The following is a 144,179-nucleotide window of genomic DNA, read 5'->3' on the forward strand; positions in this document are numbered from 1 at the left end:
CCTTTTGCTCTAAGCTACTTTTCAAAAATATTTAAACCAGTAGATTCCTAACTTAAGTTTCTCAATTTCTGCCATGCTTTCTGATTGGCAAATCAGAATCAAGGCAAAAGATATACTTTTCTGTAAAGTCTAAGCTCAGAATCGTTAAGTACTTATTTATAGAGTAAGGACCCATCTCCTTGCCTTTTATTAGGGCCTAGAATGCCTCACTTAAATTTATAAACTTACAAATTTATTACTGGGCATATATAGATGTTAAATGTTCTTACTACAATAATGTTATATGTATAAATACATATATATTATACATGTATATAAAGTCACACACATATAAAGTTTATATCTATGTAGCATGAGATCTACCTTCTCAATAAGTTTTTAAAAGTACAATGCATTATTGTTGGCTATAGGTACAACACCATATGGCAAATCTCTAGAGTTTATTCGTCTTGGTTAACTGAAACTTTATGATCATTGATATAGTAACTCCCCATTCTCCTCTCCTTCCAGTATCTGGTAACCACCATTTCAACCTTTGATTCTATGCATTTAACTATTTTAGGTACGTCCTATAAGTGGATTTGTCTTTCTGTGATTGGTCTTGTTCACTTAGTATGATGTCCTTCAAGGGTCACCCATATTGTTATTCCTGGCATATGTTTTAAAAGTGGAAAAAAAAACCCACACACTAAATGTGAAAAATCTCTACCTTAAAGAAAGGAAATTCAAAAGATAAGAACAAACGCCAGAGGGTGCAAATTTTAATCCCCGTTTGCTTGTGTATTAAAAAAAATCTGAAAATGAAGAATTTCAGGGCAGACAGACTCATAGGTCAGGACTGAGAAATTTGCAAAACTGGAGCTGTCTGGGAGAAAATAGCTCTAAATCCACACTTTAGAACTCTGCGTTGTTTTGGGGGAAAATAAGAGTCACTAACGTTCTCACTTAGCGACAAGTTTAACTCGTACTCATGGACCTGCGCCAGGATCAGGTGTAAAAGCTGTGAAATCTAGGTCCAAAAATTCTGAAGAGGATGCTGCTAGTATCCTCCCCTGGCGGCTAGCTGCCTTCTAACTTCAAGTTGTGGCTCAATGGGTGGATTTCTCTGCTCCTGGACATTAGTGTCTGCGAAGCAGAAATGCAATAACTTTCGAACAATCCCTTGCTTTGCTTGGGAAGTCTCGCACTTGGCCACCAGACATCACCCAACTCCGCGCTTGTCTGCTGCAGCACTTCCATGGCTCCCTGAACGGCTGCCACTGGCGCCCCCAAGCGCCAGCGCGTCCCAGTCGTTCCCGGAGCCACCTTCGGCCGAAGGGCATTGGACCTGGAGAGACCCGGGGGCTGACAGGAATGTCTACTCTTGTAATTCCCAGGGGCTAGAAGGCAGGAAGCCAAGGAAGACAGGATCTCAAAGGCTCCCTGCCCCCGTTCATTCCTATCTGGGATTTCCTTTTCGCAAAAAGAGCAATTGTCTGGCGTGGTAAAGATGCTCAATCGAGCTGTGAGGTGCAAACCCTTGCAGTGTACCCAGAGCATCCCCTTCTTCCTAGTCCCTCAGAGACATAGGCATATGCTACGAGTGCGGCGGGGCCCGGGGTTCCGAAGGAACTTGTTCCAAATCGAACAGGCTCATCTTTTCCCCTCTTTGGTCTGCCCCTTTCCTTCCTGACCCTCTATCCGGATCGTTGGACACCCCCTGGCGCACCTATGTGGTTCCAGCTTCACACACTCCCTGGGAGGCACAGTCTAAAACCAAACGTGAGCGCACAAAGAACACAATACTAATGAGCAGATGCGCAGATGCTGACTTCTCTAAAGCTTCCATAGGGCTTTTCCAGCACTCCTCGCGGAGTCAGGGGCTGAAGATGGGTGGGAAGATCTAAGGAAGGGTGGCGGCGATCACGTGGTGGCAGCTTGCCCCACTCCGTTTCCACCTTTGCCCTCTGCCTGTTTCCAAAGACCCCTCCAGCCGCTGGAGTTGTTGTCAGGAATTAGGAGCCCCTATGTTCCATTCACCTCATGGAAAAGCTAGATCCCCCTTTTCCAGTAGTTGTGGGTGGAGACAGAGCTGGAGGATGAGGAGGAGGAAAAGCTGGAGTGGAAGCTGCAGAAGGAGAAGGAGAAGGAGCACGCAGAGAGGAGGGGGGCGGAAGCGGTGGAGAGTGAGAGAAAAGTTTTCACTCTTTGTCACTCTTGAATTGGGGGCGGAGGTAAAAAAAAAAAAAAAAAAAAAAGGCCTCACTGTGGGAAGCTATAAAAAGCAAAGAGGACGCGGGAGAGAGCAGAGAGAGAGAAAGGGGGAGCCCGCGGGGAGCGTAGCGCAAGTCCGCTCACTAGGCATCGCTGCGCTGGCAGCGGTTCGCTGTCTCCTGTGAGTCAGGGGACAACGCTTCGGGGCAACTGTGAGTGCGCGTGTGGGGGACCTCGGTTCTCTTCAGATTTCGAGGATTCGGTCCGGGGACGTCTCCTGATCCCCTACTAAAGCGCCTGCTAACTTGGAAAAGGAGTATTGTGTCCTGCAAAGTTTGACACATAAAGGATAGGAAAAGAGAGGAGAGAAAAGCAACTGAGTTGAAGGAGAAGGAGCTGGTGCGGGCCACCCGATCAATTAAGAGGAGAATTAAACCGCCGAGATCCCGGCGGGACCAAGGAGGTGCGGGGCAAGAAGCAACGGAAGCGGTGCGATCCACAGGGCTGGGTTTTCTTGCACCTTGGGTCACGCCTCCTTGGCGAGAAAGCGCCTCGCCTTTGATTGCTTCCAGTTATTGCAGAACTTCCTGCCCTGGTGGAAAAGCGGGTCTCGCTTGGGTTCCGCTAATTTCTGTCCTGAGGCGTGAGACTGAGTTCATAGGGTCCTGGGTCCCCGAACCAGGAAGGGTTGAGGGAACACAATCTGCAAGCCCCCGCGCCCCGAGTGAGGGGCCCCGTGTTGGGGTCCTCCCTCCCTTTGCATTCCCACCCCTCCGAGCTTTGCGTCTTCCTGGGGACCCCCTCGCCGGGAGATGGCCGCGTTGATGCGGTGCAAGGATTCGTCCCGCTGCCTGCTCCTACTGGCCGCGGTGCTGATGGTGGAGAGCTCACAGATCGGCAGTTCGCGGGCCAAACTCAACTCCATCAAGTCCTCTCTGGGCGGGGAGACGCCTGCTCAGGCCGCCAATCGATCTGCGGGCATATACCAAGGACTGGCATTCGGCGGCAGTAAGAAGGGCAAAAACCTGGGGCAGGTAGGAAAACCCCCAAACACATTCTTCAGACAGAAAAGGCAGGGGCCAGCTCTCTTGGGCTAGCAGTTTGCCATTGCATCCCGCAACATTCGGAGCGTGGCCCCAGATATAGAGAACAGGCGGCTGGGGAGGGATTCCCCGAACAGGGTCTGCGTGGGCGGGGGGTGTCTGGGTGGCTGCTGGTCCTGCACTGCACGGAGTGAACGGGTTAGGATTCCGTCTCAGCTTTGCTCTGGGGCGTGGGCACGTATCAAGATCTAGGGCTTTCCTGTGGAGAAAGTGGTCAGGATGGTCCTTCCATTTAACACTGTGATGCAACTGATGAAGATGTTAATAGCATTTAACCTATACCACCTAATAACGTGCCAGGCACAGTTTTAAGCGTTTTACATATTCACTCATTTAATCTTCACAACTCTGTGAGCTAGATGCTGTTGCTTTCCCATTCTGCTAATGAAGTAATTGAGGCACGGATTGATTAACGATTTGCCCAAGGCACACAGCTAGTATAAGTGGCAGAGCGGAATTTCAGTCTAGACATTGAGATACCGGGCGTTTAACCATTATATTTTACAATCCGGAGGGGACATTACTCCTTTTCAGGGTCTCCTTCCCTCCCAACCACTTTCTCTCTTCAAAGAAGTAAGGTAACAGACAAAACAACTCCAATAGACGCGCATTTCTCACTCACGCAGAATTGTACATAAATCACCCGGAAGGAAGCAAAATGATGAGATGACAATGACAGCGTCGTAGGCGCCAGCGATACAGCAGGACACTGAAGGCGTTTTTGAGAGAGGGAATTTTCCGCAGGCGCCTCTGTCTCTGTCACACAGACAGATAGATTGAAAGCCACTTGCAAACAGTTATACAAATAGACACACACAGAGACGAGCCCGCACACTCGGTACCAACTATGGCTGGCGCGCTGTGGCCAGGAGAGGGGGCTCTGTGGGCACTGAGAATCATGACAGCTCCCCCTTCCGCTCCTTTTGTGGGAAGCCAAAACTGAGAAAGCCAGTTTGCCAATGGCACAGGCACCTCGCACAGCACAAGTGTCAACCCCTGGCGGCGGCCCACGCCCCAAAGATCCGCGTTTCCTAGGAGCCGACTGATGCTGCGGTTTTGCGCGCTCTCGGTGTCCTCCGCCGCCCCTGGCCACAGCGCAGCCAGCCGGGTGAAGGTTGGTTGAGAGGGCCAAGACAGTCTGGGATGGACAGAGAGACAAGACCCGGGCTTGGACCCTACTGCCCTCTCACGGGGACAATTTTGCAGTCTTGCTAGTTTTGCAGTTCCGGAACTATTCCCAGAGCTTTGAAATGTGAACCATTTCAGCTATCCTTTCAAGGGATTACAAAATCCGCAATCAGATTTTTTTTAAGGTCTCAGGAAAAGTAAGAAAGTACATATACGTTCAGGCAAACATAACCGTTGCACATCCTCACACACGTGCACATGCCTACGCGCTTATGTGACCACTTTCATTCGCTTTTTCTCTCCTGAGAGACACCCCATGATTTTCAATAGCAATGGTCCTAACAGTTTCTTAGAAGTCTGTCATGAAATGGAACAGGGATTAGAAAGACTGGGTGCTCTCAATCCAAATCATGACTCCTCTAATGCTACTGACTTCAAATTTCATGTTCCCAGTTGAAGAAAGCTTAATGTGTAGTTCCCCCAAGGACACAGGGAAGGAAATAGTCCTGAGGTTCCTTTCCATTATAATCTATGTATTTTCTGGGAATTTTTGTAAAGAGCTTTTTGTTTCTGTCCCACTGTTGGGCCCACACACCTGATATTCCTCTGTCAGAAAATCAGTTACATGCGTCTTTTCATTAGCCTTAGTGTTACACAGGGGAGACTGAGGGATGCATCCCAGAACCTAGCTGCTTCTTTGGGTTTTAATACTGTATCTGTATATAAATCAGTATAAAATATGTTTTTATGGTGCTACCTCTCCAAAGAGGTACTTAATTATGCTTCTTAAAGAGTTTGAAAGTCTACTTACATCGCCTTAAATTGAGAATTTATTTATTTATTTCACAAATGAGTTGAATTTCTTATATGCCTTTCATAACATAGCAGTTCTATGGAATATATTTTATCATATTTACTTAACTGGAATCCTAGATTGTTAAAATTTGATATTAGGCTTGTGAAAAAAGTGTTAACATATTCAAGATAAAGGTAAAACAAAATAAAATACTGGGTTGAATAGCAGGAGGCTAGCTGGCAAATGTGAAATTTTTATTTTGAGTATTCTTCTTTAACGAATGATCTAAAGTATATACTGTTATGAAGAAACAAATAGTAAAATATTTTCTCTTTGAAGTAAAAAGAATAATTCTTTGGATACTTATGAGTCTCTTTATCTTTTTTTACTCTATAGTTATGTGTTCACCAACATTCTTAGTATTATTATTTTCAGAAATGAAATGGAAATTAGAAAGGCTATTACAGGGAAGATGTTATTTCCTTTTGTAGAGAAAAACTCTAGAATAGAAATGTAGCTGAGCTGAATTTTTAGGCATCACAATAGTAAAATATGATTGAAAATATTGGAACTAATGTGTCAACTAATCAAATTAGCTAATCATATAGTATCATCCTAAGACCTAATAAGTTTGATTCCCCCAATTCCCTTTATACTTGACAGATGATGTTGAAATATATTCCTTTCAGGGATACAGGAGGAAGAAGCTCTAGGATGTAGCTTCAAGTAGGCAGATTGGAAACTTAGTCCTTGGTGTTCTTTCTCTTAAATGGATGTTGAAAATAGCCTATTTTAATTTTTCAAGATAGAGAATTAAATATTGCCATTGCAGAAGAAATTCTTGAATAAATGTAGTAATTCATTAATCTACAAAAGTGAAAATGAGACTATATGAGCTCTAAAGTTTTATTGAAAGTTGGCTGATTTCACATAAACATTCTTATTTACAGGAATTCTACTTGTTCCATAGGCAAGGTGGATTATTTGTAATATCACTTCTAGAAAATGTGCCTTTGAATTTTAGAAAAGATTTAGAGAGAGAAAATCCACTGTTCTCCAGAGGTGTTACATTTCTCAATTTAAGGTTTGCTTTCAAAGACACAGTATGATTTATGATGGAAACTGACATAGGAAATTGAGAGTGACATTATTCAGATGATTGATACAGAATTAGCAAAAAATGAACTGCTGAATTATTCGCATCAATGTTTTAATTTGCCTTTTCATTTGCAGCTATTGCTAATAAGTACTGCATGTATGTACTATATATGTATACAGGCTAAATTAAGTTTCAGACTGTTACTAATATATTTACATAATATATAAATATTTATGCATTTTAATATATATGTCAATTTCTAAGGAGACTGTTTCAGATGTTCTAAATTAAAAGTAATTTCAAACGAAATCTTCGATATCATGTGAATAAATATATTTTGATGAAGTATGCCATTTCTCGATACTACCTCTAAAGTTTGAGGTGTTGACTTTTATGGACCACCTTCAAAACAAATTTTAAAAACGCAAACTATGAAAAAATCAAGCTTTGCAATTCACATATTTTTCTGTGTGAATGAAAAACCTTTGGATTTGTGTTTGTAATAGCTTATTTTATTCTTCTCGTTTTGTCTTTTTGAGACGGGCAGATGAATTTAATTTGAATGCAATGCAGTAGCATTTGGCAATTCTTTTAAAAGTGACTAGAATAGTGATATTTATAGTTGTATTTTAAATGTAGATAAACTTTCTTATCTGTGTTTCTAAAAAGAAGCTACGGTTTAACATAAATTCAGATTCTACGATTTTCTAATATGACTTGGACACTTCAAGGATAGTGGTTTGGATAAAGTTATGTTGTGAGAAAAGAATTCTTGAAATTCATTGAAGGAGAAGCTTGAACAAGTTGACTAAAGAGCACTAATATGTGTAGATTGCATTTTCTTTAATGAAAGTATGCTATATCTGTATGCACAAACATTCATGAAAATGCTCACTGAAATAAACTATATACTCTATTTTCGGTAAGTGATCTCTTCACTTTCTGAAATTATCCATGACTTTTTTTTCTAACCCTAGCCCAATTTTCTGAGTTGTTGTGTTAGGACAAACATAAAGCACAAAGAAGTAAATAATCTGATAGCCTCTCTGGACATTGACTAACACTAAACATAATCAGGAAAGCAAATCATTTTTATGATTAAATTTTAAAAAATAAAGGAATTTGAAATAATCCACATTAACGTCCCTTTCCTCTCATCACGAATTATAGAAAATTGATAGTTGATACAAGTGGAAAGTTAGCTCGTGAATAGCAAGAAAAGTATTTTAATGATAATCTAATATGAACATCCATCATTTTATTTTTGTGTTAGACTAGAGAGCGCAAGAGGACAAAGTTACTCAAACTTACTCCAGCTGTCACTCTGACCCTGTCATAATCTTCTTGAATATTCTTCTCCAATACAAGCTTTTGCACCCTCTTCTCCTTTCCAAGATATTTGGAAACTTAAAATTTTAAGATTAGGTAAGGCAATGTCATAGAACTATAGCTAGTATATTCTGATCGAGGAAAATATTGGCTCTTCTTCATTTCCTTACAAAATTGCTTTAAATGTACATTAAAATAATCGGTTACATTTTAGAAGAAATTTATAATAGTTAACATATTTACCGTCTTAGACTCAGTCTCTAATGGCTGTTTGTTCTTTAGTATTGAGTTAACAGCAAACTCAATTACAATCTTATTTCTGCCTGTGACTTTCTGACGGCCCGTTGGAGTTGTTTTACTTCCTTATGCCTCTAGTCACTTGTGCTCATTTATAACAAGGAGATAAACCTGTTTTAAATTATTTATCTGCTTGTTCAAAAGGTTTATGTGATATTTGTGTCTGCCTGAGCCCCTTAGTATGTCCTTTTTTTAACAATCCAAAAGCATAAACCAAAAGGAAGTAAGGCTAATCATAATTGCTAGACATATTGCATTATGTAGCATAGCTTTAAGATTACACAGAAAGAGTTAATACAGAATGCATAAGAAAAATTTAGTATTACTATTTAAGGTAAGCAAAGGTCAATTTTCTCTTCCTCCTCTGTCCACTCTTGACAGGAACTACAGCAGAATAACATATTTTTCTCTAACTGTTGTGTTAGGACAAACATAAAGCATTCTTTCAAAGAAGTCAGTCGATATAACATTTTGTAGGTTCTTTTCTTTGTAATGGCAAATTGAATCAAAGAAAACTTTAAGGCAGAATGATTTCAATATCCTGTTTAATTTTTTTTAACAGAAGTAATTAGTTTACGTATCACTAACAACAGAATTGCTACTCTAACATGTGTTCCACAACTCCTGAATCTGTACAACAGATTATATTTTGGGAACCTTAATAATAGTTTAGATTTTTGTATGTGCTTTAAATATAAATTCAGAAATAAAATCAGCAAAAATACAAAAGTAGTAAATTTTTAAAAAATGTTACTTATCTTTTTCCACAGAGTCAAAAGGGACAAATGGACATCAGATATCCTTTTAAATACTTTGCAGTATCTAATTTAAAACAAAACAATCTGAAGCAAAAAAGAAGAAATCTACAATTTTAAAAAATCAATGAGCAAATAAGTACATTAAATGACAAAACAAATAAAAATACCACAATTAGGGAAAATGACTTCTCAAAGTGGTAGATCTGTCCAAGCCTTTCCCAAGAGACATTAGATCTTCATGTCATACTTTCTCATCTGGAATAAGATTGTTCTTTCTTCAGGGAAATAGAAGAAGTGAGTGATCTTCGGGTATATTATTTCCTTAAACTAGCTTGCAAGAACTTATGGCATGCAATACGTTATAATAAGGGGTGCCATTAATTGATTATTCACTCTGTGCCAGGCATGAAACTAAATCCTCAATTGCATTAACTCTTTTGATCCTCTAGGCAGCCTTTTGAAGCAAATCCTAGTATCATCCTTATTTTTATAAATGATGAAATTTTAATAAATAATAAACACATTCCTGAGACATAGAGAGGTTATACAATGTGTACAAGTCACACCACTGTAAACGGAGAAAGCTAAAGTTCAAACCTAAGCAACCTAATATTAGAACCCATATATTAGACCACCTGCTTATGCTGCTACAATATGCTGTTTATTCTGAATTTAAGAGAGAACATGAACCCTTACTCTTCTCTCTCTATACTTGAGTGACATGGGTATAACTCCAATTTCATTAAAAGTCACAACAAAATCCAAACTCCCTGTTGCTCCCAGCTGCTACTCTCAGAAGTCTAAAGTATGTTAGTACTTCATGTATACTAAGGCAGGCACCATAGCAATACATTATTTTCATCTCTGCCTCTACTTGCCCCCCTGCCCCCCCCCCACATACCCCTACCTTTCTTCTACTCTTTCCCATTAAAGTATAAATTATAGTGTCACCCCAAGTAGAAAGTAGATTCTGTTGCATAAAGCTTATTCTCTCTTCTTTCTTCACACCCAGCAACAAACTCCCCTGTCCTCGTCTTCCTCAATCTGAATGTCTCTACGTGACGGAGAAGCACAGGCTTTCCCAATGGTTTCTCTGCAATGGCTTTGTTTGTTTGGCTGACGTGTCTTACATCCTGATCAGATGGGGGAAATTCTCTAAATTTAGTCTTGTATTGCTTTTGCTTTTTCCTTACCTTTGACCCCTTCTAGCTGCCGTTCAGATAATCAGATGATCTGTATCAGCATCACAGCACTACAATTTCAAACAGGTTTTAAATTCCACTCACCACTGATTAGTTTAATGGGTTTGGAAAAATCACTTAATCTCTCTAGTCTTTCCTTTTTTTTAAGCATACCCATAAAATAGGGATAACAATAACAACAACAACCATAAGAGTAATAATGCTTAACTTACTGGGCAATGGTGAGGATCACATGAGATAATATATATGAAAAAAACTTTGAAGAATAAGAAAGTGCACTTAGTTATTGTGCTGATGTCATTATTACCACTGCCATTACAGAAAAAAGTAAAGGCAAATGCTCATGCACCAAATAAGAAGTGGCCTCTTAATCTTCCCCATCAAGTTGGGCAGGGGTGACTAAACTAATGCATGTGATGTACAAGAAGGAAACAAATGAACTCAATTACTCTGAGACTAAGAATTATAAAGCAAAACAAGACAAAATAAACATACACATGCACATGATGTCACATTTCTACTATTTAATGTTTACATTAAGAGAGATGATAAGTCAGTGTTGTCTTGTAGAAAATAAGCAAACTGGCAAATAATTAAGTAATTAGTGGAACTGTGGAAAGAGTATGGAAACAATGGTACCTCAGCTGTTAAAAATACAATCATAATAGGTGGAGGTCATAAGCAAGACAATATTAGTTGTTTAACCACAAGAACCAAAATAATTGAACAGCATATTAGTCTGCTTCTAAAAGTATTAATTTGATGTTTTTCAAAGTGAGATAGCCCCTGCACAGACAAGATTTTTGACACTTTCTACATAGTGTATTGGCCAAGACAGCTTGCTAGGATTTTGGAAGGCTGACAACCTTTGTTGAGTGTCAGCTGTCTCTTCCAGGAGGACTCAGAAACTGGGAATTCATTGTTTCCATATCATTTTCTTTCTTTTTTTTTTCATTTTGAGATTTTTGGTGATTTAGGTAAATTAAAATATTTTAGTAATGTTAAATTAAGAGTGAAATACATTTCATGGAAGCATGTGATAAATTTCATTTAACATATTGGAAACAAACTGCCAGTAAATGTTTCTATCTGGCAATGGACTAAAAAATCTTCATCCAAATGAGAGGCAGAGGGAAGAATTATCGTTTAATATCACCTGAAATTACAATCACATTCAAATAATGGTTTTCACGTTCTATTTCCTCTCAATCCTTTGAAATTTGGAGCAACAGGTATTGTGTTAGTCTTCTGAAATCCGGAGTCTTTTTTCCCCATTAACCATGCTCTGTACTCTCGGCAGCCTTGTCTAGTCCTTACGCCTAATTTATTTTTTGCATGTTTACTATTATGGTATTTTTGTTTTCTTCTCCGGTTCATTCCTCTTTATTTGCTTCACTTATTTCTCTACAATTATGTACCTATAAATGTCAGCATTTCCTCCAGCTCGCTCAACAGTTCTCTTTTCTTTCTGTTCCACTTTCTCTTCTTTACTGACATTATTTTCCTTTTTGGAATCACCTGCCACACATGCAGCTGTCTACTTTTAGCTTTATAAAATTTTAAGCACCATTTCTTGCTCAACTGTTTTGGAAATCCTGCCAGAAAGAACAGCAACCACAGCAGAAAAACCCTTGATAACAAAAATTACACCTTTTCTGTTAACCTCATATTTTCTGGAGTCCGGCAACCAAGTCTTCATGATTTCTCATAGTTATCAAAAAAGCCTGTACATTAATTAAAGCTATAACAATCAAGTCTGATTGCTGAAAATTCATTCTGTGCTCTGGTCTGTTTCATCACTCACGGGTGCCGAAAGAATGCTATGTAGGTTCTTACCAAAACAGGTGCTTTTTGTTTCTTTAACCCTACATAATTTAATATTTGGAGTTTAAATAGACTTCCATTTTTTTTTCTCTGTGATGGATTTGTTAAAGAAACTCATGTCCGATTAAAATGTGCAAATAACTATGACTTAAGCTCATAAAATGTTAATATAATATGCACAAATATTTTAAACAGTATATATTTATCTTTATATCTTGAATTATGTACTAAAGAGTTTTTTGCTACTTTTCATAAATAATATTTTATTAATTTTCAGTGTGAAAAACCTTCTTAACATTTACTTTCAACCCGATAAGGCTCTTTCAAAATGTTTGAATATTTTAATAGCCAAGTAAAAGGATTCTTCAAATGTGCTTAAATATTATCATTAAAGATAGAGAGTTTTATAGAAAGGACCAAAAGAAACTTTATTATCTAAAAGTTTCAAGAACTTATACAGCAGACTAAAGCAGGACACAGAACTGGATGACACATTGGGAATTGCCTAATTTAACTTGCTCATTTTACGCATGAGGAAATCTGATTAAGAGATGTTTCATGATCTGCCCAATGTACTATAATCAATGCCTGTGACAAAGAAATTCTCACTGGAACTTGCATCCTCTGACTTCTAATATAAACATTTCAAACAATCAGAAGCAATGCTTTCTCTTAAATCTTGAATAAGAAAGCTCTGTGGAAGAATTACATTCAGTTGCCTTGAGTTGATTAACTACCTAGTGGGAGATAAATTATACGTAGACTTTTTTCAGCTCTAAGTTTGTGTAGGTCAAAATGTATTATCAAAGTTTACAATGTCACGATGACAGCTGTGTCAATCAGTTTTAAACAAAATTAATGAAAGGAAGTGGCTTCGACTGTGTTGTCATTGCTCACTTTTTCAGTCCTGACACTTTAAAGACATGGTTAGCAAGAAGCCTGGCTGGAAAGTCTGCACAGCAATGGCAGGAGCACACAAAAGAAGGGACAAAAGTGGTGGTGGGGCTGCTAAGAATGCAGGCTGCTTGTCCTTTGTCCAAGTGCCAACTAGGATAGAGGCCAATGGCTTTTAAACTTTTCTGACAGAGAAATAAATATATTTTACATTGTGATTCTGTATCCCCCCTTCTCTACTCACACTCCTAAAAAAATGTTTCCAAAATAAACTCTCTTACAGTAGGTAATGCAGTATGACCTTTCAATTTTAGTCCTTTTCTTCTCTTCTGCTGTGTGCTATTCTATCAGTCTGTTCTATCTTTAAAAAAAATTTTTTTTTAATGTAAATCATTATTCATTGAATTGATTCGAATACCACCAACCCATTAGACTACTGCCCTTCCCTGGCAGAGAACTTGGGGCACTGTGCTTGGAGATCAGCAGGGTGTTAGGAAGACACTGTCTCAGAATCAACTCCAGTGAGGGGTGCTGGAAGCAGCCTGAGCTTCATGTAGAGAAGTATCCATCTTCCCAGTCCTCTCCCAGTTTCCCTTCTTCAACCTCATGTGGACCTCTGACTTAGAGGGATGGACCTCTTTGCCTGGGGATATGCTTAACCTCTTCCTCTCTCTCCACTTCAGGAGTAAGTGAGCCATAACAATGAAACATTTGATACTCTGATGCTTCATACATGATTAATCTGTCTCTGTTACCCATGTTCCATCTGGGTATATGCCTTGTGCACTATCACACTTTCATTTCTAAGAACATACTGTTGAAGGTGGTTACAATTTCTGCATGGGACAGCTGGTGAGCCTGAAAGAACGTTGGATATCAATTTAGAAGAAAACCTTGTTAGCCTATATTTTAAAAATATGCACGACCTCAAAGAAATTGTCTAACACCTTTAAGCCTTAGTTTTTTCATCAGTAAAATGGTTGTCATAATAGTAAGTCCTTTCTCCATCCCTTTGCAAAGCATAAAACACTACTTATTTGCCTCAACATCATTAGAGGTTATTTTATGAAAAAGAAATTTAAGACCATGCCACCCTGAATTTATAAAGTGCAAATCTGAATTAAGCAGTTAGAATCAACCAGAGAATAATTTATAATTTTGGAATCATGAATTTGGTTTCTGTTTTGATGGATTACTTTTTTAAAATATGGGTGGAGAGATTGAAAGTAGAAGTTTTTTTGTTTGCTTTTTTCCTTTTGTCTATTTGTTTTGATTTTGTTGGATTTGTTTTAAAAATTAGTATCAGTAGTCATACTTTCATATTTCTGGTAAGAACTTAGTTTTTTGTTCTTGCAGGCAGGCTACAAACAGCTTTCTTGCCTGCTGTTAGAATATCCTGTCTATTCAAGAAGAGCCCTATGTCTTTATTTTTTTCTGTCATGCCTGGGATGTGCTACTATTTGCATATGTTCAAAACACCTTGAAAGGCTTGATAAGAGTCTCAATAATAGATATCAGTACATTTTTAAGGTTCTGAAACTAAGCTTTAGGGTCATATTTTGGACACATTATAGGTTATAGGCTTCAGAATAGACAAAGTTCAGAGAAATAACCAATTGTAAAGCCAGCTTGTATTGGTGCAAACCACACAGATTAGGACAAAGGAAATATATTTTGTCAAAAACTTTTTAAAGAAGAAAGTGAGTGTTTTTCAAAGCTGTTGAAAACACATTATTATATTGTTACACAAGCATCAATGTAATAGGTCCATTTATTCATATTATATGTGCAGGAATCTCAGAGTGGTAACAATAAATATACATATAATAATATAAGGGTAAAATTTGTGTTCGGAGAACTAGTGTGATTCTTTTTCAATTATTGTTAATAGGTGTTATTGGTTTTTTAGAGTAGTTTTAGTTTCGAAAAATAGTTGTACCAAAAGTATAGTAAGTTTTCATAAACTCCCTTACCTCCTTCTTTCCCTAGCTTCCGCTATGATTTGTAGTTTGCATTAGTGTGGTAAATTTGTTACAACTGATGAGTTAATGTTGATACATTATGATTAATAAAACCCATACACAAGGGCTCACTCTTTGTGTTGTGCATTCTGTAGGTTTTGCTAAATGTATAATGACATTTATCCATAATTATAGTATCACACAGAATAGTTTCACTGTCCTAAAAATCCTTTGTGTTCCACCTATTTACCCATTCCTCCTCTCTAATGCCTGATATTCATTGATCTTTGTACTGTGTCTAGTTTTGTCTCATCCAGGATGTCATGCAGTTGTAATCATACCATATGTAGCCATTTCAGATTGGCTTCTTTCACTTAGTAGTATATATTTAAGATTCTTCCATGTCTTTTCACATTGATTGTTTTATTTTTATAAGCTAAAATTGTTTTCCAAAATAAATGAAAACTCTTAATTTTATCCAGCTCTGAGTGTACTCTTTGACTTCCAGTTTACTCAATATGTGAGCAAAAGTAATTAATTATATAAACATGATTATTACTCTTTAATAACATGAAGAAAAGTTGAAGATTATACTCTATGGAAAAATTGCAAAGAGGGAGAAATTGAAGTTTGATTTTTTTTGCCTTCATAAATGACTTGCTGTTCCCTGAGAAGGTCTGATTCTAACTTTGTAATTAATTACAATAACTTTGTAATTTTCAAATCACTTAAGAAATATTAGTGAGAAGAGGCAGGCTCACAGGGAAGTAGAAGTATGGGGAGAAATAACTAAGTTGGAGTGTAGGAATCGGCGGTGACCTCAGCATGGATTTGTGGAGAGGTGTCAGTAAAGTGGACAAGAACTTACTACAGGTAGGGCAGAGCAACAGAAACTGTGCTGAAATATATCAAACTAAGACGTTTGATAAAGATGCAAGTTTAAAATATTGTCATAGATTTTGTAATCAAGCATGCTTAAACATTATTTTCCATATTAGTCACCACAGAGAACTCATTCCTTTGATATTTTTATGTAGTACGTTCTTTAGAAATTGATTTTAGAAGTAGCTTACATGTTTGTTTATTTTAGGCCATGACTTTAGGGCCATGAAAACATCATACATATTGATTAACACACCACGTTCAAAATACTTGGCTCTGAGTGGCTTTTTGTTGTTTCCAGGAATAAAGTACCCCATAGAAGGTGAGAATGTCAAATGAATGTATTGTTTCTCCAAATAAGTTTTTGAAGCTCTAATAAACATTCTGAGTCAAGGATTAAGCATTATGATTATAATTGTAAACCTTTCAGTGTCAATTGCTTTAAGGTGGAAAACCCTCAGCTGGGTTTAGAAAGTCTTAAAATTTAAAATATAATGGAATATTATTTTATAATCTGGTCTTTTCCATTAGAAGAACGTGGTCAAAATTCATGTAATATGCTTATTATTTCCAACAGAATCATGGTGTTCCAGAAGCAGTTAATGAACCTAGGTCAGTGGTATGTTCTCCACCCCAAACCCATGCTTTTTCTGAAAGAGGAGGCAGGAACAAATCATACTCAGTGCAATTCCCAAGAGTCCAGTCTGGTGGCACATGTTACTTCATGTGCAACTTAGTTAAAATGTGTGCACAGAGACACACACACACACACACACACACACAAAGCCTGTCAAAAATTATTTTTAAAATGAGTTCAATTGTTTTAGATTCCACATGTAAGTGAAAACATGCATTATTTGTCTTTCTGTGCATGGCTTGATTTAATTATTCTACACTGTATTTAATAATCATAATATTACTTGTACCCATAGATTTATACAATTCTAAATTGTCAATTTACAATAAATTTGTTTTTAATTTTAAAAAATTATTTTTTTAAAAAATGCAAACCCATCCTATTAAAATTAAGAGGAAAGACTAAACTTCTTAACCCCATAAAAATGTTCTTGCAGTTGTTCAGATTAATACAATGCTTCCACAGCACTCTTTGGAAATCCTTGTAAATTTCTTGTTTGCTTATTTGCCCTGCTGCTATCTTCCCAACACTTTTCAGGAGGAAATGGCTTTTTAACAAGAAAAATCCTCTTGAAATTACATTTCTAAGTAGGTCCTGGACACAGCATCTGCAATGCATTGTAACATTTTTGGTCTTTTTTAAAATTCTCACTGTGAAAAGCATAAGTGGCCAATACTCAGGTCTTCTGCCACAGCCATCCCAGTGACTGACTACAAATTGAATTGAAGTGTGTACTGTGAATTTTCTTGTTAGAAAATGAAAGCTTTCAACACAAAAAAAGAAACCATATTTGATGGCCTGAACCTTACAAAATTAAGACCTAAAAATATAACCCTCTTTTTTAGTAGAAATCAATAAAAATTAGTGTAGCTCAACCTCACCACTAATTTTTTTTTAAACGTCCACCTCTGGGAGAGTCAGACACTAACAAAGAAGATGCTCTAATGCTGGGACCAAGATGTTCTGGATATTCAAGGACTATTTCAAATATCTTAGGAAAACAGCCAAAGCACTGAACACATAATTCATGACAAATCCATGCTATTGGAATTAAGAATTGTACACTCAGTGAAGTTTCAATAGCAAACATTATAGTGATATTTAATGTAAGGTATTGAGGGAGTGATATTCTGTAGTTAAGATGCATGGAAAGGAAAGAAAGAACATAACTGACTACTGCCTTTAACACAATGATGAACAAAATCAATTAGGATAAATAGACCAACTTCCAAATCATAGTCATTATCTGTGGATAATGCAGTCTGACATTAAATATGGTATCAGTATACTACTCTAGTATATTCCTAGCAATATCTTACATACAGCATTAGTGTGACTAGATGTTTGAGAAATACATTCTTGTTTCTGGAAGATAGTGACAGCTAACATTTGTGGAGCACTTACTTTATACCAAGAATTTTATGTTGCCTCACTTAACCTTCCCTAAACCCTGTAAGCTTCTGTTATGTGCAGAGCACTCAGTAACTCTTTGAAGGAGGTAATCAAGCAGGAAGGATGATGCCAGGAAAGTGACCATATAGGTTTTTGGCAAGCTCAGTATTTGGTATCTGTGATCCCATGTGACTCAGTTTCAAACTCAGAATTATTTGATTAAAATTTTAATATAGGACAGTGTTGCCTCGTTAAGTGAGAAGACCACTTGAATTTTGTTTTTGTTTTTGTTTTTCTAAAAGTGAATGAGATTGGTTTTTTCCCAAGTTGGAGTTCTATTTTGTTTTGTTTTAGGAGGTTCACATCTCTATACAGCTGTGCCCATAAACTCTGGCAACGTTGTTGAAGTTCTTATCTTCTCATCTCTGAGAAAATCCAGAATGACCATAATATTCAAGGGGAGCAGGTTGTAAATCTCTCTTCAAAGCAAAAAACAAACAAACAACAAAAACAACTAAAAACCACCACCAATAAAAAATAACATTTTAAATACCTGATATCTACTAGTAGTTACTGAAAGGTAGCAGATTGCAAAACAAGGACTTAAAGATAGTTGGCAGGAAATTCAGGTCCCCAAATTGCAAGACTGTGAGTTTATATTTTTTTAGATTTCAGTTTTAGTAGGAAAAAAGATAGGCAGTTAATACTAATTATTCAATAGAGTTCGTATTGTCCACTGTGTTTCCTTTGACCAGATTTTCAATGATTAGGACAAGGTATGGGTCAAATATTGCATCATGTTTTAGAAGGGCTAGGAAAGAGAGATATTCCCTTGTTGGTCTGATTGTCACAAACCCAGCAACCCATAGAGCATTTTTGGAATGTGCACATGTTTAACACCTGGAATTATAGTCATACTTCATCCGTCACCAGAATGAAAAGCCAACGGCCGAGTAAACGAGAATTTCTGAGGCAATTCTTCTGGAGCTAGCAATATACCCTACTTGTCATCTCTCAGATATGAGCCTTTAATCCCCTCTTCCTAAAATTGTTTATTTTAAAATAAGAGAAAGGCTAGGGATGTTACAACTGAGTTCTGAGCTTTCTCTTTTAAGAATCTAATCCTTCAAACCCATCTTCAGCAAAGAAACTGGCATTCCATGTGCTGAGCAGATGATGTTCTGCAGCTCTGGCCAGCCCAAATGTACAGCTGGGCCGGTCTGGCACACAGGTGTTCTAATTTGGGCCTTCTTGAAATTCTGACACCACACTCTCCTCCATTGGGAGGTATGACTTGGCTATGCTATTTTCTAGTGACAACAGATACACTGACTTAACAAAAACAGCTCCAGCTGAGGTGATAACATAACCCTCTGGCTCAGATTGAGCTCAGATCGAGGGTGTATGGTGTGTTCTAAGAGTCTGGGCCAACTTTTTGATTTTGATTTCCTCTTTTATATTGTGTATTGTCATTCACGTTTCCTCCCTTCACCTCTCAGAATTTTGGGTACTTCTAAGAAGGGCGGGAACATCCCTTGATGGGAAAAATGCTAGAGTAATCAAACAAAGCTAAAAATTTGTACTGAAATGGCTGTTTTTCAATCGTTGGTAAATATTGAGCAACCACATTCCAAAGTTAAGTAGTCTGCAAGCATTTAAAAATGAGAAAAACTGGCAAATGTATTAAACTTTTCATAGCATTTGACAAAACTACTGTAAAAGTAAAAGGAGATTTCAAAAATATAGGCGATAAAGAAGAAATGTCATTGCTGTTCCTTCTGCATAATCTTTTATAGAATCATTTCAGTCTCACCAAAAATATTTCTCAGTGCAGAGCCCAGATGTTTTGAAGTTTTTTTTTTTCAAGAAAGCAATATTTAAGAACTTTTCCATTCCTTTCCATCTTAGTAACAGCTGCTTCTAACAACTGCTTATAATAAGCATGGCAAAATAGGAAAAATAATAGTGGAAATGAATGAGGAAAGTAGATTGTATCACAGTTTAGAGCTTTATATTGTGTCATTACTTTGTCTCTGATTCTTTCTCTCTAATAAAAACACAATTTTTAAAATTGTCTCAATAAGTAAAACCCACTCATCTTCACTCAAGTGTGCCTTAAAAAATCAATGGGCTCTGCCTTTAAACAGCTATAATTGCTAAGCTCAAGAGGAAACTAAAAAATTATTATCCAGAAGGGATTTTATCCCATTGCATTAAGATAACTTCAACCTTTGCCATTAACCTAAAATGAATCATATATTGAAGAGATATTCTGATTTTCAAAGAGGAAGCTTTGTTCTACAGAATGGTGAGCTTGATATTGATTCTGGACTACATTATAGAATGGATGATAAAGTTAAATACTTAGGGAAATAGAGACACCTAAGAAACAACATAGGTTTACTCAGAATGAGTTATGACAAACTAATTTCATTTATTTAACATGGGGACTGGTATGAGTATGACATTTCGTCCTCACCATCTCTAGTCACTCCTTTTGTGACTTCATGGTCTTCCAGCTTTAAATGCCACTATATGCCAATGACTCTCATATTTCTATCTGTAGGCAAAATGCCTCTCTTGAACTACACATTAATATATTCAAGTGCCTACTTAACATTTCCACTACTAGATATTTCATATTCAGCACATCCAAATCCCATCTTTTCCCTTTCCCAAACCTGCTGCACCCATGGTTTTCTCCATCTCTATTGATGGTAAATCTGGTTTTCCAATTGCTCTACCAAAAGCCTTGGATTCATCCATAACTTTTCTCTTTCCCTTATACCCATATTCAGACCATTAAGAAAGCCCTTTAGCTCTATCTTCAAAACACATCCTTAGATCCAAAAAGTATCTTTATAAAAGTATGATAGTACCTTCCAGAAAAATAGCTAAAAACAGTAAAAACAAATTAAATACTAGAATAAAAGTTGCTCACCAAAAAATAATCTAGGAATTTAAATTAGGCTGAATAGGATATATACAGGACAGAGCAGGCCTTTCTAAGAAAGTAGATTTATACAAACATGAGAAATATCTTTATTTTGTAGTCTAGGGTTTGTTTTTCTCTGTCTACATTTAGAACATTAAAAAGAATTGATATTCTAGAAACAAATTAAATAATCAAGTCTGTCACTGCCAGGGCAGGGAAAATTACCAAGTAGCATTTGTTAAACTTGCTCTATAACAATAGAAAACTTTTATTTTCCACACGTTAACTGTGTTTTCTTCATGTCTTTAATTTTTTAAAAGTTTTCTTCTATGTTATGGTACACATATAGCAAACAGTGGATGCTAAGCAAACAAGGAGAATGACTTTTTAGATTTTCCACGGTGTTCTCTAATGCTGTTCAGGTAAGATGGCGACTTAGCTCCCCAGACTCAGACTTTCAAATAACTTTGCTCTAATTTGACTCTTTGGAAGAGCAGGCCTTATTTGTTGCTTAAGGTTAAGAAAAATTATATCACACAAGAGGTGTTATGACAATGTTACCACACCACTTATCATATGTTCCAATTTTTATCATAAGTATTGAAATTTGCTCTTTTAATTTTCACTCCCATTACCAATATTCTTTATCAGAGTGGTACATAGACATTTGAGGGAAATTGTATTTTGTTTTAGCAAATAAAGTCATCTGCTTTTGCCTAAATTTCAGGTCATTCTGTGACCCCATTAACAGAAATTAGTATTCATGTATTAAGAGAGATGAAAAGTACAATTATTTAACTGACATTGTGGTATTCACAAATTAACCAACAAAACAGATTAGAGAGCCTAGATATAGATTGAGACATAGATCATTGAGGGAAAAAGGAGCTATTTAAAAAGTCATGCTGGAAAACATTGGGTAACAATGTGGGAAAAAGTGGTATTTGAACACTATGTTACTACATGCAAAAATTAATTTCCAATGGATTAGTGTTTTAAAGGTAAGAATACTAGTTTATCCAATGTACTATGAAGAAAATAGAAAACAGGCCATTAATTGGGGGATGTATGTAGTGCCTGTAGTCAACCTAAATCCCATATGCCTAAAGATTCCTGTTTAGAATATACACAAAATCCTATAAATCAATAAGGAGTTACCATAGAGATAAACAATCCAGTAAAAATGGGTAAAATACATGAAGAGGCACTTGACAGAAAAGCAAAATAATGGCTAATAAGTATTTTTGTATAGGGCCTCGATCTTATTAGTAGCAAAGAGAATGCAAATTAAGATACTGATCTTCCCTTTTATGACATTAGATTATCAAAACTTAAGAATATTAACAATACCAAGTGTATAGGTACCTTTGTGAAACTTTAACATTATGGTTCATGGGGGTGTAATTACGGCAATCACTTGGCAATATCTTATAATTCTGGATATTCATATACATTATGATCTTGAAATTCTATTTCTAAGAATATAACCCACAGAAATGTTTGAGCACATGCACAAGAAGATATGTGTAAAATGGACCATAGAACCACTGCTTGTCATATCAAAAGACAAGAAACAACCCAAATGTTCATCATCAAGATAATGTATATATAAATTAGGGTAGATTAACACCAGGGATCTACAGTCAGAAATAAACATGAATGGATATTTGAAATACAATGGCTACTGATAGAAGACTGCGTATGTGTGTTTGTGTGTGTGTGTGTGTGTGTGTGTGAGTAGAACCTATTTTTAATTTTGTTTATAATTGACTGAGACATAATTGTACATGTTTATGAGGTACAGTGTGATGTTTCAATACATGTGAACATTGTAAAACGATCAAATCAGGGCATTTAGCATATCCATCACCTCAAACTTTTATCATTTATTTGTGGGGATAACTTTTAAATCCTCTTTTCTAGCTATCCTGAAATATACTATACATTGTTATTAGCTATAGTTGATTTTCTATGTAATAGAACACCATAACATATTCTTCCTATCTAACTGTAACTTTTTACCCCATGACCCGCCCCTCCCCATCCCTCTCCCTGCTCCCCTCCCTTCTTAGTCTCTGGTAAACACTACTGTAGTCTATAATTCTATGAGATCAACTTTTTTAGATCCTACATATGAGTGAAATAATGCAGTATTTGTCTTTCTTTGCATGGCTTATTTTACTTAACATAATGTCCTTCAGGTTTATCTGTGTTGCTGCAAATGACAGGATTTCATTCCTTTATAGAGCTCAATAGTATTCTATTGTGTATATATGCCACATTTTCTTTATTCATTCATTTGTTGATGGACTTTTAGGTTGATTCCATCTCTTGACTATTGTAAATCATGCTACAATAAACATGAGAGTGCAGGTATCTCTTTGACATGTGGATTTCAATTCTTTTGGCTATGTACTCAGAAATGGAATTGCTGTATCATGTCATAGTTCTATTGCTAATTTTGTGAGGGAACTCCATACTGTTTGTTATAATGGCTGCATTAATTTTCATTCCCACCAACAGTGTATGAGTTCCACTTTCTCCACATCCTTGCTGGTATTTGTTATTTTGTCTTTTTGATAATAGCCATTCTCCGCATTTCTCTGATGATTACTGATGTTTAGCATTTTGTCATATAATATCTCTTCTTTGGAAAAATGTCTATTAAGGTCTTTTGCCCATTTTTAAATGAGATTATTTGCTTTTTGCTAGGGAGTGGCTTGAGTTCCTTATATATTCTAAATATCAATCCCTTGTCAGATGCGTAGTTTGCATGTATTTTATCCCATTTTGTAGATTTCCTCTCTGCTCTCCCCATTGTTTCTTTTTCTGTGTTGAAGCTTTTTAGTTTGTTGCAATCCCATGTGTCTATTTTTGCTTTTGTTGCCTGTGCTTTTGAGGCCCTATCTAAAAATTTATTTCCCAGGCCAATGTCATAAAACATTTCTCCTGCACTTTTTCCTGGTGGTTTTATAATTTCAGGTGTAACTGAATTAAGTAGTTAATCCATTTTAAGTTGATTTTTATATATGTGAGAGACAGTCTAATTTCATTCTTTTACATGTGTATATCCAGTTTTCCCAGCACCATTTATTAAAGAGACTGTCCTTTCCCTAATGTGTGTTCTTGGTACGTTTACTGAAAATTAACTGGTTGTAAATGTGTAGATTTATTTCTGGGTTCTCTATTTTGTTCCATTGGTTTATGTGTCTGTTTTTATGCCAATACTATGCTGTTTTGTTTACCATAACTTTGTAATGTATTTTGAAGTCAGGTATTAATAGTATGATGCCTACAGATTTGTTCTTTTTGCTCAAGAGTGCGTTGTCTATTCAGGATCGTTTGTGGTTCTATACAAGTTTTAGGATCGTTTCCTCTATTTCTGTATATCATCTATTTTTTAAACAAATTACCCAAACAAGCAAAGAAAAGATAAATAATATGAAGGATAGTGGTAATTTTGGAGGGAGTCAAGGAATTGGGATAGGGGAGGTACACTAAATAGAGGCAAATTATTGGTATTGTTATAGTTCTTGGGTTGGATGTTGGGTTCACTCTTGTGGTTGATAATCTAAAGATGTTTAAATATATTTTGCATTTATAAAATATACTTAAAATATTGAAAAATATATAAAATATATTGAGAGATAATATAAAAGAAAAGATCTGAGAATCTTTGTCTAACTTGGGGAATTTCCATTCAGGTAAGATACCTGCAGATGGGAGTCAAGAGAGAGGCAGATATCTCTGAGCACATCCTCTGAAAAGTGTTATTTTAGAAGTACTTTATAGAGAGCATATGTTGCAATATCATAATAAACAGTATTAGAGAAAATTTTATAAAAGTAGAACTTGGACCTTAGAGAATACAGTTAAAGCTTTTACAAGTTTCCTCTAAGAATAATGACAAAATCCTTTCCCATTCTCACACTTCCCCACCTTCTGGAATATTAACTTGATATATGAAATAGTATATTCTTCTGTTACTCACCATCTTTGAAAACATCCTATTTTGAGTAGTTTCCACCTAACTTAGACACATTTTTCTTTTAGAAAAGCATTCATGGCTCCCAGAAACCATCCCTTCTGCAAAACATATCTCCATCCTATTGCTGTGACTTCCTAGGAAATTGGAGAGAGATGAAATTGCTTTTAATGAGTGAGGAGAATAAAGAATCATAAAGTCTCAACACAGATAAATATTGATGAAATGTATTTTAATCATACTTCCAAAAAACTGTTGCTGAATTTTTCTACTGTGAATGTTCTTTAATCTATTTGTTTCTGAGCCTTCTTACTTATAAAGTAAGTGATGGGTCTTAAGCTGTAATAAAACAGGTTTAAATTTCTTTAAAATCTGTGTTTAAACTTTTCCTTCAGCAATATTATGTACATGGGATATGAGATCTCTCAGCACTTTAGCTTTGGATAAATTTGCTTGTAACACATGGAGAGTGTGATTAAAATGATTTTTGTTATTTAAATGGCAAGTTGTATCTAGTTAGTGACTTCCTGTTATAAAGGTAATGGAGGAGGTGCTGCTACTCTTTAGGAGCAAAATAGAAATTTACTTTTACTAATATATTGAGATAAAAAATTGTCTTATGCTAGTGATTCTTCAAGTTTGACCAGGACTCTTTTGAGAAGTCTAAAAGGTCAAAACTCTTTTCATTAATAATACTAAGGTGCTATTTGCTTTTTCTCACTGTATTGACATTTGTATTGATGGTGCAAAACACATTGGTTAAAATTGTTGATGCCTTAGCAGAACTCAAACTAGTGACAACAAACTGTATATTGTGTTTTCTACCAACACACTCAAATAAAATTACACACACACACGAACACACACACACACACACTCAGACAAAGATATATGTCAATTCCCCTTAGGAATGTCCATGATGAAGCAGCAAATATTATTTTATTACATGTTGACTCTCGAATACACGTATTTTATTTATTTATTTTTTTATTAACCATTTACTTTTTTTATTTTATTTATTATTATTTTTATTTTTTATTTTTTTTATTATACTTTAGGTTTTAGGGTACATGTGCACAATGTGCAGGTTTGTTACATATGTATCCATGTGCCATGATGATTTCCTGCACCCATTAACTCGTCATTTAGCATTAGGTATATCTCCTTATGCTGTCCCTCCCCACTCCCCCAACCCCACAACAGTCCCCGGAGTGTGACGTTCCCCTTCCTGTGTCCATGAGTTCTCATTGTTCAATTCCCACCTATGAGTGAGAACATGCAGTGTTTGGTTTTTTGTCCTTGTGATAGTTTACTGAGAATGATGTTTTCCAGTTTCATCCATGTCCCTACAAAGGACATGAACTCATCATTTTTTATGGCTGCATAGTATTCCATGGTGTATATGTGCCACATTTTCTTAATCCAGTCTATCGTGGTTGGACATTTGGGTTGGTTCCAAGTCTTTGCTATTGTGAATAGTGCCGCAATAAACATACGTGTGCATGTGTCTTTATAGCAGCATGATTTATAGTCCTTTGGGTATATACCCGGTAATGGGATGGCTGGGTCAAATGGTATTTCTAGTTCTAGATCCCTGAGGAATCGCCACACTGACTTCCACAATGGTTGAACTAGTTTACAGTCCCACCAACAGTGTAAAAGTGTTCCTATTTCTCCACATCCTCTCCAGCACCTGTTGTTTCCTGACTTTTTAATGATGGCCATTCTAACTAGTGTGAGATGGTATCTCACTGTGGTTTTGATTTGCATTTCTCTGCTGGCCAGTGATGATGAGCATTTCTTCATGTGTTTTTTGGCTGCATAAATGTCTTCTTTTGAGAAGTGTCTGTTCATGTCCTTCACCCACTTTTTGATGGGGTTGTTTGTTTTTTTCTTGTAAATTTGTTTGAGTTCATTGTAGACTCTGGATATTAGCCCTTTGTCAGATGGGTAGGTTGCAAAAATTTTCTCCCATTCTGTAGGTTGCCTGTTCACTCTGATGGTAGTTTCTTTTGCTGTGCAGAAGCTCTTTAGTTTAATTAGATCCCATTTGTCAATTTTGGCGTATTTTGTATGATGAATGCAGAGTATGTGTAAAACACTTTTGCTTTTGCTGCATACCAAAATATAATTGTGCAATACTTGAGCTGCAAGCTGGACTGACAGCAATTTTTCACTATTTTTTACCTAAAAAGAATGACTGACAAACAAGGTATGGTTAATTATACTGAGTTGTTTAGCAAGAATATTTTCAGAAATGAACAAAGTGAATCTGCCGCTTTAGGAAAATCAAGTCATAATATTTTTTGCCATGATAAGCTTTGAGCTTTCTAGGTCCACAGAATTCTATGAACCCACATTTTCTAAATGAACAATGAACGATATTACAAAATCACAGTGCAAAGTAGACCCAAAGAGTTTGATTGTCACAGAGTATATGGTGTTCATCAATGTGGTTTCAGATTCCATATTGCAACTAAATTTTAAGAAACTACCATCTGTCAAGTTTTGTTGTAGTTATCAAAGAAGACTATTCATAATTATATGAAAAAGCTATTAAAATACTCCTCCCCTTTCAAACTACATATCTGTGTGAAGTCAGATCAAAACATCCACCAAAAAAATTCACATTGCAAGAGACTGGATGCAGAAGCAGATAAGAGTATCCAGCTGTCTTCTATTAAGTGAGACATTAAAGAGATTTTTTAAAATGTAAAACAATGCCATCATGCTTCACTCTACTTTCATTCTTGAAAATTGTTTTTAATTAAAATATATTATTTATATTAATATCTATGGGTTTTAAATGAATTAATAATTTTTTATTTTTATTTTCTAATATGGTAACTATTGATAGATAGAACAAATATAAACAAAAGCACTTTGGGGACCTCAGTGCTTTTTAAGACTGACAGTGTCCTTAGATCAATAGCTTGAGAACAATTTCCTTAGGCAAATTATTATTCTTTCTTTTCCAGTGGTTAGTGGCAAAGTAAATAAAAATTTTCAGGAGTTTCAGGACGTTACAGAAGTAAAACGAAGGCAACTTGATCCCTTTTTTTTTAGTTTGGTGTTCCAGTTTCTGAGACTTGACGCTTCTTACTAAAGTTGGACCACATACTTATTCTCTTAATCTTTATTGTGAATCTTTTATGCAACAAGTATTGTCTAGAAGTAGGAATGCAGAAAACAGAATATATGTCCCTGTCCTCTCTTAGAAGAATTATTTAAATATTGGATTTAGCTTAAACTGATAACAGTGAAACATTACATGAAAACAGCAATGTATACTTAGTAGATTATTTCAACTTAGAAAATAGGAATAGAATTATTATCTATTTTATTACCTAAAGACTTCATTCTTAGCTGTCCTAATAGGGGGTTAAAGCCATACTTTAAAAGGGAATCACTGGACACTTTATAGTTTTAAGTTGATGAGGCTTCAACCAAGAATCATGCTTATAATTTAAATAAAAGCACATACTATGAGTATAAATATCATATTATTACTTGTTTCCTACTTTGGGGGAGGGCAGCCTACTGGTAGGTCAATCAAATCACTCATTTACGTGAAAGGAAAAAACCCACAATTTTTTTTAAGTGTAAAAAACAGCTAATGTAAGGCTATGAAGTGATGGTAAACTTCACAGATGGAAAAATGCTTTGGGATCCCTAGAGGAAAATAAATTCTTTTGAAGTATAAATTTGAGGAATTGAGGCACAGTCACCTGGGGCCAAATTCTTATTCTCTGTAATTCGAGCAGAATTCCCGCAGAATTACAGAGACTTAGAAACTGGTTAGCAAGTACCCATTTAAAGAAAAGTCTCTGTTAGCCAAAGAGCCTAAAATTGCTTTTTGTGTAATAAAATGCCTGATTCCACTTTGATACTTATTCAAGAATGTCCCTTCCAATGCTGTGTCAAAGTGAGGGCTTGTGTATTTTATTAAAGTGACTTACTTGAAAAATATTGCTGTCCCTTTGCCCTCCCCCAGCTGCAAGTTCCCATGTTGAAGTATGATTTCACAAATTTATTCTGAAATAAAATTTCATTTTTCCTTTGCTCTACCCTTCCCAGCTGCAAACTCCTACCTGGCTTTGTGTTATAATTATTACATATGTGAAAATAAAAACTCATCTTCTCTCCTCACCCTCCCAGCTACAGATATCTAGCTCTTTTGTGGTTTTATTCAGATTTTTGTTTGTAGTAATATTTCACAAATACAGAAAAAGTACAGATTCTCTCATACCTCTTTCCAAGCTCACTTGGCTGTGCCAACTTTCAGTGGTTCTGATTGCTGCCAGTCCAGATTAGCTAAGGTCCTTTTTCTATTGCAACATTACCTTTACATTTCACTATTTTTATTTTATTTTTGAATTCTTCAGCTCTCAAAATGTTACAAAATGAGCATTCAGCAAGAAAGATCATGTTATAGAGGTTTAGTGTTAAAATTCATGGGGATTTTTTTTCTGTGGTTGAAGACAGTAGACACCTACCTTTGAGCTGATCCTTTAGTAGGTAATCTATAATGCCTGTATGTTCAAGATGTAAGTCTGTAAAATCATTTTGGTGGTTAAGAAGATATACCTGGTTCTATCACAGTAACCCTTGATGTTCACGTTTGTTTCCATTTATCAGATTTGCAAACAGAAAATCTTTATTTGGCAGCTTATGAAAAGATATCAAATATAATCAAATATTCCTTATCATAGAGTAAGGAACTGATATTTCTGTTAGATAATCTAGTTTTGATTATGTTTATAAGTCATCTTTCTGCCTGACCTTGAAAATTTCTGCTTAACATGTCTAGGAAACTTTTCTGTATTATTAGTAGCACGAAAGTAATTTTATTTGACTTATAAATTTTTAGACTATTGAACACTAAAAACTTGGAAACAAGTGTAAGCCTAATTAGACACTAAGTAAATAATTTAAAGTTCATGTGTGCATGTCTGTTTAGGTATCCCTGTGTATAGGAAACATTGAAAGAGCCTTGGCCCTCTCTCTTTGATCTTCTACATTGTGGCTCCAGGGCAAATCTGATTGTCTCTGCCCTTTAAGATAAAGCCTAACTGCCTTAATATAAGTTACAAGTCTATGATTTACAAGATTGCTTGTCTTTGCCTAACACGGGGTGCTTTTTCTTTCTCCTATTAAAAATTCTACTTGGATATCTCTTACTCATCTTACAGTCTAAAATCCTATATCACTTTCCCCAAAAGCCTTTCTTAATTTCTCAAAACCAGATTTCCTTCTAGGTGTTCCAATAGCGCATCATATTTATCCTCATTATAATTATTGTTATTCTAAATAGTTTTGGTCAGTATTACTGCTCACTTCCCATTTCCACTCAAACTGAAAGATCTTATCTTTTTCACCATCATACACCCAATGTCTAGCATGATAACAAACATAGAATAGATGTGTAGTAAATATTACTTGAATGAATGAATAAATGAGTATTTAATTATAAATTTTTAAGGTCCCTCTTGACCATGAAATTTGATTCTATGCTGATTTTTACCTATGTGGCCTTCATGGGTTTTAATGGTGGTGATCAGAAATTTTCTATTTTCTTTTATCTCTGTTTTACCAGAGGCTGAAACATAAGCTGGGACATAACTAGTAAAGAGCAATGGCGTTCAATCAAACAAGTTTTTGCCAGGAAGAAGGGGTCAGGAGGTGATATAGGGGACTAGTTTGGGAAGCTTTCTCACTCTGGGAAATTGATGTTTCCAAAGAAATCACCAAGACCGTACAATAACAATCAATTGGAATCATCTCCTACTATACTGGAAGTTCTAGCAATATCAAGTATGTTTTTATGTATATATACTTATGACTTTATCCACACCAGCTCCTAAGCTTAGCTACACACTAGAATCACCTAATGCCCAGGCCACACTTCAGACCAATTAAATGAAATCTCATGATGTAAAATCCAAGCATCGTTAGTTTATAAAGGTCTTCAGATGATTTCAGTGTGAAGACACACTGATATCCACTACACTTCAGGATAACAACAGAACTACTGATTTGGAATCACATTCAGATTCACAAGCATGTTCAAGGACAGGCATTTTCGGGTTAAATAATCACATTCAGTTGTGAACTGTAGCACCACCACACCCAAAATATTTGCTTTCTTTTCAAATCGTTTCTTATTTTGTAGTGTTTTTATTCAAAATATATTTATTTTAAAATATGCATGACATTTCAAATCTATGGATAAACGGAGTCACTCTGATTATTTTCAGGAGTGCTAAAATAAATGCGCTATTTTGGCGAGGAAATGCAATACATATGAAGAAATAATCTGTTTCCTTAGTGCTACTTTGCTTAAACCATAATGATAAAGAACTTAAAATGTTTATGACTATATGAAGACAGAAGAGAGCCTTCATTATTCCTGAGTCTATGGACTCAGAGGGGATATTAAAATTCCATGTAGAAGCCTCAATTTACAAGTTTAAAAATCATCACAAACAAATCACCTATGCTTTATAAATTCAAGATCTCCCATTGGAGGAAAAAACCCACTAAACTAAAAAAGTAAACTTTCTGTAATTGTTGCTTTTCCAAGATATATGCACCCATTTATTTTATTCATTATCTCTGAAAACTTTTAGTCCTATTTGAAAGAATGTCTTCTATTTACATCTAAAAAAAAAAAAAGGACTGTTCTTTTGAAAAGTGTTCTGAGTCTATCGATGTTCGACATGTTTGTTGTGTTAACAATACTTATTTTTTTTCACCATCCTCCTCCAAAACAGATACATTTGATAATCAAGGTGGGTTAATATTTCCTTTTACTTAGCTCTCAAAATCATGTACTTCCCATTCAAAAATTTAGAACAATATTTTAGCCAAAAGGTTTTTATTTAACAGTTATACATTTCCTTAATTTCCATTTGATTTGCTTTCTATAAATGCAGGACACAAACCAGAGATTCTCAGCTGCCTTTTCACTGGTCTTTCACTTGGGTTAGATTGAGAGGTATGCAGTGTGGGTGTGGGGAAGGGGTGAGCAGAGTAAAAAGTGGAAACCACCTGCACTCAATTCAGCCATCAAATTAATCATATAGAACTTAACACTTGACAAATATGTGCAGTTAACATGATCTTGGAGTCATTAAAGATTTCAAGCAGATCCTAGAAATTCAACCCAGACAAACAAACCTTCTTGGTTACTAAAAGATTGTTTTCTGAAGGTATTCTTTTCTTCCACAACCAGGTGCTGCTAAGTACAGAAAGAGGATCTGAGACCAGGGAGGACTTCCTCCCTGGGGTTTAGTTAGGTTTATAGAAAAATGAACTGCTTTGAAATTATCATTGAGATGCTGAAATTCTTCCTTCTGAATCATTCTATAATACCCTGCCCACATTACCAAAATTATATATTAAAAGATGATTGTCATTAATAACACAGGAAAATGGTTTGCTTTTTTAAAAGTTATTTTAATGTGAACCCCCAAACCGTTACATTCTAGCTCTTTAATCTTTGTTTCCAACATTTACCTTCCAGCTCATTTGCTACATTCTAGTATTTTGATTGCCTTCTAGACCTTTGGTTTTTAGTTTCAATATAATCTTAAACTTTGGAATTGGTCTCTGAAGTCATGATTAGTTTTTACCCAGAATGGTGCTATTTATTTTAAATCTCTTTGCCTTTAATGATACTCATTTTTGTAGAGATAAACTGTTTTAAAACAAGGGACTATAGTAGTCCCTGAGAAGCTTCCACAATGATTCTGATGTACTGTAAGATCTAGAAACCCACTGCTCTAGAAATAAAGGTTTATTAGATGAGGCTGAACAACTTCTTATAAGTAGGGTAGCTTATTCAGTGGAAGAAGATACTTCTACTGATAACTGTATGGTCATACTATAGTTTATCTAATGGTGCGTATATGAATCTATCAGAAACTAAAACTGAAATACTAATAAAATAAAAGTCTCCTCATTTTAACTCCCCTCTGAAAAACATCTTTCAGACTATCCCTACCTCTTTAATTGCAAGTTCAGAACAATAATGTAAATGGGACTTGTGGGGAGCTTGACTGCATTCATAGCATACACCAAATACCACCCAAGGAAGAAAGAATATAATGATGTCGGAGCACCATCAGAATATCCTCATTTATTTGGGGAGGACTGTGTTAAAGGCATCAAGAAGGAAGAAGCAGATCTTCTAGGACTTTTTGTTGTTTCAATTTAAAAATATATATATTTTTTGTTTTCTATGGCTGCTGTAATTAATTACCAGAAAATTAATGGCTTAAATCAAAACAAATAATCTTTCTTTTTTTTTTTTGAGACCAAGTCTCACTGTGTCACCCAGGCTGGAGTGCAGTGGTACGATCTCAGCTCACAGCAAGCTCTGCCTCCCGGGTTCAGGCCTTGCTCTTGCCTCAGCCTCCCGAGTAGCTGGGACTACAGGCGTCCACCACCACGGCTACCTAATTTTTTGTATTTTTAGTAGAGATGGGGTTTCACCGTGTTAGCCAGAATGGTCTCAATCTCCTGACCTCGTGATCCGCCCGCCTCAGCCTCCCAAAGTGCTGGGATTACAGGCGTGAGCCACCACGCTCTTATAGTTATATATGTCAGAAGTCCAAAACTGGTCTCACTGGGCTAAAATCAAGGTGTCAGTAGGGTTGAGTTCCTTGCTCCAGGCTCTCAGAAAGAATTCATTTCCTTATGTTTTCCAGTTTCTAGAAGCCTCCCACATCTCTCAGCTCCTGGGTTTCCCTTCTTTCATGTTTAAAGTCAATGATAGCAGGTCAAATCCTTTTCATGTTACATATCTCAAACCTTCCTCCCTTTGCAACATCTCTTTCACTACAGCCTGGAAATCTTCTCCAGTTTTAAAGACCCTTGTGATTAGATTCTATAATTTTATATTAATTCCCAGATATCCCAGAATAACCTTCCCATACAAAAGTCTTAACTTAATTACATCTGAAAGTTGTTTTTGCCACGTAAGGTAATATATTCACAGGTTCCAAGGATAGATATCTTTGGGGGACTATTATTCTGCCTACCATAACATGTGTGACCTTTAGGCAATTATTTTGTTTGCCATGTCTTCTATAATTTGTAGAATAATAGAATTGCATAGTGAGATAATTTTGAAATTTTATTAGTGGTATTTTGTAGCAACTACATCTGCAGTTAATTCAGGTAACTTGTGGATAATGGTAGGATAGATGTTACAGATTCTTAATTGGAGCTTTGGTCTAAGTCATCCTTGAACATTTCTTAGGAAGACATTATTGCGAACCCTAACATAGGTCTGTCAATAATAACCAACACAATTAGTTTTTCTTCTGTACTGGAATAGATCACTAGAATTGTGATCTGGACTGAGCACCAGATACAGTAGTTAGTAGATGAAATATCCATGTCTCTAAACACTTGAATCACAGTGGAGTGAGATGCCCACAGCATGAGAAGCACTTTCGAACTGAGACTGAGTAATGCTAGCATATTCATATAGCCAGTTCCTCACTGACTCTGCTTATGCGGTCTGGAATGGTGGGCTTAATTTAAATTGTTCCCTTTATTGCACTCTATTTTATTGATTCTTGTTCTGTCTCTGTCTCTCTCTTTCAATTCACATAGTATTATGAATATGAGTGATGTTGAACCATACTGTTTCATCAATTCTAATTTTGGCCGTCTCTCATAAACAAGAGTAAATGAAACAAACACGGAATATAAATTCCATCAGGATGAATTTTTGCCCACTGGTGTGAAATGCAAGATTTACATAATTTCTAGAGCTCTGCTTCTCAAAAATGTGTATAAATTACCTGGGGATCTTATTACAATGCAAATTCTGATTTTGTAGGTCTGAGGTCTGATATTTTAAATTTTAATAAGGTCCCATGTGATGTGATGACGCTGGACCCAGCCCTGAGACAGGTTAGTTTTATACTACTGATGATATGTTGCTGCCGTGGCAATCTTGCTCAGTAGGAAAAGAATCTGCAAGTTCAGACATTTGGTGTATATGCTTGGTGGAGGAGCCAATGGGGCACAACTACCATCTGTGGAATTATGACCAAAAATCTCTAAGTCAGAATCTCTCCAAGGGAAAATGTTAGGGCTGTGCTACTGATCTTTGGTTAGCGCTCCATGCAATGAAGGTATATGCTGGTGAGGTTGCCCACCAAGGTGGGCTCTCCAGACCTCTTCAATCTTCTGGGGTGAAAATTAGAGACCAGTCTTGTCCAGAGCATCGAGGAAGTAGAGCGTGAGCACAATGCTAGGGCCTAAAAGATGGTGAATTATGCCTGAGCAGAGGAAAGCCACAGGAAACTCGGTGGAGGTTTGTAGTGGTCCTGATGTGCAGATCGGTCATCTGACCTGAGTAAGAGTGAAAGACGGAATCTTCTAGAAGTTAGTTCCCTGCAAGTGTTCCTCAGTATATTTGGCACACACAGGGAGAATGCTCTGTGAAATTAAGGCAGAGATCTCTGAGCTAAAGCCACTGAGAATTGCCAGTAAGCCACCAAAAACTAAGAGAGAGGCAAGGAACAGATTCTCCCTGAGCTCGTTCAGAAGAAGCCCATCCTGCCACCACATTTTGAGGAGCAAGGTTCCAGTATACTTGAGCTAAGAAGAGTCTCACTTTCAATCTACTCATAATCCTGTAGTAGGTGTCATGAATTATGTATTATTCCTCATCTAGAAGAGTGTTGACTTACCTAATGCTGTATTAAGGATTTTATATGTTCTCTAATTTAATCACCACAACAATGCTAAGAGATGGGTATTCTCCCCACTTTATAGGAAAGAGAGATGAGAAAAGTCAAGTGATTTGTCCAAGGTCACACAGTTTGTAAGTGTCACAGTTGAATTCAAAAGCATCTACATTATTCCAGGATGTGAACTTTTAATTACTGTAATGCTAACTATTTCAACAAGCAGTAGACCCAGAAATCCAGGTCTGGTAGATAGAATATTATAATAACATTTATTTTCAGTTTCTCATTCTTAGGCCATACCAAATTTACTTTTGACTCAACATTTGTTCAGTGACTAGTGGTTTTCTCTTCCCTTTTCTTGTTTTTACTGTCTTTTTGGCAGTAAAAGTCATTGAGACAGCAAAGCAGAAGCATGTGACGCCCTCTAGCAGATAAACATTTTCCATTCACGTTTTGAAGAAAACAAAAAAGCTAAATAAAAGAACCCAAATGACAAACACTGTAAAGCCATATCTTTGTAAAAATAAATTTTCGGTGAAGAAGTCTTTCATTTGGAAATTAGATCCAGCTTCTGCTTATGGAAAAAGCAAGTAAACGGCAGAAAGAACCAATAGGTCTGCTAACTATATAGCCACACATCATCAATACTTAGAGTTCAATAATACAAAAATGTAGACTTAAATTATTTTAATAATTTGTTTGCATATCATGCACTATGAAATTAGACATTGTAAAGAAACAGTCTTGCAGTTAGTTCAGAATGATGTAATTTAGGACAGAATTTTTTTTTTTTCCCTAACAAATGGTTTTGAAATTGAAGATTTCTTTTCTTTGAAGGAAGATGGAAAAGTCATTATATACCAAAGTGCAAAAAATTAAGTTTGAGTAAGACTTTCATAAAATGGAACATTTAACTTCCTGCTTAACTTTGATTGGGTGGATGTATTTGTTGTCAACAAAGACCAGTGAGTTTTCCAGGTCTATCTGGGTTGAGATCTGTAGTGGTGTAATCAAAGTAATGTAATGATAAGACTTACATGATCCAAAGGACACTAATTTATTCATATTGTGAATTCAACATGTTTATTGTTCTTAATTATTCCAGAAATCATCTTTAATGCATAGATGCACAACTTTCTTTATGGAAAATAAGTAATCTTTCATTCTTTTAGGTTAAAATATAATTGTTCATTCTTTTATACATACAACATACTGTCTTCTGAGTGAGAACACACTGAATGGTGTGAGACATGGTAATCCATGGTCTCTGCCCTCTAGACTTTAAAAGCTGTGAATAACCTGAGAGAAGAGAATAGAAAAAGAAACAGAATGCACTGTTCTTTACTGAGCACCAGGCGTCTTCCAGGTTTGGGGCTACGAACTTTAAACGTATTTAAAGAGTACTAGTTTATTTAAATTCTAGTTCTGTTGCCTCTAAAAGCTATTTCCTTAATGCAATCCTGAATGTAGGAATATCATCATATGAGAATTACATTTCTTATTTAGAAAATTCTTAGAAGAGAAAAGCCTTTAGGATTGCCCAAATCTCTGTTATAATTTCCTAGAGTTGCTGTAACAAAGTAACACAAATTAGGTGGCTTAAAATAACAGAAATTGATTTTCTCACAGCTCTGGATGGGAGAAGTCTAAGATCAAGGTGTTGGCAGAACCACGTTCTCTCTGAAGGCTCTGGGGAAGGGTCCTTCCTTGCCTCTTCCTGGCTTCTGAGGGTTGTGAGCAATTCTTGAGATTCCTTGGCTTTGTATGTTGTACAGATTTGTGATGCTGGAAAGTGTAAAGTTATAACACCTGGTCTCATTGGGAAATTATGTTTCTAAGCTGAGAGTAGGGTAGGGATTTTTCCCCCTTTTGGTTTTGTTTTGTTTTGTTTTTTGGTCAGAAGAGAGAAGAGCCCTATCCACATGTTATGGTGAGAAATAAAAAGAAATCGATCCATAGAACAGTCATCCTTAGTTTTTCCTCCCAGGAAGCCTCAAGTCTATGAACTTAGAACCTGTTACAGTTAGTACAGTTTGAGTAATTTTGAAGTTGAGGATATTCGTCTAGACTCTTATGAGCTTTGAGGGTAGGGAGATCTGAACTTCCTAGTTGTATGGCCATGGACATCATACTTGATTCAAATTCTGTTTTTGCCTTCTATAAAATGGAAATAATAAACAATGTATGAATACTTTATGAGACGATGTATACAGATTCTGGCATCATGCCTGGCATGTAAAGGACCATAGGTATTTGTTCTTTTTTGTCTTATGGCTTATATGGGCATGCTATATTACAAAAGTGCCACAACTTTCAAAATCTGGAACAGGTTAGCATATAGAATAGGAAAACAGTAAAATGGAAAATGATTAGCATATAACAGACCAGAAAAATGCTTAATAGTTATAGTTTATAAGCATAGTAAATGCTTATAAACATTGAAATATGCAGGTTTAAATTCCCTTTTGCCTTTTGAGTAGAAACCTCTACTATGAGTAATGTTGCATGTGCTAAAAGTAGTTTAGTGTCTAGAGTTACAAAACTGATGATGTAAATTTTTCTTAGATCAAAAAACCCGTAATTATTTCGTCCAAATGTTGTAAACAACATTCTTCATTCTAATGGAAATAAGTGCTATATTGTTGATGAATTAATCTCTAGTCATTAACATCATTCCAAAATCATTGATCTGTGATTTTAGTGTAAAAGACTAAGAAAGAAAAATCCATAGCAAAAAAAAATTACAATTGACCAAGGACTAAGACTTTTTTGAAAAGTAAGAATTTATTGGACATGGAGCCAATCCATTGAATAGTTTCAGTGGGCTTTTATCCTTGACTATTCATAAAATGATACATTCTTTTAAATATTCTGGCCTCTTAATGTTTATATTCTACTTTATCACCCCATTACACACTTCCTCTTCTCTGATTAAATTTGCTCTTATCACATCTTTCTATACTTCTTTTTGTGTTACATAGTTCATTATCACATTTATGCATTTTTATAGTGAGATTCCAAAACAATCTCCTTCCTTTCACAAGCATTTATTTCTACCATAGTTATTTGAAGAATTGAAACCTTGACAAATTTAAAATGCTCCACTTATACTTAAAATTTCCATTATATGTCTATAGAATATCAAAATTTAATAAGAGAAAAAATACAAAAATTTGACTTATATTTTTAAATTAAATCTTTTTTTTGTTATGTAGTCATATCCTTTCTAACCAAAAAATAAAACTAAAAATTGATGCTAGAGGCATGGTGGCTGAATTTGAAAAAAGTTTACTTACAAAAAGATATAAGGCCGGGCATGGTGGCTCATGCCTGTAATCCCAGCATTTTGGGGGGCCGAGGCAGGTGGATCATGCAGTTAAGAGATTGAGATCATCCTGGCCAACACTGTGAAACCCCATCTCTACTAAAAATACAAAAATTAGCTGGGCATGGTGGTGGGCACCTGTAGTCCCAGCTACTTGGGAGGCTGAGGCAGGAGAATCACTTGAACCCAGGAGGCGGAGGTTGCAGTGAGCCAAGATTGTGCCACTGTACTCCAGCCTGGGACAGAGAGAGACTCTGTCTCAAAAAAAGAAAAAAAGATATATACATATGTGTATGTATATGCACATAATGTACATACACGTATATGTTATACAGATTTTATTTATGAAGTAGGGTTACTAGTAATGCATTCTTAAAACTCTGCAACCTACAATTACCCAGGCTGTCTGCTGGATGATTTCCATACTTCAGTTGTGAGGCTCATAGCAACCCTAAAAGTTAGGCATAGAATTAGCATCAGGAAAGTTACTTGCCTAAGAACACACAAACTTAACTGTGGAGTCAGGACACTAATTCAGATTTTTTAATCCCCCAAGGTTTATATGCTTTCTCTGAAGCCAATCCCGCTTTTATTTTTCTAAAGAAAGTCCTAACAGGGATAATTGTAAAGAGTTATATTATGTCCATGTTGGTGAAACCAGTTGCTCCCCCATTTTTAATGCCTCTGTTGTTCCTCTGAAAAATTATCACATAATATTCAGTAAGCTATTTTTATCAGTTGTAAAATCACATACTTACAACATAATCAATTTGTGAGATATAAAATGACTTGAAATTTTACTGCTTTAGATGTAATCTTTCTAATATATTTCCCAGTAGGAGGTACTCTTTTATTTTTTCTATAATTAACACAAATAAACTGATTTCTTTTTCTTAAAAGAACACAGGGCGATTTTTCTGAATAACTATAGCTAGTCATATAAGATTTATTGTGAGAAAATCTGACAACAAATTTATTAGGCATATACTTTTGGAAAGTATTATTCATACTTTATAAAATTATTCTGTTTACATAAGAAAGCAGTGAAGAATTTCATTTAAAATTGTTATAATTTCTAAAAATGACTATTCTTTATTGACTAGAGCTATTGAATTAAATAAGATTATTATAACTACTTGTTGGCATTCATTCCAGAGATTGTTCTGGAAGGAACAGTGACTGCTTGTCCTTATGGAAGTAAAGGAAGATAGACAAATATACCTTTATAACTTTTAGTAACCAAAGGGATTGCAATAATTTGATAGAGAAATGTGGAAACATTTTATGTATACTTCTTCTAGAAGAAAATTAAGCAAAATCACTTGTTTTGGGGCCAGATTGAGAGGTACCACATTTTGAGATTGAAACAGAATGGACTAGAAAAACCCAACACATTCAAAATACATTAGAAAAATGTGATTTATTTATTTTGTGGAAAAACAAGATATCTTGGCAACTGAGAAGAAAAAGTCCCTTTGCTTGGGTATTTCAGGTTCTCCATGCTAGTTGTTTAGCATTCTCCTACCTCACCTACTTACATGTTCACAAAAAGAGTGTTTCATATACCCAATGAGCTCCGGGTCATCCTTGTTCTTGAACAGTTCTGACAGCTTTAAGACTGTAATTCTAGAAACAGGAGCTTGATGTTAAGCATCTGCACATGTTCTCCATTATGTCCTCTAGAAGAGAACAATAGTTAGGTAACATTGCACTCTAATGGAATCCGTTTTCACAAAATAGGTACATTTAGTCAGTTGTAATTTGGTGGGTGATAAAAGAGAAAAAGAAGAAGCTATTTAAAATGAGAAGGTCAAGTGCAAACCTATTAAAGAACTTTCTGAGTAACTGATTACACATGCATGCATAGTTGCAGACCTGAATATGCATTTCAACATACCTGAAGTCCTGGATATTATTGAAAAGAAAATTCAGCATTTAAGTCACCTCGACCTTTGTCATGGATGTTTTGGTCTGTAGAATGAATATGTTCCTGTCTCGCCATTAACTTTTTTTGGATGAAATTGCAAGGAAGTTTTTCAGTTGACATGGGAAAATACGAGTTGAACTCTAAGGGAATTGAGAAATAAATCTCTTCGGTGACTGAATAGAGTTTTGTTGATGCTTTTGGTGGTCTCCTAAATTTTGAGAGGAGTTGAATCTATTTGCATATTGCATTACATGCGTGCACAAACACACATAAAACTTGGCTGATAAGTCTGAAAGCCATTTCACAGGATAAACAGATAAAATAATGGAAGCATTTTAACCAGGAAAGGATGTCTAGTAACATATTGACAAGGAGTAATATTTTATTCATTCACAGACTCATTTCATAAATATTTTTTGAAAGCCTTCTACGTGTCAGGTTCTGTGTTAGATGTTAAAAGTATAGAAAGAAAGAGCTCTTATGTTGCTTCACTAGTATAGTGGGAATAGTTATTCTCTGTATTGTAACCTGAAAAAGAACCAGGACTAAATGATGGGCACTACGGAGATTCAAACTTGAGTTTTGCATGAGGTAAAAATTTCTAAATATCATAGATTTCTTAAAAAGAAATGGCTATTTTAAGTTATAGAACTCTCCAGGAGTGTCCTAAAGGCAATTCTGTGCCAATTTGGAGGTAATCCTTAACATCTGAGAGTTGCTTTTTTTCTTTCTACTTTCAGGTTCGGGGGGGTACATGAGCAGGTATGTTACATGGGTAAATCACATTTCACTGAGGATGGTTGATGAAATTTTCTAAGTTTCTGCTCATCTCAATGATTTATTTTTAGTATAGTATGTAATTTTTTTAGTTAAATTAAAATTAGGTTTTCAGAGTTATCCTTGGCCTATCAAGAAAGGTTAAACTAGGTGTCAGGAAGAAGTTTCTCAGAGAAGCAGGAAACAAATCTACTGGTTGTATTCCTGTCACAACTGCCTTAGGAAAGAGGAAGCCAATTTTGTGCAGCTGTTTTTCCTCATCCTGCTAGTTTGTAGACTAGCAAAACAGATCACTGAGAGAACTATGGAAATCTGTCTCCATCCCATGACCCTGTAATTTTGTGTGTGAGGTTAATCACCAGACAGCACCCTTTCTTTGATGTCTTGGGGAAAGAAGGTAGTTGCGGCCTTCAAGACTTGTCAATTTCAAAACACATGTGATTTCGTATAGTTTATCTCAGAACTCGAGGCTCAGAAGAACTTCATTCAAAAACCTTTCTTGGTAGCATACTAACCTTATAATCTGCTGTCTAGGAGAGGTGTTCAGTTACCTTTCCTAGAAAGAGAATGGAATCCTGGTCCAAACACTTGAAACAAGTAATGTCTCAGTCTGTACATTTTCCCTTTGAGTTGCATATTCTATGTCTTTCTTAAGTTGAATTGTATACTATTTTAAAAATCTAATCTACAAATCGTTGGTGGTGTGGACAGCTTTGTATCTGAACAATGTTATTCTTTAAACAATTCTGTAACTGAAGATCCAGAATGACAAACATATATTGTCAATACATATTCTCTTTGACTTTCATTGCAAATGAAAGACTTGCAATGTAGACTTTTTGTTGTTGCTTTTAATTCTTCAGAACTATTTTTCCTCCTTTATGATCTCTCAGTATCACAGAATTAAGAGTCTGAGACAGATATTCAAATAGCTGGTTGAGTAAAAATATGGAAGTAAAATTTCTTTTGGAGTGCCCATGGAGAAAGAATTTGTTAAAGATACATAGAGTCCTGGCCAGGTGCAGTGGCTCACGCCTGTAATCCCAGCACTTTGGAAGGCAGAGGCGGGTGGATCACGAGGTCAGGAGATTGAAACCATCCTGGCTAACACAGTGAAACCCCGTCTCTACTAAAAATACAAAAATTAACCTGGCATGGTGGGACACGCCTGTAGTCCCAGCTACTTGGGAGGCTGAGGCAGGAGAATTGCTTGAACCCAGGAGGCGCAGGTTGCAGTGAGCCAAGATCGCACCACTGCACTCCAGCCTGGGTGACAGAGCGAGAGTCTGTCTCTAAATAAATAAATAAATACACATAATGTCCTGTTCTTCAGTGACCTCATTCTGCACATGAAAATTATTTGCTTTTCCTCCTACATTATGTAAGATTATGTAATTCATATTAGTGAGTTTAGTTTTTAAAATTTCCTTTAGCAAAAAGTGAATAAGCAAGAGCAAAATGAATTTGTTCTGTGTATCTTATTTCATGAGAAACAACAGAACATTGAGACTTTTATCACATGTAAAATGAAAACAAAACTAAGACAACAAATGAGAAATTGGTGGCATTTCTGAGATGCAGTTTTAATTTTAACTTATAAATTTTATAGAAAGTAGTGAAGGAAAAAGAATTTCAGTGCCCTAATCAACATATTTCCAATAATATCTATAGCTAAGAAATAAAATAAAAAGAATAACAAAAATTCTATAGATTCAAATTCTGCAGGCATTAATTCTCAAAGAAGTTGCCTTAGAAAATGATGTTAGAAATATTACCAATCTTAATATAATATTTAATATTATTAAATTTCAGAAACATAAGGAAACAGATTATGGTAAATTAATATTTTAGGTAACAGTTTAAGTTTTATGTGTAGTTAATACTGTTAATATTATCTGTAACTCATGAAACCATGGTTTTAATAAAATAATATGCGAGGCTTGAGAAATTTTTGTTGTAGAATAATAGCTTATTTTAATAGAAAAATGAATGATCATATGAGTACCCCCATCTCCCTAGAACTGTTTGAGCTGAGTTAACTGCATGTGCCCCATGTGTTGGCCAAACAGGAGCCTTTGCAGGGCTTCCTCCAGTGTCAGGTGCTGAGGGCATCCCATGGAGTAGCACCAAGACTTCAAAGGAGAGCAGCAGGGGGCCAGATGGGCCAGTGGTAGCCATTAATGCATTAATTGGGAGTTCCTTGCAAGCTCTAATTCTTCCCCGGCTTCTCTTCTGTTATGTTATTGAATTGTAAAACAGAAAAAGAGAATTGGTCTCTACTCCCTCAGTTATTTTTTTCTTCTATAGCAGATTCACTCAGCATAACACATCTTTTGGATTACTTAATTTAAAAATTATTATAAACTTTAATTGTGAACTTGTCCCGTGTGTGTGTGTGTGTGTGGTGTATATGTGTGTGTGAGAGAGAGAGAAAGAGAGAGATAGGAAAAGAGAGAGAGAGAGACAGAGAGATTGTTCTGAAAGATTTCTTTCTAGAAGAAAGGGGGATGACTATGTCTAGATCCCGGACCAAAATTGTGTAAGTGGACTCTGAAAATTATGTCAAGTGAATGTAAGCAAACCTTTAGATGTGTTTGTCTTCAGAAATAGCCAGCAATACACAAGCATTGCAGGCAAGCTCCGAAGGCGTGGCTTTTGTCTTCAAGAGGTCTTGGACAGGTTGGTAACAACCCAGAGATAAAGCTAAATCGCCTTACTTGGTGAAAGTAAAGGATGGTATGTGAATTTAATAGTGGAGAGGCTGCTAAATACAGTGTCTGCTGGCAGTTTACAAAAACCACAAAATGCTCTTTAAGTTCTTCAAACCAAATTACTTCAACCACTAGATAAGGTTACAATGCATGATATTATTATGCCGCAGGCTTTTTCCCTCTTCCAAGTTAATATCTTTGTTTTGATTTTGGCTGGGGAAGTTCCTTTGTTGGTCAGCCACAACATTTCCATTAACTCACATAAATTCTCCATCTCATGACTCCTGCCAATTTTCTCCCTGCCCAAACAGGATAGATAACATTAGCAATGTTGCATGAAACATTTAAAATTAAAATTATTTTCCCGCAGCTTCCGACCCCTGGATGGTGAATAACTTCAGTATTATTCACAACATTCATAATCAAAACAATGAATTTGGGAAGACTTTTAACTAAGAATTAAAACTTTATACATTATATTGGACATTATGTAAAGGTTTAAAAAAATAAAGGAGCGCCAAAGTTGCTTCAGAGATTACTTTTTGATCTTGTGAAATCTAGTTTGCCTATTTTGGCAGCTCAGAGCAGTGATCACTGAGAGCTTATATATCTTCCCCCCTTTAATCCCTAATAGCATGGAGGAATCCAGCAATTCAATCTGTCATCAATCCAAGTAGCCAACATATTTACTAAATACCTGTTAGTTGTAATGGAAATTGGTCTTCGTGGATATTATGGCAATGACTACATGGATAAAGTTAGCTGATATTTTACAGTTTAAATAAACTAGGGAAATAAGTTTAGTAGTGGGTTAATAGGGAAACCTCCATTTATTGAACATTTTAGTATATACCAGCCATGAGGCTATGTGCTTCACACATATTATCTCTTGAATTCCTGACAACAATGCAGAAAGATAAAATATTATTCAAATTTTATAGATTTACAGGCATAGCTTCTTTCAATATTTGTCCAAGGCAATATAGTCACCAATAGAAATTGGGAATTAAGCAAGACTCCAGAGGTTATGCTCTGAACAGTTATTTTATGCTGTTTAATTGAACCCTGGCTAAAGCCAGATTAGCCAGGCTTTGAGAAGAGTAGAAATGAATAAACTTGTCTGCACTTGGTTTCTGAATCAAATGAACTCATAGAGAGGTCCATACTGGTTCTTTGCTGTATCCATATGAAATTCTCATATCACTTGAAAAAGATCCCTGTTCAATCCACATGCAACTCTGTTTCTTCCACAGAAGACACAAAGACACCTGTTGAGGTCCCAGTTAGACATCTATGCAGCAACAACAATAGCAACAAGCCCAAAGTGCTTTTGTCTTCGGCCAGACCCTGTTTTAAGTGCTTTCCATGTAATAGTAGGTAGGGTTTCAAGCACATATTTAAATAGAGAAATCTCCCTCTGCTGTACTCTGCCCCCAGAACATTAGAATTTACCCTAGAGGGTTGCTGTGAAGATTGAATGAGATTTCTCTATTTAAATATATGCTTGAAATGCTACCTACTGTATTATTGCTTTAACAAGTCACATTTCATATTGGCTTAGTAAAAACTGAGAAGTTTTGCAGCAAAGAAATTTGTCTTTGTTCTAGCCAGCACAATCCATATTTATTTTCATATATAATCGCTATCTTCATTCACAACTGTCAACATCTCACAGAGCACAAATTGAGGATGGCTGCTCCAGACCTTCAATAACAGCCTGAATCCAAAAGCAAACTTTCAATGGCCAAGAGGTGGGAAGAGGGGCAGCCAGGCATGAAGAAGTGTTCCTATTCCAGAGACCACACTGGAGAAGATGCACTTGGGTGAGAAAAGCTGGATTCTACACGTTAATCAGAAAGTTGTTGGCCAGTGAAGAAACAGTTGTAGAAAAATTTGGTACTTAATCACAGTCCAGCACTTAGTAAATCCAAACCTTTAGCATTTCTACTCCATCCTAATGAATATCTTTCATCTAATAGTATGGTGACTCCAGGGCTTAGGGCAGTCTAGCATCATGTATGTTACTGCTAATGATAGGATAAATCTGTTCACCAGATATAATCTTATTACATTTACTTGTAAAACTTGTTGGTCTTTCCTAGCCTACTGCTTATCTCAGGACTCTGACAAAAGTTTCAGCAAGTGACTGTCATTTAAAATCTGATCACCTTTCTGATTTCGCGGGATTATTTTTAGAGTTTAATGTTAAAATGGAAGCAAAAAGGAGTGATGCAAAAGAGAGAATAGGAACAACTGCAGTGAGGATCCACGTGCAAAATGATCAGGGAATCAACTGTCACTGGAGTTCGGAGTATGGAGCTGATGGTGTAGGCCAAATATGAGGCCTTCAAAAAGCTTGTACTTGAACCTCAGTGATGGATGAGGTTTGGAAAAATAGAGATAATAAAAAGTGGTATTTTGGTGTGTATACATGCATGCCTGTTTTTTGTGTGTGTGCATGTATGTGTGTATGTGTATGTGTTGGGGCTGGGCAAAAATGAGTTAGCACAAAACGAAAACACTGTGGCAAATTGGGCCTGTGTTCTGCAGGTAGCAATAACTTGATCTGGCTGCATGGATGTGCTCATATAGGACTTTAGAAATGTAGGTTAAATTCAAGTTATGAAGTTCTCAGAAGTCCAGGTGAAGAATTTGGACTTGTTTTGGTAGTCAAAAGAGTCTCTGAAGGTTCTTGACCAATGGGATGACAAAAAAATGTGGTATCTTAGGAAGAATCACCTCATGGTGCTACGTAGGGTAATTTGGGAAGGAAGAGAGAAGGCAGAGGGCCATGGCAGGCAAGAGCATGAAGTGAAGCATGATGAAAACCTGGATTTCTAATGCAGTGGGATGGAACTAAAAGAAAGAATCTGAAGGATTACTGGTTATGAGAAAAGGCAGCTGTAGTAGATTGTAGGTGTACAAACCTGGGCAATTCCAAAAATGGAGGATGAAAAAAATTAACTGAAACAACATTTTATCTATGCAGCACTTCAATTTTGTCAATATACTGAATAATTACACTATTGATATAAAAACTTATTGTTTCATATAAAATGTAACGTTTCAATAATTATCTGCTAAAACTCTTTTTTAAAAAGTTTTATAGAGGAAGGACATTTTTCCTTTGCGCGAGCTCTATACTCATAGAACAAAAATTTTTCATCTAACAAATAAACAATCTGATGCCTGCTCTACTTAACATTCTGCCTTCAAAATCTTTAAGCTATTGATTTCAGCTTCTTTATGACTGTCATTTTCTTCTACATGTACAGAAGTCAAAGATAAAAAGATAGACAGGTCTTTTAATTTTGAGCATCTAGTATACTTTCCACTTGCCCTTTCTGACCCTTCTCCATTCTATTCAGTGCCATAGGAAGCTGACATGCATTCAGTGCCATAGGAGGAAATGTATCAGACACTTTCTTGCTTCTGGTTGCCAGTTGAGTTCGGCCAATAAAAGACACTAGCTGGAGACTGGACTGTAAGTGGTGCTTGGAGAGAGCACATTCTGCACATCTTTCCACAAGTCTGTGTTCAATGACATCATATTGTCAGCTTATAATCAGCCATGGTGAAAGAATTTAGACTATGGACATGAGCAAATGCTGCAAATCAGGATTTTCATTTTTGATAAGCCAAGTTACCAGCATGGAGCTAGAGGACTGTGGTTGTAGATATTAATTCCTTTGTTTCCCTCTGTACTTGGTCTTCTAGGTTGGTTGTGTATCTCAATCCAAGGAATTTGAAGGGGGCTCTCTCCATACAGCTAACACTTGAGGTTTCTGAAACCACTGTATCCTCTCACTCTTTCAAGCTTAAAGCTTCCCTGCTCAGGTCACCTCAGACTACTACACTACGTCTTTTGTTTCTCTAAATCTGCATCGTCTAATTTGAAGCCACTAGCTACATGTGGCTATTGACCTCTTGATAGTGGGACTGTCATAATGGTGTGACTGAGGAAATAAATTTTGTATTTTATTTAGGAAATATTAATTTATTAATTAATGTTAAAATTTAAAAACAAAAAATATAGTGCAAAATATGTTTTTATTAAACACAACTTTATTATTTTTATCGGACTACATTTTACTTGAGGATTTATTATTTGAACAGAAATGGGCTGTAAATGTGAAATGCACACAAATTTCAAAGATAACATAAAAAAAGAAAACATCTTACTAATAACTTTTACGTTCATTTCTGTTAAAATAATATTTTTGCTATGTTGGGTTAAACTAAAGATATTTTTAAGATTAATTTCACCTGTTTCGTTTAACTTTTTAAATGTGTTTACTAGAAAATTTTAAAATACTATGTGGCTTTGACTATTGGATAGTCCCACCCTAAGTCTTCCCCATTATTACACTCTCCCCAAACACATAGCTTGAATATGCCATCAGTTTCCTCCTGTGACCCTAACTAACATCACCAACAACCAAAACAGAACAATCTACTATGATTAATTCATTTTATTCCTTGTGAGCTAAATTATGACTCTATTTTTAAAGAGAAAAGAAACAAGCTTCCTTTGGAATATAGTCAGTGGCAATATTAATTAGGTGATACTTGGTTTCTAATGATGTTTGCTAAGCAATTGATAGAATTTTTATAGTGTGCTCTACCGGAATAATTCTGAAAAATGTTCCCTGAATGGAAGGAAATATTAATACAGTGAAGTAGCTATCATATTCCAGGGAATTTTTGGATAGATTACCCAATTCAACCCTCCCAATAACCTCACATGATAGAAATGTTTTGAGATATCCTAATTTTAGAGAGCAGGAAACTGAGGCATGAAGAAAATACTTGTTCAAGTCACACAGCTGGAAAACATAAAGGCTAAAATAATAATCAGGTTTGCTTGGCTTTATAGTCCAGAATCCTTCTGGCACACTATACAATAAATATTCCTTACTCCAAGGCATTTTAAACACAGTTTATGGGAGAAAGTTATTGATTTTACAAGATACTGATTTTAAAACTTTCCTCAAAATGTAGGTGGTCTTTAGCATGCCTTCTTCCTCAGATCACATTCCATTTCTTCCTTGACCCCAGGAGTAACCACTTTGAAATAGACATAGAAAAGATCAGAAATCACCACACTCCTATGAAGGGTTGCTTCCAAGTGCTTGTCAGGTCACTTACAGGAAGAGGCGAGTCAGAGGATTGGTGGCATTAGGCCAGTTTGGGCATTCTGCATTCAGGTGAGCCTAGCTTCAACCCCAACCTTGTCTATCCCACCCTGACTTTGATCCTTAATCCCAGTGCTACTTGGCCCATTCGACAGTGTTATTTTGCCTTTAGGATGCTGAAAAAGGATGAAAACAGAGGCTCAAATATGTAAACTGTACACAAGTCACAAAAGGAACAAAAGCCCTTGACCCTTGGATTGGAGACTTAACAGTGCTTTCTCCTGTTCTTACTTTCAATCTAGAAATAATTTGATCCTCCTGCATCTGACTCTGACTTAAAGTGTAGTTCTTCATGGGAGTTTTAAAACGATGTTTACACACATGTTAGCACTCATTGCACTGGACTTCACTTCTCCCTTCTTGCTAAATGGGTGTGAAATAAAAATATTTTTTAAATACAGGTAGACCCTGTACTTGAACTCATGTTAATTCGGAATTGTGCACAGCTGCATGACATTAAACACTAAAAGGAGAGTAACAGGAACTTCCAGGATCACTGCAAAATTGGTCATGGTTTTGTACTCCTTATTTAATGCAAGGAATCTTTTGGGTACATAATAAATACTGTCTGATTAAATGTAAATAAGCAATAGATGATTCCTCTTATATCCATTTTATATTTTTAGTCTAATCTAATATTATTGTGTGACCACCTAGATGTTCTCACATCTGAATGACTTTGAAACTGAAAACAAGGAGTCAATGTTACTTTGAAGTTTAAAAACAGAGCTTGGAATCAGGCTGCCTGAGTTCAGCTGTTTTAACTAAGCACCACGTGATTGTGGACCACTGCCCTTTCACCTCTTTACACCTCAGTTTCCTCATCTGCAAGAAGAGGGTAACATCGGGCCGGGTGCGGTGGCTCATGCGTGTAATCCCAGCACTTTGGGAGGCCGAGGCAGGCAGATCACGAGGTCAGGAGATCGAGACCATCCTGGCTGACACAGTGAAACCCTGCCTGTACTAAAAAAATACAAAAAAATTACTCGGGTGTGGTGGTGGGCACCTGTAGTCCCAGCTTCTTAGGAGGCTGAGGCAGGAGAATTGCTTGAACCCGGGAGGCAGAAGTTGCAGTGAGCCAAGATCGTGCCACTGCACTCCAACCTGGCAACAGATTGAGACTCCGTCTCAAAAAAAAAAAAAAAGAGAGTAACATCATGTCAGTTAGGTTTTCTCAGGTGCAAGAAATGGAAATCAACTGTTAACTATTTTTTTTAAAGAAATGTATTGGGAAGATATGAGGTAGCTAAAGGAAACAAATGAAGAACTGAACTGGGCCTCAGAAGGGTATGAAGCCATCCAGTTCCAGGGTTTGAGAGAACAAGAACTTATGCTCATTATTAGGGGGCCAAAACTAGAATCAAAGAATGAATTGAATTGCATCCTTATGCCTGTCTACATAAGTTGCAAATACCCCAGAAAGAGTCTGAGTGGCTAGTTGGGATCCTGCATCCCTTTCCTTGGCCAGGGGAGAGGAGAAAGCAGGATGTCCTGATTGACAGCCCCATCTAACTGTAGGCCATGCCTGAGGCCAGGTTTTCAGATAAAACATCAGGGTGGTGTTACACAAGAAAGGGACATGGGTGTTAGACAAGCAAGAGAAACGGAAGTGTTTAATAGACTCCTGACTTATATAATTATTATGGTTTTCAAATGAGATAATTGACCAAGACACACACAGTGACAGTATATATGTTATTAATAAAGATAATTCTTGAAAATTATAATTAGAAAGAGCTCACAATCTGGTTTATTCTTCTCTACTAAGAATAATCATGTTCTCAAAGAGCATATTTTATATACAGCCACATGCATACACACATATATGTATAGAATATGTATGGATTATTTAAAACAGAACATTTTATAACAGAACATTTTAATATTGTGCTAACTAGGTGGAGATATATGAAAAACAAAGTAAGTATAATTATGCCTCAAATAGTTAACATGCAATTATTTAATTAAAAAATCTGCCTTTGCTATTTCAAACATAAGCCAACAATAAATCCCATGCCATCTATTTTAGTTATGGTAAATCATAGTTGTATGTGGTCATGATTATGGCTAATTGTGGGATAAAGTATTTAGTTTTAGAGTATAAATGAAATATACTCTTGTTGACATCTTATGCATGACAGTCTGGGAACAATAGGGGGAGAGCTAGCAGCTCTGTGATATAAATCCCCCTACAGAGAGAATAGTAAAGAAAGAATAATAAATCAAGGATTTTGATCGTTAATGATGGTTTTAGAAACCCAGGCTGCCCATATTTAGAATGTACCAGCTGCTTCGAATTAGGAAGACTGTAGGCTCTTCTGACATGAGTTCATTGATGATGGTGTGTGTGTGTGATGTGAATGAGTCACTCCAGTTACATATAACAGAAAATCTAGAACACCTCCCTGAACTATTAGTTTATGAGGAATAAACGGTTATTCCACACTATGATTGCCAATCTGCATTACAATTTGTAGCTTTTTAAAGAACATTAAGAGATAATATATTTAGCACTTTGTCTGAAATTGCTTATAGACTGCATGACAACACCAGAAACTTAAAAGGGAGGAACTCTGTATATTTTTTTTAACTTCTGCTTTCACTTCACAACATACAATGTCTTCCATTCAACTAAACAACTAGCCCCAACAAAGCAAGTCCTCAAACAATTAAGACTCAAAGTTATTCTTTCAGAAATCTTTAATAAAAAGCAAAATATTTATAAAACATGAAGAAGGAGGGAACTAGAGTATGCCCTTTGCTTCTTAACATGTCTCCAGGAAGAGAAACTCCTAGTGAGTGCACTGACAGTGGCCATTTAGCGTCAAAATATAGGGGCTGTCAAAACTTCAAGGAATTCTGGAAATAAATAGAAGTTGAAGGAAATTTAAAATTGTGCCATTTTATTATTACACTGTGTGCAGCACACTGTGGGCATTAAATTGAATCTGAATAACAACCCTTCCCAAGAGGCAGCACTTCTGAGTCACCATTAAGGGGTGATGCCAAGGAGATTAGGCTGGCTGAGATCTAAAAGATTTCCTGGTGAGATTTCTTCCCTTCCTCCCTTCCTTTCTTCTTTCTTCTTGCCTTCCCTCCCCTTTTGTCCCTCCTTCTTTCCTCCCTCCTTTCTTCTCTCCCTTCTTCCTGTCTTTGTTTTTTCTTTTTCTTTTCTTTTTTCTTTTTTTTTTTGAGACGGAGTCTCATTCCGTCATCCAAGCTGGAGTACGATGGTGTAAACTGTGATCTCAGCTCACTGCAACCTCTGCCTCCTAGGTTGAAATGATTCTCCTGCCTCAGTCTCCTGTATAGCTGGGATTACAGGCTCATTTTTGTACTTTTAGTAGAAACGAGGTTTTGCCATGTTGGCCAAGATGGTCTCAAACTCCTGACCTCAGGTGATCTGCCTGCTTTGATCTCCCAAAGTGCTGGGATTATAGGCATAAGCCACCATGCCTGGCCCCCTGTCTTAATTTTAGTTAAGCTTTTTTTTCAGATAATTATAGATTCATATGCAGTTGTAATAAATAATGTAAAGACATCCAAGGTACCCTTCACTCAGATTCTTTCAGTGGTGACACCTTGCCAAACTGTAGGACAACGTCAAAACCAGGATGCTAACACTAATACAGTCAAGAGACAAAACATCAGCACACCATCACCACAAGGATTTTTCATGCTGCCTTTTATAGTCACATTCTCTTCTCTCCCACCTTAATCTTGTCATTTTAAGAATGTTATGGAAATGGAACCCTACAGCCCATAATCTTTTTTTTTTTTTTTTTTTTTTTTGAGATGGAGTCTCGCTCTGTTGCCCAGGCTGGAGTGCAGTGGCGCGATCCTGGCTCACTGCAAGCTCTGCCTCCTGGGTTCACGCCATTCTCCTGCCTCAGCCTCCCGGGTAACTGGGACTACAGGCACCCGCCACCATGCCCGGCTAATTTTTTGTATTTTTAATAGAGACGGGGTTTCAGCCTGTTAGCCAGGATGGTCTCGATCTCCTGACCTCGTGATCCACCAGCCTCGGTCTCCCAAAGTGCTGGGATTACAGGTGTGAACTACTGCGCCCGACCCAGCCTATCATCTTTTGCATTTAGCTTTTATCACTCATAATTTCTCTGGGGATTACAGGCTGTTGTGTGTATCAATAGTTCATTCCTTTTTATTGCTAGGTAGGATTCCATGGTATGCCTATTCCAGACTGCTTAACCATTCACCTGTTGAAGGATATCTGTATTTGTTTTCAGTTTTTGGCTAGTAAGAATGAAGCTGCTACAGACCCTTGAACACCAATATTCTTAGTGGCATTAGTCACATTAGCCACAAGGTGGAAACAACCAAAGTGTCCTATGACAGATGAATAGATAAACAAAATATGGTATATACATACAATATGAGATTATTTGGCCTTAAAAGTGAAATTCTGATAAACAAAATGTGGTGTATACATACAATATAAGATTATTCAGCCTTAAAAAATGAAATTCTGATACATACTACAGCATGGACTAACCTTGACAACATTATGCTGAGCGAAATAAACCAGACATAGGTCACATGTTGCATGATTCCACTCATAAGCAGTAACTAGAATAGGCACATTTATAGAGACAGAAAATAGAAGTTGCCAGAGGCTGAGGGAGAGGAAAACGGGAAGTTAGTATTTAATGGGTATAGAGTTTCCATTTGAGATGATGACAAAGTTCTAGAAATGGGGAGTGGTGATGGTTGCACAACACTGTGAATGTACTTAGTGTAACAAAACTGTACACTTAAAAATGGTTAAGGTGGTACATTTATTAATGCCACAATAATTTAAAAAGTTAGTTAATAAACCTGCTACAAACATTTGTACACAGGTTTTTGTGTGAACAAAGTCTTCATTTCTCTGGGATAAAAGCCCAGGAGTATAAATACTGGGTTGTAGGATAGTTGCATCTTTAGTTCTTTAAGACATTGACAAACTGCCAGAGTGGCTGTGCCATTTTCCATTCCCCTCAGCAGTGTGTGAGATCCAGCTGTTCTGCATCCTCACCAGCCCTAGGGCTCTCTCATTTATTTTTTACTATAGCATTCTGATAGGTGTGTACTGATATCCTATTGTGGTTTTAATTTGCATTTCCCTAATAACTAACGAGGTCAATCATCTTTTCAGGTGCATTTTGTCATCTGTATATCTTCTTAGATGAAATGTCTCTTCATGTCTTTTGCCTACTTCCTAATAGGATTATTTGCCTTTTTACTGTTTAATTTTGAGAGTTCTTTATATATTTGAAATATAAGACCTTTGTCAGATATGTGGTTTGGAAACATTTTCTCCTATTCTGCCATTTGTCCTTTAATCTTTTTAATGGAGTCTTTCACATGGCAAAACTTTTTACTTTTGGTAAAATATGATTTATGATTTTTTCTGGCAGGGTGGGGGGTTGACTGTGCTTTCGGTATCAAGCCTCTAAGAATTTCTGCCTAGTCTTAGTTTCCAAAGTTTTTTCATACTTTTTTCTTAAAACTTTTATTGTTTCATGTTACATTTAAGTCTGTGATTCATTCAATACTTTTGAGTTAATTCTTATGTAAGATGTGAGGCTTGGCTTAGGCGAAGATTTCTCTTTCTCTTTCTTTCTTTCTTTCTTCTTCCTTTATTTTCGTTATTCTCTCTTTCTCTCTATAATATTAGAATCATAAAATATGTTATTAGAGTGGTGTTCGTGCTGAATTTGCTGACAATATTTTATTGATTCACCCAATATTTACTGAGCACATAAATATTTAAGGCATCATCCTAGTTGCTACTATGACCTCAAGGAAAAAATATTGCATAATTTCTGATTTCTAAAAATTTAGAAATTTTCTTTCTGTCTTTTTCTTTCCTTTCTTTCTTTCTTTTTTCTCCTTCATTCCTTCCTTCCTTCTTCTCTCCCTCTTTCTTTCTTTCTCTTTCTTTTTCTTTCTCTCTTTCTTTCTTTCTTTCTTTCTTTCTTTCTTTCTTTCTTTCTTTCTTTCTTTCTTTCTTTTTCTTCTCTCTCTGTCTTTCTTTCCTTCTTTCTTTCTCTCCCCAATGTATAGAAGGTGACTACGCTTTCTCCAGTGATTTTTTTTTTGAAATGGAGTCTTGCTATGTTGCCCAGGCTAGTTGTGAACTCTGGGCTCAAACAATCTTCCCACCTTAGCCTCTCAGTAGCTGAGATTACGGGTGCATTTCACTATGCCTGTCTTGAAATTTTGTACATTTCTCTCTCTCTCTCCACTGCTTTACGTAACCTACAGTATTTTCACTGTGGCTGCTTTTTATTTATATAAACGTAGGTTTGGCACCTTTGTGCTATGAGATTTGATGCTTAATATGTATAAGAAAGACATGAATTTATATTTTCTTATATATTTACCAGACACCTAAATTGGAATTTCACTGGTCTAGTTATGCACTTTCATGATTGACACATTAGTTAATGAGCAAAAGAAAGATTGAAATATGTAAAATAATTTCAGCCCTCTCTGTTATATGAGGTACCCAGCACTAGCAGCCCCGATTCACCAGAGTTTCTTTCTGTTCGGGTGTATTAGGAGCAATGGAAACTAGGGAATGAGACAGAGGTGACTTTCTGGTTAGTGGAAGGGGTGATGAGAACACTAACTTACGCAAATTCTGTGCACTTCTTTCTTCCCCCTCTTTTCTCTCCTTATCTCTTTCCTTCCTTCTTACACATACTCAATACATACTTGAGAATAAAATGTTGAACAAAGTATGTATTTGCTTTTATGGAGATTCCAGTCTAGTGAAAGACAAATAAAATAACCAATGAAATAAACAAAATAATCACAGAGTGGAATTAAGTATCACTTCATAAATTTTTATCCTTGACATACATTGAAATACTCCAAATCTTAAAATATTTGTTCTGTGAACTATAATATTAGAATTATAAAATATGTTATTAGAGTGGTGTTAGTGTTGAATTTGCTGATGATATTTTATTGATTCACCCAATATTTATTGAGCACATAAATATTTAAGGCATCATCCTAGTTGCTACTATGACCTCAAGGAAAAAATATTGCATATTTTCTGATTTCTAAAACTTTATAATTTAGCTAGAGAGAGATTATACATAAGCACATAAATATATTATATAAGTATGATATAAATAGGGTGAATGATAAATAAAAGTAAAGCAAAAACGGTTAGTAAAAAAAGAAAAACTCCTTTTCTCTGGAAGGATCATGGAAAGCATTCTTGAGTAGCGTCAGAAAAGATGGGCTTTGCAGTAAATCTGAAAAGGCAGGTAGGATTTCAAACAGGCAAAGTCTACAGAGCAGACAATGGGAAGTAAATGAGAAGATGATTGCCTTATGAAAGGCTCAGCATGGAGAGAGAAGGAGGCTCTTCTGGTTCAGAGAATGACAAACAGACTAATTTGGCATTATAGTTAAAAAGGAGGAAATTCAAATACGAAGGGAACAAGCATATGGTAATGCATTTTGAATGCTGGTGGAAAGCTACCTATTTGTACTTAGATACCATACTCAACCATAGTTTCCAAAGCCGTTCAAAGATACAGGCTTTAAATAAGAGGGGAAAATGTTTTTATTTGGGCAGTTTATTTTCAGTATGTTAGACTGAAGAATGGAGAAAATGTAATGCTTTCTAAGAAAAATCTTTATTTTCCCAATTAAAGTCTAGAAATATTTATTTGCATATTGTGTCAATTATGAAATTGTAATAATTTTATCATTAATTTCTTTTTTCCTTCAATTCAGACCACCCCTTCAAGTATCTTTAGGGCACAATTTTGCTTTACTCTGAGTCCCTTTTCCCCCCATATAGGTTGACCTCTAATGATTTAATAGCAAAGTCAATCAACACTTTAAACAGGCTTTAAATGACTTTATTATATGACACGTGGGCAAAATTATCAGCAGATTCCTGTTACTTTTTCATTTGGACAGCAGTAGTGAACTCTTGCTCATGACACTTGCCTTCAAGTGGAGGGATAATAAGAATGCTTATTTCATATTGTTGTTGTAAGGACAAAGTGAGACCATGTTTGTAAGTTTTTAAAAAATTTGGTAGAGCTCAAATCTAATATTATTATAAAATAAACTTTTGGTGGGTTGGACTACCCTTTATAGATTGTTCATTCTCCAAGTGCCTCTATAGCTGGCATGTAGCACTTTAGTTATAATTGGTAACATTACTGAAAATAGCAACAATATGACAGTGCATTTATTTTCCTTTACACATGAAACCTGCTTAATAAGCATGTTGATAAATAAACAGATAATACTCTATGAACTTTAGCTTGCAGCGAATTTAGCATGTATTATCTCATTTAACCATAATAGGTCATCCAGAATAGAAAAGTTGTATTACTTACGTCCAAAACAAACAAACAAAGAAAACTCTCGCAGAACTATTACTTGTTATACTTTTAGGATGAGTTATGTAACATAATGTGGAATAAGAGTTAAATAATATATCTTCCATTGGCTTTACTTTGTCTAAGCAAACATAATACACATTATATAATAGTTAATATATAATATGCAGAAATGTTATGAAGCATAATTAAGTTTAGAAGATTTGAGCCTAAACATTTACATGTGACTTTTGATAACATATTGATAGACATATGCATATACCTGTGTATATATGTACATACACATAGATATCTATAGATATATATTAATATATGTAAATATATAGATGTGTAGATAGTAGAGATATATAACCATCTAGTCTAAGTTGAAATCAATAATACTAGTGCCTCAGATGTACTGAGTTTCAAAGCACATTGATAGTGAAACAAAACATAACAAAATAAACATGTCTAGCTATACAGCAATTGTCTTGTTTAAATTAAAACTTATTTCAGAGCTCTTCTAGCATATCATTTCAGAGAAGTTTTCTGTAATATAAGTTGGTATTGCAGTAACCATGCTATGGACATCAAAATGATGTTTTAGAAGTTTTACATGTATGTTTGTGAATGAGTAATTTAGACTTATGGTAGTAAACTATTTAAAGTGACTAGTATTATGAATTGCCCCCTTATGAATCTATTTGACCACTTATAAAAGTCTTGGGTGGTTCAATGTCATGGCTGAGCAAACAAACAAACAAACACCTGGATACTGTGATGTATGAGAAAAGACAGAAACTGCATCTGTGCCTGAGTGCAGTGAATTTGAGTAAGTCAGTAGTAAGGCTGGGAATAGCACAGCATCTGCATGTGTGTTACACACTTAGCAGAGCTGATCCTGAACACGTGCAAGCCCTCATGGTTTTGGACATGGTCAGCAACACTGTCCCAGAGTGATGTGAGGCTCCTTCTAGGATAACTCATGAGTATGTAATTAATTTACCATGGAGTAGCCTATTTATGGTACACAGGAGGATACCTTGCTGTTTTTGCCTCCAAAGTTATTAAATCTTAGCAGCAGTTAAAATCCAAGATACAGTATGATTTTGCACAAGATGACAGGATGCTTCCTACACTCTTCCTGTATTTGAAAAAAAAAAAAAGGATACTAAGTAGTCTGATTAGAACTCAGGGAATTGAAATAGTGTGAAGAAAAAATCTAATTTTTTGAGTTAGATGAGCTTGCCTTCAAATCCTGGAGTTTTATTTAACCTTTCTTAGACTACAGTTAGTTTTTTGCCCAACAGACAAAGCAGTATGTACCTTGTGTGGTCATTGTATTTAATGAGGTAATGGGTACAAATATGTGAATATAATATCCTACAACTGGAGCCACAATTCCTTTATAAGGGATGGCCACATTCCTTTATTCTTCAACACCATATCTCCTCTCAATTTCCTGTCATCCATGGAGAAGTTAGCAATAGAACTTCACAGTTTTATAAATTCTGAAAAAAAACAAAAACAAAAACCTTTGAATGTTTCCTTATTTAAGATTAATACAGGTCGGGGAACTCCTTCCCCTACCCAAGGGAGGCTGTGAGGGACTGTGCTGTGAGAAGCAGTGCATTCCGGCCTGGATACTATGCTTTTCCCACAGTCATCGCAACCCATAGACTAGGAGATTCCCTTGGGTGCCTACACTACCAGAGCCCTGGGTTTCAAGCACAAAACTGGAAGGCTCTTTGGGCAGACACCGAGCTAGCTGCAGGAGTTTTTTTTTTTAATCATACTCCAGTGGCACCGGGAATGCCAGCGAGACAAAACTGTTCACTCCCCTGCAAAGGGGGCTGAAGCGATGGAGCAAAATGGTCTAGCTCAGTGGATCCCACCCCCACAGAGCCCAGCAAGCTAAGATCCATTGTTTGAAATTTTCACTGCCAGCACAGCAGTCTGAAGTTGACCTGGGATGCTTGAGCTTGGTGGAGGGAGGGGCATCCGCCAGTACTGAGGCTTGAGTAGGTGGTTTCCCCTCCCAGTGTAAACAAAGCTGCCAGGAAGTTTGAACTGGGCAGAGCCCACCGCAGCTCCACAAAGCTGCTGTAGCCAGACTGCCTCTCTAGATTCCTTTTCTCTGGGCAGGGCATCTCTGAAAGAAAGGCAGCAGCCACAGTCAGGGGCTTGTAGATCAAACTCTCATCTCCCTGGGATAGAGCACCTGGGGGAAGGGGTGGTTGTGGGCGCAGCTTCAGCAGACTAAACATTCCTGCCTTCTGGCTCGGAAGAGAGCAGCAGATCTCCGAACACAGTGCTCGAGCTCTGCTAAGGGACAGACTGGCTTCTCAAGTGGGTCCCTGACCCCCGTGCCTCCTGATGGGGAGATACCTCCCAGCAGGGGTTGACAGACACCTCATGCAGGAGATCTCTGGCTGGCATCTGGAGAGTGCCCCTCTATAATGAAGCTTCCAAAGGAAGGAACAGGCAGCAATCTTTGCTGTTCTGCAGCCTCTGCTGGTGATATCCAGGCAAACAGGATCTGGAGTGGACCTCTAACAAACTCCAGCAGACCTGCAGCAAAGAGGCCTGACTGTTAGAAGGAAAACAACAAACAGAAAGGAATAGCATCAACATCAACAAAAAGGACAGCCACACAAAAACCCCATCTGAAGGTCACCAACATCAAAGACCAAAGGTAGATAAATCCATGAAGATGAGGAAAACCCAGCACAAAAAGGCAGAAAATTCCAAAAACCAGAGCGCCTCTTCTCCTCCAAAGGATCACAATTCCTCTCCAACGAGGGAACAAAACTGGATGGAGAATTAGTTTGAAGAATTGACAGAAGTAGGTTTCAGAAGGTGGGTGATAACAAACTCCTCTGAGCTAAAGGAGCACGTTCTAACCCAATGCAAGGAAGCTAAGAACTTGAAAAAAGGTTAGAGAAATGGCTAACTAGAATAACGAGTTTAGAGAAGAACATAAATGACCGGATAGAGCTGAAAAACACAGCAAGAGAACTTTGTGAAGCATACACAAGTTTCAATAGTTGAATCAATCAAGTGGAAGAAAGGATATCAGAGATTGAACATCAACGTAATGAAATGAAGCCTGAAGACAACAATAGGGAAAAAAGAATGAAAAGGAAAGAACAAAGCCTCCAAGAAATACGAGACTATGTGAAAAGACCAAACCTACATTTGATTGGGGTACCTGAAAGTAACAGGGAGAATGGAACCAAGCTGGAAAACACTCTTCAGGTTATCATCCGGGAGAACTATCCCAACCTAGCAAGACAGGCCAACATTCAAATTCGGGAAATACAGAGAACACCACAAAGATACTCCTCGAGAAGGGCAACCCCAAGACACATAATTGTCAGATTCACTAGAGTTGAAATGAAGGAAAAAATGTTAAGGGCAGCCAGAGAGAAAGGTCGGGTTACCCACAAAGGGAAGCCCAACAGAGTAACAGCAGATCTCTCTGCAGAAACCCTACAAGCCAGAAGAGAGTCGGGGCCAATATTCAACATTCTTAAAGAAAAGAATTTTTAATCCAGAATTTCATATCCAGCCAAACTAAGCTTCATAAGTGAAGGAGAAATAAAATCCTTTACAGACAAGCAAATGCTGAGAGATTTTGTCACTATCAGGCCTGCCTTACAAGAGATCCTGAAAAAAGCACTCAATATGGAATGCAAAAACCAGTAGGAGCCACTGCAAAAACATACCAAATTGTAAAGACCATCGACCATTTGAAGAAACTGCATCAACTAATGGGCAAAATAACCAGCTAGCGTCATAATGACATAATCAAATTTACACATAACAATATTAACCTTAAATGTAAATGGGCTAAATGCCCCAATTAAAAAACACAGATTGGCAAATTGGATAGTCAAAACCCATTGGTGTGCTGTATTCAGGGGAACCCATCTCACATGCAAAGACACATATATGCTTAAAATAAAGGGATGGACGAAGATCTACCAAGTAAGTGGAAAGCAAAAAAAGCAGGGGTTGCAATCCTAGTCTCTGATAAAACAGACTTTAAACCAACAAAGATCAAAAAAGACAAAGAAGGCCATCACATAATGGTAAAGGGATCAATGCAACAAGAAGAGCTAACTATCCTAAACATATATGCACCAAATACAGGAGTACCCAGATTCATAAAGCAAGTTCTTAGAGATCTACAAAGAGACTTAGGCTCCCAAATAATAATAGTGGGAGATTTAACACCCCACTGTCAATATTAGACAGATCAACGAGTCAGAAAATTAACAAAGATATTCAGGACTTGAACTCAGCTTTGGGCCAACCAGACCTAATAGACATCTATAGAACTCTCCACCCCAAATCAACAGAATATACATTCTTCTCAGCACCACATTGCACTTATTCTAAATTTAACCACATAATTGGAAGTAAAACACTCCTCGGCAAATGGAAAAGAATGGAAATCATAACAAACAGGTTCTCAGACCACAGTGCAATCAAATTAGAACTCAGGATTAAGAAACTCTCTCAAAACCACACAACTACATGAAAAATGCACAACTACATGGAAACTGAACAACCTGCTCCTGAACGACTAGTGGGTAAATAATAAAATTAAGGCAGAAATAAATAAGTTCTTTGAAACCAGTGAGAACAAAGATGCAACATACCAGGATCTCTGGGACACAGCTGAAGCATTGTTTAGAAGGAAATTAATAGCACTAAATGCTCACAGGAGAAAGCAGAAAAGATCTAAAATCGACACCCTAACATCACAATTAAAAGAATTAGAGAAGCAAGAGCAAACAAAGTCAAAAGCTAGCAGAAGACAAGAAATAACTAAGATTCAAGTGGAACTGAAGGAGATAGAGACATGAAAAACCCTTCAAAAAATGAATGAATCTAGGAGCTGTTTTTTTTTTTAAGATTAACAAAATAGATAGACAGCTAGCCAGACTAATAAAGAAGAAAAGAGAGAAGAATCTCTTCTCTCTTGAAAAATGATAAAGGGGAGATCACCGCTGATCCCACAGAAATACAAACTACAATCAGATAATACTTTAACACCTCTAGGCAAATAAACTAGAAAATTTAGAAGAAATGGATAAATTCCCAGACACATACACCCTCCCAAACTAAACCAGGAAGAAGTCGAATCCCTGAATAGACAAATAACAAGTTCTGAAATTGAGGCAGTATTTAATAGCCTACCAACCAAAAAAAGCCCAGGACCAGATGGATTCACAGATGAATTCTTCCAGAGGTACAAAGAGGAGCTGGTACAATTCCTTCTGAAACTATTCCAAATAATAGAAAAAGAGGAAATCCTCACTAACTCATTTTATGAGGCCAGCATCATCCCGATACCAAAACCTGGCAGAGACACAACCAAAAAAGAAAATTTCAGACCAATGTCCCTGATGAACACCAGTGTGAAAATCTTAAATAAAATACTGGCAAACCGAATCCAGCAGCACATCAAAAAGCTTATCCACCACAATCAAGTTGGCTTCATCCCTGGGATGCAAGTCTGGTTCAACATACTCAAATCAACAAATGTAACCCATCACATAAACAGAACCAATGACAAAAACAACATGATTACCTCAATAAATGCAGAAAAGGCCTTCAATAAAATTCAACACCCCTTCATACTAAAAGCTCTCAATAAACTAGTTATTGATGGAATGTATCTCAAAATAATAAGAGCTATTTATGACAGATCCACAGCCAATAACATATTGCATGGGCAAGAGCTGGAAGCATTCCCTTTGAAAACCAGCACAAGAAAAGGATGCCCTCTCTCACCACTCTAGTCAACGTAGTATTGAAAGTTTGGGCCATGGCAATCAGGCAAGAGAAAGAAAGAAGGCGTATTCAAATAGGAAGAGAGGAAGTCAAATTGTTTCTGTTTGCAGATGACATGATTGTATATTTAGAACACCCCATTGTCTTAGCCCAAAATCTCCTTAAGCTGATAAGAAACTGCAGCAAAGTATCAGGATAAAAAATCAGTGTGCGAAAATCACAAGCATTCCTAAACACCAATAATAAACAAACAGCCAAATCATGAGTGAACTCCCGATTTGCCACAAAGAGAATAAAATACCTAGGAATACAACTTACAAGGGATATGAAGGACCTCTTCAAGGAGAACTACAAACCACTGCTGAGGGAAATAAGAGAGGACATAAACAAATGGAAAAACATTCCATGCTCATGGATAGGAAGAATCAATATTGTGAAAATGGCCATACTCCCCAAAGTAATTTATAGATTCAATGCTATTCCCATCAAGCTACCATTGACTTTATTCACAGAATTAGAAAAAAAACACTTTAATTTCATATGGACCCAAAAAAGAGCCCATATAGCCAAGAAAATCCTAAGCAAAAGAACAAAGCTGGAGGCATCGTGCTACCTGACTTCAGACTATACTACAAGGCTACAGTAACCAAAACAGCATGGTACTGGTACCAAATCAGATATATAGACCAATGGAACAGAACGGAGGCCTCGGAAATAACACTACGCATCTACGACTATGACCATCTGATCTATGACAAACCTGACAAAAACAAGCAATGGGAAAAGGATTCCCTATTTAATAAATGGTGTTGGGAAACTGGCTAGCCATATGCAGAAAACTGAAACTGGACCCCTTCCTTACACCTTATACAAAAATTAACTCAAGATGGATTAAAGAGTTAAATGTAAGACCTAAAACAATAAAAACCTTAGAAGAAAACCTAGGCAATACCATTCAGGACATAGACAAGGGCAAAGACTTCATGACTGAAACACAAAAAGTAATGTCAACAAAAGCCAAAATAGACAAATGGGATCTAATTAAACTAAAGAGCTTCTGCACAGCAAAAGAAACTATCATCAGAGTGAACAGGCAACCTACAGAATGGGAGAAAAGTTTTGCAATCTCTCTGTCTGACAAAGGGCTAATCTCCAGACTCTACAGGGAACGTAAACAAATTTACAAGAAAAAAACAAAAACCTCATCAAAAAGTGGGTGAAGGATATGAACAGACACTTCTCAAAAGAAGACATTTATGTGGCCAACAAACAGGAAAAAATGCTCATCATCACTGGTCATTAGAGAAATGCAGATGAAAGCCAATATTAGATACTGTCTCACGCCAGTTAGAATGGCGATCATTAAAAAGTCAGGAAACAACAGATGCTGTAGAGACTGTGGAGAAAGAGGAACGCTTTTACACTGTTGGTGGGAGTGTTAATTAGTTCAACCATTGTGGAAGACAGTGTGGTGATTCCTCAAGGATCTAGAACCAGAAATACCATTTGACCCAGCAGTCCCATTACTGGGTATATACCCAAAGGATTATAAATCATTCTACTCTAAAGACACATGTACATGTACGTTTATTGCAGCACTATTCACAATGGCAAAGACTTGGAACCAACCCAAATGCCCATCAATGATAGAGTGGATAAAGAAAATGTGGCACATATACACCATGGAATACTATGCAGCCATAAAAAAGGATGAGTTCATGTCCTTTGCAGGGAATTGGATAAAGCTGGAAACCATCATTCTCAGCAAAGTAACACAGGAACAGAAAACCAAACACCACATGTTCTCACTCACAAGTGGGAGTGGAACAATGAGAACACATGGACACAGAGAGGCGAACATCACACACAGGGGCCTGAAGTGGGGTGGGAGGGTAAGAGAGGAATAGAATTAGGAGAAATACCTAATGTAGATGACGGATTGGTGGGTGCAGGAAACCATCATGGCACATGCATACCTATGAAACAAACCTGCACGTTCTGCATATATATCTGATAACTTCAAGTATAAAAAAAAGATTAATATGAATTCATATGACAATAATATAATAACTTTTCATACATTGGTACTCATGGCCTGAAGCTAGACACTGTTCTAAGAACTTTATATATGTTGTGATTTTAATCCTTGCATTAATAAATATCCTATCCGGTAAATTTTATTGCAAGCCCATTTTGCAGATTATTGTCATAATCATGAGGGAAAAAGTGACAACTTACTTTTATTGGCTTTATAACAATAAAACAAGCTCTGAAAGAATAAGATATATCTTACCCTCCTTGTCTTTTAGCAGTACTTTGTACTTAGGAAGTCAAGAAACAGTCTTTTTTTTTTTTTTTTTTAGATTTTCATTGTTAAACCTGGAAAGATAATAACATTCTAGAGACTCTCTGCTTCTTTGATTCAAGTAATAAGAAAGAAGCTACGTAGCAAAAGTCTATCTAGGTAATAAATGAAGAAGCAAGATACTTGCTTTGTAATTAGTGAATAACCTGGATAAATTTGATTCTGTAAATTGACTTGTTCATTAGTGTAAAAATGTGGGTGGGGAGGAGAAGTGGTGAGGCGGGGGTAGGTGGCACATAATTCTCTAGGTTTCAGGCACAAGAAATTACAGTAAATTATCCTTGAAGCCATTGAATTGCATTCAATAGGTTGCACTGAAAAAAGTATATTAGTAAAAGATTTATCACAGCATTACCGGCCTGAGGCCTTTATTTATCTGGATTTATTAGCTAGCATCACAAATTAATGGACCCTTCATACCAATGGATTTAGAGTACCAAAGAAAGTAGTGTCAGGTTGCTACATCTGGATTATTTTCAGGAGTGGAAAAAGAAAATAATGAGGATGCCAACTAGGCCACCCACTGCAAAATGTGGGTGACCAAATGAACCAACAGAACCTCTAATGAGTATTTACTCCAAAGGACTCTGCATGTAAACTACTTCCAGACTGATGTGGTGCCAAGCTTAGAGGATTAAGTCTTTCAATGGCTTTTGTTGATTAGTCGCCAAGGCATCTAGGAACAAAGGAGGGGTCTCATTATTAAACTATCAAGAATATTACTTTCAAACAAGAAGAATGCAGAGAATGGATCAAAGAACACTATAAAATAGATGGAAGACAGTAGAAATAAGTAATAGCAGCATCATTCATACTCTGGATTTAGGGGGCCTTTGTTTAGTTAAGGCATTATTTTTCAGAAGACTTTAAAGCATCACTTAGCATTTCTGTGGTCTGGCCTACATTATAGGTAGTTGTGTACATGTCTTTGGTTTAGATGATCTTAGAGGCAGAGAATTCTCTGTTCTGTACCATTAGAGTGTCATTAATCTTACAGTTATTTCCTCCTTCAGCACTAAGCAGAGTGTAGATATAAGCTGTTTAATAATTAGTTTTGAAAGACATTAAAGTGAATTATGGGGCTACTATTGTTAACAATATAGAAAGGAACATAACGTGATTTCCTTTTAAGACAGAAAAATCTGTAACACAAAGAAATTGCATGTCAAGAGGGAATGGCTCAGTATCACTTAGAAAGTTAATTTCTAGGTTTATCCTGACTCATGGATCCTTTATATCTCCAAAGTAACCCAAATGACAGAGTACATATGGAAAATTACATTGTCTATATGTTTACCCAGAGGGAACACAAAGCTAGAAAACATTTGCACACTGTGACAAAAGTCAGTGCTAGAATAGATTCAAAGATGGCCACCCAAACAAATGTTTACTTCAGTAAAGCAAAGCAAAGCAAAGCAAAACCGAATTTGCTATTTTAAAAGTTTAAAACATAACAAGAGCAGTTATTGTATTCCTTTTTTCTGTCTCCAAATGTTGACGTTTTGGAAACTTCACCTCTCTAGTCCTTCTCGAAGTGCTTGATTGCATTTAATAGCAAGATTTCTTAAGAAACATTTTCAATTGTGAGTTGAAACTGGTCACCAGTTTTCCCCTCTTTAGGTTCAAGGTAACCATATGGGTTTTAAATGTTGACCTGCACCATCTGGATTAAAGATTTTCCAATGATCGGCAGTGCCAGTTTTGCTACAATGCTAGCATTCTGTGGGCTCAGTAGGCCTTGTACAATATAGCAGTCCACAAACAAGACCACAGTGGCAATGAGATTGAATTTTGACCAAAACTGGAAACACCTATTGAGTCAATCATTTGAGAGGTTTTGTAATACCAAGAGGAATTGCCAATCAAGAGATTCTTGATGATGAGCGTGCCATGGGAAGGGTTATATAATCATGATAACATTGATAATGGTAATAATAATAGCTATTGTTGAGTACTTACTCTATGCTAAGCACATTTCTGGGAATTTCACATACTGTATGTGCCATTATCACTCTAAATATGAAGTAACATTTCATCTCACCGTATCTCTAGAGTGATACTGGCAAAAATAGGTAACCATTACTCTCTTCCAGATCCACTATTGCAGGCTTGATGTTATGTATGCATTCAGAAAGTTTCTGCAGTGTTTATCTATCTCTTTAATTAAACAATCCCACACAGTGTCAGAAAATGTTCTCAGTTCTTTACATTAATTAATTAATCTTTACAATACCCTTGTGAAGTAGATAACAATATTGTCCCTATTTTATAAACGTAAAAACTCAGGCTAAACAACTGTCAAAGGTAATGCATCTCATAAGTGGTAGAACTGGAATTTGAATACAAGCTACCTGGCTTACGTGCACTGAAGTTTGCTCCAAGCTTGAAATACATGTTCTGTTAAAAATAATGACAGTGGTTGAGGTTTCATAAAGTTTTATCTAACTCATAATATCCCTGAAACTGTATATTAAGAGTCCCTCTCTTTTACTTCCCACCCAGGTCTATAGTTCTCCAGGTCTTATGCCCCTGGAGTAGGAAGGCCCCACAGATTTGAGCTGAGAGGAAGGTTAGAATTATGAGGGTGATAGGTAGATATCTGACCTATTTAAACTCTTGGAGATATTTCTGTTCTCCTCACGGCTCCATTTCTTCCTTTGATCAGCCTTTTCCTTTTGCTGCCACCAGTTAATTCCAAAGAGTTTTTTGGTCCCTGCTCTCTTTAGTTTAGAAAGCAGTGGAGTATTTCTCACACATGAAGCAATCACTCAAAATAAATATCAAAAGCTTTCAAAGTTTACAGGCCAGGGACCAAAAAAAAAAAAAAAAAAAATATAGAGGAGTGAAAATATGTCAGGGGAAAAGAATATCACTCCTGTCTTTTTTTAAACACTGTCCTCTTCTTCTCCTTTTAAATACTACACTTGGTGCAAGTTACTTATTAATTTTCAGAGTAAATTTTTTTTTCTGTTTAATTGTGGAGTCGGCATGGGGCTTTTCTGAATAGAGGGCTGGGAAGCATGGGAAGTGATAGATCAACAAAGAGAACCATTAGTATTACAGAGAGAGTCCCAGGAAAATAGTCATGAATACAGAGAGGTGGGAGCATCTGAGATGAGCCCTGAGTATGTAAGACGAGAGATGAGAGATGAGAGATGAGAGAGGAAAGGGGAGAGGGGAGGGGGAGATGGGAGACAAGCAGAGGAAAGAGGGGCCCCAAACTGGAGGCGAGAAGTTTGAGCAAAAGCAGAGCAAAGGAAGCCCAGCATCAATTCTGAGCAAAGATTAAGAAATGGCTTCTTTGAGGTCATTGATTCCTAAATTAGAAAAAAAAAAAAGCATAAATCAACTTAATCCTTCAGGAACTCAGCACTTAATTCCAGAAAGAACTGGGATGTACTTTTGCTCAAATGCTAAAATTTCTTTTTCAGTACTTTTGTTTTACTTTCCGTGTGCCTATAAATTGACCAGGTATGCCTTAGTTATGCTTCTGTGAAATCCAAACTGGCAACACAGGAAAGGGAGGAAGAATATGACTGTATATCTTGAGGGAATGTCTTTTTGTCTTCTCTTGGGTTGAGGAGTCAATAATATTAGCTGCTTTCCTCTTGACCTGAAGGAACTACAAGCAGAGCCAGCTCTTTAATTTTCTACCAGCCTCATGTGTGACAACCACCTGGGAATCTTACCAACTCATTCAAAGCCAAACTGTCCAGAGAGCCATATGGAAAATGAAGACTCAATTACTTCAGTATGCAGTGCATTTTATGCATAAATAAAATTCCCACTATCTGTTAGGTGCACTGCTTCATAGCAACTTTACTTAAAAGTAAATATAACGTTTGCAAATAATTTTAAGAATATATAAAGCATGGTCTCATTATTTTGACTCTTACTTGGAATCTAATAAAAATTAAGACATTCCCAGTGGAGGCAGAGGAAAAGGACGTGCGTGCACATACGTGATATATGTCTACACACACAGATTCACATGAATGTGTTAATAATATTCTGGAGAGAAGGCTTGTGTGAGAACTGGTTACATCACTTTAAGCAAGTTGATTATCCTGGGTTTATCATCCCCATCTATAAAAATGGCAATAACGACCAAAATGAGATTACCTGGGATGTTTTGGAGAAAGTTCAAGGAGCCACAGTAGTAGATGGGGAATTGATTTGACTTGTCTCTAAATCCTATGCCTCTGCTATGTCTCACTCTCTGATGTTTCCTTCCTTCTCCCCTTTTTCCCTTTCTACCTACCTTCCTGCATTCATTCCTTCCATCCTTTTTTTGTCTCTTGCTTCCTTCCTCCCTCCTTCCCTCTCTTTTCTCCCCCTTTCTTCCTTCCTCCTTTTCCCTTCCTTTCTCTCCCCTCTTCCTTCCTTTTTTCCTTCCTTCCTGCCTTCATCTCTCCATCTCCTCTCTTACTACCTTTCTACTTTTTTTCTTCATTCCTCTTTCTTCCTTCCTTCCACCCCTCTCTCCACCCCTTAACCTGTCTCTCCCTCCCTTCCTTCTTCTCCTTTTGCTTCCCTCCTTCTTCCCTTGCCCTCTTCCTTCTTTGCCTTCCTTCCTTTTTTTCTTTCTTCCTCTCTTCTTCTCCCTTCCTTTCTCTTTTACTGGCTTCCTTTCCTAATTCCCTTCTTTCTTTTCTTTCCTCCCTGCCTCCCTCTGTTCCTTCCTCCTTTCATCCTTCTTTTTCCTAACAAATATGTATCAGGTATATTGTCAGGCATTGTCTGCTAGGTACCAGATTTCACAAAAGCCTTGGCAGTGAAGACAGATCTGTGGCATAGGATGTCATCACCCTCCTAAAAATCCTGTAACTTCCTGTTTCTTCCAGGGCAAAGGCCAGTCTCTGGAACATGGATGAGCAGCCTCATCTCACACCATCCCTACCCTTGCTCTCTTCCCTCTGGGGCTTCACCTTCTTTTTCCCCAGACTTTCTCCAGCCACAGGGACTTGACATAGGCCTTTTCACTTTCTGGTACTTTTCCTCAACTTGGCTCTCATTTCAACTAGGTAACTCCTAGGTATCCTTCAGGTTTAGCTGGAGTACCACATTTTTGTGGTACTTCTGACTTTTAGTCTAGACCAGGTTCTTCCACTATGCAGTGTGCCACATTTATTCAGACTACTTATCTAAGTTTGGTGGTTTTATTTTATTAATTTCTATCTACTCCACAAAATAGTAAGCTCTCTAAAAGCAAATGTTGTGTTTGTCTTCTCCCACCACTTTGCATAGCCAGTGCCTGACATGGTGCCTGGCCTATGATAAGTGCTCAATATTCATTAGTTAAATGAATGAATTGATCTATTAAAGAACTTTGTTGATATCCTATTAGTAACTGTAAAGCTTTAAACACAGTTGTTCCTCCTTTAAACTTAAAAAATAAAATTCATGACTCCTATGATATACAAATGAACTATAGTAATGAAGGAAATTGATATGGTTTGGCTGTGTCCCCACCCAAGTCTCATCTTGAACTGTAACTCCCCAAATTCCTACTTGTTGTGGGAAGAACCAGGTAGGAGGTGATTGAATTATGGGGGTAGGTCTTTCCTGCACTGTTCTCGTAATAGTGAATGAGTCTCATGAGATCTGTTGGTTTCAAATATGGGAGTTTCCCTGCACAAGCTCTCTCTCTTTGCCTGCTGCCATCCCTGTAATTCTTTGGAGAGAGTTCCTCATTGTGACCTTTCTTTTACTTTATTATTAACCAGAAACCTATGGCTCAAATGGCTGTTAGTTCAGAGGCAGCCTCCAGAGAATTAGGACCTCCAGGCTCTTCATTAAGATACCTATTATTTAAAGAAAAGAGAACCCAGGGGCTTATAATATGCTGTTTCAAATATGACTATTTGTGAACAACGATCAAGACATTTAGTTTAGTTTCTAACACACGAGATTTAAATAAAAAACACAAATACATTCTTGGGAAAATTTGAATGGTTGAAAATTTAGAAGAGATGGAGAGTGGATGCATATTCTTATATATATTTCATTGTGTAAAATGTATATAAGAATCAATGAATTACACACTTGTCTGTAAACTTGAAGTCTGATTCCAAAGCAAAAAACATTTATTATTCTTCAGTGAAAGAGTAGTACATCACAAAAGCCAACTTTTTAGCAGAGTCACAATTATTGCATCAAATTACGAGGTGGTTATTGTATGATTTCAATCACCTCATGAGCACAAATTAATTATCCCTGACTTATTACAAGCATCCAAGCCTAAGTTAATTTGCAACCACTTTCCTAAAATCCTTTACATTTTCCCAAATTATTTTTGAATCGTAAATTACTATAAGTACCACTGGATTTTCACTGAGTTTCAAGTATAACCAAGAATTAGTATTCTTTGGAATTAAACAGAAATAATTATATAAATATAAAAAACAAGTGAGGTTATATATATTAAATTTTATTTCTGGTGATATGTTCCAGTTTTTATTGCTTTTTAAGTGAGAAGACCTGTATAACTCTTGGCTTTGACATTCTTGAGAAACTTATTCCTGCCAAACCTTTAGAAATAACTCACTAAACTCACAAAAGGTTATGTTGTCATAGTTTAAACACAATGGCTAATATTAGTTGTCCCTCAAAATATAAAATATTAATTATCTGGATATTAATAAATTAGGGCAAAGACATATTTCAATTTTGTATCTTTGAAACTTCTATCCTAGGTGGTGTTTAAATATCAAGAAACAAAACTTATAAGACATAGCTGAAGTAAGAAGAATGTAGGAGTACAAGTATGGAAAGACAAAGATAATTTCTTATTTTACCTTTATCTTATTTGAAATCATGTAGGCTGAGTGATAATGAACACTGCACCATATCAGGCAAAGTTTCCAGAGAATCAGAATCTATCTATCATCTATCTATCTATCTATCTATCTATCTATCTATCTATCTATCTATCATCTATCTATCATCTATCTATCTATCATCTATCTATCTATCATCTATCTATCATCATCTATCTATCATCTATCTATATCATCTATCATCTATCTAATCTATCATCTCTCTCTCTCTCTCTGTCTCTCCTATCTATCATGTATCATGGTGTTTAAGAAATTGGCTGACATGATTGTGGGACTGACAAGTCCAAAAATCCTTAGGCTGGAAATTCAGAAACAATTGGTGTTCCAGGCTTGAGGCAGAATTTCTACTTCTCTGGGAAATCCCATTGTATGTCCTTATGGCCTTTCAACTGATCAGATGAGGCCCACCAACATTATCCAGGGTAATCTTCACTTAAAGAAAACTGATTATAAATGTTAACCACATCTAAAAATTACCTTCACAGCAACATGTATATTAGTATTTGATTATAGGGCACATGTGATATTTTGATACAAGTATATAATATGTAATGCTCAATTCAGAATTACTGGGATATCCATCACCTCAAGAAATCAACATTTCTTCATGGTAGGAACATTCTAATTCCACTCTTATTTTGAAAAATACAATAAATTATTGTTAACTATACCCACTTTATTGCGCTATCAAACATTAGATCTTATTTCTTCTATCTAAACATCATTTTTGTACCCATTAACCATGTCTTCTTTATCCTGCTCTCCCCACCGCCCTTCTCAGCCTCTGTTAAACACCACGCTACTTTCTACCTCCAGGAGCTCAATATTTTTTAATCTCCCACATATGAGTAAGAAGATGTAATATTTGTCTTTCTGTGCCTGGCTTATTTCACTCAATAGAGTGCCCTCCAGGTCCATCCATGTTGTCTTCAATAGCAGGATTTAATTATTTTTATGGCCGAATAATCTTCTATTGTATTAAATTCATTAATAATATTCCAGTGAGCAAAAAGAACAAAGCTGGAGGCATCACATTACCTGACTTCAAATTATACTACGAAGCTATAGTAACCAAAAAGCATGGTGCTGGCATAAAAACAGACACATAGACAAATGCAACATAATAGAGAATACAGGAATAAATCCAGGCATTTACAAGAAAGTTGTCAAGAACATACTTTGGGGAAAGGACAGTCTCTTCAATAAATGGTACTGGGAAAACTGGATATACATATGCAGAAGAATGAAAAATACAGTTAGAAGAAATAAAATTTAGTGTTTGGTAGCACAATAAGGTGGCTATAGAAATGTACCCCATTTTCTTTATCAATTCATCCATTGTTGAACATGTTGAATCACTATCTTGGCTATTATAAATAGTGCTGTAATAAACATGGTAGTTCAAATATCTCTTCTATACACTGATTTCCTTTCTGCTGGGATATATACCCATCAGTGGGATTGCTGGATCATATAGTTTTATTTTTAGGTTTTGAGGCACCTCCCAATTGTCCTCCATAGTGGCTACAATAATTCACATTCCCGCCAACAGTGTATGAGGGTTCCTCTCTCTTCACATCCTCACCAGCATACATTATTGCCTGTCTTTTGGATAAAATCCACTTTAATTGGGGTGTGATGATATCTGATTGTAGTTTTGATTTGCATTTCTCTGATGATTAGTAATGTTGAGCTTTTTTCATATACCTGTTGGCCATTTGTCTGTCTTCTTTTGAGAAATGTGTATTAAGATTTTTTGCCTTTTTTTTTTTTTTTTTTTTTAGACAGAGTCTAGCTGTGTCGCCCAGGCTGGAGTGAAATGGCGTGATCTTGGCTCACTGCAACCTCCGTCTCCAGGGTTCAAGTGATTCTCTTGCCTCAGACTCCCAAGTAGCTGGGATTACAGGCACCTGCCAGGACGCCCAGCTAATTTTTGTATTTTTAGTAGAGATAGGTTTTCACTGTGTTGGCCAGGCTGGTCTCGAACTCCTGACCTAGTGATCCGCCTGCTTCAGCCTCCCAAAGTGCTGGGATTACAAGCGTGAAACGCTGTGCCCGTTTTTTTTTTGAGACGCAGTTTCATTCCTGTTGCCCAGGCTGGAGTGAAGTGGCTTGATCTTGGCTCACTGCACCCTCTGCTTCCCGATTTCAAGTGACTCCCCTGCCTCAGCCTCCTGAGTAGCCTCTTTTTAAATCTAATTATTTTATTTTATTTTTTTCTATTGAGTTGTTTGAGTTCCTTATATATCCTGGTTTTAATCTTTTATCCGAGGTGCAGTTTGCTAATATTTTATCCTATTCTATGTGTTGTCTCTTCACTTTGTTGATTGTCTCCTTTGCTGTGCAGAAGCTTTTTAGTTTGATGTGATCCCATTTATCTGTTTTGCTTTGGCTACCTGTATTTTGAGGTCTTACTCAAGAAATCTGTGCCCAGACAAATGTCTCGGAGTGTTTCCCCAACGTTTTCTTCCAGTAGTTTATAGTTTCAGGTCTTAGATTGAAATCTTTAATCCATTTTAATTTGATTTTTGTAGATGGTGAGAGATGATGGGCATCTAGTTTCATTCTTCTGCACACACACACACACACACACAGTTTTTCTGGCTGAATTTCTTGAAGAGACTGTTCTTTCCTTAATGTATGTTCTTGGCACCTTTATTGAAAATCAGTTGGCTGTCAATGCCTGGATTTATTTCTGTATTCTCCATTCTGTTGCATTTTTCTATGTGCTCAGGATTGCTTTGGCTGAGTCTTTTGTGGTCCATATAAATTTTGGATTTATTTTTTCTATTTCTGGAAGAATGTCATTAATAACTACCAAACTTTTTAAATGGTAATGAGTGAAAACAATATTTTGAAATCCATAAATAACTATAATGAAATATGGACATATCTGTAATTTCTATTGTTGACAACATTACAGATACTGCTAATAGCACTGTAATGGATTTTGTACATTCACAATTGAAGGACATATAGTTAGAAGTTAGTGAAAATAAAGATGTCCTGTTTTCCCAGTCCAGTTCAGAACCCTCTGGTTAAAACCAGTCCACTGCTTGGTGAGAAAACTAATGATAGTTTGACAAGCCAAGACTTGAGGATTATCGGTGGATTTATGTTCTCAAGCTTTGCCCTGATGACAAGCATAATAATAGTAGTGGCTAACACTTACAGCACTTATTAATGACAGACATTGTTTTAAGTGCTTTGCGTATGTCATAATACATCATTCTCAGAAAGACTCAGAGTGGTAAAAGATTTTATAGATGCACAGAGAGGTGCAGTAACTTGCCCAAAGTCAACAGTTTTGAAGTGGTGGAGGAAGGAATCAAATAGTACAAGATCTTTTAACTGTATAATTGACTGCTGGCCTGTCGGAATTACAAATGATTGTAACTTGTTAATGTCAGCAGCACAAGAAAGAAAAAGACCATAAAACCATGTTTACGAAGAAAGTCTGTGACTTTTAACTTTTACCAGACTCTGTGTGTGTGTGTGTGTGTGTGTGTGTGTGTCTGTGTGTGCAGGCTGTCCGTGGCTGCAAATTTAAGAGTTTGAAATGTTTTCTAAGGTCAAACATTTTAAAATTTATTGTTATATGGCTGTTGAAATTCTGTTACAACTTTTAAAACCTTGACATTTTCATAAGTAGTAACAAGATTAAAAATTTAGGAAAATTAATATGGTGTTACAACATGGCTACTATAATTAAATATTAAAGTTTTTCAACTCTAATGATTTTGTAAAAGAGACAACTCACAACATGTGCCAACTTTTTAGCAGGGTCAAAATACTTTTTTTCTAAAAGATTTAGTGAATTTAGGATTACAATTTTAGAATACATGGACATTTTGTTAACTTTTGATTTTCCAAAGAAACGGCAGGTGAGATGGCCAGAGTCTTCACAAATATTGTCAAGCCAAAATTAGTATTTAATATTAATATAAGCATTCTCTTTTATCAAAATATTAAACTTCTAACAAATAGATGCCTATTTAAAAGCAATTAGCCTCTTCATGTATTAACTTGTAGAAAGAGAAAACTTCAGATAAAAAGAGAGAAGAGAAAGATCGAATGCTTGGACCCTTCTAAATATGTATAATTGTAATGAATAATAAATATACAGTGACAATATAATTTTACTATTTCCCTCAAGTAAAGCAGGCCTATGATATTAGAATAAAAGAATCAGTAGAAAGGAAATTTGGAGAAATATAAACCAGCCCACTTCATTGATTTTATAGTTTAATTTCTCATTCTTGTTTAGACTGGCTTGGTAGAAAAAAAAATTTAGTTAATCAATTATAAACGTTCTCTCTAGTTTTAAATTATAATGTATGCAAGGGAAAATTTATATATTTTATAACAATATAAATACAATATGAAATATCCTGAAATTTCAGGCATGTGTCTTAGAGCTAGTTGACCATGTGTTTAGTGAGACATAAATTATTGTTGACAAAATGGATATCTATCTATTTTTTATTTTAACTTTTAATTTCAATAGCTTTTGGAGTACAGTTGTTTTTGGTTATATGGATAAATTGTACAGTGGTAAAGTCTGGGATTTTAGTGCACCTGTCACCTGGGTAGTGTACATTGTTCCCAAAAGGTAGTTTTTCATCTTTTAGTCACTTTCCAGCTCCCCTCTTCTGAGTCTCCAGTATCCATTCTACCACTCTGTATGCCTTTGTCTACTCATGGCTTAGCTTCCACTTAGAAGTGAGAACATGTGGTATTTGGTTTTAGATTCCTGAGTGAGTTACTTCACTTAGAATTGTAGCCTCCAGTTCCATTAAGTTGCTGCAAAAGACATATTTCATTCTTTTTTATGGCTGAGTAGTATTCCATATTTTATATATATTTCCTATATCATATATATTCTATTATAGTAGTATTAGTATATATGTGTATATATATGTGTATATATATGTGTGTGTGTGTATATATATATATATATATATATATATAAAACATTTTTTCTCTGCTCATCAGCTGATGGATACTTAGGTTGATTCCTTATCTTTGCAATTGTGAATCACGCTTCAATAAAAAATATAATAAAAAGGATATCTAGTATAAAATGGATATTAAACATCAAAGTTTTTCTTTCTTTGCATAACTTGTTTTATAGTTAGCAACTCTCATTTCAGCTTTTATGCCACTGAGCAAATTGTTTTAAAAATTGATATATTGAACAAACTCTGAAAGGACATTTAAAAATTACTTGAGCTTCATTGTTTGTTTATAAGCTTAATTGAGTATTTATACACCCCAAGGGAGGAAAGGCAACTAGGTTTCACAAGGGGCAAAAAGTATTTGGTGAATGAATGCATGAATGACTGAGTAAATGAACGAGGAGTGAACTTTTGCTAATTATAATTTTTTCAATATATTTTATTTTTCCAAACTTACATTGTTATGGATTTGTTTATATTCCATATTTTAAAAGATTAAAGCTTTGAAATTTCCATTAAAATCACACCATTCTGTTCCAGAAATGAAGTTACTTATGGGAAGTTTACAAATTTTGAGTCTAGATCACACTTACTTAATCTGTATATCCTCTTAGGAAATATTTGAAAAAATAGGCATAAAGAATCAAATGGACTTCCCAGATAAATGAAAATATTTACATGAAAGGGAAAAGAGTAATTTATTTGGGTTGAGTACAGTAAGCCAACTATTTTTTAATGGCATGGAAGACTAATTTCTTAAGAATGAGATCAATCAAAAACATAAACTTATATAAGGCAATCAGGCGCTCATAAAAACAGCTTAATAAAATGATCTTTTGGTGATGTGGATATGTGGGATATTTCATTCCTAATCTACCAGAAAAACCCTTCTATATGTTTGGAATATTTTCTCATACAGGCAAATAAAATCTTTTTTTAGTCATCTTGTGATTTCAGAAAGTAAAATACAGTAATTGAGCATGTATTTTTGGTTTTCCAAAATATTGTCTGCTTGATAAAATCAATTTTTAAGAAAACAAATTTAAACATATGTGAGTAATATCTTTCATCTTTTATATTCATATATTAACGTTTCTTATCATTGTGTTTTATTTAAGGAATGGAGATAACACTAGGAAAACTGAATCTATTAGGAATGAGGGCAATTGGTTGAACTGGACATCAAAAATTAGAAGCAGCTGTGCTTAGTTAAGATTTTCTTTTATTCTCTTTCTTTCTTTCTTTCTTTCTTTCTTTCTTTCTCTTTCTTTCTTCTTCTTTTCTTTTCTTTCTTTCTTTTCCTTTCTTTCTTTCTTTCTTTCTTTCTTTCTTTCTTTCTTTCTTTCTTTCTTTCTTTCTTTCTTTTTCTTTCTTTCTTCTTTCATTTTTTGACATTGAGTTTCACTCTTTTGCCCAGGCTAGAGTGCAGCGGCACGATCTCGGCTCACTGCAACCTCTGTCTTCGGGGTTCAGGCAATTCTCCTGCCTCAGCCTCCTGAGTAGCTAAGATTACAGGCGCCTCCACCACATCCGGCTAATTTTTTGCATTTTCAGTAGAGATGGGGTTTCACCATGTTGGCCAGACTGATCTTGAACGCCTGACCTCAGGGGATCCACCCACCTTGGCCTCTCAAACTGCTGGGATTACGGGCATGAACCATCGTAATCCCAGCACTTTGGATATAGATTTTACCAACTATATCCTTCAAAAATATTGCTTGGCATGCCCCCATAAATTTAGACTTACTTCACAGTGCCTACCATATATTCAGTACAGTAGGACTATAATTTAATTTATATATAAAGGGGTGGAGGAGATATAACATGAATGGACAGTAATCATGACAATATCATGCTTGTTTCTTGAATGTAGGTGCAAATCTTGTAAATTATGGGTAATGTATAATCCAGGCATATTCTCGTAGATCTCGGGTTTGCATCTAGTTTTGACTAATCCTTTTAGAAAAGATTGACTAATATTTATACTTGAGTTTGGGATAGCTTTTTTATTATTATTAATAATGCTCCCAACAAAGATAAAGAGAGTAAAGCAGTCCATTCCAAGACCCTGTAATATAATCTATATATATAATATACTTTTAAAATATATTATCATTCCATCAATCATTTCTGTTGTAGGTCATAGAAACTGCAAAATACATTTTGAAATGCAGACAATTCTAAATAAATTCTCAATTATTTTACTTTAATAGACATGGTCAGCTAAATTTTCTAAAGCATTATTACTCTTGGAAAAAAATGCTAGTAGAGAATCATCTTAACAACTATGGACTATATTAATTCTTAGATTGTATTATTATTAGCATTTGGAATTACTATATGTGTTCAATAATTATCCACCGATCTTCTGTGTACCAGAAACTGTTTTGGATGGATTTACAAATAGGGATGAGTTAACACCTAGTTGCCCTTAGGGAAATTCTAAACAGCCATAGTAAAATGAGATCAATGTATCAGTAAAGATAAAAGAGTTCAGGAAGCAGGGCAGAGGCGTTTGTTTCTAAACTGGAGTGCAGGAGGAGGGCATGAAAGAGAGACTTGACAGAAGGGTAATACACACTTCAAATCTTTACCGGACTATGCCATAACTTAAATGTTGGATTTCTTTTTTTTAGTCAGTATTCTGGTAAAATAGCTTAGTACCAAGATACGTTTATTTGTTCTCTTTATGTTTCTGATTGTGTTAAATAAAACCAGTTGGTATATCTAGATTTAGCTGCAATTTTGCCAAAGGTTTCCATGACCTATCACGTATTTGTTGATCCTTACTAGAAAACAATTTGATTCTTCTTTTGTATTGTTAGGTGTGAAAAGGGAGACTGTGGTGAATTCATGGGTGAAGTGTTGATGTGTGTTGGGTGTAATTCCATAGGGGGAAAGCAATTAGCCAACAGATACACTATGGTGTGGCTGTTCCTCTGCCAATCCTACAATGCCCCAAATGCCTGGCCTAGCAATTGGAGCCAGCAAAGGAGTCTGTTTACAAAATGTCTTTACCTTACATTATTTTCAGAAATTGTTAGCTATAAAGATGCTTTACCTTTCCACCTTCTAAAGGAGAGGTAGAAAAATATGGATAAGGAAGAGAGGCAAAAGGGCCATCTAGCCTTTAGCTTTTGGGAGGGCATTAAACATTATAAGAAATAACATTAAAAGAAAAAATAAAAGCCCGTTCAGTTTCCAGTAACTTATTATTTTTAAGATAATTAACATTAAAATATAGTATATTATGTCTTGTTCATTACTTGATTTATGAATAAAACAAATTTCCATTGAGAAGACATGTGAAGTTGCCCTGTTACACAATTCTCAAGGCTCTTCAATTGAAGCAAAGCAATGTTATTAATTATGAATGTGTGAGGTCATTGTCCACAATGGGGCAACCCCTGTACATTATTCAGAAATGTTTCCATTCCAGTCCCTACAGATAAAGCCTTCTGTTTAACATTGATGGTATTTTCTGTACAGCATGAACTGCCAAAGACCTGCTTTTCTCTGTCACATAAAAATGAACATTTCTAGCCGGGTGCTGTGGCTCATGCCTGTAATCCCAGCACTTTGCGAGGCCGAGGCGGGCAGATCTCAAAGTCAGGAGATCGAGACCATCCTGGCTAACATGGTGAAACCCCATCTCTACTAAAAATACAAAAAAGTAGCCGGGCGTGGTGGCACACACCTGTAGTCCCAGCTACTCGGGAGGCTGAGGCAAGAGAATCTCTTGAACCCGGGTGGCAGAAGTTGCAGTGAGCCGAGATCATGGCACTGCATTCCAGCCTGGGTGACAGAGTGAGACTCCATCTCAAAAAAAAAAAAAAAAGGAAAAGAAAAAAAGAACATTTCTAAAATCTGCTTTAGGATGTCATTTAAAATAATGGAGTTGTACATTAAAGAATATATTGTATCTTGATTAAAGTGCAACATAATAGTCATCTCTTTTTCCTGTCTTATTTCCTAGGCTAAAATAAAATTTTTGATAGTACAAATGAAAAAAATAAAGAAGTGATAATAATATTGTATCAGGTAAAATGAACATGAACCAAGAAACAAAACAAAAAAAGAACTCAAAACTTTGAAGTTCATATGCACAGTACTAGAACTTTTAGGTAATAGCTTGCCTTTTAAATATATTTTCCAAAAGTGTAATGGGCACAGTGGTGACATTGGCTACATAGGGGAGAGGAGACAAATTTCCATCCTGCAGGTTATTTTCTACTCTAGAGCTTATATATAAATCAATGAGAATAATAACTTTTAAAAATATTTCATACTTTAAATAACATATTATCTCATTTGACTACTCAATGACATAGTAAATAGTAGTTATTATTATACTCATTGTGTATTTGTGGGAAACTGAGGGTTGTCCAGTAATTTTCAAGAGATGGTCCTCATACTCAGTCTAAGACCTGGATTTTCCTCACCACATTGCACAGCAGGACTTTTTACCATAAGAAAACTAGAAGTCAAGAGCTTAGGATAAGTTGACTAGAATTATAAAGTAAATGAATAGAAATTTGAATGCTTAAATATTACGGTTTGTTTCCTGAAATTTATTGGATTGTGCTGCAAGTTCTATAAGCTCTATGTCCTATGATTCTGTGATTCTGAAATGTCAGAAGGAGGCTAAAGTATTCCAGTTCTGAAGGGGAACATCCTTAATCCCACAGATTGTCTCAAATTGACACAGAAAAAAAATATTCTCTCAGTAGCCTCTGAGCTTCTGAGTGATGCATGGAAAGAGTAGGAAATCTCAAAGCTTTCCCTTTTCAGCTACAGAGTGAAACGTCTGATCTGTAACCTTGAAAATTTTCAAAATGGAATTGATCCTGCAAGTGGTAATGGTTAAAGCCTTCTTTGCTCCCCTCCCCACCCCATATCTTTGTGGTTTTTTTTTAAACACTTTGTTCTTTTTATGTAGAGCAGAACTGCTGGGAAGGTATGAACAGAGTTTACATCCGAAGGGTGTTCAAGCCGCCTTTTTAAGTTGGTGCTCTAAGTGAATTTTTGTCTGATTTATTTCTATAGAGAAAGGTGGAGTCCAATTACCCACTCTGGAGTAGTGAATGCATAGTGATGGGGAGGGCCAGCACTCAATGCTGGTTGCCCCGGTAACAACATCTCAAATCTTAAACTGACATCTGGTGTTCTTAAGTTTAACAGCTGGTGTCTACAGAAAAATTTGAACAAGGAGTTGAAACACAAATGGGAATACCACAAAATAAATGTGGTTACCTAGGAGGAACACCAAGAAATAACCTAAGATAAGGAAGGAAATTAGATGCAACTTGCAAAAGATGGAGACAACTATATCAGATATTCAAAAATATGGATAAAAGAGAATGTTGTCCCTAAAAAATACAATGAAAGTACTTTAAGTTTTGCATTATTTTTGATAAGCAAATTGGCCAACATACAAGGGGAAGATGAAAGATTAAATTTTGAAGAATTTATACTAACAAAAACAGACTATTGACCTGCCAACCAGATAAGCATGCGAACCAAACATGATTACCAGGTCAGCCTCTTGACCATTCATGATAAGGTGTTTGATGATCAGAAAATGCCCAGATCTTTCCCTAGAAGTAGTTGACCAATGACTTTTAGCTTTTTATTTCTATACAGTAAATTAAACATATTATCATTATATTTTAAGACTTGGAGGCTATTTTTATTTTTGAGAAGGCTGCTTACTTTATGGACTCACTGAATATGTATTGACATTGAAGTAGCCCTCATTTTAAATCATGACTTTAATATAAATAAATAAAGAATTTTGGCATCAGTATAACTTATCACTTTAAAGGAGATAGGATTTGATTAATTATGAAAAGTTGTAAACAGAAAGGCATAGTGAAGGTTCTTAACCTTCATCTCGTTTAAGTTGGAAAATTCAAGATGCCAGTTTCTATGGTTTAAGAAAGTTCTGCTATACCTACTATCATGCTAGGTGATATCAGTATAGCTGAAATAAAAATAGGTTATTTTCTATAAAGAAATTAACTAAAGCCAAGAGGGCACTTTTTTGGAGTTTAAGATATAATCAAAGCATTAAATAAAACTTCTGGACTTATAAGAGCCTAAGACATACTCTGAGTTGATCTACTAGGAAGAACTATAAAAACTGAATAGGATAGAAAGGTAAATAGATTTTTACTTTTTATAGGAAAGAAGAGCTTAGCAATTCATTTTCAAAATGGAATGGACAGCCCCTTGAGGTAATGATTTCCCCACTCACTGGAGCCAAGTTAGATGGCACATGTCAAAAGGCAGAGTAGAAATTCTTCTTGAGTTAAATAACTGCTAAGCTCACATCCAAATCTAAGATTCTTTAGATTTGGTGTTGTTTAGTCAATACCACACCAAACAAGCAGTTGTTTCCAAATATGTGTTTGTGTTTTGTGGCATTTAACAAAATAAGCAAATTGACTGCATTACTTTCCATTTAATACAAATGTTTCCTCAAATGGTAGACATACCTATTATTTTCCTTCTTAGGAGCCATATTTTGCAGAAAATTTTAAAACACTAAATATTTAAAAAGAATAATTAAGTCCCTGATTCCCACCAGTTAGAACTAAGAGCTATTAACATTTTTGCATACTTGCTTTAAAAAAATAAAATATTAGAGTTTAACATGTTTACCTTTATTGCGAAGAGTGCTCTGCCACCCACGTATAGTTCCAAGCCTGTGGTGTCTGTCAATCTTCTCTCTACCTCATGGGGTCAACTTTTTTAGCTCTCATGTATGAGTGGGAATATGCAAATTTTGTCTTTCTGTGTCCTGCTTATTTCACTTAACATAAAGACTTCCAGTTCCACTGCAAATGACACAGTTTCATTCTTTTTATGGCTGAATAGTACTCCATTGTGTCTATATGCCACATATTCTTTATCCATTCACCCACTGATAGATGCTTAGGTTGATCGTATATCTTTGCAATTGTGAATAGGACTGCAGTAAACATGTGAATGCAGGTATCCTTTTGATATATCGATTTCTTTTCCTTTAAATAAATACCCAATAGTGGGATTGCTGGATTGCATGGTAGTTCTTTTTTTGTTGTTTTTTTGAGAAATCTTCATACTATTTTCCATAGAGGTTGTATGAATTTGCCTTCCCACTTTCTCTTTCTCTCTTTTACATATATAGAGTACACATATATTTTATGTGTGTATATATAATATATATCTTTTGATTAAACATGGGTGTGCATTTATTTTTGGTGTCACAAGAGACAGGTAAATTTGATATGTTTGTACACTGAAAAAAGTGTGTCAATAAAAATAAATAATCGATATTTACAGGCAACAACATGGGTGAATCAAAAACATGATACTGGGTAAAAAAAAAAATCTATATACATTTCAAAACCACCCAACTAATAGAATGATAATAAAAGTCAGAATATGGTAGACTTGTGGGGCTGGTAATATATGGGAGGAAGCACAAAGGAGGTTTCTGGGGGGACTAAACGTGTTTTATTTCTGTACTCAAGTTATGGTTTCATGGATGTGTTAACTTTGTGGAAAACTTAGCAATGTGTACACTTATGGATTATATACTTTTATCTGCATATTATAATTTAAATGAAGTGCTAAATAATTTAAAGAAATAATTCAGGTAGTGAGGTAAACTTTTACAAGAAATAATCATTGGAGTAAGAATCTTGGGGACTAAAAGAAAACTTGTGCTCAGCCCTCAGCCCAAGGATGCTGGCATGTGGGAATAACAGCGGGAAGATGGACATGGCTGGAGCAGGGTGAGCCAAGGGACAAGTAGTAAGAAAGAACCTAGAAGCACTAGCAGACAGAAGGGGCTTGCTTGGGTGTTCATGCTGAGTGAGATGCAAAACCAATGGATGGTTTTTAGCAAGTGAACTGACATGATGAGATTTCCTTTTCCACAGGTGCAGTAGGGCTGCTGTGTTGAGAATATGGTGTGGGGGAATGCTGGGATAGAGGGGCAGGGTGGATGTCTTGGAATAGAGTGGCAGCAATGCACACATTCAGAAGAGGCAGGATTCTAAAAACACTTTGAAGATAGAGCTGACCACATTTGCTAATGGACTTAAAGTTGGGAGTGAGAAGGGGAATTAGAATTGCTCCAAGGTTTTTGGTCTGAGCAACTGCTTTTGTAGACTTTCCATTCACTGGGATGGGAAAGACTGTTGTAAAAAAGAAATAGAGTAGCATTTAGAATATTTCTTGAAGACCTCTAAAGAAATCCTTCCTTACCTAAAACATTTTTGCAAAACATATCTATCTACTGAGACCTTCTTGACATTCCAGTTTGTAACTGAATTGTGAAAGTTCTACAATGCAAGACATGTTTTACACTCTCCAGAAGCCTTCACACAGCAGTCATTGCCTGTAAAGCTCTTAACATAGAGCATGGCACAGAGGAAACCATCAATATTTGTTATTATTATAATTTTTTATAATGCTGGGCTGTGTTAACAGTGTTGATGCCATTTCATATTTAACAAATGTTCTGTCTAGGTGTTTGGTTTGGTCCTAATAGATGGACACAACAAAAATAGATCATGTCGTACTACTTCTGTGATGCAAAAGAAAAATAGATTAATGAAAAATAGAATAGCTCCGGGGGGGTGGAGCCAAGATGGCCGAATAGGAACAGCTCTGGTCTCCAGCTCCCAGCCCGAGCGACACAGAAGACGGGTGATTTCTGCATTTCTGCTTGAGGTACCAGTTTCATCTCACTAGGGAGTGCCAAACAGTGGGTGCAGGACAGTCGGTGAAGCGCACTGTGCGTGAGCCGAAGCAGGGGGAGGCTTTGCCTCACTCGGGAAGCGCAAGGGGTCAGGGAGTTCCCTTTCCTAGTCAAAGAAAGGGGTAACAGACGGCACCTGGAATATCGGGTCAGTCCCATCCTAATACTGCGCTTTTCCAACGGGCCTGGAAAACGGCACACTAGGAGATTGTGTCTAGGAGATTGTGTCCCGCACCTGGCTCGGAGGGTCCTATGCCCACGGAGTCTCGCTGATTCCTAGCACAGCAGTCTGAGATCAAGCTGCAAGGTGGCAGCGACACTGGGGGAGGGGTGCCCGCCACTGCCCAGGCTTGCTTAGGTAAACAAAGCAGCCAGGAAGCTCGAACTGGGTGGAGCCCACCACAGCTCAAGGAGGCCTGCCTGCCTCTGTAGGCTCCACCTCTTGGGGCAGGGCACAGACAAACAAAAACTCAGCAGGAACCTCCACAGACTTAAATGTCCCTGTCTGACTGACAGCTTTGAAGAGAGTAGTGGTTCTCCCAGCACACAGCTGGAGATCTGAGAACAGACAGACTGCCTCCTAAAGTGGGTCCCTCACCCCTGAGCAGCCTAACTGGGAGGCACCCCCCCAGTAGGGACAGACTGACACCTCATTCGGCCAGGTACTCCTCTGAGACAAAACTTCCAGAGGAACTATCAATCAGACAGCTGAATTTGTGGTCTCACGAAAATCTGCTGTTCTGCAGCCACCACTGCTGACACCCAGCCAAACAGGGTCGGGAGTGGACCTCTAGTAAACTCCAACAGACCTGCAGCTGAGGGTGCTGTCTGGTAGAAGGTAAACTAAGAAACAGAAAGGACATCCACACCAAAAACCCATCTGTACATCACCATCATCAAAGACAAAAAGTAGATAAAACCACAAAGATGGGGAAAAAACAGAGCAGAAAAACTGGAAACTCTAAAGAGCAGAGCACCTCTCCTCCTTCAAAGGAACGCAGTTCCTCACCAGCAACGGAAGAAAGCTGGATGGAGGATGACTTTGACGAGTTGAGAGAAGAAGGCTTCAGATGATCAAACTACTCCGAGCTACGGGAGGAAATTCAAAACAATAGCAAAGAAGTTAAAAACTTTGAAAAAAAATTAGACGAATGGATAACTAGAATAACCAATGGAGAGAAGGGCTTAAAGGAGCTGATGGAGCTGAAAGCCAAGTTTCGAGAACTACGCGAAGATTGCAGAAGCCTCAGTAGCAGATGCGATCAACTGGAAGAAAGGGTATTGCTGATGGAAGATGAAATGAATGAAATGAAGAGAGAAGGGAAGTTTAGAGAAAAAAGAATAAAAAGAAATGAACAAAGCCTCCAAGAAATTTGGGACTATGTGAAAAGACCAAACCTACGTCTGATTGGTGTACCTGAAAATGACGGGGAGAATGGAACCAAGTTGGAAAACACTCTGCAAGATATTATCCAGGAGAACTTCCCCAATCTAGCAAGGCAGGCCAACATTCAGATTCAGGAAATACAGAGAACGCCACAAAGATACTCCTCGAGAAGAGCAACTCCAAGACACATAATTGTCAGATTCACCAAAGTTGAAATGAAGGAAAAAATGTTAAGGGCAGCCAGAGAGAAAGGTCAGGTTACCCACAAAGGGAAGCCCATCAGACTAACAGCTGATCTCTCGGCAGAAACTCTACAAGCCAGAAGAGAGTGGGGGCCGATATTCAACATTCTTAAAGAAAAGAATTTTCAGCCCAGAATTTCATATCCAGCCAAACTAAGCTTCATAAGTGAAGGAGAAATAAAATACTTTACAGACAAGCAAACGCTGAGTGATTTTGTCAACACCAGGCCTGCCCTAAAAGAGCTCCTGAAGGAAGTACTAAACATGGAAAGGAACAACCGGTACCAGCCACTGCAAAAACACGCCAAATTGTAAAGACCATCAAGGCTAGGAAGAAACTGCAGCAACTAACGAGCAAAATAACCAACTAACATCATAATGACAGGATCAGATTCACACATAACAATATTAACGTTAAATGTAAATGGGCTAAATGCTCCAATTAAAAGACATAGACTGGCAAACTGGATAAGGAGTCAGGACCCATCAGTGTGCTGTATTCAGGAAACCCATCTCACGTGCAGAGACACACATAGACTCAAAATAAAGGGATGGAGGAAGATCTATCAAGCAAATGGAAAACAAAAAAAGGCAGGGGTTGCAATCCTAGTCTCTGATAAAATAGACTTTAAACCAACAAAGATCAAAAGAGACAAAGAAGGCCATTACATAATGGTAAAGGGATCAATTCAACAAGAAGAGCTAACTATCCTAAATATATATGCACCCAACACAGGAGCACCCAGATTCATAAAGCAAGTCCTGAGTGACCTACAAAGGGACTTAAACTCCCACACAATAATAATGGGAGATTTTAACACCCCACTGTCAACATTAGACAGATCAACGAGACAGAAAGTTAACAAGGATATCCAGGAATTGAACTCAGCTCTACATAAAGTGGACCTAATAGACATCTACAGAACTCTCCACCCCAAATCAACAGAATATACCTTTTTTTCAGCACCACACCACACCTATTCCAAAATTGACCACATAGTTGGAAGTAAAGCTCTCCTCAGCAAATGTAAAAGAACAGAAATTATAACAAACTGTCTCTCAGACCACAGTGCAATCAAACTAGAACTCAGGATTAAGAAACTCACTCAAAACCACTCAAGTACATGGAAACTGAACAACCTGCTCCTGAATGACTATTGGGTACATAATGAAATGAAGGCAGAAATAAAGATGTTCTTTGAAACCAACGAGAACAAAGACACAACATACCAGAATCTCTGGGACACGTTCAAAGCAGTGTGTAGAGGGAAATTTATAGCACTAAATGCCCACAAGAGAAAGCAGGAAAGATCTAAAATTGACACACTAACATCACAATTAAAAGAACTAGAAAAGCAAGAGCAAACACGTTCAAAAGCTAGCAGAAGGCTAGAAACAACTAAAATCAGAGCAGAACTGAAGGAAATAGAGACACAAAAAACCCTTCAAAAATTAATGAATCCAGGAGCTGGTTTTTTGAAAAGATCAACAAAATTGATAGACCGCTAGCAAGACTAATAAAGAAGAAAAGAGAGAAGAATCAAATAGATGCAATAAAAAATGAAAAAGGGGATATCACCACTGATCCCACAGAAATACAGTCTACCATCAGAGAATACTACAAACACCTCTATGCAAATAAACTAGAAAATCTAGAAGAAATGGATAAATTCCTCAACAAATACACCCTCCCAAGACTAAATCAGGAAGAAGTTGAATCTCTGAATAGACCAATAACAGGTTCTGAAATTGTGGCAATAATCAATAGTTTACCAACCAAAAAGAGTCCAGGACCTGATGGATTCACAGCTGAATTCTACCAGAAGTACAAGGAGGAACTGGTACCATTCCTTCTGAAACTATTCCAATCGATAGAAAAAGAGGGAATCCTCCCTAATTCATTTTATGAAGCGGGCATCGTCCTGATACCAAAGCCTGGCAGAGACATAACCAAAAAAGAGAATTTCAGACCAATATCCTTGATGAAAATTGATGCAAAAATCCTCAATAAAATACTGGCAAACAAAGTCCAGCAGCACATCAAAAAGCTTATCCACCATAATCAAGTGGGCTTCATCCCTGGGATGCAAGGCTGGTTCAACATACGCAAATCAATAAATGTATTCCAGCATATAAACAGAACCAAAGACAAAAACCACATGATTATCTCAATAGATGCAGAAAAGGCCTTTGACAAAATTCAACAACCCTTCATGCTAAAAACTCTCAATAAATTAGGTATTGATGGGACGTATCTCAAAATAATAAGAGCTATCTATGACAAACCCACAGCCAATATCATACTGAATGGGCAAAAACTGGAAGCATTCCCTCTGAAAACTGGCACAAGACAGGGATGCCCTCTCTTACCACTCCTATTCAACATAGTGTTGTTGGAATTTCTGGCCAGAGCAATCAGGCAGGAGAAGGAAATAAAGGGTATTCAGTTAGGAAAAGAGGAAGTCAAATTGTCCCTGTTTCCAGATGACATGATTGTATATCTAGAAAACCCCATTGTCTCAGCCCAAAATCTCCTTAAGCTGATTAGCAACTTCAGCAAAGTCTCAGGATACAAAATTAATGTACAAAAATCACAAGCATTCTTGTACACCAATAACAGAGAAACAGAGAGCCAAATCATGAGTGAACTCCCATTCACAATTGCTTCAAAGAGAATAAAATACCTAGGAATCCAACTTACAAGGGATGTGAAGGACCTCTTCAAGGAGAACTACAAACCACTGCTCAATGAAATAAAAGAGGATACAAACAAATGGAAGAACATTCCATGCTCATGGGTTGAAAGAATCAATATTGTGAAAATGGCCATACTGGCCAAGGTAATTTATAGATTCAATGCCATCCCCATCAAGCTACCAATGACTTTCTTCACAGAATTGGAAAAAACTACTTTCAAGTTCATATGGAACCAAAAAAGAGCCCGCATTGCCAAGTCAATCCTAAGCCAAAAGAACAAAGCTGGAGGCATCACGCTACCTGACTTCAAACTATACTACAAGGCTACAGTAACCAAAACAGCATGGTACTGGTACCACAACAGAGACATAGATCAATGGAACAGAACAGAGCCCTCAGAAATGATGCCGCATAGCTACAACTATCTGATCTTTGACAAACCTGACAAAAACAAGAAATGGGGAAAGGATTCCCTATTTAATAAATGGTGCTGGGAAAACTGGCTAGCCATATGTAGAAAGCTGAAACTGGATCCCTTCCTTACACCTTATACAAAAATTAATTCAAGATGGATTAAAGACTTAAATGTTAGACCTAAAACCATTAAAATCCTACAAGAAAACCTAGGCAATACCATTCAGGACATAGGCGTGGGCAAGGACTTCATGTCTAAAACACCAAAAGCAATGGCAACAAAAGCCAAAATCGACAAATGGGATCTCATTAAACTAAAGAGCTTCTGCACAGCAAAAGAAACTACCATCAGAGTGAACAGGCAACCTACACAATGGGAGAAAATTTTTGCAACCTACTCATCTGACAAAGGGCTAATATCCAGAATCTACAATGAACTCAAACAAATTTACAAGAAAAAAACAAACAACCCCATCAAAAAGTGGACAAAGGACATGAACAGACACTTCTCAAAAGAAGACATTTACGCAGCCAAAAAACACATGAAGAAATTCTCATCATCACTGGCCAGCAGAGAAATGCAAATCAAAACCACAGTGAGATACCATCTCACACCAGTTAGAATGGCCATCATTAAAAAATCAGGAAACAACAGGTGCTGGAGAGGATGTGGAGAAATAGGAACACTTTTACACTGTTGGTGGGACTGTAAACTAGTTCAACCATTGTGGAAGTCAGTGTGGCGATTCCTCAGGGATCTAGAACTAGAAATACCATTTGACCCAGCCATCCCATTACTGGGTATATACCCAAAGGACTATAAATCATGCTGCTATAAAGACACATGCACACGTATGTTTATTGCGGCACTATTCACAAGAGCGAAGACTTGGAACCAACCCAAATGTCCAACAACAATAGACTGGATTAAGAAAATGTGGCACATATACACCATGGAATACTATGCAGCCATAAAAAATGATGAGTTCGTGTCCTTTGTAGGGACATGGATGAAATTGGAAAACATCATTCTCAGTAAACTATCGCAAGGACAAAAAACCAAACACCGCATGTTCTCACTCATAGGTGGGAATTGAACAATGAGAACTCATGGTCACAGGAAGGGGAACATCACACTCCGGGGACTGTTGTGGGGTGGGGGGAGGGACAGCATTAGGAGATATACCTAATGCTAAATGATGAGTTAATGGGTGCAGGAAATCAACATGGCACATGGATACATATGTAACAAACCTGCACATTGTGCACATGTACCCTAAAACCTAAAGTATAATAAAAAAATAAATAAATAAATAAAAATAAATCTAAAAAAAAAAAAGAAAGAAAAATAGAATAGCTCCAGGGCTATGGTAAGTTTTTCACTAATTGCAAGAGATAACTCGTTAAATAAAAACCCAAAACTGACTATTTAAAGCTGATTTCCTTCATTCCATATATAAGAGAACAGAAGCCCACAAATATTAAGTGATATGTGTAAAGCCTACATCTGAATTGATGGTAGAGTCAGGACTTGAACTTAAAATTCTGCCTCTCAGTCAGTGACTTTGACTACAAAATATTCTCTTTTTTGCTTAAAGCCAGACATCATTCTTTATGGTTTCATTTGATGTATGGGCAGAAGATAAATAAAAATCATACCAGTGTGACCAGAACTGTTATATTTTTACCCAAGGTAAAACAGAGTCAAAGTAACCACCCACCCACAGAGAAGAGATCTAGAAATGTGTAATTCAAGTCACCTGGTACTATGGGCTCTGCAGGTGTTTGTAACACACACCCTTCACTGGAAAATAGTTTCCTGGTGTTGCATTTAGTCCCAGTGTCATTGCATAAAGAAGGAAATCTCAGACATCAAAGGAAGAAAGAAGATTAAAGGATCCCGGCACTTTAGAAACAAGACATTGTCAGTTCTACTGCTGACTCTCCTGCAATGCTCCACCTTACCCAACCTCAAACTAAATGACCAGGAGGGTGCACACAGATCTGGTAGGCAGATGTTGAAATATGTGTTGGCTATTTTACAGATCATCATTTATATACCCGTATACACAAAGGGAACGGGCAAAGAAAATGGTTTTTGGTTGATGCTAAAACATTGGCATCAACTTAAACAGAGATCCGAAAGAGAAGCAAAAGTCCCAGGCACTTCAATACATTAAGGTGGCTTTTTAATGCATTTAGACTAGGACACTGGCATGAAACCTGACTTGGCTAGTGATTAACATGTGTAAAGCCCTATCCATGAAGTACATCATATAAGTTCTGAACATTTGGAAGTGCTTCAAATAATACCAAAAGAAGCCCTCTTACCTTTGATGTTCAGTAAACTAATTTATTAGACAAATATTTAATGACTACTATATGCCAGGCACTGTGCCAGACCCACGATAGGAGATACTTCTGGTTCTGGCCTAAAACTTACACAGTTAATCAGTTTCCTCAGATGTACTATCAGAGATACTAACTTCAGCTAGCTAAGTAAAAGGGTCTTTAGAAAGGCATTTAATTCTAATCTATATGGCAACTTTTAAGCTGGTAAACTGTTTTCACCTACATGTTTTTATTCCGATGGTGAGTTAACCAAAAAACTGGTGAGGTACAGAAAGCACGTACATCCTACAAGCTGACTTTGTTTCAATATATAACCATCCCTGAATGAGTTAACAAAACCTATAATTGAAGAATAGGGGAATGGGAGATTCAATGTGGTGCAATGGTTCCCAAAGTGTGGTCTCTGGATCAGAAACATTGGCATCACTTGGAAACGTAGATTTTCAGGCCCCACACAGACCTACTGAATCAGAGGCTTTGAAGTTGGAAACCTGCAACCTGTGTTTTAACATGCCCTCCAGGTGATTCTGATGCACACTAAATTTTGAGAACCTCTGGTCTGGTAGAGAATTTACAGTTAGAAAAACTGAGTTCTGTTTCTAGCTCTAACATTTACTACCTGCATAATATTTGACAGGCTCTGAGTAGGCTCCCTCACCCATAAAACTGAAGTTAATAATGCCCACTCAAACTGCTGAATGGATACAGAGTTTAATTTAGGAGTGATGGAAATGTTTTGGAACTAGAGCTAGTGGTTGCATGACATTGTGAATGTAGAAAATGCCACCGAACAGTTTACTTTAAAATGGTTAATTTGCTGAGTATGTTGGCTCAGGCCTGTAATCCTAGCAACTTGAGAGGCTGAGACAGAAGGATAGTTTGAAGCCAAGAGTTTGAGGCCAGCCTGGACAACATTTCAAGACCACAGATAGGCATAGTGGTACACACCTGCAGCCCCAGCTACTTGTGAGACTGAGAGGGGAGGATTGCTTGAGCCCAGTAGTTCGAGGTCACAGTGAGCTATGATCATGCCACTGCACTTCAGCCTGGGTGACAGAGCATGAACCCATCTCTAAAAAAAAAAGAAAAAGTAAAAAGATAATTAATCATTTTTTTAAAAGCCTACCCAACTCACTTTCCTTATCAGATGAGAAAATATGTACAAAGGTTCTTTGCCAAAGGGAAGGTACTGTACAGATGTGAGTTTATGGGAAGGCTGCTCCAAGAGTAATTGTTCTTACCTATTTTCATTTTTCCTGAAAAACAGACAGCCCTGTCATTTCTATTACGCAGACATTTAGGAAGTGTTGCCAAACAATGTGACATTTTAATGAAAATACTATCATTATAGTATATTTCAAGCTGTTGTCACAGGGTACGGTACCTTTCAAGCAGCTGTCACAGGGTACCAATATTGGGCTGAGCAGAGAGGAACATAGGCTGCTGATGTGGTTAGTAGCACAGACAGATGCTACCTTCAGATGCCACACCTCCAGGATGTATGTAGATCCCATTCATTCCAAGACCAATAAATAAATAAGTCAAGGCATTCCACATACCTGGAAAATTTTTACTCTGATGATATCGATTCATTCCCCTGTTTGCCCATGCCCACTCCAATATAATGGAGTTCCTGTGTGGTCCCTGAAAAGATGGATTGAAAGTAAACACTTTGTCAGTACTTTAATGAGCTGTGACTACCCACAAAAGCAATGGCTTGGTTCTGCCCTCTATAATATGGGTTTCTTGAGAGCAGTGACGATGTTTTAAACAACTTTACCTCTGCTAAAATGCCTACATTAGTAGGCCTTTGGTAAATCATCAATGGATCACAATGGTTTGGAATGCATGTGTTTTCCTGTTGGCTCTTGGGATAATCTGTGCTCTAGGGATTTGAGGAGCAGAAGGTAGAGCACCTATTTATAAGCCCAGTTAACTCATGGCTACCTTTGTACAGTGGATTTTGAACCATCCAGCTTGTGGAAGCTCAGAGGTTTATTTGTGCTACCAGAGGTCTGTTCAGTCTTGTAACAACCTTATCAGAGGTTGATTTTTCAACCTCTCCAAGGAGAGGATGGAACGAGGAGAGCATTTTGATTCACATGTCAGGGTGCTGCCTATCCTCTATGTGTAGGAACCAAGAGATTTGAGATTATGTCTTCAGCTGGCTGCTTCTTGAAGATTAGTTTGGGAGCTCTGTGTATGTTGCAGAGATTCTTTAGTTTTGTTTGTTTGTTTTTTAAGTGGAAATGTCAGAGATACACAAAAATACAGAGAATAGTATGACTGAACCCCTACGTGCCAGTTCTATAACTTCAACAATTTTTAACTCATGGCTAATCTTGTTTCATCTACACTTTCAACTCATCTTACTTCCCAGGGATCATTTTTAAGGAATTCTGGACATCATATTATTTCACCCATAAATACTTGTTGTTTCTTTAAGAGAAAGGAGATTTTAAAAAATAGCTACAATACTATTATCAAAACTAAAAATTAATCATAATTCCTTAATATTAATGTTATTAAATATCCAATAGATGGAATTCTTGAATTCTTACAAATCTGGAAATTATCAAAGACAAGTGATTACAATTAAAATTTGTAATAAAGACCAGCAGTTGGTCTTTATTCATTTGTAAAATGACACATAGATAAAGTGCCCAGGCAAATTGTGAAATTATTTTGTAAAAAGTACATCTGCAAAATATCTGTAGTTTCCAGGAGCCTGCTATTTTCAGGGTCTCCTGAAGATATGTGCAGTTTGTAAAGAAGCTCTAGCAATCATGGCATCTGTTAGCAGGAGGAGACTTTTTGGCTGGTGAGATAGTGAATTTAAGGATCCATGGCTGGCTGTGGTTATGTATAGAGTTACTGAATTCTAGTGAGAAATGTGAAACGCTCATCTTCACCACACCCAGGTTATGCACCCAAATTCCCAGACAATTTTTGTGTTATTTTCGGCAAATCTTGTCCTCAATAGAAAACATATTGCTCTATCACTGGAAACACATTTTTGCCTTTGATTGGATATGGTTGAGGACTCAGCAGTGAACAAGCCAGACATCAGGATATGTGTATATATTATTACTCCATCTCTGTACATCCAAACGTGTTTTTCTAACCATGGAAGTATTCCACTGCAGACGTGAACAGAACACATGGATGTTAAATAAAATTCTTCCTAGAGCTCTCCAAACGTGTTGGAAGTTTGTGACAGAGAAGTAGTTTGTTAATACTTAGGAAATTCATTACTTTGAAGACAAAAAGCTCTATGTACAGATGCTGTTTAATATTACTATTAATTATTATTATATAACCAGTAACTGGCTGATTACTCCTCTAACTGGTTCATTTTGTTACACTGTTTGAAAATCTGTGATTTCTTATTGGAAGATTCCCAGAAAGTAGGACTGAACTTTTTAGCAAATTTTATGACACTTTTTAACATTTCTATATAAGAAAGTCATTCTAATGTTTCTTGGAAGCATCACTTGCAAGTTGTAAATGGCTTTCAATGTGCCATTAATAAAAGTACAGTTCCAATTCTCTTCACTGTAGGATGAACTATTTTATTTCAAGGGCCCATTCTTTGCTTTTTCCAAACATCCTACTTAAAATCCTGGGCAAAATTTGATCAGTGTGTATCAGACAGTGCTGTGCTCTAGAAGGGAAGATGAAGAGTGGTACATGACCATATCTTTATGCTTTTGATCTGTCTGTCCTCAGACAGGAGCCTGGCTAGTGCTAGGTTTTAAAATAAACATCACTTCATCCAATTTTAATGTGGAAACAACCTGAGTTTTTTGTGTGAATAAAGTTCTGGTGATCTCATTTAAACCTAGGAAATGTTATAGCCAGACGGGAATCCATCCTGTTTGATAGCTGCTGTGCCTAGGTGTTTCAGTGTCTTTCTTCTTATAGAACAAGGGAATCCAAATACTCTGGTCTCTAGAGTGTACAGCTAGATTTATAAGTCTTATAAGGACTTAAGATTTTCAAATGCACAGTGACATCCCTGTCTGGACTCAAAACATGTAGCAAACACGTAACTTAGGAAATTTAACCTAGAAAGTAGAGTTCTTATTTCTTGCCTCTTTATCCAGGTAACAGGATTATATCATCTTTCTACAAATATCACATGTGAACCAAGCTTATGCTAAAGAAAGTATGTAAATTTCCTTAAATTATGTAAATTTCTGTAAGGTTTTAAACCTGGGATCAGGGTATGAAAAAATATTTGGGTGTTTCTAAAACTTTAATAAGCATGGGCATAATGAGAGGAGTTGTATAGATGTGTACGAAGATTGCAGACATTATTTGAAATGAATTTGGTTCAATACCTGGAAGCATTGTCTACATTTCTGATGAAAACGAACATGCCATGAGGTTTCACTAATTTAACATAGCTGGTGAGAACCTTGTTTAACTCAATTTGTTTAGGATCATAAACAAGTCAGACATCATATAAATGTTTGGGTGGTGACATTCTATGAGGCAAGCATCTGGAAGAATGTACTTTACTTGTTAGGTACTGGTTGCTATATTGCTGTGACTAAAGTGTATCAAGAAATTGATCTCCTTAGTACCAACAAGATGTTGAAGTCTATGAACCCCCAAGATGTTTAAAGGAAGCTATCATGAAACCTCATAGCGATGGTACTTAACTAGGAACACTATCAGATATGATCCACCAACAAGAAATATACTTAGAGACAAGGGCAAAGACAACATAGAAATAATTATTTAGGATGGAATTGTCACCAGTGCCAGCTGATCCTCAGAAATACCCATTGTCATAGCTCCCACATGCCAATAGGCTTGAAGAATTTCCAGATGATTAGAAAAGGGATAAAATAGTTACTGCTCTGAATGGCTATTGGGGAATCATTATTGCTGGGGCAGAAACAATGTATGCCACTTAGAAATGAAAGAACCTAATTTTCATCACATACAATTTATAGATGAAAAACATGATCATCTGTAGAAATGTAATGCAGAACTGATGATAGTGCTTGAAAATGTGGACTGACGATTCAATATAAAATACTTGCAGCCAAGTTGCTGACTGCAAAAGTACTCACTAGCCAATGTTCTTTCTTCTCAAATACATATAATACTCTTCCCTCTATACTGTATAGGTTATAAATAGCTTTTGTAGGACTTCAATTTTAAAAATCAATTTAAAAACATTCACAAAGTCAACTCTTTAATTTTCAATATTTTCCTTTTTACCATTTCCTGATGGGTTCTCATGTGAGTATTTTTGTCAATTTAATGCTACAAACTTCCAACCACTGTTGCAACAAATTTCATGCATTAATTCATTAGTGGATAAATTATGGAATGGTAAATTATTCCAGGTATAATGTGGCCACTGAAGATACAGAAATGAAAGATGATTTCCTTACTCAAAGAGTATAGGTAGGGCGGATGAAGAATTCAATAGAGCATAATCTACATCATGGTGCAAATAAGCACGTGGTGTCAGCAACATGCAGGTTAAATGGGACATCAGGCTTACCTGGGGTGGTCAGACAGCTTGGAAGGTTGCTTAAAAGTGAAGTCAGTTGATATAATCTCCAAATGATGAGTTGGAGTTATTCTCATGACGAAGTAAATGGAGGAAGGGTGTTCTTGGCAGAGGGAAACTTTGCAAATGCAATGAGTACTGAAGGAGTGTGGCTGACCAGGGGATGTGCAAGTAGTACCGTACAGCTGGAGTGTATAATACAAGACCTAGAGAAGTAGGCAGGGAACACAGGGTTTATAGCACATTAAGAACAGAAAACAGCCCGCATCGCCAAGTCAATCCTAAGCCAAAAGGACAAAGCTGGAGGCATCACACTACCTGACTTCAAACTATACTACAAGGCTACAGTAACCAAAACAGCATGGTACTGGTACCACAACAGAGACATAGATCAATGGAACAGAACAGAGCCCTCAGAAATGATGCCGCATATCTACAACTATCTGATCTTTGACAAATCTGACAAAAACAAGCAATGGGGAAAGGATTCCCTATTTAATAAATGGTGCTGGGAAAACTGGCTAGCCATATGTAGAAAGCTGAAACTGGATCCCTTCCTTACACCTTATACAAAAATTAATTCAAGATGGATTAAAGACTTAAATCTTAGACCTAAAACCATAAAAACCCTAGAAGAAAACCTAGGCAATACCATTCAGGACATAGGTATGGGCAAGGACTTCATGTCTAAAACACCAAAAGCAATGGCAACAAAAGCCAAAATTGACAAATGGGATCTAATTAAACTAAAGAGCTTCTGCACAGCAAAAGAAACTACCATCAGAGTGAACAGGCAACCTACAGAATGGGAGAAAATTTTCGCTACCTACTCATCTGACAAAGGGCTAATATCCAGAATCTACAATGAACTCAAACAAATTTACAAGAAAAAAACAAACAACCCCATCAAAAAGTGGGCGAAGAATATGAACAGACACTTCTCAAAAGAAGACATTTATGCAGCCAAAAAACACATGAAGAAATGCTCATCATCACTGGCCATCAGAGAAATGCAAATCAAAACCACAATGAGATACCATCTCACACCAGTTAGAATGGCAATTGTTAAAAAGTCAGGAAACAACAGGTGCTGGAGAGGATGTGGAGAAATAGGAACACTTTTACACTGTTGGTGGGACCGTAAACTAGTTCAACCATTGTGGAAGTCAGTGTGGCGATTCCTCAGGGATCTAGAACTAGAAATACCATTTGACCCAGCCATCCCATTACTGGGTATATACCCAAAGGACTATAAATCATGTTGCTATAAAGACACATGCCCACGTATGTTTATTGCGGCACTATTCACAATAGCAAAGACTTGGAACCAACCCAAATGTCCAACAACGATAGACTGGATTAAGAAAATGTGGCACATATACACCATGGAATACTATGCAGCCATAAAAAATGATGAGTTCATGTCCTTTGTAGGGACATGGATGAAACTGGAAACCATCATTCTCAGTAAACTATCGCAAGGACAAAAAACCAAACACTGCATGTTCTCACTCATAGGTGGGAGTTGAACAATGAGAACTCATGGACACAGGAAGGGGAACATCACACTCCAGGGACTGTTGTGGGGTGGGGGGAGGGGGGCGGGACAGCATTAGGAGATACACCTAATGCTAAATGACGAGTTAATGGGTGCAGCAAACCAACATGGCACATGGATACATATGTAACAAACCTGCACATTGTGCACATGTACCCTAAAACCTAAAGTATAATAATAATAATAAAAAAAAAAGAACAGACATGTTTCTGCGTAGTCTTATTTGTAATATAGATTCCTTCTTTGGTTAAAACAAACACCAGGCCAGATTTCATATAGCGTACTAAACATAGTTCCAGATACACTTCGCTGTTCAATGTGAGGGAAAAAAAAATTTGAAACAAGAATAAGATTACAGATTGACCCTAGCAAAGTTGTATAAAAGCTCTATTAGCTTTTATAGGTTAATCAATTTTATTTGTTTTGTTTTTCTAGACTTCTTATTATCAAAAACAGCACTCAAATTATGTGTTATGTATCTCAATTCCTGAGGGGAATTTCTTATCTGAGTTTTCCTTTCTTTTTCACTCTCCCTCCCCAGCTCACTTTTTGAAGCCCCATATCTGCTGCAAAGGCTACTGGAATGGGAGGCCAGATATACTAGACTCTTAAAAACAGTCTAGTATATCTGGGGATCCTGAGTAATGAACAAGGGCCAACAAAAGAAGCAGCAGCAATACAGAGGAGTATACTCTTTAAATAGACTAGAAGAACCAGTGGGATGGAGGGAAAGTGACTTAAACCTGGAGACAGGATTTCATTTTTTTATCTGGTAACAAATCTTTCCTTTCTTGCACTATTGAGCATGTACTGGTCACCACACCAAAGCAGACGTACTGGGATGTGGGTGGTGTGGGGGACCAACATCTTCAGTATGTTCTTTTGGGGATTACTAGCACGTTGCATATGTCATCACAAGATGTACCACATTTCTGAGGCCGAGATTTGAACACTAGGGTCACACAAACCAAAGCATCTATCATCTGGCTTATTATTTTCCCCCTTTCAAATCCTCTAGCAAGGCATTCAAACAGAATATTTTGTTAGAGTCTTTCTCTGTACCATGTTGTTCACTAGACATAAATCTCTTTTGCCCTTGTGAGCTGACCTTTCCTTCTTCCACACAATAAAAATTTAAATTAATTTATGGTGGTAGGAGGCTGCGAGGCAAGTCCATGTATGTATTGAGATATTGATTATTTTTTAGAAAAGTATTTTATTTTAATAAATAACATGTGGTCATATTATTGCCATTATCAGAAACTTAAAAGAAATATTCCCTCCATGCTGGGGCTTTTTAACTAAATCATCTGGAAAATGTCTGAAATAAATGAGTAGCTTTGGCTGTTGTAAAATTCTATCTGTCAGAAAAATAAGCAACTCTTCTAGCAGGATGCTTAACCCTGTCATTATGCTGAAACTCTGACACTGCCCAAACTCTCTCAAACATAGTTTGTCCTGAGTTTTGGAACCCAGTAACGATTAGATGGACAATATAGTGTACTTGGGGTGCTTCACTGCATAAACTGCTGTGTGAGATCTGCCTTGACAACTGAACATTCCAAAGAAATGAGAATGTAGCACAGGCGTGGAACACATATCCTTACCTATTTTACAGGTTGTGTAAATATAGGCCTGAGATACCTAGAGAAGGAATCAGGCTGGAAAATGGGAAGGCATACGGATAGTAAAAGAACTGATTATATGAGATAACTTCCATTTCTTTCTCTTACTAACAGACAAGCTATCTTGTTCAAAGCTCAGGAGTTAAAATCACCTTATCCTGTTGCAAATATAACTTGCATCTAAGTCCTTCTATATATCGGGGAGACATGATGATCTTAATCCAGAACTTATTCCAGAAAAACAAACAGACTTACTGTTTATTTTCTTCAAATGGCAAAGGGAGAAAAAGATCAGTTAGGTAGAGTTCTGTGGCGGAGCTGTGAATCACCTCCTTGTCATGCTTTTTTAACCAAAAGGTTTATTAGTCTATTTAAACTTTGTGGTGATCACTGTTGAGTAATCCTCTTGCTCAAACTCTCTAGGTAATCATTTGGAGCCAGCTTTTTCTCAAGTCATTGCCTCTCTGCACCAGCACACCTGAGGGATAAAATGCTTCCTGCCTTATTGTTTACAGGTTCTACATTAAAATGGGAACATTTTATAATTTTTAAGCAAAAATTTTGTAGCACTTAAAGTATCTCTTTTTAAACAGAAATTAGAAGTCATTTCACCATAGAACGAATATCCAGGATTATATTTTGCTTTGCTTTTTTCTATCTTACCAACCATGAAAGAACAGTCTTTCAAATTTTATCTGCTTCCTTCAGCTGTTTCTTCAAAAGCAGAGTAGAATTTGACTATTGATCTGGCCTAATTCCTAGAGGAAATGAAAGAGAATTCAACAAGATTAGAGAAGTGTTACATTTGGAAATTTCTGTATTAAATGAAATTAGCCAAGGCAATAAACATTAGCTCAATTAAATAATTGTTGGTACAATGCATTGTGTATGTGTACGTATATTATATGTGTGTGTGTTTGTGTATGTATTTGAATGTTACATTGGTAGTCTAATTCTGCTATTAAGGTGATATTTCTGAAACAAAACACAATTTTTAATAAAGAAACTTCAGTCGGGGTGCTTGATACCTCTTCTAAAAAGCTCTGCCTCTAGGAAAACAAAATTTTTCAAGCTCTCTTAGTATGAAACCATAAAGCATAAACTAGCAAGAAGACATTTCACTTTAATATTGTCGTATTAGCTCCTCTTTAAATTGCATTAATTTTAATAGGTAATACTTGCATCTAGTGCAGATTACAAAATGTTTAAAAGAGTTTAAATGTAAACTAAGTTTTCTCCTTTCCTCTGTTCTCAATCCTGTCCGGTCTCAATAATCCTGTCTACCTTCCCGTGGGTAAACCCTGTTACACACTTTCTGGGCATATTTCCTGAGATAACTTGAGCTAACTTTATACATACGTGTGTGTGTGTGTGTGTGTGTATCTGTGTGTATGCATATGTATATATATATTTGTGTGTATATATATGTATATATGTATGTGTATATATGTATGTGTATATATGCATGTGTATATATGCATGTGTATATATGTATGTGTATATATGTACGTGTATATATGTATGTATATATATATACACACACACGCACACACATTTACAGGAAACTTATGTTGTCATTTCTGAACCCATAAGTTAAAAATTACTTAAACTTGTATAACATTTAAAACTCACAAATGTTTACATTTTGGGTGCAGATATATTCACCAACCATAACCTGTTCTATAATCATAAAAAAGTATTTTCTAAACAGCAATTTGAAAGTATGTTTTCATATCTACCTGAATATAAACTTTTGAATTTTAAATGTCATTTTCATTGGAAAAGAGAAAGGTGATGCTATACAAAGAAGAGCATATAATAAAAGCACACATCATCTATTTATCATGCTTGATATGGGGAAGAAGAGTGTTTTGTAAAGGCCCACTGGATACAAAATATAAAGAAAATGCAAAGTTTGCGCATTGCCAGCAAGACATAGGTGTATACCACGTGAGGATATGAAACAATCCAGCCATAATGGGTATGTTGACAGCTCTGAGTCCACACAGCGTTCCTCCCAAAGTGCCCTGGTGTGTTTGTTGTGTGTTATTTTACTTTTTCATACAGTTTTAGAAATTCTCAAGCCCCTCCGCAAGCACAGTGGCTAAGCACTAGGAGTGAAGAGGAACCTTCCTGGAAATTGTTGTTGTTGTCAGTGAGCCTCTCATTTAGACTCATGTTGTTTTCAGGGAACTAATCCTTCACTTAGACCCATGTCTATCTGGAGGTAATACTGAGTTGCATTTTATATAGACCAGGCATTGTCCGTATGATATATATGCAGGAGGCATCAGTAATCTTGCAACAGTTCTATATAGCCGTGTTTCCCTATCTTACCTTATTGTATCATCACCAGGACAGTATTTGTTAAAAGTACAGATTCCTGGACCCCATCCAGTCTTCTAGAAATAGAATCTCTAGTAGAAGAGTCTGTGAAGCAGTAATCTGTAAAGAAACCCCATGGAATTTTTATGATTAAGTAAGTAGGGAAACACTGCTGAATTCAGAAATTGTATCCATTTCATCACAGAAGAAACTAAGATTCAGTAATTTGGCTAATGGTCACTCAACCAATCAATTTTGTTTGATTTAAGCAAGCATAAATTGAATTGCAGTATAACTCCAAATTTTGCCCTACCATTTTACTTCTCTGAAGTAAAATTAGGTCATGAGATCAGGAAAATTTATAAGGCAACAATGAAAATGTTTCACTATAAATCCCAGATTTGGAAGAGACCTTAAGATCGTGCAGTTTCTTCCTCTCTTCTGGTTAGGACAATTATACTTATCCAATTACAAATTATAGAGTACTGTATAATTATATATTACTCCCAACCACTGCTGTAAAACCTGAGATGCTGCTTTTTGAGCATAGAGTAGAAGTGTTTTGTCCTATACATTTTAAATGAGTGGGGATGGGTCAAAAACAAACAAAAACAATCAAGAGCCAGGTAAACCTCATAGTTTAGATACCTCTAGGTGCTGAGACCATATGGAAAAGTTTAGCTCTCTCCATTCACCCCATGATCAATATCAGTATTGTACATGCTACAGTTGAGAATGTGGTCTATGTTCAAAGTACAGCATTCCCTAGAATTTCCTTTCTGTTTAATGACATACAGAGAACAGGGAGGAGCAACCAAAGAGGACCTTGCCTTCATTTGATAGAGTTACTGTTTCTTTGGATTTAAATGACACTTTCTGAATACATTGGAGAGGCTAATGGACCACTAGAAAAAATTCATCATTCCTAATTTATAATTCAGATAGTTTTAGGAGATACTCTTTCATCTCTGACCTTTCGTATCAAAAAACAATTTTCTAACTACCCTAGCCTTAAAATAAACATGTGTAAAAGGTACTGAAATATTTTCCATGGGGTGCAGAGCATCAGTTGTTCTAATAAAATCAATGTCCAGATCCTCAACTTCCAATTTTTTTCTTAAAATTCTCGAGGAATATGCCTAGGTTTACATTAATTTTTTTGCCATTTTATGTGGCAAAAAAAGGCAAAATTTTCATGCATTCCAAATCTCAATAGACTGCATTAGCCAAAGGTACAAAAACTTTTTTAGGTGACAAATAACTAAAATTTGTAATTTTGGTTGGAACAAAGATATGTTTAATGATTGATCAGGGCATCTTAAACTCACAAAGGTACTTTCTTTCTTTGTCTTATACTTAATATTTTAAAAGTGAAACTTGGCCCCAGTTAGAAATTCTGTATGCAGAACATTCAAAATAGTTGCAATGACTTGTATATTTTATAATCTAACTGAAGGTTTTTCAGATTATGTAATTTTTCAAGAGAAAATGCCCATGAGTAAATATGTTGTGATTAATTTCAGGATCAGTATGCTTTGATTAATATAATAGTCAGAAGTCATTTTATTAATCATGTCAAATTACTGCAAATTTTATCTTAGAAAATGTTTAAAGATTAATAAAGCAGTCAAAAGTTATTTTATTAAATCATATCAAATTACTGCAAATTTTATCTTAGAAAATGTTTAACATTATATTTCATACTAATACAATAAACACACACCAAAAAATTTTAAGTGTCAAATATACTGAAGGATATATGTATTTTTCAAAATTATTTTGGGGGTAACAGACAAAACACTTGCACATCACTGAACTAGTAGTTTCTGGATCATAGTTGGTGTTCAATAAATAAATGCTGAATAAATATTGATTGAATACTGAATAAATACCCAAGCAGCTGCCTTAATGAACCTGTAACTACACATGCAGGACATCATGTAATATCTGAACTTTTCCCCTTAAATTTAATATAGCTCAATCCCCCTGGACTGATGTTCATGAATCCTCAAAGATGCATCTAGTACACCCTTATCCCCTAGAGGTAATAGGAGACAAAGTGAAAGATGAGATTGCACAGACTTTGGCAGATAGTATACAACAGCACACAGGCAGATTGACATATAAGTCCCTGCACCTCCTGCAATTGCATTTTAGTGTTTGATTTTGAAATGACCACCTGAAGGGTAGTGTACCTTGACTGTTTGTGGAAATATAGATCTATCACGTAGAATATCGTGATGAGAAAAATTAATCTTTTCTCTAAGGACTCAGGGCAAGCCAGTCCGATCAGGTTTCCCAAATGTAATTGCCAGTCTTCTGCTGTGCTCTCAGAGACCCCAGATATATTGTCATCCCCAGTTCTTTGCTGCTACCTCCATCTATCCACTAGCCTCAAATGTTTTTCATTCCCACAGCTGGGTCGTCCCCTGCAGGCTTTCTTCTGCCTGCCTAGCTGATGATGTTTTTCTGGCTCCAGAAAACTTCCGAGATTGTTACAAACAGTGCTTGTGGGGACAAAGGATTGTCCCGATTAAAACAACAAAAAAACTAGGACGGTCTTGCAAGAATCCGGATGGGTGGCCATCCCACATGAACACTGTAATGTTTCTCTCTTCTTTTCTTCCTCTCATCATTAAATAAGGACAATATTATTATTTTGAAAACTTAAGAGTTAAACTAAGGTTTTAGTTGTAGTCAAAGGTTTATTCAATGATTTTGCTACTGAGATACCTAAAACACTTTTTCTCCTTTCATTGTTCTTAGGGATCTGATTACTTCATTGTTGTATTTTCATGTTCAAAGGGATAGGCAAGTGAAAATTAATTCAACCCTAAATGTAAGTTTCAACTTAATAGGGCTTTTCTCCCTGCAGTTTTGAGAAGACTTTGGGGGAAGACAGACTCAATTATTTCAAATAAGATTGAGTGACTACGTTTTATTTTACTTTTGTTCATTAGAATATTATTTAATTATCATTATTTTCATGACGGACTTTTGATCATAACTCTGATTTACATTGAGTTTAAATGAACATAAAACTGTGCTCAAGAAATAGAATGAGAAAATACTGTTTACAGCTTTGTCAGTGTTTTCTGCCAGTATTCTCTTTTTCCAACAGCTGCAGTGGGACATGCTGTTGGTATTTGGAAGCTTCTAGAAAGAGATGTGGCCAAATATATTTTTCTAATCTCTAACTTCAGCACATAGGTCACCACTCAGTCACCTTGTCAATGTGTCCTTTAAACTCTCACTATTAATTGCTCTTAGTAATGATATCTGAGGCCTGAACGCCAGGGAAGAACTCAAGGTCCCTAAGTTCCCTGCCACTGAGCACACATTACTTATTTCTAGCAGTTACTTAAACTCTCTTTACTTTACTGCTAAAATTTTAGGTAATGATTCTAAATTAGCACAGAGGAAACAGACTTTAAAAAATATTTTATGCTAAAATGAAATGCCAATTTCTGATAGATTTTACTTTCAAAATGTGTCCAATGTGTTTATTCTTCTTTTAGTTCATGTCATGGTTGTAATAATAAGTAACACTGCTATTTGTGGAAATTCACTCTATTTTTAGCCTAGAAATGGGGTTGCAGAAAATGTCTTTGTTTTTTTGCCCTGATCACTGACAGTTCTCATGTATTCTGAATTTATGGCCAATCGTTTGCTATTATTAGTGTCCTGAATTAATTCATCTCCTAATTATAACTGATGCAATAATGAATGATTCTGCATGAAGCTAAGTATTCCTGGATGCTCATAAGCTGAACTTACAATTCAATTGTGGGGCAGCTTAGCATGTGATAGGTGTACTAGAGTCCTTCCCTAGTTCTTTCACTTGATTTCCAGTCTTCCACACAATCATTGTTCCTCAGACAAAAAGGAAAAGTTATCTAGTCTGTTCCAAGTAAATGAAGAGCCATGAGAATGCACTATTAACAACTGCCATAGCAAGTAAAATAAAAATCAGCCCTTTAATTCACCTTTAAAATAAGTACCAGGTAAGCATATTATTGATTTCATTAAATGGAAACTTAGACTAAGGTATTCAAGCTCATTTGTTGCTTGTCACAAAACCATCATCAAATGAGACTAGACAACGGCCTTTGGAGGTCAAAACAAATGGAAAATAAAGATTATCCATGTGAGAGTTTCTGAATGGCACTTCAATTAATGTATATATTTCCCTTCAGCAGTCCTTTCATTGCCACAGTCATCGCTTCTTCAGGGTCGTCCACAACTACTGTTAACCCTCTATCCCTCTCTGTCTCCCTTTCACCAATGATATCATTTCCAGAAACTTTAGAGGGGCTAATGTAGGAAAAAAATGAACGGCAACTGGCAACTGCAGGACCCTCATACTTCAGTAGAAAATGCCTTATTTAAAACTCTTTACTAAAATAAAATGCATTATGCTTAGTAAGTCATGAGAATTGTTATTAATGGGTTAGAACCATATTATTTCACGTTTTATGTTTTCTTGCTAGAAGTTATTACAAGGGAAGCTTTATGGTTGGAAAAATCTGGGCTAAGGGACATGGATTTCAGAGGGCAAGGCATGCCTCCAAATATCACTTGCTTTCCCTATACTCTTCTTTACTCAATTTATTTCATCCCTTCTTGATTATATTCATAGATAAAGACTGTTTATTGGACCTAGGAGTTACATAAGCATATTAGAAGCTGTGTAATATAACTTTACTTTTTAATTATTAAAAAAATTATTTTTAAAATTTCCAAAGAATGCCTCCTAGTATTTATGTTCTGAGATTCCATTCTAAGTACAAGTTCCCAATATACATAACCTTGTACAGTTAGGCATTTTTTGGCATACTTTCTCTGCCTGTGTCATTTTTATTTCAAGTTAATTAAAAGATATATTGGAGCATAATAAAACTATTTTTTTTTTTTTTTTGAGCCACCGTGCCTGGCCTAAAACTATGTATTTTCTAATATACTTTCTATTTTTGGCCAAATGAGATTCCCTTTTTAAAAAATTAAATTATTATAATTTTATTGTAATCCCATTCAAATAAAAGACTACGTGTGCATCCCATTTTTTAAATGTCATCTGCATCAGATATTTGTCATTTTAATATTTTCCAGTTCCTGTCAACTGAGAATGGAAAGATGGTGATGCGCCATTCACAATTTTTTGGCAGACACTACTACTTTTACCAAACAACCAGAAAATAAACAACTATCAATAACAGCTAATAAATAAAATAGTGTATCCTGTGGACTATTTTGGGGGGATGGAATCCAGGATTATCCTATACTCAGAATTGCTTGAGGATTTGTTATTTGAGTTGTAAATAGCACATGATGTTTTATGTGGCACATGTTTATTTCCGTTGAAAGAGCATGTCCTATTTTTGAGGAAGGAAAGAAACTTGTAACATCAAATGTTTGTTGCAAAACAATTTGATGAAATAAATGTAAATGAATCAGAAACATGTGAATTGTATTTCATTAAAATTAATGGGTTTAAATGTGAAGGGGGTAAAATGCTTGGGGGAAAGAGTGTGGTAAGGCGGGAAGGGACATTTGTTTTGTTTTCATCAGTCCTGGACTCTTGAAAAATGGCTTAATAGTCTGAATTTCATCTCGTTAAGATTCTCTTAAGCCTAATGGTGGAGTTACAGAGTGGGACAATAAAATGCAAATTTACTTTATAGCTTTATATGGCTCCAGTTATAAAGTATGCATCAAACATTACCACCATGCAGTCCTTCAAAATCACTTTCAATTTGAAGTTGGTGGTTTTTCTATATAATTCTTTTAAGGGTAAACAAGAAATTGTAATGATGCTAAAATACATTTTTTATCTCTCAGACTCATACATAAACTTCACATTTCCTTTTTCTAACTGAAGATGATCCGATCTAAACGGAAAACATGTGAGGGCTGAATGTGTAGACGTATATGCAGGAGATGGGCAGGAGGAGAAGACACTGGAAGAAAGGGAAAGAGTAAAAGAGATAAAAGGAAAAAAAGACATGAGCAATGCAGGCTGAGCTATGCCATCAAACCTAATTCATAAGTAAAGCACTGAAATCTCACTAAGTATTTGAGAGCCATAACCATTTTATCCCATAGTTTATGTTCAAATTATTTATGGTTGCTTAAAAACAAATACATAGCTCATTTTATATTTTGTATTTTCAATTAAAAAATCATCTATTACTCTGAAAATGAGAAAAAAAAATCAACTTCAAAAAAGAAAAACGGTTTACAAATGAGTCTCCCTGCCTCAAAATCTGAGTAAGTTTGATGTGGGTTATGACATTTTAGTTTCTCAACTTCCAGTCTCTGAACACAGGGACATTTTTAATGTTCCAAATACTTCCAAGAGGCAAGGGGTACACAAATGGGTATATACATATGTATAACCCCTGAAATCTTCATTTTCCTAAACTCTGAACCACCTTCTATATTATTTTACATGTATTTTTTTTAAGATAATATAAGACACTGCTGAAGTAGCCTTCTGGACATACCATTAGGTAGAGAAATGTATGAACAGAGGTTCTTTCTTTACAATTGAAGGCGTAGTAGCTGTGGGGCTATTTCAGGTCTGTAAGGAATCTGCTTTTGTGCTTCCTGGGAATATAATGATGTAATTGGAGCTTAGCATCCCTCTGGCTGCTGGGAGCTCAACTGCTGCTTATCACCATGTTTGGAATGAGGATCCTGTTCCTTAGTGTCTTTGTACCAAATAATTCACTGCCTCAAACTGTTCTGGAAATGTTTCTCCTCCTTGCTTTTATAGGCAGGAACTGAAAGGGTTCACTTTTAAAATATTTGTTTCATAATTGGGCAGGAGATGATACATTTTGGCTTCTAACATAGCCCTTTGTTGTTTTATTTAACATTTCTCTCATCGTTCTTTAACAGGTGAAAAAATCGAGTGGCTAAGATGACTGTGTCATTTGTGCCTTACAATAGCATCAATGCAATAATTACAACTGCTCTTGAGACCCCAAAGTCACACATAAGGGTTCTATGAATCAATAAAAGTCTAAATTCTAACTCTAGTGTTGTGTCAATGAAAATATACAGACAGCATCAGCTTTATCTTTGTCATCAAGCAATAGATATTTATAAGGTCCTCAATTAAAGTGTCATTACTTAGGATCTAGGTTCAGAACATTATGATGATAGTATAGTTCCTTCCAGGTGAGATATATTGTGATTTATTTTCTATCATGATTTGCTATAGTAATGTTTCATAAGTGAAACAGGATCTAATCCTTTACTTTTGGTGTTGGTCCACTTGATGACAGGCCTACCCTTGTAGCAGTGATAAGGAGTGTGAAGTTGGGAGGTATTGCCACAGTCCCCACCAAGGATCATCGGCCTGCATGGTGTGTCGGAGAAAAAAGAAGCGCTGCCATCGAGATGGCATGTGCTGCCCCGGTACCCGCTGCAATAATGGTAAAAGATCTAAGTGTTCATGGGCCTCTTTCTTTTCATCACAGTAAGCCTGTCTCTCACGTCAGGTTATCTTCTCCTTACTCAGACTCCTGAAATATAAGGAGCCTGGCAGAATTGGTTTAGGTAGTGTAAGATTACCTGAATTACCTCCCCAAATCTTAGTGTTCCTAGACTCTGGCTGCTTTCTATATTTTATGACGTATGCTGATCTAGAATATTGCCATGTTGAAGTGTTGTGTATAAATAGCAAGACATTCTATTCCATTAAACACATAAGTGAATGCATGCAAAAGAACCAAAGAAATAAACTTGATATGATTTAGTAATGCAGTTGTAAATATCTATTCCAGTTTTGTGCTTTGGGTTTACTCAAGATGTTCTGAGCTCAGTCTTACGGTCGTAGAGTGATTGGTTCCTCCAAAGGGAGATGTGGGATTTTATTCCCCAACCTGGCTTCATCCAATATCAATAAATTTATACGCAGACAATTCAGTAATAACGATGAAATGGATCACAGACAAGATGTGGCAAACACATTAAATAATTGCAGAAGGTAATTAGAAATATATACTTAATCATATAAAACAACATAATCAGGCTCATATTCTCATGCCTATTCCTGACCTCTGGGTGTAGACCTACTGTGAGTCTCTTGCACAGGAGGTGAAGGGAACAAGACCTCACACCATTAGAGAAGTTTACAGTGTAAACTAAGATTATGTTGTTAATTAATAAAGGTATCTGGATCCAGAGGATGTATGTCTGATCAGATTATTTAAAAATAGTACTAGCTCACACTGATTCTTCACATATATTCACAATAACTTTGTGAATATATAAAATTATGCTTTCATTCCCAGTTTTGTCCAAGGTCTCTTAGTCTTGAGAGAGACAAAATGCATATCAAAGAAGTTTCACTTTAGGGCCAAAGTATGCTCAGTTTCAGTAAATAAGTAAATGAATGGATGGGTGGATAGATAGATAGACAGACAGATAGATAAATGGCTTCATATTTCACATCAAGAGAGTATGTGGATAAATATCACATTTCACAGAATTGAATTAGTCTAACTGATTATATGATCATCTCTAGGCATCTGTATCCCAGTTACTGAAAGCATCTTAACCCCTCACATCCCGGCTCTGGATGGCACTCGGCACAGAGATCGAAACCACGGTCATTACTCAAGCCATGACTTGGGATGGCAGAATCTAGGAAGAACACACACTAAGATGTCTCATATAAAAGGTAGGGATATCTGTAGTTCTGGGGTTTTTTTTTAAATAAAGAAGTAGAAGAAAAATATAGATAATTAATTCCATTGGTTTTAGAAAAAATTACAAGGAAGTTTCTTTAATCCTAGCTAGTCATTAAACTTGTTATTCAGATGGCAAATAATGGAAACAGACCATAATGGATTTATGTGATAAGAAGTAGAGCCAATTGGTATCAACCAAGACTTTTCATTACAAATGGTAACATAGAAGACAGTATAAGTAAAAATATTTTATGTGCTTCTGATTGCAAAATAGAATTTTTTTTTCTGAAGTGTCAGGGTAACATCTATTGGCCATCATCTCTGCAGGGCATGAAGGAGACCCCTGCCTACGATCATCAGACTGCATTGAAGGGTTTTGCTGTGCTCGTCATTTCTGGACCAAAATCTGCAAACCAGTGCTCCATCAGGGGGAAGTCTGTACCAAACAACGCAAGAAGGGTTCTCATGGGCTGGAAATTTTCCAGCGGTGCGACTGTGCGAAGGGCCTGTCTTGCAAAGTTTGGAAAGATGCCACCTACTCCTCCAAAGCCAGACTCCATGTGTGTCAGAAAGTTTGATCACCATTGAGGAACATCATCAATAGCAGACTGTGAATTTGTGTATTTAATGCATTATAGCATGGTGGAAAATAAGGTTCAGATGCAGAAGAATGGCTAAAATAAGAAACGTGATAAGAATATAGATCACAAAAAGGGAGAAAGAAAACATGAACTGAATAGATTAGAATGGGTGAAAAATGCAGTGCAGCCAGTGTTTCCATTATGCAACTTGTCTATGTAAATAATGTACACATTTGTGGAAAATGCTATTATTAAGAGAAAAAGCACACAGTGGAAATTACTGACGAGTAGTATGTGACTTTCCAAGAGTTTAGGTTGTGCTGGAGGAGAGGTTTCCTTCAGATTGCTGATTGCTTATACAAATAACCTACATGCCAGATTTCTGTTCAACGTTAGAGTTTAACAAAATACTCCTAGAATAACTTGTTATACAATAGGTTCTAAAAATAAAATTGCTAAACAAGAAATGAAAACATGGAGCATAGTTAATTTACAACAGAAAATTACCTTTTAATTTGTAACACTACTTCTGCTGTTCAATCAAGAGTCTTGGTAGATAAGAAAAAAATCAGTCAGTATTTCCAAATAATTACAAAATAATGGCCAGTTGTTTAAGAAGGTCTTTAGGAAGACAAATAAATAACAAATAGCTACAAAAACTTTTTTTTCAAAATTTTAGTTTTACCTATAATGAACAAGAACTGATATAAGACAAAAACAGTTCCTTCAGATTCTATGGAATGACAGTATATCTCTCTTTATCCCATGTGATTCCTGCTCTGAATGCATTTTACTTTCTAAACTATATCCATAAATTGTGACTAGTAAAATACTTGCACAGAGCAGAATTTTCACAGATGGCAAAAAAAATTAAAGATATCCAATACATGTGGGAAAAGAGCTAACAGAGAGATCATTATTTCTTAAAGATTGGCCATAAGCTATGTTTTGATAGAATTAAATTGGTAAATACATGTATTCATACATACTCTGTGGTAATAGAGACTTGAGCTGGATCTGTACTGCACTGGAGTAAGCAAGAAAATCGGGAAAACTTTTTTGTTTGTTCATGTTTTGTCAACACATAGATCATATGTCTGAGGCACAAGCTGGCTGTTCATCTTTGAAACCAGGGGATGCACAGTCTAAATGAAGATCTACATGGGATTTGCTATCATAATATTTACTATGCAAATGAATTCAATGTGAGGTCATGTGTCTGTACTATCCTCAAATTATTTATTTTATAGTGCTGAGATCCTCAAATAATCTCAATTTCAGGAGGTTTCACAAAATGGACTCCTGAAGTAGACAGAGTAGTGAGGTTCCATTGCCCTCTATAAGCTTCTGACTGGCCAATGGCATCATCCAATTTTCTTCCCAAATCTCTGCAACATCTGCTTTATTGCCAAAGGGCTAGTTTCTGTTTTCTGCAGCCATTGCGGTTAAAAAATATGAGTAGGATAACTTGTAAAATCTGCATATTGCTAATCTATAGACACCACAGTTTCTAAATTCTTTGAAACCACTTTACTATTTTTTTTAAACTTAACTCAGTGCTAAATACTTTGTCTAGAGCACAAAAGAATAAAAGGTTATCTTATAGTCGTGACTTTAAAGTTTTGTAGACCACAATTCACTTTTTAGTTTTCTTTTACTTAAATCCCATCTGCAGTCTCAAATTTAAGTTCTCCCAGTAGAAATTGAGTTTGAGCCTGTATATCTATTAAAAATTTCAACTTCCCACATATATTTACTAAGATTATTAAGATTTACATTTTCTGCACAGGTCTGCAAAAACAAAAATTGTAAACTAGTCCATCCAAGAACCAAAGTTTGTATAAACAGGTTGCTATAAGCTTGGTGAAATGAAAATGGAACATTTCAATCAAACATTTCCTATATAACAATTATTATATTTACAATTTGGTTTCTGCAATATTTTTCTTATGTTCACCCTTTTAAAAATTATTATTTGAAGTAATTTATTTACAGGAAATGTTAATGAGATGTATTTTCTTATAGAGATATTTCTTACAGAAAGCTTTGTAGCAGAATATATTTGCAGCTATTGACTTTGTAATTTAGGAAAAATGTATAATAAGATAAAATCTATTAAATTTTTCTCCTCTAAAAACTGAATTCAAAGTTCCTTGTCTTTTGCCTACGGGAAGAATTTTCATAGAATCATACTTTCTGAGAGTTCAACTGGACTTGGTCTGATTTTGAGGACTGGGTGTGAATCATTTGGAGGACATCAGCATGAGATAACTCAGAGCAGTTTACAATTACAAAAGGTAGTTTATTTCATGGCAGTTTAGCTGTAATTGTTAGAAAGTTGTTTCTGTTTTGTTTTTTTTTCCAAACCAAAATATTCCAGCTTGTGATTTACACCCATTTAGTCATACTTTGCCTTCTGGAACGACTTGGAACAAGAAAGTGCTCTTCACAAATTTTTCAAAATACTTTAAGACAGGTAAAATATACCCCATAATCTTCTCTCTAGGCTAAAGTTTTCCACAATAGAAATACTATTATGCTTAGAGTATTGGTTCATTTCTACATGAACCAATGAACGTGAGCTACACGATGCCTTTTTCTGTGTTTGGAGAGAAACTGAGTGAAATCAAATCCACTTCCTGGGAAGCGAGTCTTTCCTCTGCTTCCTGAACCAGAGATGTCAAGAGTGTTTTGAGGAATAGTGTTCACCAAGTATGAGCAGGGATGCTACAAGAGCCCATGTTGTATTAGACATCAGAATGGGCTGCAAATATGGATAATAAACATTCTGTGACATAGTGAATGAATTAAATGTAGCTATGGCTGCTTCGTGAAGCTAAAACAGTCCCACAGCCAGAAGTTAGAGTTAAAAATACCTTTAGCGTTGCTGAAATACTTTCCACAATATGTTAATTAGTCATTTAAGGATATGCTTAAATCATTGGCCATTTCCTCAAATTGAGAATATTTATATTTTCTAGTTAAAGTATGCTTTTGACTATAACAATCATATAGGTGATCTTTTTCTTTTCTATTGTGCTCAGTGAGATGCTCTGAGAACTGACAAATTGTCCTGACATTTTTTTTTTTTTTTTTTTTTTTTTTTTTAGTTAAGAAACAAAATACCCTTAAGTAGCCTTAGTATTTTAGGGGAAAACATTCAGTTACACTTTTGTAAATGTAATTGTAGCCTTAGGATTTTAGGGGAAAACGTTCAATTATAATTGTCTTCACTCAAAATCAGGCCAGTTGAAAAACAGATCTTTTTAAAAAAACAGGCAGATGAAAGATTACTCTATTGCTGGTGAAGCTAATATTGGAAAATGTAGCATATACCTGTGAGCAAGAAGACATTCTAACACTAAACACCAGAAATAGATTCTGTGCCCATTCACATTCAACACCAGACTATATCAGTTCCATCTTATGGGAGATGCCCTGTAAAATTTATATTATGAATGGGCAGAACAGAATGACACGCCTCCTTCTGGTAGTTAACACCGAAGATGAAGCGGGTGGAAAAGGGGCTGAACTATGCATTTCTCATTCAAAAATCTCATCGAAAATTTTCCAAAACTGGACAATTTGTACTACATGAAAGGAGTGAGGGGTGGAGTGAGACAAAGATGATCATTCCATGCCACATCAAATTCACTTTAAAGATTGAGAAAGAAGAAGCCCTCCTCATATCCTTCCCCAGATCCTTAAATTTTTAACCCATTGTGCATACCATTTGTCTATGGTGAAGATATGAGTTTTAGCCAAAATCTGACCTGCTATCTCCTGGGGGAAGTCCCTGATGAAGTCTTTTTCCTAATGACAACCATTCCTTCTTTATGGATCCTCTCAGGATGTGGTATGGTGGGAAATTTAGCTTTCGTCCCCAGGAGCTTGCAAACTGTACGAAAATAATACATTAATTAAATAAACTTCAAGACCACTCTATATCCAGAAGTAGAAAATAATTCTCTATTCTTTTAACTGTCCCAAATTATATCCATCATGTCATCTAACACAGTCTATTAGAGATTGTTCAGTGAGACTAAATGATACATTGAGTATATGATAATAAAATATGTAAAAGCATTTCAATAATAAAATTCTAACAATGCAGAGATGCCCCACCTTTGAATATAAATCTTCTTCCATTGAAAATTTCTTATGGAGAAAGTAAAGGACAAGAATTAAATCCTCCTGCATGTTAAAGTCAAAATAACTTGAAGTTCAAAAGAATTAAAGTCTGTAATCATTATCTTCTTCTTTATGATAAAGAGCCCAAAGAAATCAAAGTTTAAAATCTTCAGGTTAATAGCTAAAATTTTTCTTTCTTATTCGGTATTTTGCTCTGTCTCAGCCATAGGGTTTCCAGATGGCTGGGTGAGCTAGAACTTCTTCAGCAGCTATGGCCTGAGCAGTTTCTCACTAGAATGACTGCTGGTTCGATAGAACCTCAGAAGATTTATTATTTTGACAACAATCTCTGATGCAGCTCACTTTTACTAAAGTCCAGTGAATTATTATATCACACTCAATTAAGCCAAAGGTGCCACCACATTTAGAAAACAAGCTAATCTTGTTCTTAGAGCAGACACCTTAGGCAAACTGCTGTTAACATATGCAGGGCTTACAATGCCAAAAATCATAGCAGAGATGCATGGACTCTGAATGTAGAAAGATGGAGAAAAATCTGGTTTTGGTTTGCTAAAAATGTCAGTCAATCCAAACCAGGTGTCTGTACCCCATGGTCTATGAAACTTAAACTTATATGGGAAAAATGTCCCATCAAGAAGTTGGATATGGCACTATATTTTTCCTTATGGTAGGGTGGGAGGAGAATCCACCTGTATTCTATCTCCCTACAGGGAGTGAGTAGTAATTGAGATATTGCTGCCTTCAGTAAACATGGTCAACTTTAAAAATTTTGCCACGACATTAGCCTCATTAGCGCTTCTTTCTTTTGCAGTTAGCCCATTCAAAGCCTCCCCAGTGCTTAACTGAGAATAGGCTCTGTCTGGTGATGTGTGCTCCAATTATCTTGCAAGCTGAACTTTTTCAGGGCTGTGCACAGTGGCAGCTTCCATTGCTTCATGCTGTAGAATTATTTACTTCCTCATCTCTGCATTTGTTCTACTTATGCCATAACATCAACAGATTCCTGAACTAAAATTGCTATTGATACATCTGAAAGTTATTTTAGCAAAGGGTACACTCCTAGGAGCCAAGAAGACGCTCCTAACTTACATTCCCTCACTCAACATATTCACCAAGCGTCTATTATGTGCTGGGCCACTTTGTAAGCACAATGAGTAGAAGTAGAGTACCAAACTAATAAAGCCCATTTTTATATTCCAGTTAATTTTTAGCGCAATGGCTAGGAGGCAGAAAACTAAATAAGAAAAATATCAGTACTATAGGGAACAAAAGATGGGCACTGTGAAGAAAACTGAAGGAGAGTAAAGGAACAGAGGGAGATGATTAGTGTTGTTTTATATTTTCCAGTGAGGGAAGATCTCTTAAAGAAGGCAGATTCTGAGCAGAAACCTGATTGAAGTGAGGGAGTGGCAACGAAAACGTCTGGAGAAACTGACACGGGCAGTGGAAGAGCAAGGTAAACATTTGACAATGGGAAGAGGTTGAAAATGGAGACTAGGATGAAAAAAGGGAGAAGAGACGAGACTAGACAAGTAGCTGGGTCAGGTCATGTAGAACCTTATTAACCATCATTAGTTTTATTATGAAAGAGATATGGAACTGGTAGAAGCTTTTGAGCAAGGGAGTAGCTTGAGCTGACATGTTTCCCAAGGATCACCCGGTCTGCTGTGTGGAGAATATAGGCCATAGGGCAGTAGGGCATCCAGGCAAGAAATGCTGGCTCGGATTAGTGAGGTAAAGTGAAAGCCATGAGAGTTGTTGGATTTAGGGTATGCTGGAGGTGGATTTGCTGTTAGATTGCTTATCTTTCCTTCCAGCTGTATTGAAAGAATGAAGGTGGTGAAGGAAAGAAGGGAGTCTCTCTAGACTAGCCTGAGGAACACAGAAAAACAATCTGTTGATAAGAAAAGTTAAAAAAAATTCCTGTGCACTGCCCTTGTATTTAATAGGTAAAGAATTGCCTCTCAATAGAATATCAGAAATTCCTTAGAAAGTGGATCTTTGTAAATCTCTCATCAGCCATCTCGAGATCTTAAGAAAAACTCTATGAAAGAAGAATTACATCCACAAAATAGAGCTTATTGGATGTGCTAAGGGAAGTGGTTGCAAACAAATGAAAGGGTGAGGGAGTGGCAGGACGATATAGAAAACAGAACAAATGGAGATCAGAGAACAAAGACTGAGCAGAATTTCCAGTGAGAGTGTAAAAAAAGAGATGCATCAAGTGGAATGCTGGGAATCCTAAAACGTGCTAATAAGAAACTTCAATTTGACATAGATACCAAAACATGTCAAGAAAAACTTACGGGAACAGAATTGTTAACTCACAGCAGTAGGCTTAGAAAATGATTTTAGCAAAGGGTGCAGCTCAGGCAACCCTCCCATTGACATTGGGCCAATGAATTGCATTAAAGGGAAATTTCTCAAAGTAAGTAATAGTTCTCTTTGAGTATTAAGTAATTGTATAGTTCAGGACCTGGGAATTCTAAAGAAATAACAGCATGCAAGTAATTGAAGTACTTTCATGAGAAATACACTTGCCATCATACTTCTCACACATACGTCATGAATACCACAGTGCACATAACCTTTTAAAATTTCCTGGGGGTCAGCATTTCTTATAGATGCCATGGACTTTTTTATTTGCTCCGCACCTTCCCACTTCACTGCACCTGCTGCACCAGTCATCATTTTGTGTTTAATGGCCAGTCAGTCTCCAGGGCCTAGTAACAGATGGAGAATATCAGATCAGCTAGCACCTGTAAAATATTCTAAGTCCTACTTAAGCTTTTCAGGCAGACACTGAAATTAAGACTGTTTTAGCCTCCATTTATTTTCCTCCCTTCTTATCTTTCCTTCCAGTGGGATCTTGTTCTTCCCAACAGTCACCAGTTCTGTGCCCAAGTGTATGCCACATATAAAGCTGATTTAGATAACTGTTAGATGCAGCAATGTCTGTGGGAATTTCAGAGTAAGTTTCAAGCTCTTTAACACGGGTCCATGTCTTAGAACTTTTCAAGATTCAAATATAGTGATGCTTCCTTTTATAATGCCTGAAAGGAATACACAACATGACTCGGTTTTACATGTTTCAAGGGACCTTGCATTCTGTACAGGGAGTAAACACCCCAAGACACTATGGGCTTCAGTCTGAGACTGTTAAAAATCAGTATTAGCTCTGGAGAAACATGGGGATGCTGCACAAAACTTTTCCTAATATAAGAGAGGTCAAGGCAACTTGAAAGCATTTCGGATTCACTTCTTCAATGAATATAAAGTTGCTCAAAACACTGTTTTAAGATTACAGAAGAAAATGGGTATCTGTTGCTTAATAGAAAAAAACAACCCTAAGAGAGATCTACTCAGTGTTAAGAGTAAGATAGGCAGAAGAGTTTGATCATCTGGGAGAAAGGGGTAGGAAGAGGTGATTCAAGAAAATGTTCAGGGAGCAAGAACTAGGTGGACTTCCCTTTTAGAAAAACATGTTTTGGTAATCTCGAAATAGGACAAATAAAGGGAACATTTAGAAAGATTGATTGGGTGAAAATTTGCTGTTAGGAATGGGGGCTTTACAGAAAAACCAGTGACTTGAGGACTATCCAAAGGGTATTGTGTTAGTCCAACATTCTCCTCTTACTCATTAGGTCATCTTATCTCATTGTCATTTGGCAAAAAGTATAGTTCATAAGGTCTCTCCCATAGGATTAAAAAATAATAGTAGTGATAATAATCTTACATCTATTCAGCACTTTTTACTTTGTCTCAGAATACCATCAAGGGTGTTACTACACTTCATTCTTTACCATAAGCTGCAATGCTTTCTACTGAATGTTTGCTATAGACTAGGTGCTGGCTTAGTGCTGTCTCTACATCATCTCATGTCATCTGTCACAGCAACCTCTGCACAGTTAAGAGGGGTTGAGCTAGGATTTGAGACCTTGACTCTCTGAAGCCAGAACTTTCACTTTTAATCATGAGTTTATACTGCTTTCATTAGAAATCAGCCTGTTTATGATTTGGGAAGATTCTGTGGCTTGCCTGCTGTCAAAGAGTTCATGAGTATCAGAGCTGAGGTTAAAGCCTATTTTTGGCAATCATCTCTTTACTGTAAGCTTTGTTGATTACATCCTAAAACAGTTTCCTAACTTCCTCCAAAACCGTAGAAGTTAGTGCTGGTATTAGGGCTAACAATCAACATGTCACTCTCTCCTCCAGCCAATATCACTCCCTGTTCATTTCTTTTCGGAAGACAAACTCAACCATCAGTCAGTATTTAGACATTAACGAGAACAACTTAAGGGTTTATCACATTCTTCAGGTTATAAGGCATATAACTAAAATCTATATCATCTGATATGTAGAGAATTGAAAGGTAATTGTAAAAGTGCAAAATTTCACAAACAGAGTGAAGAGTAGGAACGTGATTTTTATAAACAGAATTTAAGGAGTATGTGACTGGAATTATTAGACTTAGTATGACTAACACACTAAAATAAAAATTGGCTCTCCATCCTATCCCCACCTTGCATTCTGCTGTGAGAACATGGTTCAGAGTAGAAAATCACCATTTCTTTGAAAATATTGCTATATTTTAGAAGTCAAATTAAGTTTCCACTGAACTTATGCTCTGTTTTGTCTCTTACTAGAGCACTATCTCTATGTAGACACTACATCTAGTTCCTAAACATAATGAAAATATATACACCATTCTTTGACTGCATACACTTTTTTAAACGTTAATCATCCTGTCAGGGAAACTAAAATGCAGACAGAACCAAATGACTTGCCAAGATCACTGGGTTGGAGGCCAGATGAAGTAGAGGTGGAGATTTGCCCAAACTAGGACCAATATGTTTGATTTCACACCTGTGCTTTATTTGTGGGCCAAGTTCTCTTATATGTTCTTTAAAAATATTCCTATTTCTTGTTTCTTTCCATAGTGTGGCCTAGAGAATGTATCAGCTTCTGGAGGGACTGTGATTTCTTATACTAAACAGTGCTTTGCTGATATCATCCATTCATCCATTCATTATGCTTGGCTCCTTAAAGATAAAATTGATTCTCAGTTCATACATGTTTTTGTTGAAAGCCTGAGGTTTATTTATTTTTGGGGGGTCTTACTCTTTTGCCTGGGCTGGAGTGCAATGGTGCTATCATGGCTCACTGCAGCCTTGACTTCCTGGGCTTAAGCAACCCTCCCACCTCAGGATTCCTTTCCTTTCTCATTGTTCTCTTTCACAATCTAGAAGAGTCAAGATGTAATGTCATAATGATGATAAATTATCAAGACCAGGCCTTAATCTGGCTTCCAAACATGTTTAGTTTTGTACACAGACAGCTGGCTTGTACAGTAGTCCTTTGGTATCTGTGTGGGAATGGTTCCAGGACTGCTAGCGGATACCAAAATCTCAAAACACTTGAGCCCCACAATGGCCCTGGGAAATCAGCCAATAAGAGTCAGCCCTCAGTATGGTCGGGTTTCGCATCCTGTGAAAACTGCATTTTCCATCCACGTTTGGTTCTGGATGTGGAACTTACTGATAAGGAAAGCCAACTGTATTTATTGGAAAAAATCTGCATGTACATGGACCAGTGCAGCTCAAACCCGTGTTATTCAAGAGTCAATGGTCTACTGATTCTAGAAAAATTTGTATTATTTACCAATATTTTGAAAAAGGAAAGTTTATCACATACAAATATGGATTTCTAGATTCTCCTGAAAAAGAAACACTCTCCCTATAGGGAAATTCTGGGCCTGAACCTCTGTCTATCAGTCATTAACTAGTGCTAAGAGACAGCTGGAGTTTTCTGGGTCTTTTCAGTTCCTACCACTCCCTGATTTTTCTGAATATCAGTTGCCTTTTAAAAAAAAATCAGTGTGGGCTTTTCCCCCCCTTATTAAACATTAAGGAAAAAATAATTCTCACACCATTCCTTGGCTACAAATACTCTGAAGTCTCCCATTCCCTCATAATATCCTCTAAATCCCTTGTGATATGGCCTATCTTCTAGGCCTCATCTCCTATCTCTCTTTCTCTTGTGACATTCCAGCCAAACTGATTTTCTTTCTGTCCCATGAACAGATCAAGCTTGTTTCCATTGAACTCATCCGTACTTGAGTCTTTTTGCCTAGTATAGCTTCCACAAATACACCTTCACTTGAACTTCACTGGGCTTCCTTCCTTACTTTCTTGAGGTCTGTCAAGTGCTACCTTTTCAAAAGCTCTTCCCTCTAGAATCTGAAGGGCTCCATTTAGAGAAGAGAATCTAGCATGTATGCATACAACTCCAGTGGTGTTTTTTTTTTTCCTTCTGGCTTCTCTACCTTTTATTTATTTACTTTAATTCCAGCCCCACCATCTCTCAGCCTCATCCACCAGTGAGTCCATAAATTGTGGCAACAAGTGAACAAATACTGCATGACCTCTATAAGGTCCAGGTTGTGAATGTTGCTTCAGCCCTGGGATTAATGGGTAAAAGAGTTATTATGCAGTATTAAAACCAGATGGTGTTATTTTAATTGGAGTAATGGGGGCTCTTAATCAGGAAAGGTGCACTAACAAAGCCAGGATATATCATCTCATCATGACCATTAAAAAAATCAGCAAAGAATTGCAAAGCCATTACATTAAAATATCCTTGAAATTTTCTAGAAATAGCCATTTCCATTAACATGTGTACTTGCAATCCTTTTTTCAAAATTTCTTCCAAAATCTTTTATTTTTTGAGTTCTTTCAATGAAAAGACAACAACATAAATGTCTTAAAAGCACATCAACTTTGAGTTTTGGTGCTTCATTTTTTGAAGGGGGAATGTGTATTTTCTATGTGCATAAGGTGTGTTTTCCTCAGAAATAAATAAAATGAAAGACAAATCCTCCCTTTGGAACCATTACCCACAAAAGATCCCTATGAGAAAAGTGAAATTTAATTTGGGAGGGATGAATGGAACAATCTGGTCCCATAAGTAGTGCAATATACTTTGCTCCACTCCAATCATTTTAATAACTCACACCCACTCTTTATCCTTTTCACTTGCCTGTGTTTTAGCACTTCTATGTATATCTCCAGAGACCTGAGCATTCTTTCCATGTTTCTGACACTTGTGCTTATATGTATTGGGGCTGATCCTCTCTCTTCCATTAGGTTTTAAATTTGTGGTGCACCCAGAACTTTGTAACTCCCCACACTACTTAGTAGCCCCACAGCTGAAGACTTACCTTCTCCATGAACTCTCCTATAGATCCTTCTGACCCCTGGTGATCCTTTTCTTCTCCAAATTCATACTGCATTTTTTCACTGCATCACACTCTGCAGCACTATGCTGTAATAACATTTACTGAGCACTTGTTATATGATACACACTTTTTTCTGTACTTTATATACATTACTTAATTCAACTCTCACAATAACTCTATGCATCAGGTACTATCGTTATGCCAGTTCAATAATCCAGATTAAAATATTTGCTCAAGCCGTACAGCCAGTAAATGCTAGCACCTACCCAGGCTTCTGAATTTAGAGACCTTCTTTTTCACCATTCTACTTGATCATGTTACACAATCTCCCATATAAATAATGTCTATCTTCAGTTTCAGCCAAATGTTGTACTTTACTCAAGTATCACCTACAGTGCTCAGGTCTATTCTATGGGAGGCACTCAATAAATATATCTTAGTGAATTCAGAAGCTACAGTTGGAACTCAACAGTCCTCAGGAGCATCTCTGCAGTCCTACACTAGCTCACCTAGCTGAATGAGGCCAAGTTTTTAAAATCTGTGAGACTTTTGTATTTCCATTTTGAAATCCATTAGAGTGCTCCAAAAAATGAGTTATGTTATGCAATTGAGATTGTCATTTCCAGGATCTAAGAAAGAAAAACTGAGCCAGCAAAACCTTCCACACAACAACATGATTAGAAAAAGTAATTCCTTTCTGGTGTAGAATGAGTTACCATGTAACTAGAAATACTTCACCTTAATTTATGATGTGTAGATAAACAGAGAGAGAAGAAAAAAAAGAGGCACCATTTATTAAGCTTCTCTCTATCTTAGTGCACAGATTTAACTGGTGTTTTAAACTATTAAAGCTGTGTCTTAAAGCAATTTAAACAAATCAATCACAAGAAACTAAGATATCTGTGTTCCTTTCTTTGTCCTTATGTAAGAGTTCTTAGAACTTGATGGTGTCAACAAACAGACTCCAGGGTGTTCAAAAACATTATGAAATTCTTTGCAAGATTTTTTGTCCGTTGTGATATTGAAGTGAGAGTTTTCATAGCTTCCATCACTTCCTCAAAGGGCTTTGATCAATAGTCTCAAAGTTAGAGACCAATAAGATCCATCAGTATACTTATGATTATAATTCATCATAAGTAACTGAAAAATTATTTACTTTGCTCATGATCAAATAGAATAACTAATATTAAACTTACAGGAAAATTTTCAGGTTTTAATGTTAGGAAAGTGAAAACAAACAAAATTGTCTGTACTTTAGAAAAGCACTTCTCAGGATCATTTTATACTCTCAAAAATGATTCAGGACCCCTAAAGTGCTTTGATATTGGTGAGCTGGATCTCTTAATATTTGTATTAGGGATTGGAACAGAAAATTTTAAAATATCAGCATATATAAGCCCACATTCCATTAGTCCTCAGAGTGACAGCAGCATCACATACCATGTAGGCCCTGGAAGACTCCATGGTGCCGTCCTGCAAGAATGAGAAAGAAACAGCAATGATGGTTTTGTCCTATTAAAAATAGTTTCCACTTTATAGCCCCTCAAAGAGTGTAAGAGATCCCCAGGAATTCTCAGACCACATTTTGAGAAACCACTGTTTTAGAGAAACTAGTCTTTTCATTGATACTATTTTCCCATTTCTTGTTTGTTTTTGGAATGATAAAATCTAAATGTGAGACTATCTCTAGAAAACGGAGTTAATGTTATGAAAGTGTTAATCAACCACATTCCTCTCTGATTTCATTATTTTCTCTTTGCCTTGCTTTTGTTAGATATTTATTTAACTTGCTATATTGTGTGCATATTTATAAATCTCCTTAAATCCTTTTTGGGATAAGACAGTATTTAGTATTTGAAGAGAAAAAAAGCACTATATCACAAAATGCTGAGATGGAAACATTTTCTTAAAGTAATTTATTCTGAAATTACTAAGTGCAGTGTCAAGATACTATTAGAAAATCTGTAACTTTTAGCAAGTGAAAAACTTATATAATATGATAAATTTTAAAGCTAGAAGAAATTTTGGTGCTTTAGTCAAATCTTGTCTTTCTACAGGGAAAGAAAATAAAGCAACAATGTTTTTCTCCAGTTTCCTCAACTACTAAATATGGGCTATACAATAAGTTTTTAAAAATTCTTCATATAGAAGTTACATTGGTAGAAATACCACATATTTTCCCATAATTTTGTTGTTAATGGTGATGAGCATTTTGATAATTTTTTTACATGAATGAGCCGTGACACCATTTACCTCATGTGACTTCAATATATAATGGCTATATATTGTTAATATATAAATAAAATAAAAATAAAAATAAAATTTAACTGATGTTAAATTTATCAGAGTTGGTGATCTTGAATGGGAGTCAGTACAACAGAAGCAGCTAGTATCTGTTTCTATGCACTGTTCATAACTGACAGCAAAATACCATATATTTTATGTGCATATGGTAGATTTCCCTCTGTGCCAGTAGTCCATTGTTAAAGATACATGTTTGCAAAGAGGAGATTTCTCCCATGAAACCATAAATCTGTGTTTGTGGTATTGTCTAATCTCTGTTGTGGGAATGGATCTGACATCACCATTTGCAAATTATGACTTTTTTCAACTAAAAACCAGGATGCAAATGACCATGAAGAAAAATTTTCTCTTTATATTGTATATAATTTTGTTATACACAATAACAGAATTGTGTATAATCCTGTTACCTATGTTGAGAGTTAAATGGACTTAGAGTTTACTATCCTTTAATTAGAATTATCTTTCATAGATGTTGTGGTTTATGTGTTCACTAAAAGCAATTGAACTGAGCCCTTCCTTCTCTTCTAGCTAATCCTGGGCTGGAGAATGCAAATGTCATCAGTGTAATATTATAAGTCATGGAAACAACCCAGAAAAGGGGATTTCCATCCAAGGGCTCAAATCAAGTCCATATTTCCAGGCCCCCAACCACTTCCCCATGTGTTCTTTCATCAAACATTTCTAGTGTACATCACACCTTGCTGGAAATATTTTTTAAATTACACTTCTCAGATTGACATGATACAAAAGTTTTGCTTTATCGTAGAAAAACAACCTGCCACCTATTTATCCATTCACCCTTCCTTCAATTCCTGACAACACCCTCCAACAAAATAGTATTGCTTTAGCTACCTCCACCCCCCTTTTTGATATTTGAGCATATGTAGGAAGCAATGACATCATGTGCTAACCTTCCTGTCTCAAAGAGCATACAACACCTTTCAAGAAAGATGATCGAAGCAAACATTAAACATGCATCCTACCTCTCCTCTGCATGTGGTTAACCGTCTCCATGAATACCACAGAGAAGCTGACCTACAGGTCACTCCACGATCTGATGGTGTAGCTGGGAATAGAAGCCAGAAGCCCCAGCTCTTTCTGAGGTTCTTAAACTAGAGAACACTTGGCCTGTTTCTTCAGGGATTTGGCCAAATGGGGCGCAGGTCAGGGCTTCTTAAGCTCTGAAATGAGCACCCTTTTACATACCTTCACAGTGGTTCTTATGTGGTCGTGGCTTTTGCTGAATAATTATTTCTATCTGTGCAAAGACAATTCAGATCCACGTTTGATAGTAATATGGAGGCAATTTTTCTTATTTCAAAAGGAGTATCAAAGACTGGAGGAGAAGGGCTGCTCTGTCTGGAAAAACCCCAAACACACTCCTTGACCTATGAAAAAAAATCAAAACAAGCAAACAAACCAACAAAAATCCCATTGTGTATCTCTATGAACAGTAGGCAAAAATATGCTTGCCTTTTAATTTGAGGGATTAATATGTTTTTGTTGCTATGAGTCGCATTAAGTATTTTGAGCAGCTACTTTATTTGGTATTATTAGAACTTAAATATGTTGAACTTATTCAGGCCTCAGAATCTGAAAGCTTCAGTACAGTCCAACTGTGCCCTTCAATCCTTTACCAGCAGGGTTAAGTTCACCAGCACTGGGGGAAAACATTTCGTTAAAAGAAAAACAGTTTGCTTTCCATCTGTATTTCCAGCTCAAAACAGGTTGTCAAATATTTTTTGACTATAATAATGAAAATTGCTGTCAAAACCCCCATGCCTGTGAAGGATGACCATTCCCCATGTTTTTTCTATGAGGAAAAAAATGCACCATTACTGGGGGTGGGCAGCTCATGGGATCCTGAAGAATAATCTGATAACATCTCCTGGCCAGGCGAGGTGGTTCACACCTGTAATCCTAGCACTTTGGGAGGCCCCATTGGGCGGATCACCTGAGGTCAGGAGTTTGAGACCAGACTGGCCAATATGGTGAAACTCTGTCTCTACTAAAAATACAAAAATTAGCCGAGCGTAGTGGCAGGTGCCTATAATCCCAGCTATTTGGGAGGCTGAGGCAGGAGACTCGCTTGAACCTGGGGGGCAGAAGTTGCAGTGAGCTGAGATCGTGCCATTGCACTCCAGCCTGGGTGACAACAGTGAGACTCCATCTCAAAAAAAAATAATAAAAATAAAAATAAAAATAAAAATCTCCTGCAAAATATTTTGAGATCTATCATTACTCATGCAGGCATGAGTTGTCACTACTGAATCAAATGTGTCATTAGACTTGATTTTCCTTAACCACACTGTGTAATTATTCCCTTTGCATTACTCTAATTGGCCAAAACAATGAAACCTCTATGTGTACTTAAGTCTCATTTTTCCGAAAGGCAAGACCTAAAGGAGGAGGTGGAAATTTTTCCTTGTATACATTCAACAAGACAGATTTTAAAGCAATTTTTAATTCTTATTTGCGAGTTTCCTATAAACTAGACCTTCTTAAATAATGTTATAAAATCTTCAAATTAAATACAATAGCTGTATTTGGCCAAGTGGGGTGAAGGTCAGACATTTGCCAACGAGTAGCTTGGACTACTGGTTGTTTATATGTAGAGTGACATATAAACTTGTATTAAGAAGTGATAAACATGAGTTAATTAGCAGGACAATGGGAAGAGTTCAGATGGAGAGAAAAAAAATCAAAGTAATTTTTAAGTTAGTAACCTTTCACCTAACTCACATTGGTCAGAATCCAATATTGACCAGAGGGACTGAAACTCATTCTGATGATGTGATGGTAAAAAGTTGTGAGTTCAATATGTCTGGTGGTCTTGGCATTATTCCCAGAGAATTTGAGTTCCCAGCACATAACTAAAGGACCTCCACTTTGGTCCAAATTGCGGTCTTTGTTCTGTCAAAAAAGACTCAGGGTGGAAATGGGCTATAGGGACACATTGTTTTCTTCCTACTGACAGGCTTCATCTCTGAATGAATGGAAGGGACTTTGGTGGTCACTCTGGAGAAGTGGTGTCCAGGACCCTATTCTCACTCTGATCTGTGGTTTCAGTGGACTTGGGTTTTGAAGGAGTCCTTCTCAAAGGCTAATGTTATCTTTGGGGAACAAAACAGAATATAAAATTTATCATTTGGAAAGATAGAATGATTTCATGTGCCGCCTTCATATCAGAATCCTTAAGGAGAAGTGATGAATAAGCTGAGAAATTTTATTCAGCAGAACTGTTCCCTTGGGTATAGGGAAGAGTGAGCCATGGTCATCTTTATTAGAAATTATGCACATGAAGGCTCCCAGACAGAGTGACAGAGCATGCATAACCTAACTCTAAAACACTTTACGAAAATCTTTAGAATGCATTAGTGCATTAATACACAGGGGTTTAGCTCTGATTGCCTGATATGGAAATCCCAGCTGCTCATCTTTAAAAAGCTAACACTTTCCATTATAATATGATTTCTCCCCTCACTGGTTTTCTTCTTTCTTTTAATTCACAATATTAATCTACAGAATCCTTAAATGGTCCCTATAGTTTCTAAAATTACTAAAGAAAGAAACGCTTCCCCAAAGTCATTGTAATTGGCTGTGGTGAATGATTTTTGTTCATGGATAAAGATCCAAAAATATATGAAAAAAATGCAAGCAAGGTTATGGTGAAGTGATTCTAGTTTCTATAATGTACCATTCTACTGGTGTTCCAACCCAAATGGATTCTTTGAAAGAGAATGGTGCAAAGCCCAGGAGTTTCCTAGTGAGGTTCAATCCCAGTGTGAGAAGGATACAGGCAATCAGAAACAAACACTACAAAATTAATTCTATATAAGAGAGGACAAGGAGCTGCTATACAATTTCCACAAAAGAAAAAGTCACATGCTAAGCAAGAGGATGCAAGATGAAAATTTAGTCAGCACCCCCGACTTGTACCTTATTTGGGCTCTTGGCAAAATCTGACAATTTACAATGCCCTCTGTCTTTGAATTTTCTCTTCTCTTGACCTTCATAACAGCAATTTCCAATCTGGGTTCCTACTCTGTTAGCTTTCTGCCTGGAAAATGATTCTTTCAGGGACCTAGATCCTCTTTTCTTCCCATTCTGAGGACTCTGCCAGGAATATCTTCTCCTTTTCTTTGGCTTTAGATTCCATTTACTTGATGACAACTTCTGACTTGGTCACAGATCTGTCAGAGGCTAGTAGCAGAAATCCAAATTAAATCAAAGGAATTTTTAAAGGTATTTATTGGCTCAACTAACTGAAAACTCTAGGCATAATCATGCAAGGGTTCCTTCATTTAACAATATTTATTGAGGACCAACTATGAGCCAAGCACTATTCTAAAGATTGGAGATAGAAAAGTGAACTAAATTGAGAACGATCTCTGACATCATGTAGTTTACAATAAAAAAATACATCACAAATATTTTTAAAGTATACTAAAACATATTGTATGTTGGATGCTGGTAAGTGATAGAAAAATAAGGCAGGGAAAGCACATAGGGAGAGCTAGGATAAATTGGTGCTGCTATTTTAAGTAGTCAGGGAAAAATATCACTGAAAAAGTGATATTGAGTCAAGATAGAAAGGAGCTAAAGGAGTGAGCCACATGGTTGATTGGAGAAAGTGCATCCTAGGCAGAGGAAACAGTAACTGCAAATGCCTTAAGACAGTGTAAGTCTAGAGAGTGTGAGATTTGCAAGGATGCAGGATAATTGAAGAAAAGTGAGTAAAGGAGCCAGAAAGAGATGAATGTAGAGGGGTATCCAGTGGCCGGACCACACATAGCCCTGTGAGCCTTTTTAAGGAGCTTGCCTCTTACTTTGGATGAAATTAGAACCATTGCTGTGTTTTACGGAGATGAATACCATAATCTAACTTATGATTTGATAAGATTATTCTGATGACCATAATAGGAAGAGAAAAATTAGAAATAGAAAGACCAGTTGATGGGTGTATCACCCTAAAACTCAGCGACTTAAAACTATAAACATTAATTTTCACCATATATCTTTAGTCATCTGGATGTTTTCTTTCACTGTTCTCAGTTGAGCCCACTCATATATCTGTAATTGGCTTCAAGGTAGCACAGTTGATCTTAGCCCTCCTCCATTTTGGAAGATTGATGAACTGTAAGTTAGACTCAGATAGACTTGTATGATCTGGGCTGGGATGACTGGGATCTCCACTCTATGTGCCCTAATTCTCACAGGCTGGTCCAAGGTTGTTCACATAGTGGTAGCAGGATTTCAAGAGACAAAGCAGGAGCACTCACAGCCTTTGTGGCTCAGCCACAGAACTGTCACAATCACCTCTTCCACATTTTGTTGGACAAGGCAAGTCACGAAAGCTAGGCAAGCGTCAGGGGGTAAAGAATAGTTCTGTCACTTTATGGAAAACGCAGCAAAGTCACAATGCAAAAGGTATGTACGGAGGCCAATGATGCACAATAGTCTTTTTAATGTGATTAAATTCTCTATATTATAAAAGCAGAGCCAAGAAAACAAATACAGCATGTGAGAGAAAAGGGAACTGAAATTTAACGTAAATTTTTCTATCTCCAGCAATCAGAATGCTAGAATTACTACTAACCTGGAAAGAGAGGGTAGCAGGAGAAGAATTACTTTTCTCTCCATCTGGACTCTATTTTTACATCTGATTTCCTCTAAAGGAAGTTTTCTCCAAATCTGGCAAAAATGGTCACCATTAGCTTCAGGAATATCTATTTTTCTGGACTAGCAATTGAGTGAAAAATGAGTTTCTTTTCCCATATTTTTACTGGGAGTTCTGACTGATTTTCATTAAATCAGTCAAGTCCTGTGCCCATTCCAAAACCAGTTATTGTGGTTCTGATTGCAAGAGTTAGTAAATTAATATTAGGTATCTCTGTTGCAATGTTGAGGAGAACTCAAGCATTGAATCCTCTGTGGCCACCTTCCTCTTTGAGCCCTTCGCTTGACTTCTAAGAAAATCTGTTCCTACTCCCTCAAGCTCCCCATACCCACGAGCTTCAGGAAGCTTCTTACGAGAGAATCCTTGGAAAATCCTTGACATTCAAATACTTTTCTTTTTAACAAAGATGATGACTTCTTCAGTGATGCAGTCAAATCATTAAATAGAATACCTAACCTGACAGTCTGAAGGATTTCTGTTTGGATGCTGTTCCCAAAGTCCTGGCCTCCCAAAACACAAGCAATATCAATCAAAATGGCCAGAGGGGTTCATCAAAACAACAACAAAAAGAACATATCAAGCATAATATCTACTGCTCTCTCTTTAAAGTTACACAAGGCCAATTTCTGGCAATTTTAGAACAGTGATCTTGTCCTGAAAGTCAGCCAATAAAGCTTCAGATGTATTGAGGCACAGTCAGAAACCTGTAATAGGTAAATGCTAAAATTTAAATGTTTTTCTCAATAGTGAAGCTAAATATGGATATTCCAAAATCTTCTACCTTTGTTAAATAGAACTTCATGTAGACTATCCCAGAAAGGTACCTATCAAGGAGATTCAAAGCCCAAATTTGTCACTTGTTTTCAAAACAAGTGTGGGAAATTTAATGTTTTACCCAATTTACTCCCACCACCATTTCCCTGGCATCTCACCCCAGAAGAGGCTCCCTCTTTGCCCATAAAATATGCTTTCAAGTAAACTTGCTCTAATACTATCATTTAATTTACTTTCGGAGACTTTTTTATCCTTTCTGCTTTTTTCGTTTTTTATTATACTTTAAGTTTTAGGGTACATGTGCACAACGTGCAGGCTAGTTACATATGTATACATGTGCCATGTTGGTGTGCTGCACCCAGTAACTCATCATTTAACATTAGGTATATCTCCTAATGATATCCCTCCCCCCTCCCCCCACCCCACAACAGACCCTGGTGTGTGATGTTTCCCTTCCTGTGTCCATGTGTTCTCATTGTTCAATTCCCACCTATGAGTGAGAACATGTGGTGTTTGTTTTTTTGTCCTTGTGATAGTTTGCTGAGAATGATGGTTTCCAGCTTCATCCATGTCCCCACAAACGACATGAACTCATCATTTTTATGGCTGCATATTATTCCATGGTGTATATGTGCCACATTTTCTTAATCCAGTCTATCATTGTTGGACATTTGGGTTTGTTCAAAGTCTTTGCTACTGTGAATACTGCCGCAATAAACATACGTGTGCATGTGTCTTTATAGCAGCATGATTTATAATCCTTTGGGTATATACTCAGTAATGGGATGGCTGGGTCAAATGGTACTTCTAGTTCTAGATCCCTGAGGAATCGCCACACTGACTTCCACAATGGTTGAACTAGTTTACAGTCCCAGCAACAGTGTAAAAGTGTTCCTATTTCTCCACATCCTCTCCAGCACCTGTTGTTTCCTGACTTTTGAATGATCGCCATTCTAACTGGTGTGAGATGGTATCTCATTGTGGTTTTGATTTGCACTTCTCTGATGGCCAGTGTTGATGAGCATTTTTCCATGTGTTTTTTGGCTGCATAAATGTCTTCTTTTGAGAAGTGTCTGTTCGTATCCTTCACCCACTTTTTGATGGGGTTGTGTTTTTCTTGTAAATTTGTTGGAGTTCATTGTAGACTCTGGATATTAGCCCTTTGTCAGATGAGTAGATTGCAAATATTTTCTCCCATTCTGTAGGTTGCCTGTTCACTCTGATGGTAGTTTCTTTTGCTGTGCAGAAGCTCTTTAGTTTAATTAGATCTCATTTGTCAATTTTGGCTTTTGTTGCCATTGCTTTTGATGTTTTAGACATGAAGTCCTTGCCCATGCCTATGTCCTGAATGGTATTGCCTAGGTTTTCTTCGAGGGTTCTTATGGTTATAGGTCTAACATTTAAGTGTTTAATCCATCTTGAATTAATTTTTGTATAAGGTGTAAGGAAGGGATCCAGTTTCAGCTTTCTACATATAGCTAGCCAGTTTTCCCACCACCATTTATTAAATAGGGAATCTTTTCCCCATTGCTTGTTTTTGTCAGGTTTGTCAAAGATCAGATGCTTGTAGATATGTGGCATTATTTCTGAGGGCTCTGTTCTGTTCCATTGGTCTATATCTCTGTTTTGGTACCAGTACCATGCTGTTTTGGTTACTGTAGCCTTGTAGTATAGTTTGAAGTCAGGTAGCATGATGCCTCTAGCTTTGTTCTTTTGGCTCAGGATTGACTTGTCAATGCGGGCTCTTTTTTGGTGCCATATGAACTTTAAAGTAGTTTTTTCCAATTCTGTGAAGAAAGTCATTGGTAGCTTGATGGGGATGGCATTGAATCTATAAATTACCTTGGGCAGTATGGCCATTCTCACGATATTGGTTCTTCCTACCCATGAGCATGGAATGTTCTTCCATTTGTTTGTATCCTCTTTTATTTCATTGAGCAGTGGTTTGTAGTTCTCCTTGAAGAGGTCCTTCACATCCCTTGTAAGTTGGATTCCTAGGTATTTTATTCTCTTTGAAGCAATTGTGAACAGGAGTTCACTCATGATTTGGCTCTCTGTTTGTCTGTGATTGGTGTACAAGAATGCTTGTGATTTTTGTACATTGATTTTGTATCCTGAGACTTTGCTGAAGTTGCCTATCAGCTTAAGGAGATTTTGGGCTGAGACGATGGGGTTTTCTAGATATACAATCATGTCATCTGCAAACAGGGACAATTTGACTTCCTCTTTTCCTAATTGAATACCCTTTATTTCCTTCTCCTGACTTATTGTCCTGGCCAGAACTTCCAACACTATGTTGAATAGGAGTGGTGAGAGAGGGCATCCCTGTCTTTTGCCAGTTTTCAAAGGGAATGCTTCCAGTTTTTGCCCGTTCAGTATGATGTTGGCTGTGGGTTTGTCATAGATAGCTCTTATTATTTTGAGATACGTCCCATCAATACCTAATTTATTGAGAGTTTTTAGCATGAAGGGCTGTTGAATTTTGTCAAAGGCCTTTTCTGCATCTATTGAGATAATCATATGGTTTTTGTCATTGGTTCTGTTTATATGCTGGAGTACGTTTATTGATTTGCATATGTTGAACCAGCCTTGCATCCCAGGGATGAAGCCCACTTGATCATGGTGGATAAGCTTTTTGATGTGCTGATGGATTTGGTTTGCCAGTATTTTATTGAGGATTTTTACATCAATGTTCATCAGGGATATTGGTCTAAAATTTTCTTTTTTTGTTGTGTCTCTGCCAGGCTTTGGTATCAGGATGATGCTGGCCTCATAAAATGAGTTAGGGAGGATTCCCTCTTCTTTTTCTATTGATTGGAATAGTTTCAGAAGGAATGGTACCAGCTCCTCCTTGTAACTCTGGTATAATTCGGCTGTGAATCCTTCTGGTCCTGGAAATTTTGGTTGGTAAGCTATTAATTATTGCCTCAATTTCAGAGCCTGTTATTGGTCTATTCAGAGATTCAACTTCTTCCTGGTTTAGTCTTGGGAGGGTGTATGTGTTGAGGAATTTATCCATTTCTTCTAGATTTTCTAGTTTATTTGCGTAAAGGTGTTGATATTATTCTCTGATGGTAGTTTGTATTTCTGTGGGATCGGTGGTGATATCCCCTTTATCATTTTTCATTGTGTCTATTTGATTCTTCTCTCTTTTCTTCTTTATTAGTCTTGCCAGCGGTCTATCAATTTTGTTGATCTTTACAAAAAACCAGGTCCTGGATTGATTTTTTAAAGGGTTTTTTGTGTCTCTATTTCCTTCTGTTCTGCTTTCATCTTAGTTATTTCTTGCCTTCTGCTAGCTTTTGAATGTGTTTGCTCTTGCTTCTCTAGTTCTTTTAATTGTGATGTTAGGGTGCCAATTTTAGATCTTTCCTGCTTTCTCTTGCAGGCATTTAGTACTATAAATTTCCCTCTACACACTGCTTTGAATGTGTTCCAGAGATTCTGGTATGTTGTGTCTTTGTTCTCATTGGTTTCAAAGAACATCTTTATTTCTGCCTTCATTTCGTTATGTACCCAGGAGTCATTCAGGAGTCTCAGACCACAGTGCAATGAAACTAGAACTCAGGATTAAGAAACTCACTCAAAACTGCTCAACTACATGGAATCTGCTTTTTTTCTTAGTTAAGGACATTTTCTGCCTGGCACAAAGTCAGAGTCAGAGAAGAAGATTATACAGAGGACGAGTATTTCCTCCTACAACAGATCATTAATAATCAGGCCAATCAACAAGACTGGAGGCTTAGAACTCTCTATTTAATTATAATTGATTTTTAGTAGAACTGAAACAACTGTGTTGAGAAATGTCATTGACAGTGACAGTTCAGATTAAGTATGGGAAGGGGAGGGATGTTTGCCTTTTATACAAGGCAGACTCTAGAGAAGCTTACCATATAGTTCTTAAAATTCTGATTAAAGATACAACAAAATGAAGTAACAAACTAATAAGTAACTTTTATGAAAATTGTATGCTTAATTCAAATTAACCATTTTTAAGGAGTTAAATTCTAAAAGTTATTTCCAGGCTTTCTATTTCCTTTCATTTTAGTCAAGAAAAAAATTCATTGTCAAACGACATTTACAAATTTAAACTTTAAAATCACCTTTTCCCAGGAAAACAATTTCCATATTTGAACACTTCTCAATACCAGAAACTGATTTAAGAAGAAAAGGCCAGTTGCAGTGACTCATGCACGTAATACCAGCACTTTGGGAAGGTGAAATAGAATGATCTCTTGAGTCCAGGAGCTTGAGACCAGCCTGGGCAACATAGTGAGACCCCGTCTCTACCCTTTTTTTTAATATCCAGGCCTGATGGTGCACGCTCACTCATAGTCCTAGCTACTCAGGAGGCTGAGGAGGGACAATCACTTCAGCCCAGGAGCTCAATGTTACAATGAGCTATGATTGCATTACTGTACTCCAGCTTCGGTGACTGAAAATTTATCTCAAAAAAAGAAGAAAAAAGATAAAGAGCGTAAAGCTTTAAATATATTGATGCATGTGAGTGAGATGAGAAGTATAAATTCAAATTACAAAGTCGGAATTAATGTAGGTATTATTATTAGTTTGGAAGGCGAAATTTCAGACCTTTATACTAAATCTAAGAAAAAATTTCAACACTTCAAGAAGTCACCAAAGAAAGTGAAACACTACCTATATGAATGGGTATCTGAAAAAGAGAGAAACTAGACTAACTGCCATGAAATTTAATTCCATTGAAATATCATTGACATCCTATGGAAATACTTTAACATTTTCTGACCTAAAATGAAAAATGATTTTACTATATAATCCATGTAGGCTAGAATGCAAATTCTACTTAGTTAGAATAAGTAATACAGATATTTTATAAGTTAATCATAACATAAAGTTTAACTTTAGAACTCAGGGAAATCAGACCTTACTCTTCATAGGATGCTAAATGTTCACCCAGCAGAGGGCGATGGTGTATGCTTACAGCTCAGCTCGGAACAGTGCAGAAGCAGTCAACTTGGTAAATAATCCGTTGGAAAGAAAGAAAGTACAGAGAAGTAAACATGCAAAGCACAATATGTTAGAATTTATTGTAAACATTTTCAAGATTTGATAATAGTGGGAGATAAGTCATTTCAAATCTTAAAGGTTTGTCGAAATATTGGTACAAACAGCCTAGAAGGGAAGAAAATAAGCTTCTGAGATACTCTAGCTTCAAATGACAGATTCAGCTGAGTTAACAGTAGTGGGAATTATATGACTTTTCACTTTTTAAAAATCTTTTAACTCTATTTCTAATTTTTTAACTTAACACCGTTAAAATTATGTTGTTTTACTGTTGTATGCAACAAAAATAGTGGTAACTATTTATTGAGTATTTATAATTTAGTTTATTGATCTCAATAACTGTATTGTGTGTGTACTATTATATTTCCTTTCTAAAGGTGAAGAAACTGAGGTTAAGTAACTTTTGTACATCTCGATTACTGCTTCTCACAGGCTAACCATATTTTAAATTATTTCCTCCACCATATTCGATTGTATGTTATTGTACTGCAAAGGCATAGATTGCCTCCAACGCGCCATCATGCAAACTGAATTGCAGTGAACACATTCAAATTTTTCTCCTGTCCATAACTATGAAATATGTGTTCATCTGCGTAATCATTTGGTTGAAATGTATATCAATACTTAGTTTCACTAAGAACTGCCAATTTGTTTCCAGAATGGCTATACCAGGTTACACAGAGAATTCCTGTCTTCTCACATTCTCACTAATTAATATTTTCACGCGGATCTTTTAATTTTTCTCATCGCTAATAAGCTGTATCATTTCTCTAAATAAATTTGTTACCCATTTGAGAATTTCCCAAGTGCCATTTCAAAATAATTAATTTTGATGTGGGAAAGTCTAGTTTTCACTTTGTTTTATTTTTGGGGGGGTCTTATTTAAGACTTCTCTGACCTTGGGTCACAAAGATATTGCTTTTCTTCTATTATCTTTTCATTTTACCTTTTGCATCTAGGTTTTAAACTACATAAACCCACTTTCATATGTAGCATAAAGTCGAAATTGAGCTATGCTTTTCCGCATATAGTGAAGAGTTTTCCCAGCACAATTTTTTCCCAGTCATTTAGTAGTGACTATTCATCAACTAAGTTCTTACATACTCTCCGTGGCATACTAACAGTATAGTTTTCTGTTTTTATGTTAGTTTCATAACATTTTTAATACTAAAGCTTTATTATATTCTACTTTTTGTAAGGTGTACTAGCTTGTAATTTACAAACACTGAACTCATCATTTTAAGGTACAGTTCTATGATTTTTGAGAAACACATACTGTTAATGTAACCACCACTTGGTACTGTATCTGTAATCAAGATACAGAAAAAATTCCATCCCCACTTAAAATTCCCTCATGGTCCTTTGTAGTCATCACTTCGCTCCAACCCAGATTCTGGCAGTCATCATTTGTTTGTTGTCCCTTTAGATCTGCCTTTTCCAGGATGTCATACAAATGGAATTACATAGCATGTAGCCTATATCATGATGAGAAGGGCTTCTTTCACTTAGCATACTTCATTTTGACAATCCACATTGTTGCATGAAAGAGTAGTGTGTTCTTTATTATTGCCAAGTAGGAAGCCATCCTTTGGATATACCACAGTTTGTTTACACAATCACGACTTCAAGAATATTTGAGCTGTTTTCCACTTTGGGTGATTATGAATAAAACTACTATAAATAATGACATACAAGTTTTTATAAGAATATAAGTTTTTATTTAATCTGGGTAAATAACAAGGAATGAGGTTGCTAAGTTATATATTTAAATATATAGAAGAAACCGTCATACTGTTTTCCAAAGTGGTGATAATATTGTGCATTCTTATCAGCAATATATGAGATTTTCAGGTGTTCTGCACCCTCTCTAATAACCATGACTTTTTTCTTTTTATTTCTCTTATTGATCATTGAAAGATATACGTACTTGTATCTGATTGTAATTTTAATTTGCTTTTTCAAACTGGCTAATGATATCAAGCATCTTTTCATGTTTTATTTAACTTTCATTTTAGTTTCAGTGGTTACATGTGCAAGTTTGTTATATAGACAAATTGTGTGTCATGGAGATTTGGTGCAAAGATTATTTCATCACCTAGGTAATAAGCATAGTACTTGACATATAGTTTTCTGACCATCACCCTCCTCCCACCCTCCATCCTCAAGTAGGCTCTAGTATCTATTGTTCCCTTCTCTATGTCCATGTGTACTCAATGTTTAGCTCCCACATGTGAGTGAGAACATATGGTATTTGGTTTTCTGTTCCTGTGTTAGTTTATTTAGATAATGGCCTCCGGATCCATCCATGTTCCTGCAAAATACACAATCTTGTTATTTCTTATGGCTGCATAGTATTCCACGGCAAATAGGTAGCACATTTTCTTTATCTAGTCTACTGTTGATAGGCATTTAAGTTGATTCCATGTCTTTGCTATTATTGTGAATAATGCTATGCATACATGTGTCATTACAGTAGAATGATATATATTCCTTTGGGATCCAATAATGGGATAGCTGAGCTGAATGGTAGTTCAGTTTTAAGTTCTTTGAGAAATTGGCAAACTGCTTTCCACAGTGGCTAAACTAATTTACATACCCACCAGCAGTGTATAAGAATTCCCTTTTCTCTGCAACCTTGCCAGTCTGTTATTTTTTTACTTTTTATAATAGCCATTCTGGCTGGAGTGAGATAGTATCACATTGTGGTTTTGATTTGCATTTCTCTAATGGTTAATGATGTTGAGCATTTTTTCATGTGTTTGTTGACCATGCATAGGTCTTCTTTTGAAAAGTGTCTATTCATGTCCCTTGCCCACATTTTAATGGTGTTTTTTGCCTGTTTATTTGCTTAAATTTCTCATAGATTCTGGATATTAGACCTTTGTCAGATGCACAGTTTGAAAATCTTTCCCCCATTTTATGGGTTGTCTACTTACTCTGTTGACATTTTCTTTTGCTGTGTAGAAACTCTTAAATTTAATTAGGTCCCAGTAGTCTATTCTTGTTTTTGTAACAATTGCTTTTGGCATCTTCACCATGAAATCTTTGCCAGGGCTTATGTCCAGAATGGTATTTCCTAGATTTTCTTCAAGAGTTTTAATAATTTTAGGCTTTACATTTAAGTCTTTAATCCATCCTGAGTCGATTTTTGTATATGATGTAAGGAAGGAGTCCAGTTTCAATCTTCTGCATGTGGCTAGCCAGTTACCCAGCATGATTTATTGAATAGGGAGTCCTTTCCCCATTGCTTGTTTTTGTTGACCTTGTCAAAAATCAGATTGTTTTTGGTGTGCAGCACTGTTTCTGGGCTCTCTATTCTATTCCATTGGTCTATGTGTCTGTTTTTGTACCATTTCCATTCTGTTTTGGATACTGTAGCCTTGTAGTATAGTTTGAAGTTGGATAGTGTGATGCTTCCAGCTTTGTTCTTTTTGCTTAGAATTGCTTTGGCTATTCGGGCTCTTTTGTGGTTCCATATAAATTTAAGAATAGTTTTTCCTAATTTTGTGAAGAATGTCATTGGTGTTTTGGTAAAAATAGCATTGAATCAGTAGATTGTTTTGGGCAGTATGGCCATTTTGACAATATTAATTCTTCCCAACCATGAGCATGACATGTTTTTACATTTGTTTGTTTCATCTTTGATTTCCTTGAGCAGTATTTGGTAATACTCATTGTAGAGATCTTTCACCTTCCTAGTTAGCTGTATTCCTAAGTATTTTATTTTTCTGTGGCTATTGTAAATGGGATTGCAGTCTTTGTTTGGCTCTCAGTTTGAACATTATTGGTGAATAGAAATGTTACGGATTTTCCTACATTGATTTTGTGGCCTGAAGCTTTGCTGAAGTTTTTTTTTTTTTATCAGATCAAGGAGCTTTTGGGTAGAGACTATGGACTTTTCTAGGTATAATATCATATCATCTGCAAACAGAGATATTTGACTTCTTCTGTTCCAATTTGGATGCCTTTTCTTTCTCTTGCCTGATGGCTTTGGCTAGGAGTTCTAGTACTATGTTGAATAAGAGTGGTGAGAGTGTGCATCCTTGTCTTGTTTCAGTTCTCAAGGGTAGTGTTTCCTGCTTTTGCCCATTCAGTGTGATGATGGCTGTGGGATTGTCATAGATGGCTTTTATTATTTTTTGGCGTATTCTTTCAATGCTTAGTTTATTGAGGGTTTTTAGCATAAAGGACATTGAATTTTATAGAAAGCCTTTTCTGCATCTATTGAGATGATCGTATAATTTTTGTTTTTAGTTCTGTTTATGTGATGAATCACATTTATTGATTCATATATGTTGAACCAAACTTATATCCCAGGGATAAAGCCTACTTAATCTTGATCATGGTGGATAAGCTCTTTTATGTCCTGCTGAATTCAGTTTGTTGGTATTTTGTTAAGAAGTTTTTGCATCTATGTTCATCAAGAATATTGGCTTGAAGTTGTTTTTTATTTTTTTTTTCTGCCAGGTTTTGGTATCAGAATGATACTGTCCTCATAGAATCCATCGAGGAGAAGTCTCTTCTCCTCAATTTTTTGGAATAGTTTCAGTAGGAATGGTACTAGCTCTTCTTTGTGCATCTGCTAGAATTCTGCTGTAAATCCGTCTAGTCCCAGGCTTTTTTTGGTTGGTAAGCTTCTTATTACTAATTCAGTTTCAGTACTTATTATCAGTGTGTCAATGGTTTGAATTTCTTCCTGACTCAGTCCTGGGAGGTAAATTTATTCACTTCTTGTAGATTTTCTAGTTTGTATGCGCAGAGGTGTTTGTGATAGTCTCTGATGGGTTTTGCATTTCTGTGGAGTCAGTGGTGATGTCCCTTTTGTCATTTCTTATTATGTTTATATGGATCTTCTCTCTGTTCTTTGTCATTAATCTAGCTAGTGGTCTTAATATCTTATTTAGTCTTAAAAAAACAATTTCTAGTTTCATTAATCTTTTGTATGGGTTTCTACATCTCAATGTTATTCAGTTCAGCTCTGATTTTGGTTATTTCTTGTCTTCTGAAAGCTTTAGGGTTGGTTTGCTCCTGTTTTTCCTGTTCCCCAAGGTACAATACTAAGTTGTTAACATTTTGATGCAGGCGTTTAGCACTGTAAACTTTCCTCTTCACATTGCTTTTGCTGTGTCCCAAAGATTCTGGTATGGTGTGCCTTTGTTCTCATTAGTTTCATAAAATTTGTTGATTTCCTTAATTTAATTGCTTTCTCAGAATTCATTCAGGAGCAGTTTGTTTAATTTCCATGTAATTGTAAGGTTTTGAGCAATCTTCTTGATATTAATTTCTATATTTACTGCACTGTAGTCTGAGAATGTGTTGGTGTGATTTCTTTTTTTATTTTGCTTTTTTATTTGCCAGGAATTGTTTTATGGCCAATTGTGTGGTCACTTTTAGAGTATGTGACATGTGCAGATGAGAAGAATGTATGTCCTGTTGGT

General features: G+C 36.4%; 1 protein-coding gene across 1 annotated transcript; it reads left to right on the forward strand.

The window, feature by feature from the left end:
• The first annotated feature begins 2,283 nt into the window (after positions 1-2,283).
• Positions 2,284-115,688, forward strand: DKK2 (dickkopf WNT signaling pathway inhibitor 2). Its single transcript, XM_055296812.2, has 4 exons — positions 2,284-3,227; positions 111,561-111,711; positions 112,805-112,960; positions 113,298-115,688. The coding sequence occupies exons 1-4, from the start codon at positions 3,006-3,008 to the stop codon at positions 113,546-113,548; spliced, it is 780 nt and encodes a 259-aa protein (XP_055152787.1). The 5' UTR covers positions 2,284-3,005; the 3' UTR covers positions 113,549-115,688.
• Positions 115,689-144,179: the final 28,491 nt, after the last annotated feature.

Source organism: Symphalangus syndactylus, chromosome 10, assembly GCF_028878055.3.
Source record: "Symphalangus syndactylus isolate Jambi chromosome 10, NHGRI_mSymSyn1-v2.1_pri, whole genome shotgun sequence".
Classification (NCBI taxonomy): Eukaryota; Metazoa; Chordata; class Mammalia; order Primates; family Hylobatidae; genus Symphalangus; species Symphalangus syndactylus.

Excerpts from the sequence above, each read along its gene's own strand:
- DKK2 (XM_055296812.2), top strand. The coding sequence starts at position 3,006 with ATGGCCGCGTTGATGCGGTGCAAGGATTCGTCCCGCTGCCTGCTCCTA. Across the intron at positions 3,228-111,560 it reads AGGGCAAAAACCTGGGGCAG|GCCTACCCTTGTAGCAGTGA; the intron begins GTAGGAAAACCC and ends ACTTGATGACAG. Across the intron at positions 111,712-112,804 it reads CGGTACCCGCTGCAATAATG|GCATCTGTATCCCAGTTACT; the intron begins GTAAAAGATCTA and ends GATCATCTCTAG.